This window comes from Rhodnius prolixus, unplaced genomic scaffold, assembly GCF_049639745.1.
Source record: "Rhodnius prolixus isolate KJV_2025 unplaced genomic scaffold, Rpr scaffold_3, whole genome shotgun sequence".
Taxonomy (NCBI): Eukaryota; Metazoa; Arthropoda; class Insecta; order Hemiptera; family Reduviidae; genus Rhodnius; species Rhodnius prolixus.
The window spans coordinates 22,275,624-22,419,802 of NW_027411603.1; the positions used below are offsets into that span (position 1 = coordinate 22,275,624).

Genomic DNA, 144,179 nt, shown 5'->3' on the forward strand with positions numbered 1-144,179 from the left:
TTTTCCCGCCAGCCATTTCTTCATATTGGGGAACAAATAGTAGTCCGAGGGAGCCAAGTCTGGAGAATAGGGGGGATGTGAAACGAGTTGGAACCCTATTTCCATTAATTTTGCGACCACAACTGCTGAGGTGTGAGCTGGTGCGTTGTCGTGATGGAAAAGGACTTTTTTGTGGGCCAATCGTGGGCGTTTTTCTTGCAGCTCGGTTTTCAAACGGTCCAATAACGATGAATAATAAGCACCTGTAATAGTTTTACCCTTTTCCAGATAGTCGATGAGGATTATTCCTTGCGAATCCCAAAAGACAGTCGCCATAATCTTTCCGGCCGAAGGAACGGTCTTCGCCTTTTTTGGCGCAGATTCCCCCTTGGTAACCCATTGTTTAGATTGTTCTTTGGTCTCAGGAGGGTAGTGATGTATCCATGTTTCAACCACAGTGACGAAACGACGCTTAAAGTCCTGCGGATTCTTCTGGAACAGCTGCAAACCGTCCTTGCAACACTTCACACGATTTCGTTTTTGGTCAAGCGTGAGCAATCGCGGCACCCATCTTGCGGATAGCTTTGTCATGTCCAAATGTTGATGCAAAATATTATGTACCCGTTCATTCGAGATGCCCACAGCACTAGCAATCTCACGCACCTTCACTCTTCTGGAAGGTGCATCATCACCATATCATGGATTTTATCAATGATTTCTGGAGTAGTAACCTCAACAGGGCGTCCAGAACGTTCAGCTTCACTTGTGCCCATATGGCCACTCCGAAAATTTTGAAACCACTTATAAACTGTTCTAATCGAAGGTGCAGAGTCACCATAATGTTTATCAAGCTTCTCTTTAGTTTCCTGAGGCGTTTTGCCTTTCATAAAGTAGTGTTTAATCAACACACGAAATTCTTTTTCGTCCATTTTTTGAAAATCACTCGACTTCCTCGATTCAAACGAATGCCAAACACAAAGAAATAGACCGATCTGGCTGTAACTTGGTGTGTGTGCTTCCAAGAGATGCTACTAACTAAACATAACCTCGATACGCGCCAGTGTTGCTATCTCTCTGACTTTGCACGGACTTTTCAAACGACCCTCGTACATTCTAGTCAGATATTTCAAACATTCTTGTTCAAATTAGATGAAGAAAGGGATTAACTCATTTGATAGAATGGTGGACTAAAAAGCCGAACGTTTCTAGACCAAATCCAGAAGCATTCTACCCATAGAATTTGTTTGGTCTTCTTCTTAGGAGCCTCTACATCTCCACTGACGGTGTTGCCCGTGGCGAAAGAGAACTTTGTCAGATTAAGAACCACCGTACTAAATGCTCTCCGTTACTTCAAATAAAAACCAAGTGGTAAAGATTTGCCTATTTCAATTTTATTGTATGCTCATCAAAAAAATTTTTGTCTCAAAACAAATCATTTTATTTTTTGTCCCCCTAACAATAAATAGATAAATATTTAGTAGAAAGAGATTAAAAATATATGAATACAACCGAAAATGTAGAGACGGCATTGTACCAGTCCTAGTGACTTAGAAAATACTAAGCTCCTTATTTCAGGGTTACCCCCATCTCACTACAGTTGGTAGTATCCCTTCAATGAGTCATAAAACCCTCTACGTTACAGTTAGTTAGGATTGTAGTCTCCCTTCTTAGAAATAGATGATGCTGTAACGTTGGAGGGGAGTTGCAATTCACATTATGTGTGGCCAAAACATCAAACCCAAGAAGGGGGATCATTTTTAATGGCTACGTCCTTTTTTTCCCTACTTCACAAATACTGTTTAGTAGTTGATCCGTTGATCCCGAGTTATGCCAACACGAGATTTCAAATTTTTGAGGAAGTTGATTTATTTATTTATTAAATTTAAGTTTTTGCTTACTTTTGTTGTTTTAAAAGTGAAGTGGAGTTTGTTCAAAAATGTTTTAAGAAGGAAGTTGTAGCTCCAAAACATTTGGATTAAACTTCTTAAAAGTTAAAATAAAGAAAAAATCAGGAAGGCTGTGGTAAAACGCTTGGTTCAAGTGAGTGTGGTTTAATCAATCATGTTTTACTGTAATAGTATTGTCCGCCCAGACACCAATCATTTAACATTAATAATTAGCAGCTGACACTGTCCATCTCCGCCCAGACTAATCTTCTGTACGTGACAATATTACAAAGAATTGTACAAGTCACTACGACTTGTGTTGAAAAGAAAAATATATACACTGGGCCAAAAAAGTCTGTGAACACTAACCTAAATTTTATTACTTTTATTATTATCTTATTAGAAACTTCTTTTATTTTCAAATGAAATATACTATTCGATAGAGAGAAACCAGAATTTTTCATTTTATATTCAATCTTTTATTTTTGTTCAACAGGAATATCACAATTAAATGTTTAACAAAACAACACCCCAAACGAATGCAAAAAAAGTCTGTGAACACTTTGCAGAAATAAATCATTCTTACACATTGTACGTGAATTATAAATTTTAAAAACTTGTAGGACCTCCTATGTTCCTAATCACTTCCAACAAGCGAGCTTTCATCGATCCTAATAATTTTGTGGTCGTCAATGTTGGAATTTTATCCCACTCTTCTAAAATAGCGTTTTTTAGTTGTTCACGGTTTCTTATTCCTCGTTTATTTATTTCGCGGCTGATTTCATCCCACAAATGTTCTATTGGGTTAAGGTCTGGCAATTGTGGAGGGGTGTTTAGGCGCCAGAGTGTATTATTTAAAAGCCATTCCCGAGTTTTTAGTGCGGTATGTTTCGGGTCATTGTCTTGTTGGAAGACAAACGTTCCCTCCAACCCTAATTTTTTTGAATTTTCTTTTAAATTGCGTCTTAATATATCCACATACACATATTGGTCCATCATACCATTAATTAGATCTAACTTGCCCACTCCTTTAGCACTCATGCACCCCACACCAGAATGTTGCCTCCCCCATGCTTAAAAGTAGGCTTCATATTTTTCATTTTCATAGCTTCATTTCTTTTTCGCCACACTTTTTGTCGTCAATCAGACCCACATACATTGAATTTCGACTCATCTGAAAAGATTACGGTTTCCCAGAAACTAGAAAGCTTAGAAACATATTCTTTCGCGAAATCCAATCGGCGGTTACTATTTATTTTATTGATTAAAGGTTTTTTCCTCGGGACTCGACCGCAATAATCGTATTCATGTAATTTATTTCTAATTGTCTGTGGTGTTACGCTTACACATAACCACTTGATAATTCTTGACTGATTTTTGAGCGCTTGTCCTGGGTTCTTCTCGAACAGACTTCAGAATTTGCCGTTTATGAAAGGAATTAAGTTTTGGTGGCCGTCCACTGCGTGGCCTACTAATCACATTTCCGTACTTTTTAATTATATTATGCACCGTTGAAGGGTTTTTTTGAACTATCTTCCCTATTTCTCGAATACTTTTTCTTTCATTTCGCAACGTCACAATAAGTTCTCGAATTGGTCTGGGAACTTCCATATTAGTGGTTAAATATGTACTAATTAGATTATTTATTCACAAAACTGACTGTAGTGGTTTCTACAATACAATAGAGAACTTTGAAACTTTATTCAATCGTTTTTCTGTTTGTTATCTTAATGTTTTTACATATTTATACAGCTGTTCACAGACTTTTTTTGCATTCGTTTGGGGTGTTGTTTTGTTAAACATTTAATTGTGATATTCCTGCTGAACAAAAATAAAAGATTGAATATAAAATGAAAAACTCTGGTTTCTGTCTATCGAATAGTATATTTCATTTGAAAATAAAAGAAGTTTCTAATAAGATAATAATAAAAGTAATAAAATTTAGGTTAGTGTTCACAGACTTTTTTGGCCCAGTGTATGTATATATTTTTTTAACATATCTTGCTTGATTCGTTTTTATTATTATTTTCACTTTCTTTTAGTTTATTAATAAGTTAAAGTGCGTGCGTGAAGATTTTGGTTTTTAGATTTTCATCTAAAACTTAAAATGGACAGATTTAATTAAATTGTTTTTTCACGAAAATGGATTTTGGGTGTTGCATATAAAAGAGAGCAACATAACCTAAAGACAGCAACAAGCTTTGAAACTAAAACAGTATTCTGTTTAAATTATTCAGTTTTTAGAAAACATACTTGAAAACTGTGCGAAACAATTTTATCTAAAGTTCCATTTGCAAAAACAAATAGAGATTTGGGAATTTTATTTATAAAAATTGTTCTAAAGTGCGTCATTAAAAGGCGGTTAGTAAAAGCAGGTTAGCAATATTAACTTTTTTTTTTTTCTTTAATTTAAAGCGTTTCAACATATTAGGTCATTGGTACTCTCAAGTTTTTTCAGTACACTGCCGGCCTTTTTTTATAGTGTTCTCTCGTTACAGATCACACTAATCAAATGCCGGACAGTGAGCTTAAAAAGCTTGTAAAAACAGAAGCTTTCCAACCTCAAATGTTTACCCCATTATTTTGTAGTCCGGGAATTCTATAGTTAATTTATACAAAAATTCTGTTATTTTTGCATTGACTTTAATTTCTACGCATTGCGTGGACTTTATTCGCAGTTTTTCCTTTTCAGACAGGTACGTTTTGTGCCAAATTTTTCTGTGCTTTTCAAGACTAGAATCGTCTCGTGGCGACTCTATTTATCTATGTGAGACGCTTATTTTATAGGGATTAGGATTTGGCCGTATCTGGCTAAATTGTCGGCATTTAATTTAAAGTGACCCATTTCCAATAATGATCTACCATTCGACCAACTAACTCACTGTTGACGAACGTCCAGATTATACCTGTTCCAAACCAAGTTTTTTGGTAATCCTAGACCAGTGATTGGCAAACTTGTTTTAGGAGCGGGCCAAAAACTAAAAGGAGAAATTTTGATGTGCCATAATAATTTCTTTATTTAAAGAAATACTGAGCTGTGGGGTTCAACCAAACGCTCCAATCTCCAAAGGATTCAATCGCTACAATCTAAAATACTTCCAACTATTGTACACGCTCCATTTTATGTCTCCAACCTGACTATATACACTGACTTTAACATTCCTTTTGTCACACAAGATGCTAAAACAAGATACAGAAAACTCCACTTCAACCTGCAATCTCATATAAATTCTCTACCTCAAAATCTTTCTTCTAGAACTCTTCCTGACAACCCGACTAGTCGCCTTAAGAGACAGTGGACTCGTGATCTCCTCTCTAGTGGAGAGAGTGACTAACCATACTCCTTAACAAAAACTTACAGTTTTAAAAGTTAAGTATAAGGGTTGATTAAACGCCAAAAGGTACACAAATCAGCAGTTCCCAACATTTCATTAATATTTCATTGATATAATTTAAGTAATTTTACTGCATTAACTTTTCCTTCACATTTTTTAGAATTTATTAGATGTCACAGACCCTTATGCTGGCCATTTTCGTCTACAAAATATTTACTCAAGTAGCACACCATTTAACTTAGATTGACTGTAATATCTATTTATCTATAATAATCAAACTATTAATCACAGGTGAAAAAGAAAACGTTATAAAAAATATAAAAAAAATATGGGGCTAAAAAATTCATAAACTTTTTAAAAAAATGCTTACACCAACATACATCAATGATTTTATTTATTTATTTTTATTTTTAAATAAAAATCGTCTGTTTAAGTTCATTCTTCAATTAAAGTAATTGTTATTTTATGTAGTAGTCAAACCTTTATAATAATAGGTAATAATTATCTGGCTTTATCGCAAATAATATAGTTTTCTTCAATTACATTCTCCATCTAGGTGTTCTTCCCACAATGTTGTGTATATGTAATATAAAATAAATAAGATATGCATATTTTTAGGGCAGCTAATTATTCCAGTATTTTACTATAAGTAAAATTAGGGGGACTAAATTAAATTACAATTGAGAAATGAGTAAATATTGTTGAATAATCTACTTGTTATTAACTGTGTGTTATTTGTGCTCACGAATATTTCGGTAAGACGAATTCAAGACTGAAATATTGTTTTGAATCCTCTGTGATTCAAATTTAAACAGTAGCCGACTCTAACTTAGTCTTTTTCTACTTTAACATGCATGTATATGTACAACTTCAGAATAAAGGGCATATTAAAGATAAATCAGAAGAATAATTTGGAATAGAGTTAAAATAAAGTACCTATTTATTTACGAAGATAGAATATACATTTTATCATAATTGTAACAAAATAATATTATGAATGAACTGGCCAGCATAAGGGTCTGTGACATCTAATAAATTCTAAAAAATGTGAAGGAAAAGTTAATGCAGTAAAATTACTTAAATTATATCAATGAAATATTAATGAAATGTTGGGAACTGCTGATTTGTGTACCTTTTGGCGTTTAATCAACCCTTATACTTAACTTTTAAAACTGTAAGTTTTTGTTAAGGAGATTTTTGTACCTTTTGGATAGATTTTCCTTTTTGTCTATTTGCAAAGTTACGTCTGCTTTACAGATTTTTTTAAAATTTGGAATAAGCTATTCTATCATTATAACCTGATAAGGTGTTAAATCGGAACCGTAACTACCACTGGAGAGATCTTTTTAAAGAATGATTATAGTTGCGGTCCCCAAACCATCCTCAATAACAATTTTTTTTAGAAAGCGTTTTGAATAAAATAGGAAGGTATTTGTACGTAAATAGCAAAATTAAACTGCGATTTCAGTACTTCCTTTTAAGAGAAGCAAGAAAAATAAACTGCGATTACAGTACTTCTCCCTAAAAGGCGAAGATTTTGAATCGAACGACAATTCATTGATGTAAATCGGTTCACTCATTGATAATTTTAACGATTGCAGAACTTCCCTTAGTAGGTGTAAGAGCATGATAGCACTTCACAGCCACGTAGAGGAGCTTTAATCACTTTTTCGTGCCAAATTTTATCAAAATCGGACTAAGCGTTATAGAAATATTGGTAATAATAGTTTTAGAAAGGGCCTTATTTGGGTGGGGCAAACTTCCCTCCTTATGAGGCATAGCGTCGAGACTTTTAAAGTGCAAATCTGTACAAAATTTCGATTCGAATGACACTTCATTCATGAAAATCGGTTCACGTGTCGATAATTTGAAACGATTGTTATACTTCCCCTTAACAAGTGTAAGAGCAGATCGTCGCTTTATTGTTAGGTAGGGGAGCCCTAACTCTATCATCCTACCAAATTCTATCAAAATCGGGCCAAGATTTACAAAGTTATTAGTAATAATAATTTTGGAGGGGGCCTTACATAAAGGGGGCTAACTCCTCTCCCATTCGATGTACAGCGTCGAGACCCCCAAAAGGCACATCTACATAAAATTCCGAATCGAATGACACCTCATTCATGAAAATCGGTTCACGCGTTTAGGCGCTACGTTGTTTACAAAAAAGGTAACAAGAAGAAGAACAACAACAACAACAACAACAACAAGAACAAGAACAAGAACATTTTTTGAAAAAGCCGTTTTTGCTCATTTTCGGCAACTTTTTTCTCGAAACCTATTAGATCTGGGTGGTTGCAAAAAAATTACAGTTATAAAGGAGGGTTCGGAGTAAGATTTAAAGAAAATTTGGGAATTTTATCTTTTATAGAAAAATAGAAAAAAATTGTCAAAGTTGGGTGTTTTTCAACGTTACGCTTTTTCCTGCAGTTTTTGATGGTCAACCCTTATACAACTGTCCTACCGGACAGTTTAAATAATGTTTTGGAGTGTTACCACTGGGTGACTTCTCCTCTCGTTTGCTTCATTTGTTACTCTGTTATCTTTGTTACTTATATCGCCAACGTGCCGATTGTAGCACAAATAAGCGCCAAAATAAAAAAAAAGAAATACTATAAGTGAGTAAGATATTTTTATAATAACAAAATTAAACTAACGCGATGTATGAAGTTGTGTTTTGATAATAGTTCGTCATAATTTGGTTCAAATCACTCGCGCAAGTTTCAAGTCAGGTGATGCAACCTGTAGCGTATTAACTTGAAATTTCAACTATACGTTTAATCCTTCTTAATAGTATACAAGAGATAGAAACGCACATTACTCAAAACTAACCCTTTAAAACCAACCTATCTTTTCTTCATTTTGAAGTATACTTAATCGATTTTTCCTTAAAACAAAAATAATTATAAAAATTGATTTAGTAAAATTGTTCTTTCGATTTATCAATTTTGACCTACACCTTATACTTTTACCGTTTTTGAGATGTGCTGCTTCCATACATTCAGAAAGATGGAGAAAAAGAGAAAGGCCAATTTAAAAAAAGAGGTCTTCAAGACGGATACTTCCAACTTAATAATATAATCGAAAATCTGCATGATTAGTTTCTGCAATACCTAATCTTACTCAGTAGTATGGACAAACTAAGAAGAATTAGATAATCATTAAAATATCTTATGAGATTCTCACTTAAAGTGCTATCTATTCGAATTGCTTCTAACTAAAACTGACGTGAGTTTGAATTTTAGTTATAAAAACATGTTCCCATATAAACATTACAGCAAATGAAAATATCTTAGAACAGCTCTGATTAAATAGTAAACCATTTTGAAATATAATACAAAGAAGGGGCATGATTTAAAATAGAAGTTTCATTTAAATAGATTTATAAATATTATGTCTAAGATAATAATTAATAAAGGTTGAAACAACTTAATAATAATTTAAAATTCAAAGCTATTTTATAATTATTTCCTATTTCATCTTTCAACTTTGTTTTTGCCACTCATTTAAAAATAATGAGACATTTCTTGAGAAGAATTTAGAAGCATCATTTAGAAGCAAAAGTGCTTTAAACAGGTTTTGTAAGAACCAAAGAAACTTTAAACTAAGTTAGTAAGTTTTATTTAAAATTCCATAAATTTAAGGACATCTCACCATTAAGAAGTTGTCTTCTTTGTTAATCTTGTAATTTAAGAAATTATTCCAACTGTTCTGTAACATATTGCTTACAAAAAGTTTAAAAAAATTAAATTAAAATTTAAAACAGAAATCTGTAGAACTAAAATAGTAAATTTCTTGCAATAGAAACAGTACTGTGGTGATATCTGGTGGATTTATTTCGAACTCGCACTAGCTAGTTTGCAAACCTTCTCTCATCAGTGTATAGGGTGTGTTTTGCCACCCCAGCAAGTAAATTTTGTATGTGAAAAGGGCGGATAATGTTGTTACTATAGAAGAGACAGCCTCTGGTCCATCAACATGGCGGCTAGCCCGCCTCCATTGCCGCCTCCAAGAGAAAGTAATCCCGGTCTACACTTCTCTGTAAGCAAACAACCTTGATGTTACAATTTGAACAATGTTTTACACCATTATCCTTTGGTCTAGAAATTCTCTAGTTAAATTATTATAAAGGATTCTGTTGTTTTGATTGACATTATTAGCTTCTGCGCATTGCGAGGACTTTATTCACCGTCTTTATCTGGCAGGTATGTTTTGTTACCAAATTTAATATTTATAAACTATAATTAGGTTATTTAAAATTAAAAAAAAAAAAATTACCTGTTTCTATAATAGATTTGCATCAATGGCGTTGAATACTGAAAACTCCTTTCAAAATTCTAAATAGCCCTCAAATATCATTAGGTTTTTAAAGAATTAAACATTGTTTAATCACGAACGTAAATATTTAACGTTTAGCACTACAAGAATTATGCTTTTTTATTTATTTGTTGTCAAATTTACTTGTAATTCTCCTGTTGAAATTTAAATTTATGCAGATAATAATGTGGAAAAATTTAGATTGGTATAGAAAAATAATTAATGCCTTTAAGAACTTGGTGTAAGTGAATAACTATTAAATGAATTACAAAGTAACTGATGATTACAATTTCAATAATTTATTAGGCTCACTTCCATTTATTTTTTACACCAGTTATTTATTTAAATAGTGGAGGATCTTGCCATTACTATAAGCTCTATTGTTTTCTAAGAGTTAACTGAAACGTTTTCTGAAGGAAATAGATGTATTACATCTGTATTAGCTTTCTCTTTTTGCTCGTTACAAATTTTCTTGTGTTTTTACATTAAATTAAAATCCATGTAAAGGGAACTTAATTCCTACTTATTCAAGTTGCCTTTACATCCATTTATTTTCTTATCTTTAACCTTTCTATACAGCTCGACAGGTTTCTTTGTGGTTTTTAAATAATTCTAAAATGTATAGCCTCCATCTTTTTTTTTCAACTAAAGTTTATACTTTATGTCATTTCTAATTCTCAATGAATTATATATTAGTCTTTGTGAATCGTGTTTTCATGATTACTGTTTTAAAATCCTGAACAAGGTGCACTGGAATGTTATCAGTCGCATGGGTTCAATATAGAGACATTTTTTTATTAATATTCGTTTTCCTCCAACTTATAATATCCATAATTATCATAAGTATATATCGATTATTATGATTGATTAATTTTTACGAGGAGATAGTGGGTACCTTTCTCTGATTGGCTTCCATTCCAATGAATCACAGTTTTTTTTCATTAGAGGTCACGTGAACACTAATAAAATATTTGTATGAACTGTATTCATACGCTCCAGTCTAATGTGACCCCTTTGTACAATTCACTGTACTGCATCTATAAAATAGAGATATTAGAAGAAATGCTGGATTTTCAAGTGTGCAGAAAATCATGAAACTTGTAGTTTTCAGTGTTTTTCAAAAGTGGCTATAAAATAGGAAAAACGCTTTTCTTTGTATTTTGCAATTACTCTGGACCTATATTTTTTTTTTTTTATCTGAGAATTTTGAGATTTGAATGACTTGTTTGTTGAAGGAAGAGAGTTCTAAAAGGGTAGAAAATGGATTTCAATGTTCGGTTAGAGTAAGGAAATCAATACGAAGATTGAGATCCATTTTCATAAATCATCGCCAGAAACATTTAAGCGTACTCGCTACCAATTAACATTAGGTGTTAAACAATTCTGTTTTTAATAATTTTTAGAATCACTCTCAGGATTGCAGTAAATCTTGCGAACGTCCGAACATTTGAGTAACAATATCTCGCCAGATACACAATTTTAAGTTTTTATTAAGTAGCTATTTACTTAATGGGAACTACCAGAGTACTCAATGGGAACTACTAGTGTACTCAGTGGGAACTACTAGTGTACTCAGTGGGAACTATTAGTGTACTCAATGGGAACTACTAGTGTACTCAGTGGGAACTACTAGTGTACTCAATGGGAACTACCAGAGTACTCAATGGGAACTACTAGTGTACTCAATGGGAACTACTAGTGTACTCAGTGGGAACTACCAGAGTACTCAATGGGAACTACTAGTGTACTCAATGGGAACTACTAGTGTACTCAGTGGGAACTACTAGTGTACTCAGTGGGAACTACTAGTGTACTCAATGGGAACTACCAGAGTACTCAATGGGAACTACTAGTGTACTCAGTGGGAACTACTAGTGTACTCAGTGGGAACTACTAGTGTACTCAGTGGGAACTACCAGAGTACTCAATGGGAACTACTAGTGTACTCAATGGGAACTACCAGAGTACTCAATGGGAACTACTAGTGTACTCAATGGGAACTACTAGTGTACTCAGTGGGAACTACTAGTGTACTCAGTGGGAACTACTAGTGTACTCAATGGGAACTACCAGAGTACTCAATGGGAACTACTAGTGTACTCAATGGGAACTACTGGTGTACTCAGTGGGAACTTCCAGTTTATTCAATGGTAAATTACTTTATCGAAAAATGTCTGCTAGGCTTTTTTTTAAACTCCGCATATAATTGATTATATAATCAAAGATTTTCAACTTTTACTTTTATCATTTTTCTTGAAAAATTCGTTTTAGAGCTGCGCTCGAGGTGTGATGAAGTAAGATTACATTGTAGTGTAATGTACGGTTACAAACTGCATAATGTTAGTAAGTGTTAGTCAAATGTTCGGTGAAGAAAAGTTGTTATGTAAAATGTTTAGAATAATAGGAATAGTACGACGTCAGAGTGTTATTCCCAATAATAGTTCTAAGCTTTAGCCATATGATGCACTTCTTCAAAAGCTTCTCAAACCGTCTTACCATTATCTTTTATCTAATGTAGCAGAATATAAAACGTAAAGCGCCAATATTCTTTTGTTTAAAAAATTTCTCTGGCTTTTACCTAAACAAAACAAAAATATCTCAAATTTTATTTTGGTTTAATTTTCTTGATTTTAATTAACATCTTAAAGCTACCGCACCTAGTAATTCCTAAAATAATTCTCTAATTTTCATTCTTCCAAACATTTAAATACACATCTTTATTTATATTTATTTTTCTATTTTAAATAATTGAATACATATATTCCTTATCAAAACAAAATATATTGATAAAAGTATAAAGTAGGCACCTGTATGAAATATATGTGGAAGAACAGGTGCATAGGCGGAGCTGTAATGGAACGAGCCCCAATACTGTTGTAGCGTCCTACTATTTTTCTGCAGTATATTTCTGTCTATATGAATTTCTGTCTTCTTTTTATTCGATAGCCGAATGGGGGATTCGCTTATCAAAATAAATGGCATTCTAGACCGCAGAAATTTGCTTCCTTATTTTCACTTTAAATTTCAACTGTTAGGTGCCTTATTAAATTTTGGCTATCATCTGTTTCCTAGGTATCTCCCTTAAACGTTATGTCTAAAGTGATTGATTGCCTTGAGAGCTGTCTCCATCCCGATCTAACTTCTTCTATTTCTGTAAATATTTTCCACAGCCCTGAAGATGACCTAGTTTCTAAATAGAAAGGTTGGCATTAAAACTAATTAAAAAAGTAAGATTTAAATTGGCAATAATTCTTCTTCCTTTTAGAAGAGTTTATTGGAGAAATTCTGAGAATGGAGGTCCGTTAAAAATGCAATTTCGGTGTAATGTACAGTTGCACCGTGTAAATGATGTTAGCATGGTTTAAAAATTTGTCTCAATATGAAAATTTAGAATTTTAATAATAATTTATGAACTCCAAAAATTGTAGAGAAAGTCCTGTTTGTTCAACACCAAACATCTTCGCTTTAGTTTTGTTTGTTCAACACCAAATATTTTTGCTTTAGTCCTGTTTGTTCAGCACCAAATATCTTCGCTTTAGTCCTGTTTGTTCAACACCAAATATATTCGCTTTAGTCCTGTTTGTTCAGCACCAAATATCTTCGCTTTAGTCCTGTTTGTTCAACACCAAATATCTTCGCTTTAGTCCTGTTTGTCCAACTCCAAATATCTTCGCTCTATTCCTGTTAGTTCAGCACAAAATATCTTCGCTTTAGTTTTGTTTGTTCAACACCAAATATATTCGCTTTAGTCCTGTTTGTTCAGCACCAAATATCTTCGCTTTAGTTTTGTTTGTTCAACACCAAATAACTTCGCTTTAGTCCTGTTTGTCCAACTCCAAATATCTTCGCTCTATTCCTGTTTGTTCAACATCAAATATCTTCGCTTTAGTCCTGTTTGTTCAGCACCAAATATCTTCGCTTTAGTCCTGTTTGTTCAACACCAAATATCTTCGCTTTAGTCCTGTTTGTCCAACTCCAAATATCTTCGCTCTATTCCTGTTTGTTCAACACCAAATATCTTCGCTTTAGTCCTGTTTGTCCAACTCCAAATATCTTCGCTCTATTCCTGTTTGTTCAACATCAAATATCTTCGCTTTAGTCTTGTTTGTTCAGCACCAAATATCTTCGCTTTAGTTTTGTTTGTTCAACACCAAATATCTTCGCTTGTACAATTTCAAGTAAGAGCTATCTAGTGAACAGAGTTTGTAAGACAATTTAAATCAACTGTAATAAGTATATTTAGCGCAAAGAGTTACTTTTAGTAGAAGTACATTAAGTTTTCCGTGCTAGTTACGCCTCAGCAATAGCTGATCTTGAAGCTTAATTACAAATGTACAATCCCAACTCTCTCCCTATATTGTAGAGTTCTCAACACTCGCAGCCATCACACTTCTCTAAACTATAGCACTCGCAGCTTCATATGAAGTTAATCTCACTGGCCTTATCTAAAACTTTACCACCTCTGGAATTAGCTTCTCTTATCCTGGTTTCTCTGGAACCAACCAGTTGTTTTACATCTTCTTTATTAATTAGTAAGATTAAGATTACGAAAGTGGGCCGGGACCTAGTATATCCCTACGTCACCGCATCCACTAGAGGCTTGTTGGGCCTTCCCCGTTTCGATCCTTGCAATCACTCAACGCAATCGAACAACAAGAAGAGGCCATTTCCTTCTCTTCCTGAAAATATCTATTTTAGTCATACTTTCTGGATCACTATCAGTACGCAACTGAATATAGATTTCATTACATATCATATAAATTGCAATAATAGAGCAATCGTGGGGTTCATGCCTCTCTACAGGAACTTAATGTTCTGGAACAATAACAAACGAACAATTAATACGACAGTACAACAAATGATAATCAAGATAACTTTTTAATTGAAATGATTATTTGAAAAACGATTGGCATAATTGGTACGGCATTTGCAGTATTAAATAAAAATCTTTTTTCCATGCCTGCGTTTGTTTTTGCTGGCATGCTGAGAAGGACTTTTTTTTTGTGTCTGTGAACAGCATTCGCAGTTAATAAATCAAAGTATAGTACGACATTTAATCTCTTGAAAAAATTATCGTCCAACAATGCTGTCACATGCAGAGAGATAAAATTATTTTTAAACTAAAAACCTTCTCGAATAATTGAGAGAAAATGAAAATTTCCTCTTTGGAACGTTGTCAGGCTTTTTTCCCCTTTTTATAAATCAAGTTTTCCTTGAGGATGAAAACAAAATAATCAGAAAATTAGTAAAAATGGTTATTTTTAAATAAATAAACTTTTGTTTAGAACCAAAATTTGATATTTTTTTTTTTAATATTTCATTGAAATTCGAAACTGCAACAACTGTTGCAAAAGAAAATGTGATAAAAGACAAGACAATAACATCAATATGGATCGGAGAAGGCACCCAGTTGTGTCACTCCATTGTCGTGAATCTTACTACACCGCTCTTATGAGGAGAGTAGATCGCGGGGCCATCTACTCTTCAATCTCCTTGGAGGATTACCTGGTAATGTGGAAGAAGATTAAGAAGAAGATGTGGAAGAAGGTTATATGAGAGGGTTAGGATGAGCTGCGGTAGAGGAATGAAATTTTAAGAAACTAGTGTTAGCAAGGTCTTTAACGAAAGAGATTTTGAGGTCATTATGAATGGGGAGTTTAGAAATATACGAGGTCTGTAAATTAAGTAATGAGACTGATTTGTTTAAATTTTTTTATTAAAAAATAAAATTCAATTCTATATTGGTCACCTTCAAAATAACTTCCTTCTGAAGCCACACAGCGCTGGAGACGTTTCTTCCACTCCTCATATCAGTGCTCGAACTCCGATACTGGAATAGTCTTCAGCTGGTCGGTTACAGCCGTTTGAATGTTTTCGACTGTCCCAAAATGAGTTCCCTTAAGGTGATTTTTCAACTTCTGGAAGAGAAAAAAGTCACAAGGACTCAAGTCAGGCGAATAAGGAGGCTGAGGAGCCTCAGGAATGTTTTTTTACTGACCAAAAACTCGTTTATTGAAATTGATGTGTGACAAGGAGCATTATCGTGATGTAACACCCACTTGTTCTTGATGTTTGATCTCACACGAATGACCCTTTTTCGAAGTTTTTCAAGAACCTCTCGGTCATTAAATTTTGACCAATGAATTTGGGGATGAGAAAAATCTGCGCAAAAATGGTTCCAAAAAAACCTTTCGCAAGACCAGAAGAACAACAGGAAGGAAAGGTGCCTTGACTTTTTGGATTCAATTGAAAATGATCCCCATTTTCTGGAACGTGTTATTACTGGTGACGAGTCTTGGGTGGCTCCTCAGGCTCCTTATTCGCCTGACTTGAGTCCTTGTGACTTTTTTCTCTTCCCGAAGTTGAAAAATCATCTCAAGGGATTTCATTTTGGGACAGTCGAAAACATTCAAACGGCTGTAACCGACCAGCTGAAGGCTATTCCAGTAACGGAGTTCGAGCACTGCTTTGAGGAGTGGAAGAAACGTCTCCAGCGCTGTGTGGCTTCAGAAGGAAGTTATTTTGAAGGTGACAATATAGAATTGTAATTCTTTTTGAATAAACTTTTTTTAAAAAATCAGTCTCATTACTTAATTTACAGACCTCGTAGAATGGAGCGTTAAGTAATTTTTTCGACTGTAATGTCTGGAGGTGTAAAGAATTCGAACGCTTAGTCGATTCCCATACTTCGATGCCGTATGACCAAATAGGTCGCAGTAACAGCAGGAATAAGAGTCTTTTGTTTTGTAGGTTAAGTTTCGTTTGTCAAGTATTCTGGCGAGAAGTTTGTAGTGTTGGTTAGTTTCTTGTCTTTTCAGTCTAATATGGGGATTCCATGTCAACCGTTTGTCTGGGTACACTCTAAGGTAGCGTACTTTGTCCGCATTTGGAACAGGAGTAGATGAAGATAGGAGATAGTATTTTTCGCCTAAGAGTAAATAGTATATGTTTTCATTTGGTAATGTTAGTTTTGATTCGCCATTTTTTTAAGCCAGTCCTTTAAGAGGTTAAAGTGCATTCGAAGAGCCCTTGTAGCGATAAGAGGATCGGAATGATAAGATTGCAGTATCGTCAGCAATTTAATTTAAATGTGCATTTCACTGCTGCAACTTTTTACAAAGATTTGAATTTATTGATTATCTAAATGGCCTGCCGTTTTTAAGTGGTTTTGGATACTAATTAAACAGTGGTTTTACGTCAGTTTTAGATCCATTCTTTTATTTTCGTTAAAGATGAGCCGTAGTTGCATTGAAAATATTATCTTCTTTTTTTTGTTTTCTTTAAAGCGCGTCATCTGAGATTATTGGCGTCTAGTGTTTTGTTTTAGTGCATTGCTGGCCTTCGGACAGTATTCTCTGATTACAGACAACACTCTCCATCACCGGACAATGAGCTGAAAAATGTTCCTAGAAAGATGTAAAGGCCAGCAGCCTGGTTTTGAACCAGGGATTTGCGCATGGACTCCATTATACGTCTAACCCAGGCATGGCCGCCAACATACGGCCCATAGATCCGGCTGCGTAATGAATTTAAACGGCCCGCGATTATTTTTTCAATATTAGTTATTTAACTTCAATAACAATATTTTCGGATAAAAAGGGACAAGATTTCTTAGGTCAAATCCGTACCTAAGGGCTCTCACTTATTTTTATTGTATCTTACATCTCGTGGTCATAACTTAACTGTCAGCTGGCAAATTCGAACTAGCTACTAATCCACGGTCAGGTACTCTCAGTCACAAGTAGTGATCAGCGAAACCTTAGCGTGCTGATATTGCGGTAAAAATTGCTGATGCTAGATAAAATCATGAACACTCCTGAGCATTGAGAAATGCATCATTCCTTTTAGATGAATGGCTCGATTGAAATAAATTCTTCTGTTAGATTTCCCTGCTAAATGAGCATCATAACAAGCACGAGATAGCCTTCATCTAATATCTTTAACCACCAAGAAATAACGCATTTAAAAGTTTCTATATAGAGATAAGACATTGTTGTTTCCTATCTTAGATATGAATCCGGAGGTTTTACGTGGTAATTTTAACGATATCTTCAGGAAATTTAACTGCCTTCGTTCCACTGTATCATGATTATGTACCTTTAGATACAGATATAAACAAACAAAAAAAAGAATTAAAACATGGATATTTAAAGACGGTAAAGAGAATCGCGCTGCACCAGAGTTATGGGTTGATGAAGATTGCAAGTGAGACAACGTAAGAGAGAGAGCTAGATATGAACAGTTAGGGGAGCCAACGTCACCATGGCAACCTGGACCACACGACCATTGTTCTCTAACTCTGGCTCTCTGCTTCAGTCGAGCCACCAGAACTCCATCAATAATTTGGATGTGGGTGCCGCGCGCCCATCTCCATACCTGGTGCCGCAGGACCTTTTTAGCTCTACAGTTTTCTTTTTTCTTTTTTTTTTGTTATAATATAAACTAGACGTAACATAAATATATATATATTTCAACGCCTCGAACAGTTGGCCAAACTGTTTTCATTTCACAATTATCCAGCCAGAAACAAATTTTCAGCAAAATGAAATGTATAATTTGTTTCAACGAAAACGGTGAAGAAATATTTTTCTAAATATCAAATTGCCTTAAAATCAAAAAATGAAAATTTATCTACAACAGAACCCAACTTAATTCTTATTCCAACGCGGATGCAGCTGAGAGTAAAAGAAAATCAAACAAATATTCTTTTTCTGCAACCATGTAGGGAAGTTCTCATTACTCAATTAAAATCAGCTGTGTAATGCCCAACTTCCCACACTAGTGGGGAAAAATTCCCATTAGTGTCACTTTCCGCACTAGTGTGTGGAAAAACTTTATTGTGCTTCCTTGATATAAGAAGTTTTGTTATTAACATAAATATTTTCTGTAAAACTTTAATAAGCTTATTTAACGTAACTAAATAATTAAAAAACGAATATTAAAAAATAAAATAAAAATTGAAAGGAATATAGAAATAAAAATAATACTTTAATAAATAATTAGATATTTTTAATTATAACAGTTAAAAAGGTTATAGTGTTACCTTATAGAAATTTAAAATGGATTCTTGCGATTCCTGTTTAGAAAACACTCCATCAATAAAAGAAACAGCAGAAAATGTAATAAGTAATGTGAATACGTAAGTAATGTAAATAATTGTAATATAACAATAAATGTTTATAATAAATAAATTACTTTTTGTAGACTGTAAAAATGAAATTTTTAATTTTTTTAGTTAATAAATCTAATGGTTGCAGAAAAAATATAATATTTAACTCGAGTGTCAAGTATTTTCCTCACGCGAGGCAGGGTTTGCACGCACGAGCGAGCGAAGTGAGGAAAAGTACTACTTTCCACACTTGTTAAATAAATAACTATTTAATGAATTTGTACTATCTTTTAGTGACCGTAATCTATTAATATTTAGGATTAAACTAGAGAGGATTCAGTCAAAAAGAAAGAGTTGCTGTTTATTATTTTGGCCGAATCCTCACTAGGGAAATCCTAAATATTTCTTTGTTGCATAAAAATTTTTTTTTTTTTTAAACCACTCTCCTTATTGGGCACTTAGGCCTTTGTTCACAGTGCCAAATCCAATAAGCTGATGCAATTAGTACTACATAGTGAGAGAATAATTAAATTAATAATGCAGAAGCACAAACTGTACTATAAACAGTTTTTTTCTAACAAATAAAAAGTAGTCATACGCGGGATTCGAACTGGTGATCTCCCACTTACAAAACCACGCTCTTGACCACTAGACCAACATCCGCCCCGAATAAAATTAATAGATAACTAGTTAAATAAAAAACCCTATTGTCTTCTAAAAAAAAAAAAAAAAAAAACATTTTTTGAACAATACAAAATATCTAGGAAATGGAGAAGTTACCTCCCTGATCAAGTTTCCTGTAAAATAGAATTAATTAGGGATAAGCACTAGCTGATAATCGACTACGATTATATCAAGAATTACGTACTGAAATCAAAAAGATACTTCTACGGGACTGTGCTTTTGAAGCACGAATGATTAAAAATGTAAATTCATGCATTTTTGGTGTCAAATATATCCCTAAACAGTGCCATTTTCGAGAAGTAAGCTGTATGATCTAAACACTCTGTCTAAAAAGAAGAATCAAAAAACATTATAAATGTTTTAATAAATTAATTGCCTATTTTTCAGGACTTAGCGTTTGATTACCAATTTAAGTGTCGTCGATGGATCAATCAATATTTTTATCTTTCCAACTACTTAGCAACAAGCACTTTTATAAGTTGGAGTAGGAACTGGATATATGTCCACATACATAACTATTAAATAACTACAAAGAAAGAGGTCTTTTTCCTTGTGGCTGACTACCTAATCCAGGCTCAACGAATGGAATTGATCCATATTAACATTTCTGGATTCGATAGTAAAAAGAGGAAAAAGAACAATCCATCACACACAGTAAACTTTTAGTCGATTAATAAGATTAATTGTTCTTGTTTAACACGTGCTTTAATTGCAATCAAATACTGTTTAAATAAACTCATCGGTTATTAACTAAATAATTAATTGAAATCGTTCGAACTAATATCTAAGTAATTAATCAGATTTTGTAAATGTCATTTTAAAAGGATAACCTAATAATTGTTTGGCAATATGTCCTCACATATTTGGGACCCTAAAATATTAACAGATCAGTGAATTTTAGAATTTAAATTCGAATTAATGGCCAATAATATTATGTTTTCAGTCTATATCAATTTTCTCTCAGTTAAATAAATATTAATTTATTCTCACAATCCCAACAGTTCTTACACACATTTACTACAATTTATGTTTTAGTAATTTATGGTTTAATTACGCGAATAGATGTAAAATGTTCGTACCTCTTATTTAGATTAGATTCTAGCAGGGTGGCCTTAAAGGCCTACGCCGCCACTGCGACCCCATGGACCTATTGTAGCTCCCACTACTATACAGCTCACTCTCCAAACCCGTTCGTTTAATCAGACTCTTAATTCTGGAGAGCGACTCTTGGGTAAAGCTCTCAGGCCTTGGGTTTTTCCTCCCCGAGCCAGACTAGCCCTTCGCACTGACACAACACGTGCGGTGCCGTTTCCTCCTTCTCCTCCTGACAGAACCTACAAAGGCTATCATCTGCTAGGCCCTAGCGATGCATGCGCTTTCTGGGCCTGCAGTGGCCAGTTAATAGGCCTACAATTATCCTGATAGCCGCGCACCTGTCTGCAGGTTAGTCTGCAGTCAGCCGGTAATAAACTTTTTCGCCTGTCTCTGCCCCCCAGTAGTGGCCAACCACCACTCTTGAGACCTACTCTGCACCTATAGTTTGATGGCCGCACTCATAAGGCATTTGGAAACCCCAAAATAGGGCTCCGTGCCATACCTCCTATTTGAAATAATATCAAAACTATATCAATTTCAAACGTTTTCATTTTTTTGGGTTACACTATACTTTTATGTATAGATTTCATTTCCATTATTTACTAAGTGAAACAAAGTATGAGGCTGAAACAAAATAATTATTCCTTAGAGCTTCTTTGATCACAATGTGAACTTACCTCAACAGGGCGTCCAGAACGTTCAGCGTCACTTGTGCCCATATGGCCACTCCGAAAATTTTGAAACCACTTATAAACTGTTCTAATCGAAGGTGCAGAGTCACCATAATGTTTATCAAGCTTCTCTTTAGTCTCCTGAGGCGTTTTGCCTTTCATAAAGTAGTGTTTAATCAACTCACGAAATTCTTTTTCGTCCATTTTTTTGAAAATCACTCGACTTCCTCGATTCAAACGAATGCCAAACACAAAGAAATAGACCGATCTGGCTGAAACTTGGTGTGTGTTCTTCCAAGAGATGCTACTAACTAAACATAACCTCGATACGCGCCAGTAGTGCTATCTCTCTGACTTTGCATGGACTTTTCAAACGACCCTCGTATATTTTCATTTAACACTTTTTTTGAAAGAGGAGAATTCATTTTATTAAATTACTAGAGGTTTTCTTAGTTATTTTAAGTGTCGGGTGGATCATAATTGCTAATGTTTACTAAACTTGGAGTCAAAATTCCGTGATTGAAAACGTCTTGCCAGGTCTTGAGGGTAAGGTTAGAGACATAGAATTAAGCTTCTTAGATTAGATTTTTAGACTTTGTAAAGGCGGGACGGGAACTATGTCCCACGGCACCGCAGCCACAAGAGGCTAATTGTGCCTTCCCCTTTAGATCTAGTAGACTAAACCTCCCCTACTAAGGAGGTTGAGGACTTTCTCTACCAGTTCCTTCTGCGCTATAATCTTCTTTGGTCTCAAAGGTCCGAAGATATCATAGCGCAGTCTCTCGATTGCAACGCATAACAGGTGAGAGGCCGTTTCGTCCTCTTCCTGGCACAAACTGCATAACGTTCCGAGCTAATAAGCCCTATCTTGTGCAGATGCTTTTTGAACCTGCCGTGCCCCGTGAATAGGCCTTTAACCAATCTGATTTCTGCCCAAGCCCAGAGTCTCTTTGGTTCTTTGTTTACACAGCGAGGGCATAACCCTCTTGCCGTGTTTGACCCCAGGAAGCATCACCCAGTTCTTTTCATGTTCTCTCCAGATCCAGAGTCTCTGAGAGCCGCACGAACTGCACCCTTGTTGATCCCCAGAACTGGTTCCGGGCCAATGAAGGGAGTACTAGCTCCATTCCTGGCCAACTGATCAGCTAATTCATTCCCCTTAATCCCCACATGGCCTGGCACCCAATCCAGTCGAACTTTATTGTGCCAAGCCAGTGTTCTAGGGCTTTTTTACATTCCCAGACCAGGGAAGAGGTGGTTCTGAAGGAAGTGAGGCTTTCAGTGCCGCCAGGAATGTCCGAAAAAATGCAAATCTCCCTATTCCTAAAACGGAGCATCTTAATCTGAAGAAGTATTTTCGATTATAAAGACTCGATTTGTTGTGAATTTGAAACTTTGGTTGACTTAAAACAAGAAAAATAGTAAAAAGAAACTTTAAATTAAATAGTTAAATAAAGTTTTACAATCGGCTCCGACTATAAGCTTTTGGTTAAAATTAGCCAGAGGAAATGAGCCTTTTTACTGAATCAATTTTTCAGTTTTTCCACAGTTTCTAAAAACTGAAATTAGCTTAAAAATCGGTGTACTAATTGTTTGTATAGTATAAATCTATAATTTCTTGTACAAACTCAAATAACTGTAAAATTCAGGTTTAGCACTTTCGTGAAATGGTTAAAAGAAACTCCACTGATGTTCGACCAAGCAGCCAATAAAATCTTAATTTGTATCAAATTCCGATTTTGTGAAATCTCGAATTCTAAAACAAAAAAAAAGGGCTTTCTAGAAATAATACTTCACTGAATAGATTTTATAACAATTTTTCAAAAATGATATTTTCAAAATTTACATGTTTAATATTGAAATCAAAAATTTTTTATTAAAATTTTAACTTTCAAGAAATGTAATTACGTAAACTTCTTAAGAGGAATCGTGTGTGTTCATACCAAATTTATTTTTTAATCGATACTTAAAAAAATCGATTACCAACTTATTTACTTAATGAAAAGGGATTTTTTCCCAAAGTTTTATAATAATTTATTATAAAGTGATTAATACTCTTTAATTTGCTTGATGCTTGGTAATATCCCTTATTTTGAGAAATATTAGTCTCAATTATGAAGTTTATTTTTTAGTTTAATATTATTTGAAATGATTATTTTATATTGTGGTATAATCAGTCTACAACGAAATTTCTCATTAATTTTCTTCTACTTTAATAAAATTGTAAGGGAAAGGATTAGCTATGAGGTTAGCATACTGGACTCCCACGCGGAGGTCCCGGATTCGAATCCAGCTGCTGACCCTTAGATTTTTTTCTTCCTAGGAGCTTCTTACAGCTCACTGCCCGGTGATGGACAGTGTTGTATGTAACGAGAGAACACTGTCCGGAGGCCGGCAGTGCACTGGAAAAAGCTCCGGGCGCTAATGACCTCAGCTGTTAATGCGCCAAAAAAAAAAAAAAAAATTGTATTCTAATATTAGTTAAATTTGAATGACTTTCAATGAACAATGTTCAGCTTTGAATCAATGTTGTATTGAGTCTGATAATGAGATTATAGGCCACAAAATCTAAGGCTTGAAAATACTAAAGGAAAATGGTTAGTGGAATGAAGAGAGAGGATGTCTGGTATAAGAGGAATGCGTGTCCTATGAGGAGCCGCTTGTTTTGCTAGTCACTTCTACTTGCCTTCCCATTGGATATTTGATATCAAACCACAAACACAATAGGTTTAGCCTTCATTCCTGCACGAAGGCAGGATATTGCATCTTGTCTTCGATTGGCTAGAGACAGAGAGAGAAGACTTTCGGAGTGAGAGAAAGTGGGTCAAAGTGTGTTTACACTGATGGAAGGTGAAGAAGAAGAACTGTTGACCGTTCTGGTACTCAGGACGTAAATAATGTTTTGGAAGAAGCACGCGTTAGTTACTCGTAAATGTATAATGATGAGTAAGAATTAACAGCCGGCCGAACCTAATCTACCTGATGCTACTGTAAATAAGCTGAACATCCATTAATCCAAAAAAAGACTGCGGGATCTACTCTGATCTTTCTTTTGAGGTTGCCGAAGATGGTGCTGCCTGATGTGGGACCTACAGAAGTCCTGGCTACCCCTTACTCATTTTACAAATTGTTGCATTACCTTCGAACGCATCTCCACAGTTTATTTTAGATAGAGATGAACCGTTCACTGCACCATTTCCATTAACTCTATGACACAAAAAGTGGAGAAATGCGATGAAATATTGTACACTATTTTTTAAATGTAAATTCAAATAAATTTACCGTTACCATTCAGCGCCTGCTCACTGAATCTGAGTTGAAATATTGCAACGATTACCATCAGAGCACGGTGTTAATTAAATTGGCTTCTGAAATAAATGATTTATCATTTAATGGCCAAAACATTCTATCATTTAATGTGTTAATCTTTATTATTTGGGAAATTTATTATAAAAATAAAAAGCAATGACTAAATCAACTGCTTTGACACTTAAATTTAAGATATTTCAAAAAGTGGAGTCAATCAGTTTGTGCAGTGAACAGCTCAAATAATAGTTTGGCAGAAGTGACGAATATCATGGGCAGATTTCTTTGGATTAGTTATACGAGCTTTTAGCCGGCCATTCAGGAATATGGAGCCCTGAGAGATCTTTAGTACAGCTTAGTCTTGGCGTGCATAATTGTTATGTGGAGGTATTTAGGGTAGTGTAGTTCAATTGAGGCTCGAGCTGGAGGCTCAACCGAGTCGAGCTTTGACTCGAGCCTTAGGGCTTGTGCCATCAGAGCTCGAGCCTTATAGCCCTCGAAACTGGAGCCGTGAAGCTCAAGTTGGAGGCTCATAAACCTGGAGTTGAAGTTGGAGTGCAAGCCATTTTAAATTCTTAAGGAATGACGAGTAATCAATGAGCAACGAACATTTTAAAAATTATTATGTTCATTTACACAAAAATATGTTGAAAAATTCATTAGCTGCTATAAGTTGATTTTATTTTAAGAAAAGAATTTCCTACAAATAAAATACTTCATGTATATATATAAAAAAAAAAAAGCTCGAGCCTTTCGAGCCGAGCCTTGGAGGCTCTCCGAGCTCTCTGTGAGGCTTCATCTCGAGCTCTGACTCGAGCCACCCACTGAGCCCTGAGAGCTCGAGCGCATAAGGCACATAAGGCCTTATAGCTCAGCTTTTGAACAACATTAATTAAGGGAGTGTGAATTTTGTGGGAAAAGGGTGACAACTTCACTGGACACTATTCCGTCCTAGAATTTGGCATCTTCCTTCATAATTATTAATTAAATGCCACTGGTGAGTGTAGCAATCGGTTAGGTATGAAATAATTTTATTTATTATTTATTTCACTGCCAAAATAAAAAGTTGGTAGGGAAGGGATTAGCTACGAGGTTAGCATACTGGACTCCCACGCGGAGGTCCCGGGTTCGAATCCAGCAGCTGACCCTTAGATTTTCTCTTCCTAGGAGCTTCTTACAGCTCACTGTCTGGTGATGGACAGTGTTGTCTGTAACGAGAGAACACTGTCCGGAGGCCGGCAGCGCACTGGAAAAAGCTCCGGTCGCCAATAACCTTAGATGTTGACGCGCCTTAAATCATCAAAAAAAAAAAATAAGTTGGTAACAGTGGAGCTCGACCTACTTTTACTACAAGTCATACTTTGAGCAACTCATTTTTAATAAATATGAATTCTTTAAAAGATATTATTTAATCAATATATTTACTTTTACATTAAACTATTCAAATACATAATTAGAGTAACGGCTCAATTATTATTTTTTAATCAGAACAGCTGTATTACGTATGGCGAATTTCTCGATGTAATAATCAAATAAATTAAAAAAAAATGGAATAGATACTCGTAAAAATGAAAGTTAACCACCAATCCAAGATCCACCAATAGGACCCAATCAAAATATAAAGTTCTGGCGTCCAGTGAACTTAATTTTTTGAGATATTTTGTCACACTGATACAATTTTATGAAAGTCAATTTTTCGAACCTTAATTCTTTCCTTACCCAGTATCAGGAACTAGTAGAGGAGAAGGTGGTAATATGGAAGGCAGTCTTTTTTTAACTTGTATATTTTGAACACTACAGAATTTAAAATCTACTCTGAAGTAAAATCTTAGACATACATTATTTGTCTTTGTAAATTTGGAGTCCTGAGTGGATCACAGCAAGGAGTCTGGAGTTACACTGAAAAAGTCTGTCGTGGTGCCATATTGGGTTTTCAGAAAGTGTGGTCATAATATGGGACACACATAATAATTATAGTTAATGTTCTCGTTTCTCCATTAATTGTAAAAATAAGCCTTAAATAGGCTACAAAACTATATTTTACACAATTATCGTATATTAAGGATAAAAAATTAGGGTGTAATCAGTTTTCTTAGAGAAATATCAAGACATGATAGGTGTGGACTGGACACAAAAATCACAAACAAATGACTTCTTTTCACACGTAGTGCATTCCATATGAGCCCAACGACAACAAACAATGCACTCAATCCACATTTCTCCGGACTTTGAGTTCTTGAACTTTTCTCTGCAAAAAAAAAAAATGCAGTCCGCATCTTCATTATCTGGTGTCGAATTTTGGGGTGGACAAATCCGATTCACCTGATGAAACTGAAACATCAGAATCGTCTTTAGAATCTGTTTGTTTTGATAATAGACGGCGCAATGGTTGACTTTGGGACCCTGAAGTGAAGTGCAGCTTCTCGAATACCAAGTTTTTTCTCCCTTACAGTTTTAATAGCATCAACCTTGTCCTTTTCATCCCAATTTTTACGTTTGCCTTTCGGCGATGATCCTAATTTTGTTCTAGGCATATCTTTTTAGGCCCTTTATAGTACCCTGTAGAAAAAAAATATTTATAAGACACTAGTTTCGTCCTCAGTGCCACTTTTTCTCACTTGCTTGGCAAACGATTAACGAGGTTGTTATATGGGACAACGCTGTCCCATAATACTACCATACACCGCGTACAATATAACCTCATTTTTTTTCCAATATACATTCATATTTGAAACCCATAATACTGGCTCTCTGCTTTCTACATTTTTAATGTCTAACAGAAATTATTCTAACTTTCCTCGGTATTAACCAAAAGCAGAGGAAAATCAACCTTAAGAAAACTTTTTAGTATTGACAAAATTTCCTCTCTTGGGCAAAGCTGCCACTCGTTTGACGCGCTGCCTCATGCAGCAGACAAAGCCTACCCCAAAGAGTAGTAAGGCACCAAAAACTAACAGATAGCACTACTGCTTTCACAAAAACAGGGGTGTCCCAAATTCCAACTCCGTCCCATATTAGCCACCTTCTCCTCTAAATCTAATGAAAATTCAATGTACATATTATGAATAAAAAGTTGAATATTTAACTCATTTCCAAGTGAACATTATATTTTAAGTACATACCGACTGTTATACATTACTTTTATGTTTTACGAGGCTGTTATCAAAGATTAAAAGAGGAAATTAATTGCTCTCACTGCTAAGCAATATTTCCTTATAAGTGGTGATAAAAACTTGCTAACACTCTTGCCAAGTTCTGTCAGCGGCCGACCGTCTCCTCCACTTCTGCTAGTCTTACTTCTTAGTTTCTTATACCGCTTTCCCAATCTTTCGACTCTTCTTACTAACCGACCTCTAGTGGTCGATGGAAACTTTGTGGAAACCTTTTTACTTTACTTTTACTCCTCTAACAATGTTATTACCAAATTCCTTTCTGACTTTTCATTTAAAATTTAAACTGAAATAGTGAAACTTTGATCATTCAGCGACAAAATTGTTTCACCAGTATTATTATTATAACACTTATCACATTGGCTTTTTGTAATACTAATTATACTTCTTACAAAAATAAATGTCATTTATTCAGTTCCCAACATTCAAAGGGGCTTCAAAATTTAAGGGCACAAAAATTGAATAATTTATTTACAGATTACCTATAAAGTAATAATGGGCCTGTTGGTCAAAGCTTGTTAATAAATAAATAACCTAATGATAAACGCAAAATAAAATACGCTTTATTTTATGTAAGATATAAAAATTTTTAATAAGGTTTCAATTGCACCCTCTGTATTCGCACTAACCAGAGAAGTTCTTGAACGTAAAATTTATAATTTATTTAAAACTTTCACTTTATGGTTAAAGAAATCATTAACTAAAGTATTTTTGCTACTAAAGTGTATTTAAATATTTTATAATATATTTATAAGTAAAAGTAATTGCCTATTTTTTCAGGCGAGCTTTACGTCCAACTACCAATTAGGTGTCGTGCCAATGAGGCGAGTAGAAAACATACTTTACTGTAAATTTCATTTATTAACCATTAAATAAAATCCAAGGCCTAAGACCTGGAATCGAACCCAGAACCACAATACGTGGGTCGTTTGAAAAGTCCGTGCAAAGTCAGAGAGATAGCACCACTGGCGTGTATCGAGGTTATGTTTAGTTAGTAGCATCTCTTGGAAGAACACACACCAAGATTCAGCCAGATCGGTCTATTTCTTTGTGTTTGGCATTCGTTTGGATCGAGGAAGTCGAGTGATTTTCAAAAAATGGACGAAAAAGAATTTCGTGTGTTGATTAAACACTACTTTATGAAAGGCAAAACGCCTCAGGAGACTAAAGAGAAGTTTGATAAACATTATGGTGACTCTGCACCTTCGATTAGAACAGTTTATAAGTGGTTTCAAAATTTTCGGAGTGGCCACATGGGCACAGGTGACGCTCAACGTTCTGGACGCCCTGTTGAGGTTACTACTCCAGAAATCATTGATAAAATCCATGATATGGTGATGGATGACAGAAGAGTGAAGGTGCGTGAGATTGCTAGTGCTGTGGGCATCTCGAATGAACGGGTACATAATATTTTGCATCAACATTTGGACATGACCAAGCTATCCGCAAGATGGGTGCCGCGATTGCTCACGCTTGACCAAAAACGAAATCGTGTGAAGTGTTGCAAGGACGGTTCGCAGCTGTTCCAGAAGAATCCGCAGGACTTTAAGCGTCGTTTCGTCACTGTGGATGAAACATGGATACATCACTACACTCCTGAGACCAAAGAACAATCTAAACAATGGGTTACGAAGGGGGAATCTGCGCCAAAAAGGCGAAGACCGTTCCTTCGGCCGGAAAGATTATGGCGACTGTCTTTTGGGATTCGCAAGGAATAATCCTCATCGACTATCTGGAAAAGGGTAAAACTATTACAGGTGCATATTATTCATCGTTATTGGACCGTTTGAAAACCGAGCTGCAAGAAAAACGCCCACGATTGGCCCACAAAAAAGTCCTTTTCCATCACGACAACGCACCAGCTCACACCTCAGCAGTTGTGGTCGCAAAATTAATGGAAATAGGGTTCCAACTCGTTTCACATCCCCCCTATTCTCCAGACTTGGCTCCCTCAGACTACTATTTGTTCCCCAATATGAAGAAATGGCTGGCGGGAAAAAGATTTTATTCAAACGAGGAGGTGATTGCAGAAACGAATGGCTATTTTTCAGACTTGGACAAATCCTATTATTCGGAAGGGATCAACAAACTAGAGCAGCGTTGGACGAAGTGTATAAGCCTAAAAGGAGACTATGTTGAAAAATAAAAAAGGTTTACCCCAAAAAATTAAGTAGTTTTTATTTTTGCACGGACTTTTCAAACGACCCTCGTACATATTAGCTTCGCAGGTCTCTATACAGGGAGAACCAGTAAGTATTGTCAATGGGCCTACTGTGTGTAGTACATCTAAAGTGGAGTTCAATGACGTATTGGCCAATTGCATATTTTCCACTGTTCTTGAGTGATGTCACTTTAATTTTTTTTTTTCTCTCTAAAATCATTACTTTCTTGCAATAAAAATGTTATTACTCAGAAAGTTTTAGTCCGAATTCGATTCTGATGCCACGGTTAGAAAGACAGATAATTTTTTTAAAAATTGACACCATTTTGAAGCATCAATTATTCACCAAACAGCCTCAATCTTCCTCCAGAAACTGGGAAAATAAAAGTAATCGAAATTTTAAAGAAAACTCATTAGGCCCTTAAGTGATCATTGTTTATCAAGTTGTTTAATTCATTGAAAGCTCTTTTAGATGGCTCAGTAGGCAATTTTAAAAGTAGATTGTCTTAAAATAAGGAAGATAAAGGCTATAAATTGCCTTTTAAACATTTACTTCTGATCTCTCTGAAAAATTTGAGAAAATGTTAGGAAATATTTTAAACAACTGAAGTTGGAATTTGTGAATGTTGCACTAGTTTTTATCGATTGAGAAGATAAGGAATGAAGACTGATCACAGTTGAATAATTTATCTGACCTCGAAGAGCAGATGTGATCTGCAATAATGGGTTTTGCAACAATTAAGTCAATTGCATTGAAGCCTGCAGTTTACTGCTACTGTTATTTCTTTTGAAAAACTAATAACAAAAAGGTCAGACAAACAAGAATAGGAAAACATCTGAATAAAAGTATTGATTGTAGAAATAGTTTTATTGCAGTTTTGTTAATAATAAAACAGAAGAAGTAAGAGGCTTGAACCGAGCAGTTAGATGAGTTATTAGTTTTGGCCAATGTCCCAATGAAAAGGGACCTACTAGTGAACTAGTTGTAGTCTAGAGGAGAAACACTGTAGCCAATGGGGCTATACTTGTGTCCTAGCCACCACAGGATGTTGGCTTGTGATACATTGTAATAGGTACACCACTCTCTCGACTTGTGGGTGTACTACACTCTTAAAACTTGGCAACAAATAACAGCCAGTGAGAGAACTTTTACTGTTATACTACCAAGTCCTATACTTTGGACAAATCTCTAACTAACCTTAAATATTATCACGTATTAGAGGTTAATCTTGTAATTACATTATTAATCTATGAAGTCACGGTTAAGTGGCAAATTCATCTTGTAGTGGAGAGTATCCCCAAAAAATGTGTTTCAATATTTTAATTAAACTCTATATTTTGCCCCTAACTGGGATGCTGAGGTGAGAACAAGTCTCCATTTAATGGGTGCTGACTATCTTTTTATCGGTACAAAATGTAGATAAGATCAAAGCTGGATATAATCTGTTTTTTTTTTTTTACAAACAAACTAATTTGTAAATTTAAATACAATTTTTAATTAATGTTTTAACTTATTATTCAGGATTTTTGTTTTTTAATTAAAGTACCAGTTACTCTAATTATTTGAATAGTTTAATGTAAAAGTAAATATTTATAATAATATCTTTTAAAGAATTCATATTAATTAAAAATGTGTTGCTCAAAGTATGAATTATAGTTGGCCGAGCTCCACTGTTAAGCAACTTTGTATTTTGGCAGTGAAATAAATAAATAAAATCATATTTACCGCTGCATTGCCAATGCTCGAACTTAGTCAGTTATTGCCAATGTGGAGTCATATTGACTCCATAATTTATTTTTATCTTTTTTTATATTGATTTCAATTTTAATAATAAAATTTGCATTAAAGGATGAGAAAGAATAGGAATTAAAGACGAAAAAACAAATTTTGTCCACAAATCGGCTTTAACATTTCACGCAGAAGGAATTAACTTCAACTTAGGATCGCAGTAATTTCAGTATTTTCTAGAACCCCTGATTGTCTGCCTTCTGATCAGGGACATTTTCATTTTTTTAATTACATTCACTATTTTTTCAATTACTGTGCGCTGTTGACACGGATCGGAAATTACCCAATTCGCTGCAATTCGGACAGAAAATCAATTCTAGAAAGAGGCTTTTTTTTGTGCCTTCATACTTTCTATGAAAATTAGGTAAAAATTATCAAATAATCATTTAGGCAATAAATGTTGATCACATTAAATAAGAAACACAATGACTACCTTCAAGTTTTACGATTAGCGCACAAATTTCGATTCACTGAATCATTATGTAAAGATGAGTGTAGCAACCCAGTTTATTGAGCTTCCCTTTGTACGATGCCGCTGTAACATTTGGCTCAAAAAAGAATAAACATGAATGAATCTTGCTTTCGATTTTCATAATCTATGGAAATATAAATTTTATGACACTCAAAAATTCTTTATTATCAGAATTCTTCGCGATGAAGACAGCAGCAGAGGGTTTGAAGTAGAAATAAATTTCACTGTATTGGCAGACGAAATTGGTAATCTGGGGTCAAGTTAATAACAGAAAATCTACTTATATTGCCAATCAGGAGTCGAAATGACTCCGATAGATTTACGTGTAATGCCAATCTGGAGTCATTTTGACTCCTATGATTGAAGTAAACTAATCTGCAAGAAGAAACTAAGAATTCCACGGTCTTCAGCTCGTGACTATCAAATGGTGAGAGAATGAGGATAGCATATCTAAGAGCATTTCGGGATAGCTATGAGATGTGGGGAAACAGAGACCATTCCTATTTTTTTGGAGTCAAATTGACTTCGGATTGGCAATACAGTGTTAAAGCACCAAGGTTCAGTATCTAAACTCCGTTTATACCTAACGCTATACTCATCACTGGCATTTAATAAATAATTACGAGAGAAAATGCCAAAATCTAGGACGGAACATTGTCCAATGAAATTATTAGACACCCTCTTTTCACAAATTTCACACTCAGACACTAAATACCAACACATAACACTAATGCACTCCCAGACTAAGCTGTACTAAAGACGACCTCTTAGGGCTCCATATTCCTGAATGGCCGGCTAAAACCTCGTATAACTAAATCCAACGAAATCTGCCCATGATATTCGTCACTTCTACCAAACTAATATTTGAACAAACTTATTAACTCCACTTTTTGAAATATCTTAAATTTAAGTGTCAAAGCAGTTGCTTCAGTCTCGCTTTTTATATTTATAATAAATTTCCCAAATAATAAAGATTAGCACTATTAAAGGACAACATTTTTTGGCCATTAAGTAATAAATAATTTATTTCAGAAGCCATTTTTTGATTAACTCAGTGCTCTAATTTAAATCTTTGCAATAATTCAACTCAAATTCAGCGAGCAGGCGCTGAATGATAACAGTAAATTTATTTGAATTTATATTATAAACGGAATTTTAAAAAACAATGTACATTATTTCATCGCATTTCTCCATTTTTTGTTTTGCTTTATGGAGTTAATCGAGTTGTGCCGTGAACGGCTCATTTATTATATCTACCTGCCTTTTTATGACCCTTCGTGCTAGATGAAAATTTTGTCCAGAAATTAATCATATGCCAGAATTTATTTTAATAAAACTAAATATTTCTAGAAGTAACAATAATTATGTTTTGGGTTTTTCCTGGTGGCCAAAATAACTTTCAGCCATGTTAATTTGTCTCTACTTCACTGAAAAATAAAAATAAATTCCAATGGTACTGATGAGTTTAAAATGGCTGGTCTAATCGAAATTATAACTGTTCAGCAGCTCAATGATCTGGTTTTTGTAAATAGCCTGAATTTGAGAGCAAAATTAGAGTGGTACATACCATCATTTATTCTGTCCATTTATACTGACATTTATACGTACTACTACAGTTTATTTATACTATCTTTCGTTTAATTTACAGCGTTATTTCATCCATAGTTAAACGTTCCACATGACCGCAATAAATTTAAATTTAACTTCTCTTACCTAATAAATCTGTAATTATTATTGTACGAAAATTACCCATTTGAAAAAGTGAAAAGACTTCTTGCAAACACGATGAAAATTCAAAATATCTAATTAGGTTTATTTTCAAGTAATTTTAAAAGAAAGACAAATTCTGTACATTTTGTTTTTGTTCTGGTTGAGTTACTTTTTCTAAAGATTGGTCTTGCTCGGATTTGCCTCTGGATTATTTCGTTTGCTTCCCAACGTAGACATACAGCAGTAACTTACGAGGGTCGTTTGAAAAGTCCGTGCAAAGTCAGAGAGATAGCACCACTGGCGCGTATCGAGGTTATGTTTAGTTAGTAGCATCTCTTGGAAGAACACACACCAAGTTTCAGCCAGATCGGTCCATTTCTTTGTGTTTGGCATTCGTTTGAATCGAGGAAGTCGAGTGATTTTCAAAAAATGGACGAAAAAGAATTTCGTTTGTTGATTAAACACTACTTTATGAAAGGCAAAACGCCTCAGGAGACTAAAGAGAAGTTTAATAAACATTATGGTGACTCTGCACCTTCGATTAGAACAGTTTATAAGTGGTTTCAAAATTTTCGGAGTGGCCATATGGGCACAGGTGACGCTCAACGTTCTGGACGCCCTGTTGAGGTTACTACTCCAGAAATCATTGATAAAATCCATGATATGGTGATGGATGACAGAAGAGTGAAGGTGCGTGAGATTGCTAGTGCTGTGGGCATCTCGAATGAACGGGTACATAATATTTTGCATCAACATTTGGACATGACAAAGCTATCCGCAAGATGGGTAACGCGATTGCTCACGCTTGACCAAACACGAAATCGTGTGAAGTGTAAGTGTTGCAAGGACGGTTTGCAGCTGTTCCAGAAGAATCCGCGTCACTGTGGATGAAACATTGATACATCACTACACTCCTGAGACCAAAGAACAATCTAAACAATGGGTTACTAAGGGGGAATCTGCGCCAAAAAAGGCGAAGACCGTTCCTTCGGCCGGAAAGATTATGGCGACTGTCTTTTGGGATTCACAAGGAATAATCCTCATCGACTACCTGGAAAAGGGTATAACTATTACAGGTGCATATTATTACCGTTTGAAAACCGAGCTGCAAGAAAAACGCCCACGATTGGCCCACAAAAAAAGTCCTTTTCCATCACGACAACGCACCAGCTCACACCTCAGCAGTTGTGGTCGCAAAATTAATGGAAATAGGGTTCCAACACGTTTCACATCCCCCCTATTCTCCAGACTTGGCTCCCTCGGACTACTATTTGTTCCCCAATATGAAGAAATGGCTGGCGGGAAAAAGATTTTATTCAAACGAGGAGGTGATTGCAGAAACGAATGGCTATTTTTCAGACTTGGACAAATCCTATTATTCGGAAGGGATCAACAAACTAGAGCAGCATTGGACGAAGTGTATAAGCCTAAAAGAAGACTATGTTGAAAAATAAAAAAGGTTTACCCCAAAGAATTAAGTAGTTTTTATTTTTGCACGGACTTTTCAAACGACCCTCGTATACTTTTTTTTTTTGTTTAAAAATTAGTATTAAACATGTAATGGTTTTCTTTTTCATGATCTGTTAAAGCCGCATGAAGCGTCAAATTGCTGTGAACGGATATGATGAAACGCAGGACTTCTTTTGACACGATTTTCAATTTAAGAAAAAAGAGAAAGCAAAAACTTTTCCTCTCTTCCCAATTCAGATTTCTATTCTATCTTTCAATTGTTAGATTTCATTACGATATAGCTATTAAATTGTGTGCAGAAGCAAATGTGTGAACTTCGAAACAGAGATTTACTAAGATCCCTAAGGGCAAAAACTCCAGGTGGCCTGTAGGACAAGTCCATTAAAAATTAACTGTGACAAGGAATGAGTGCCACTGTTAATCAGAGGGTTCAACCCAAGGGAATGGAATTCTGATGCTACTGTTGCGTATACGCAATCGTTATAACAACCCTATATCAATATTTATTTTACCTGGCTGTTTAATGAATCCCTTTGCTAATTATAGAAATTCTCCTTACAAAAAAGTATTATTTTTGTTTTGTATTCCTATTTAAATTACCTCTTTTAGGTTTTAATTTTGCGTTACGTACTCAGAAAAAGCTGCTTTCTGTGTTCTCTTGCTGAGAATGCTGGGTAATATCTTTCGAACTCTTACATCTTATTTATCTATTATATCTTAAACATTTTTTTAAGCTTACCTTCAAGAACAACCCAAAATGAAAGAGATACATTATAACCTTCTATGCACGGCTATAATTATATATTCAACTCAAAATTGTGAAAGACATTGTTAGAAAGATATTTTGACTTGACTTGGTCTTAGAGCCTAATAGAAAGCTACGCCATTGCTACTTTCAGTTTTAAACCAATAGTTAGTTTCAAGATAATTTAATTATTCATTAAAACAAAGTCATTGTTTTCTTTTAATTAATTTTATACTTTTTTTTTCATTAACGCGGATTTTGTTCTTTTTTTCTTAAAGTATTCGTATAATTATGTAATTTCTTGAATTCTACTTAACATAGATGTCTAACGAGACTTAAACGAATTTACCACAATCTCAGATAAAAAAATGTTGAAAAAACTACTCGACAAACGTACTAACCCTGACGTACAAAAGAAAACTGTATACAGCCCTGCATGCCCCAATATGGACGTATGGAATACAACTCTACGGTAGTGCCAAAAAATAGAACATCAACCGACTTCAAACCTTACAGTCAAAAATTCTAAGAACAATAGTTAACGCTTCCTTCTACGTCTCCAATCACACAATACACTCTGATCTAAATATTCCTCTCGTTTTTGAAATAGCCCAAACTCGATGCACAAAACTCCACTCAAATCTACACAACCATTACAACCCTCTGATCCACAACATGTCTACAATAACACTTCCTTCAAATCCACATCGCAGGCTAAACCGGCGGTGGCCACGCTACCATCTCAACACATAACGCCGACCTCTTAGGATGGTTGCTGCGTAAACTGGCCAAGATGGTCGCCGTTCATTCCACTCATGTCTCTTGGCACACATGGTTGTGCATGTCTAAAGATGTGCGAATGTATTTGCACAATGTCCTTATCTCCCATCTCTTTTGCTTGTTGCACATTGATTACAGTTGCAAAATAAAGGAACAAATGATAATGAAACACAGCTGCCTAAATCGTGTTGCCCTCCACAATTATGTTCTGTGCTCAGGCAGTCGGAAATGTTTTTCTGTCTGGCGAGAATAAGGTATCAGCTTACCAACCTAAACTTATGTTGCCAGCTATATAAATACATATTAGTTTAAAGCAAGTATTGAATTATTCAAAGTAGATGAATAAAAATGGAATAAACTCGACTACATTTGACTCATTGATAATTTGCTTCCTTCGATAAAACAAAATTTTAAATTTTTTTAGATTACATTGCTTTTTGGTGGCCATTCTACCTAATTGAATTGTTACTATTTTTTGTTTACATGCCATTTTATAGCTCGTCGCCATTTAAAGTGATAGCACCTCCATAATTTTATTTTATTTTTTGTGAAAACAATTTTGCTCCTCCATTCAGTCGAAAAATTGCAAGATTTCTAAATATTTGAGATGTATTAAAAAGACGAAGAAATAAAATGCAAAGATTTGTTTGAATAATTATAAATTCATGTTGAATTAGAGTACTGATCTTGCTTCGTTAAACTTTTAACAATAATGATAATAATGACTGTGAATGAATCCGGAATTGATCAGTTTAAGACAATAAACAAATTTTACTTTGAATAATTCAATAAGTAGTAATAATATAAATAATAAGATGTTGGTTATTTTATGTAATAGACAGCATAAAGCCCAGAAAAATAAATATAAAAAGAATTTTTAGAAAAAGAATAGTGGCTATACGAGGGTATACAAGTGATTTAATGTGGGGCGGAGAATTAGGGGAGACGCGGTGCTTTACGTTCTCTAATGCTTGATTTATAACCGTACCGGCATTTCTAGCCGAAGTCCCATTAAGTCCATTTCCACGGTGGCAATATAAAAACTATGCGAGTCAAAACATCTGTTACTATTTATCTTATTTCGTCTAGTTTTGAAACTATATTTTATAATAAATATTCGTAGTTTCTTTCAGTAAGGCAATTTGCGAATTTAAGAGATACTTTTAATGAGTAATTTGTTTATTTCATTCTTAAAGTTGAATCTCAAAATTCGGTGTTATTCAGCGTCGAGTCAGATTTTTTTTTTCCTTTGCTATTGGCCTCTTGAGGTAGCAAATCAGCCATTTACATTCTTCTTTCGAAGCTTCTTTATTGAATGTTTGTTGAGTTATCTTGTTTGTTATGAACTCAAAGAGCTCTGTGTAAATGCTATCATCATCAGCTGCAAGAATAGTATTTAAATTGGCAGGTAACGGACATCCAGTCGCTATCACAGCCCTCCACAAACGTTCTCTTCCTTTAGTATAATTAGCACATTCCAGGATTAGATGATTGGCGTCTGCTATTACTCCAGAAGTACAGGAACACTGGTGAGATGTTTCCACCCCAATCTCCTGGCTAGATGGTGCGGTGAATAATTGTGGTTTTTCGTATTCTTTGTCAGGATTAAAGCGGTTATAATAGCTACTCAGTGTCATAGTTAAAAAGTCACTACAAATGAAAAAGTTTCTCTGGTTGCTTAACAGGAATATTTGCGCTTATTATAGCAGTAATGATAAGTGAGATGAGCGAAAGATATATAGAAAATGAATTTCAGAAAAAGATGTTTATGGAGCTGGATGAGTGTAGTTCTACTGTTAATGATGTTGAGATAGAACCAGCAATAAGTAGGGTTAAGGTATGATCTATGCCCTTGATTTTGAGTGACTCGTTTAACAGCCAAAAGTTTTGCAGTAAACGAATGTGTCAATATCCATTGCAAAGCTTTCACTTTGCCGTACCTTCTTTCTCGAACAGCCTTTGCAATAGGCAAAGCGTTTAATATTTGCTTTATTTGTTCTATTAGCCTTTCCTCTAAGTCAAAATTACCGCCCAGCCTTGCTTTAATTTTTTCTTCTTGTAATACATTTAATTCTTTCCGTAATACTATGTTATTCCAGACAGTTTCTGCCGATCTCTTCTCGCTTAATTGACTATTTAGTACGCTGAGCCTATCCACATTGCTGTTGAGCGCGATAATAAAAATATTATAGAACTTCTTTTCAATAAAGGAGTAAGTATTAATGAGTTTGACAAAGACTAACAAAGTTTGAGGAGAAACTAAAAGATAATCTATACAAACTATGGAATCGGATGTCATCCGGAAGTTATTTTCCAGAGCCAGTAAAAGCTGTTGCAATACCGAAAGATACAGGTACTCCACCAAATCCTCCAGCTATGCGTTCACTTAGTTTTTCATGCTCGAAATCTTTAATTAACTGGAAATGATCAATCAAAGGTTCTATCTTTAATCCATCGATGGCGATAATGTTATGTCCATCATTTAATAAATGATGAGCTAAATTAAAGAGTTTAATAGAACTGAATAAACTCTATTCTAATAGAGAGGTAAAAAATGTTACTAAGAAATAGTAAAGATAGCATTACATATGGATCTGCGACCTTCGAGGAATTGAATAGGCATGTAGAACAAATAATATATAACAAAGGATTTCTTCTCCTCACTGGTGTGAAGTTTTCTTTCTAGTTATTTAACAATACACACCACAACTTGAATGTGGTGTGTGTTTTCTCTGTGTTAGTATTTTGTTGTCGATCAAATAAACATAAGCTAGTGTGTAACAAACTCTACGAGTATTTATTTTAATTCACACAATAAGTAATGTCATCCCAGTCAAATGCAAGAGATAAAAATGGTTATACACCTCTGCACTTGTTTAAAGTTGAGCAGATTATTGAAAACAATACAAAAGATAATGTAGTTTTGGTTCCCTATGGTAAAATCAATCGTAAACGTGATAATATTAACGAATCCTATTGGATATCAACAAAGATAAATTTTTGATCATATTATTACGCCTATTCATGTCCTTATGATGTATCTCTATTATATCATCACTTTGGGAACTATAGATAGAGTGCCTCTATATGTGAGGGAAATAATAAAACAGGGATTACTGATTGACGCATCATCTGTTGCAATTTCACATAATCATCCAAGTGGAGATATAGAGCCATCTAAAGAGGATGAAGATAACACACTTCAAGATATAATAGTTGTAAATAACAAAGTTGTAAAATTAATTGTGTTGATATTTTATCAGCTGGTCTAAGTTGTGAAGTTTTATTTTTGCCCCCATACTCGCCGGATTTAAATCCAATTGAGAAATTCTGGTTTGCCATCAAGCACGCCATAAGAAAGGCTCTACAAACCTTTTGGCCAGATATTAGTTCTGCCATTGATTACGTTTTTCAGTATTTAGGTGGTTAAACCTCATTCTAAAGACTGTGCTAACAAACTTCCTATTGTAGTTCTTGTATCTGTAAAACCATGGTCTTTTGGGGGACACTAGATTGTATGGCTGTGTAAAATTGGCCTTTTCTCGCCTATGACAATTCGTATATCCGCTGCCGTTCTGTATAGCACTCCGTGTCAGATTAATGTGAGACTAGTTATCTCGTGCTTAACAGCATCTTTCTTCATGTAATCCACCTTGGACTTCCTCTGTGCCAGCTTCTCTTAGTTCTGTCTTCTATCTGACATCTAAAACATTTTTATCTTTCTTATGTACTCATGACCAACTTATTTTAAGTCAGCAGCTATCAACTTTTTAACGAGAAGGTATAACTTTCTACACTTGTTCTACGTTACAAGGTATTTAACATGATAAATTAGATAACAACTCATTTTTCAACTTATATTAACAGCCAGTATCTTCTATTACTCTCCATTCTAGCGCATTAAACATGGATTGCATCGTAGGTACTTCGTGAATAATGAAACTAAAAATTAAAATGAATATAAGAATAAAAATAAATAATACTCCTTCCTTTTAGAATCTGTAATATTTTTCATTTTATTTTGAACTTCCTTAAATTACTTTCCCTTGTTATTTATTTCTTTTCCGACAAATCAAATGAATTTAGATTTTCCTACCAATTACCATACTTCTATGAGGGGCTTCTATTTCTCTCTATTGACTTTTTTAGTCCGTCACCTCCTTATAAACTGTACAGCAGAGATCAACCTAGACACCGTCCGCCTTATTACCTTTCGTTCTACATTACCTTTCTGGGTAAATCAGTCAAGGGACAGCCAACTTGTTGACCAGTCCTTAATTGTTGATATCAGCGAATTTCCCAAATCTAGTTTGCAAATACGTAATAATAGATTTTTTTTAAAAAAAACCTGTATTACCCCCAGATCTCAAACATGTTTACATTTTATGTGGGCAACGCTAAAGATTTCGCTAGAGTACGAACCATTGACTGGATTGCAGGCATAGGTTTTTCAGTTAATTATTATCTTAGCCCTTATATCTTTCTTGACGTGCATATTTTTCACACTTTACATGTCAAAGGATGCAAACTTGCTGCAAAAGGAAAAGTGGTTATTCGTAATTCGAAGTTTGCTACTTTTTTAGCTCCCTGGAGGTGCTCATTTTGTTTTTACTACATTTACTACCAGATACCCACTTTGTTTGTACCTCGCGATTAAGATTACATTTTCCGGCGTACGCTACGTGCTGAGTAAACCGATTAAGGTGTGCTGCAAGTTCAACTTTGGAAGGAGATATTGTTCTCTGTCAGCTTTAAATAATTCTGAAAAGTAGTTCAATCAATCTTTATCAGTGATTAAAAGTATTTTTTTTAAATTTTATTTTATTTGCAACTGCACAAAATATACATTTAGCAAAAGTGTTATAAAAATAAACATTCGATTGTGCCATAGAGCTGGCTCAGGGCCACAACTGGGATGAGGAGATGAGAGAAACCAGCCAGCGCTGGAACTTATTGGGGTTTAGGAAGCAATGAGGTCACTTGGCCAACGCCGTTTTTTAGCGACGAGGAGGATTGTGGACGATGTGGATAGTGATTGAGCCAGAGGATTTAGGGGTGATCGGAGAGTTTGCTGTGGAAATTTAGGAATCGGGTGGTGGATTAACTCATTTACATAGGGAATATTGAGATCTTGATGGAGGGTGCGGTTGGAGACATAGTGTGTTAACGATTCGGCGGAGGACTTGGGGCTGAAAAGATTGGATAGGTTGGATGCTGAATGGTTTTGAGGAGCCCCACAGTTCTTCTCCATATATCCATATTGGTTGTAATAGTGTTTTGTAAGGTGTATGTTTTGTGCGTTCATGGAGGATTTCGGTCCAAGGAGTATCCTTAGTAGTCCGTAACGTCTGTTCAGTTCTTGTCTTCTAAGTCTTGTGTGAGGGTTCCAGGTTAGACGCTGTCTAGGTAGAGCCCTAGATAACGAACCTGTGTGGAAGTCGGTCGGTCAGTATTGTTAATAGTTAGTGGAGGGCAGGTCTGTCTTCGTAATGTGAACGTCACCAGAATACATTTAGTAGTGTTAGGTTTAATCCTCCATGTTCTGCACCAAGCTACACCGACCTCAAGTAAAAGTATTTACAATTTTTAGAATCATTCATTTTAATTGAATTTTAGGTAATTGTAATTTTTTAAAAGCTCACATTTTTACAAAATATAAGAATGATTAAGTTCGATAAAATATAAATGTAATGGAACTTGGTGTTTGCTAATATAAGATGAGCATTGAAACAAGAGAACAGGTAGTTGTAGTTTAGTGTAAGGTCGATAAGTTTACTATTTGTAAACTAGCCTAAGTAGGCTAGAACGTAAAGTTTAGATGAGTATGTAATGTTGTTGATGCATAATGAAGCAGTGTACTTGTAATGGGCCGTAGGACCACTTCAGCCTCTCAGCCTTGCATATACGCCATTGCCCAAGGGCGTCGTTTCATGCCCTCGAAGTTAAAGCTGCCGAAAGGAGCGATAGTGTTGGCTAGTAGAGGATAGGGTGGAACATGAGCAGGGTGGAACGCTTTTGCAAAACGGCTCATGGTATAGAGGGCGCACCGTTTCATACCGATCAATACGCAGTACCTCCTACTCTACTAACTTTTCATCCCTACTCCATTCTGCACTAACTTCGCAGCCTCCCAGTTTCTAAATCCCATCCCATAAACATGTAGACTACTCGCGCTCACTCTATACACTCCAGCTTCAAAATACAACTATCAACAGATACCTCCCCCTTTATTCAGAAACAAACAAAAGGGGGTAAAAAAATTCTCCATCACTGGGCAGATAAACTTGTCCAAAGAATTGAGATGTTTAAAATAAAAAGCACCTGAAAGCCGACGATCAAGTACCGCTTTTCAAATAATTGCATTTAGTAAATCTTCAAAAACCACTTAGATTCTAAAAATAATTAATTTCCTACAATCTATCCCGTACTATGGTAGTATGCCTAATATATCATAAATTTTCAAAAAATACAGGATGTTACATTTACTCATTAAGTACTATTCTGTAATTAGACAGTCTTTAATGGAGAAATGTCAGAAGTGAAATCCTCAAAAATAAAAAGAATTATATTGAGTTTTAATCAATATTTTAAAAAAGAGCTTCATTGCTCCCACAGCTCTTTGATGGTTGGTTATATGTAACGAGAGAACACTATTCTATTGTGGGGAAATTTCATTATTCCAGAACCAACAGTAAAAAAAAAAAAATTATTGAACGCTTCTTATTATAGTAGCAAAGAAACTGCTCTAAAATATTTAAAAATTCCAGTTATTTATTTTTGAGTTCCGTATGTGGGTCTGCTCCACTATCGGCGAAAATCCTCTAAGCTTTCCTTCAGATTCAGCCGACTCAGATGTCGTACAACAGAATTGGCCCCTTTCGATTGACTAAAGATGGCTTCATTATTGCCAATTTCTGATGCATTGCGTCAATTTGGTTACAATACGATTCGGCATTAATGATTTCGCCAGGATTCAAGAAGCTGTAATGAATCTGACCAAATGAAGACCACCAAACAGTAACCATCACCTTTTTTTGATGTCGTGCTGTTTCTCCTTTGTCAGGCCATTGTTCAGAGCGTCTGCTGTTGTCGTAGAGGATCCAATTTTCATCGCAAGTCACAATTCTGGAGGCATATAAGGATCGCTGTTGTTTCGGCAAAGAAGTACAGCACGAATTTCATATCGCTGATATTTTTGGCGGTCGTTTAATGTGTGAGGTACCCAACATTCAAGCTTTTTCACCTTCTCAATCGCCTTGAAATGGTCATCGACGGTTGATTTGCTGACTTCGAGTTTTTCTGTCAGTTCTTGAACAGTTGTTCTAGGATTTTCTTCCACCAAAGCTCGGAGAACATCGTCATCAAGGGCAGATCTTCTTCCTCGTCCTTCTTTGTCTTCAAGAGGCTCAAGTCTCCCTCTCGAAATCTCTGGAACCACCGTTGGACAGTGCACTCACTTATACTGCCTTCGCCCCAGACATCGTTGATATTTCTGGCCGTTTGGGTCCCGTTCCGGCCGAGTTTGAGCTCGTAAAATAAAATTATGCGAAATCACGCTTTAACATCTTAGTAAAGACTGAATTATTTCCAAGTAGCAAAATGTTACAGAGGTAAACAAACATTTTTGTTTGAAAGGGGATTAATAAGTGCTTACATTTATAAAAGTCAAAAGTCCAACAAACATAAACAGTTTTCTATTTGGAGGGTATTTTAAAGAAAACAAAAAATCCTGCATTATTTTCCGGGCAACCCAATACCTGCGGCCAAAAGACAGAGTACCGTTTCTTTCGCCTCTTCTAGAAAACCCAAAATAAAAATAGGTTCAGTGGTCAACGGTTACTATTCTCAATTAACCCTTAACTGGTATCTTCCAAATCTCAACCTCAACTGGTATCGTCGTAACAGCTTTGACTCGAAACTTTAAATGCACATTACTTTCAAAAGGTTACTGATATGATTAAAGTCGATTTAGTTTTTCTTAGAAAATTTATTTAGCAATCGAAAATGATGAATATTTTGTTAAATTTGTTTCATAAAATTTAGAAAAACAAAAAAAAAGTTAAAAATTACAAAAGTTGCCTTTTTTTAAGTTACAAAAAAAGAAGAACAAAAAATAATATTTACTGAAAAATGTTATTTTCTTAAAGTTAGATGTTCATTCCAAGAAAAGAAAAGTCTTACAGAAAACAAAAATTTTGTTTTCCGTAATTCTGCGAGTACCGAATTATCACGATGCGAGTATAACATACTTGTTTTGTTTTGGTCCAAAAAACCACCGTTTTGTTGCCAGTAAAAACAAGCAATGAAGTTCCGGCGGTAGTTTTTCTTTATTTGGGATTATATAAGAGGGGTTTTCTTTTTTATTCTTTTCGTAATGTCCCCGAGTAAGACAAATTTAGCTTTCCTAGTTCATGACCAGCTTAACTGAACTGTAATATTAACTGTACAATATTTAATATTATAGAATAATTTTATAAATATAACAGAAAACAAACTCCAAAACATAAAAATAATAAACTATTTAGAAAAAAAGTTATAAAGTACGAGGGTCGTTTGAAAAGTCCGTGCAAAAATAAAAACTACTTAATTTTTTGGGGTAAACTTTTTTTATTTTTCAACATAGTCTCCTTTTAGGCTTATACACTTCGTCCAACGCTGCTCTAGTTTGTTGATCTCTTCCGGATAATAGGATTTGTCCAAGTCTGAAAAATAGCCATTCGTTTCTGCAATCACCTCCTCGTTTGAATAAAATCTTTTTCCCGCCAGCCATTTCTTCATATTGGGGAACAAATAGTAGTCCGAGGGAGCCAAGTCTGGAGAATAGGGGGGCTGTGAAACGAGTTGGAACCCTATTTCCATTAATTTTGCGACCACAACTGCTGAGGTGTGAGCTGGTGCGTTGTCGTGATGGAAAAGGACTTTTTTGTGGGCCAATCGTGGGCGTTTTTCTTGCAGCTCGGTTTTCAAACGGTCCAATAACGATGAATAATATGCACCTGTAATAGTTTTACCCTTTTCCGGATAGTCGATGAGGATTATTCCTTGCGAATCCCAAAAGACAGTCGCCATAATCTTTTCGGCCGAAGGAACGGTCTTCGCCTTTTTTGGCGCAGATTCCCCCTTGGTAACCCATTGTTTAGATTGTTCTTTGGTCTCAGGAATGTAGTGATGTATCCATGTTTCATCCACAGTGACGAAACGACGCTTAAAGTCCTGCGGATTCTTCTGGAACAGCTGCAAACCGTCCTTGCAACACTTCACACGATTTCGTTTTTGGTCAAGCGTGAGCAATCGCGTTACCCATCTTGCGGATAGCTTTGTCATGTCCAAATGTTGATGCAAAATATTATGTACCCGTTCATTCGAGATGCCCACAGCACTAGCAATCTCACGCACCTTCACTCTTCTGTCATCCATCACCATATCATGGATTTTATCAATGATTTCTGGAGTAGTAACCTGAACAGGGCGTCCAGAACGTTCAGCGTCACTTGTGCCCATATGGCCACTCCGAAAATTTTGAAACCACTTATAAACTGTTCTAATCGAATGTGCAGAGTCACCATAATGTTTATCAAGCTTCTCTTTAGTCTCCTGAGGCGTTTTGCCTTTCATAAAGTAGTGTTTAATCAACACACAAAATTCTTTTTCGTCCATTTTTTGAAAATCTCTCGACTTCCTCGATTCAAACGAATGCCAAACACAAAGAAATAGACCGATCTGGCTGAAACTTGGTTTGTATTCTTCCAAGAGATGCTACTAACTAAACATAACCTCGATACGCGCCAGTGGTGCTATCTCTCTGACTTTGCACGGACTTTTCAAACGACCCTCGTAAATGGTATTGCCGGGTCAAATTTGACCCAAAACCTATATTTTATTTACTTGCACTGCTCAAGAACGACTGATTTGTATGGTCGATTGTTGGTTGAGGATGAAAGAGGAGAATTCAGAGAAGGGGAGATGTTTATAGTTAATTCCTACAAAATGCCACTCGAAAGAAAAATACGCTGGTCAAATTTAACCCGACGATACCAGTTGAGGGTTAAAATTATACCACCGATATTTCCGGCCAAGACTCTGTACTTGCGTTATCACGTTAGTTATAATATATCATTTTTCAACGTATCTAAACTTATTTTCATCTAATTATAAGTTCGGCTTTACTTTCATGCATAACAGGATAAACTTTGTATATTCTTCATTCTGGACTCAGGTGGAGAGTTTGGTTCTCCGCCGCACTGGAAGCTAAATTGTACGAACTTTTACTTAGAATTTATATCCTCTCACCGCACAGTGCCAAATAACACATACCGCAATCCTGTGACGGCAACGCAATCAAACAGGATGTGAAAACTGTTTCTTTTGCTCCTCTACTTCCTTCTCCTCCTCCTCCGCCATAGCCAGTGGTTCTTTCTTTTGAACTAGGTAAAATCACATTATTTTTGTGCCATTTTTGTCTTATATGAGGCCGATAGGATGTTCTACATTTTTGAGTTAAAAAGAAGCAAAGGGTAGATACCATTTGAATGCGAGGTACGATATGCAGTAGCTATTTCAAAAAATTAAAATAAAGAGTACGACCCCAAAAAAAAACAATAATATTTTGTGAAAAAAATGGGTAATGCATAAAGCAATATTTTTGAAAGATGTTGGGGGTATTAATTTTGAAAATTAAGCATATAAATACTTCTGTGAGTCAAGATGTGGTTTCTTGTTCAGAAGGATACACTTTTTTAGCTCACCTTACCAAACAGGTGTACAGAAGGAGTTGCATACACAAAGTCTTTTAGAAACAAATAATACAAGATAGTAATTAAATACAAGATAATAATAAATTACATAATGTAAAAATAATTATAACAAATGAAAAATAGACTTCTACATTAAATTGTAACTTAAATATTTTAATCTTTGCTGACGATACTGCAATCTTATCTCCTCATTCCGATCCACTTATCGCTACACGAGCTCTACAAACACACATCAACCACTTACAGGACTGGCTTTTCAAATGTAGAATCAAAACCAACGTTACGAAATCAAAATTTATAGTATTTACTCTCAGACGGAAAATCCTACCTCCCATCTTCATGAACCAAACTTCTGTACCGACTGTGGACAAAGTACGCTACCTTGGACTGGTCCTAGACAAACGGTTGACATGGAATCCCCATACTAGACTGAAAAGACAAGAAACTAACCAACGCTACAAAACTTCTCGTCAGACTACTTGACAAAACCTACATAACAAAAGGCTCTTATACGTATCTACTGTTACTGCGACCTATTTGGCATCAAAGTATAGGGATCGACTAAGCGTTCCAACTCACTACGCCTCCAGACATTACAGTCAAAAAATACTTCTAAAACTTCTTAACGCTCCGTTCTATGTAGCTAACCTCACTATCCATTATGACCTCAAAATCCCTTTCATTACAGATCTTGCTAACACTCGTTTTCTTAAAATTTCATTCCTCTACAGCAGCTCATCCTAACCCTCTCATAGAACACCTATCTTCCTCCACATTACCAGGTAATCCTCTAAGGAGATTGAAGAGAAGATGGCCTCGTGATCTTCTCCTTATCGTGAGAGCAAAGCACGTTACTGGAGTGACACCACTGGGTGCCTTCTCCACTCATGATTTTCTTTTATTATTTTTTTAGCAGGTACCTTATTTGCTCGTTGCAGTTGTAAATTTCAATAAAAGAAAAAAAAATATTAACAGTAAATTATAACTTATATTAGCGATTAAGCAAGGATTATTTAGAAATCGAAAATGATGAATATTTTGTTAAATTTGTTTCATAAGATTTAGAAAAACAAAAAACAAATTAAAAATTACAAAATTATTAATTATTTAATGTAACATTATAACGTTTACGACAAAATTGTAAATATTTAGACAGTCGGATTTCGATTGCGGTGACAGTAAATTAAATAGTTGTCCCTCTCTGCTAATAATGGTTGGAATAGATAATTGGGGTAGATATTTTTAATCAGATACATTCATAAATCGGACAGGTAATAAATAAATGTAATAAATCTTCATTTTCGTGGATATTACAAAGAGTACAGAGCTGGTTAGGATTTATTAAGTAGGCCATTGCTTTGTGAATGATTTCCACAAATGGCACTTGTAGGCTCTTCTAAATCTTCTTTTAGACTGCATTGTGAAATTATACTCTTCTTTGCGAAGTGGTCCGTTCCATATAGGGTGATCTTGGTGCGAACCAGTGTCTTGGAGTGAACTTGTTAAGATCTCAGGATAGTGAGTTACCTTCCAACTTCTGCTGCTAAAAAAACTAAACAGATTTCGAAGAGAAGCTTCTTTGTTTTGCCTCAACCAGAGAAAGACTTTTTGAAAATTCTTTATTATTATTTTTAAGTCCGAGTACCTTTGGTTTCCTGACACAGAGCTACTGGAAATGTTTGGCCATTATTAGGTTATATCGTAGCTCACTGTTATAACATTACAACGCAAAAATATGTTAGATTGGTGTTTATCTTTAATTCAATTTTCTGCTCTCTGCAACTCTAATTTCTCACTCACAAATATTGGACAAAAAAGAAAGGCCCCATTTACACAGAAAGTTTTATTAGAATCTCTACCTTTAGAGATAAGGTATATTCTAATAATAAGTTAGATGTGTACAACTTAAAATACGAACATTTATTGAGCGAATTAAGTGTTAACACTTCCTTCGACTTGATAAAGGTACCGGAAAAGATGAGAACCGCGGCCTTCGAAGATTACATTTCTTCCCATTATCCGGGCTCATATCGTTTATTTACAGATGGGTCCAAAATCAATAATAAAGTCGGAAGTGCTGTGTATGATCCGGTTCGGAACTATTTTACGATAATTAAATTAGAAGATGAGGCGTCCATCTATACAGCGGAGCTAATTGTTATTTTAACGGCTTTAAAATATATTTATTCGTTGTCGGAGAAAAAATATACCATTTTTTGACAGCCAGAGTGCGTTGTGTAAATTATCACATATACACAACCAGTCTACAGGAATGAATCACATTATCGCAGAGATTGTAGAAACTATTGCCATTTTTAAAGAGAAGGGATCTGCATTAATTTTTTGTGAGTAAGGGGTCATTGTGGTATAAAAGAGAATGAAATTGTTGATACACTTGCAAAGGAAGCCACCAATAGTGGAGAAATGGCTAATTATAAATTACCACACACCGATATCAAGGGTATAATTGCAAAAGCAGCACTACAAAAATGGCAGACAGATTACAATAATGGTGATAAAGGTAGATTCTATAAAACTATGGCAGATCAGTTACCTAGACAACCATGGTTTAAGGGAACTGTCACTAATAAATGGGTTGTTACGACAATAAGCAGGCTGAGAGCGAACCACGCGGTGTGCGGATCGTATCTACACAGGATCAACAAAAGGTCCTCTCCTCTTTGCGTAGATTGCAATGAGGAGGAGGATTTCAAACATGTAATAATGATATGTCCACGTTATGTGGTAGAAAGGAAACGAATGTTTGACGATATATACAGGTATTTAGATGCACCATTTCGCTACGAAGGCATTATATTCTCCACCAACATTTATGTGCTTAAGTCGATAGCAGAGCTAGCAATGAAATATGAATGTATTTAAAAGCTATAGCCGAATTAGAATGAATGGAAGAAAATGCTTAGAGAAGGATTACGTGATTTTAATTTTGGTTAAGCTATAAGGATGGCAGGAGCACAGAGTGCTGCTCCATCCATTAGCAGTAGTTTATGTAAATAGCAGTATATAGTAGAATGATGAATGTGTGAAGCGAATGTATTTGTAGGTAAGAATGGAAAGTGAGTGATATTCTAGTGATAAGCACCTAGACGATGCTGGCTGTATGGCGGAAGCCAATGCCAAAAAAAAAAAAAAAAATTCTCAACGGATGGTCTTTGGTGAGCAGCAGATGATTCGCACGACAATCTAATGGCGGAAAATTTTATAACAGGTGTTAATGAAGTAGCTGCTAATGGAGTCCAGTGCTTTTGATTGGAGTTAGTCTAATGAAAAACGGTCCTCAAGTTTTGGAAAGAACGGTCTCGTTCAAATGACAATCTAGGGGAAGAGACAAACAAATGACTTTTCCTGTGAGTTCAGATGGTGTTACTCCACAGCTGTCGAACAGATCACTTCATATTTGTCATTCTCGTCCCATCTGTGATAGATGGATATTTTTGGTATCTATTCACTTGAAAACAAGGCCAGATATCCTTTCAAAAAATAATTGACAGCATAAAGCAGATATTAAGAAAATGGTGTTAAAAATATGAAATGTGTTACTTAATATTTGCTTCTTCATATTAAATAAAAAATAATTTTAAAAAATAAGAACCGCTGATTTAGATATACTATATCTAACTTTAGATAAAGCTCTTTCTTCTTCTTGATCTTCGATTACAATATTTACATTATTTGATGATAGAACAAAGTTATATTTTAAATTTTTCTTGGTATCAAAACACTGAAAAAGTTAAAACTACCCAAGAAAACTGAATCCTGTTCTGGGTACAAAACTGAAACAAACTTCCGGTTATTCTGAAATTCGAGGTAGATAAATACCTCGCCACACTCTGGCCATTACTAGCCACCTGATTCGCCATTCTCTCCACACTGGACCAGATCCCACTACAATGTGTGCCTCAACACCAATATAGCGTGGGTAGAACAAAGCCACTTGCAGAATTGAATTGTCCAACAGGCTTAACCGTAATGGCATGCTAAGATACTCGTAGCTTGCTTTAACTTATTGTAAACTTTGTCCACATTCACTTTTCTATTAATGGAATCTATTAATTTTCTAAAATATTATTGCAGATACTTTTATTCCTCAGTATAATTATAATTATTTATATTCTTTATATCAAAATAGTTTTCTCCGAATAATGACAGTAGCTAATATATTTGGGAGAGGAGATAACATTTTCAATTATATGATTTAGAGCAGGGGTGTCAAACTCGATTAAACCACAGGCCACTTGGTGCAACATGCAAGATTCACGCGGGCCACAACAGATTTACAAATTTGTCCTAGTTTTCCAATATCTGGGATTCAGATATTGAAAACAGACAATCTTCATTAAGGTAGATAGATGTTTATCCAGTTAATCTTGATCTGGATGCCGTTTTATTTAATTTCATGGACGGAAATAGTTGCTCACACAAGAACATACTCCCAAAATAACACAAAATTTGTCCAGCAAACATTTTTGGATATTTCTCACCTAAATAAGGATATATTTTTGGAATTTCTACTTCGTCTTTTAAAACCAAATCATTCTGGAATTCCACTGAGAGTGGCAGACATGAGGCTTCCAAACCTCCCTGGAACTGAGTCAGCGCGTTTATACAGGCCCACAGGCCCCCCAGGAAAGACCAAGGCCATGTGTATACTCGTCTTCAGTAGTTAACGGAAACTGGGAATCGTGTGATATTGCCTCGATCTCCCCTAAGCGCTATTTCCTTCATAAAAAAACATTTTCTATTTTCATTTTATTTCAGTACATCGTGGGCCACAAGATATTATCTCGGGGCCCGCCACTTTGATACCCCTGATTTAGAGTAATCTTTGAAGGTACAAGTGTAGAGCGTGCCTCTCAAGTTCTTAAGTGGGACTAGGTGATTTCCGTGCTTCGCCTTCTTATTACTTTTTCCAAATAGGTCGCTGAAAGAATTTCATTAACAGTAATAGCTTGTTGCGGAAGTTATATATATATTCCTTTTTAACTAGGAGACATTGGAGCTTCAACCAAACTTTACGCCATTTTGCTGGGATTCTCTATTCAAAGAGAATATCAGATTTCAATTCTATTGTGTTGGAATGTCGAGAGTTCAATCAATCCTTGTTGAATCTTAAACATTCGTTTGTTGAAAGGGCATTGAACATACGTAGTTTCATGTCTCTTTCTGGAAACCAGATGAAGACAGTCTATTGACCGGAATGTCTGACAGATTGGAGACCTTTTTCTGTTATTTTGAATTTTCCCACATTAAATTTAACGACAAAAAGGTTTCCATCCGTTTAGCTAGCTACTTTGGAACGACAGATTCTTCCTCTTAAATTCCAGTGAATCCAAAATCTTAGAATTGAACAATACTTCAACTTCTCATTCATGGAATATATCAGAAAATTATTTCATAATGAAAAGAACAACAAAAAAATAATTTTTAGTTACGACAGAATGATGTGTTTACAATTAATGCAAAACTAAAGGGTTGCTCTAACGAGAATATTTTATTTTTTTGTAGATCAGAATGAGCTAGAACTTTTTCTCAATAATAATATTCGTAATATTGGTACCTTAATCACTGAACAGCCAGCATCACCGATATTTGCGAACTGCTTAAATCCCAAGAATCTAATTTTGACAGAGTTGTGATAGACTTGCTTCTTGATAGTGAATATTTGCTAATATCGGTGCTTATTGTGCCCAAATTCATATGCAGGAGTTAATTTGTACAAATTTAAAGTGTAAAGTATGAAGCACTAAAACTTTCCTTAAATCCTAACAGTTATAGTCATTGATAGTATCCAATAAAATACCATTAAAATATTAAATACACCATTGCTAACAATGACAATAGCTGTCACCACTACAAACTCACTAATTGAGGAGAGAAGTTACCCAGTGATAACACTCCTTAAGTCGTCTCCAGGATTAGCTACTCTCCTCAGAAGAGCGAAAATCGCGAGAGGATAATCTTCTGGGAGGATAATCTGGATGGTGATGAGATGATAAATGGCGGACAAGAGGATTGGATGGAATGAGAGTGCAAGTTCTGATGAAAACTTTTATAGCGAGTTCGTGCAAATTGATTAGATTTGAAACATAAAATGGAACGGTAACGATAGTACGGAGAATTTTAGACTGAAGAGATTGAATTCTATGAAGATTGGAGTATTTCGTTGAACCCCACAGTTCAATACCCTACGTCCAGACGGGTTTTAGTATGGAATTGTAAATCAGTCGTTTGTTATTAAGTGAAAGTTTTGAACGTTGGTCTAGTAGTGTTTTAAAGTAGTCGATAACGTCTGTTACTTCAGTTCATTTACGCCGTATGTGCGGGTTCCAAGTTAGTCTTATTAAAATATAAAATGCTAATAATGTTATTTATATTGTAACAATTGCAATAATTGAACTTTGTATATTTCACTACCTCTAAGTGTTTCCAAAAATATCTTAAATGAAACAAAGAGAGCTCCATGTCTGTGGTTAGCAAAATAAAAAATAATAATTTATACAATGTAAAGGAATGAATATATTCTAGTAAATGTTTGCCACAAATTACTGTTATGTTTGGGTAAATGGGTAATGTAGCTGGTATTTAATAATATGATTCTAGTCGCAAATTTATTATACTTGAGGAATGTAATCTTATATTATTGTCTTATGTTGGCCATTGCTATAAAGTAAATAGTTTCACCAAATTCTAGCTTATTGTCTTCTGAGCTACGAACTAGAATTATTTTCATTCTTGAAAGCGTTTTAATTCATTAAAGCAACTTCTCAAAGTTTTGCATTAATTGTAAAAACATTAAATTAGTTTTCCCGTCTAAAAATAAATTTCTATGTTCATTTCTGTTATAAAATGCATAAAATAGACTTTTATTCATATATTTATGTACCAAGAAATTGTTCATTTCTTATATTTGAACTTGTTAAATACTTTGAAGTCAATTATTTTGTTAGTACAATGTCCACGTTTATAAGGAAATGTAAATTACGTAAGGAGAAAGCTGTTTGTTCACTACAAATTCTTTTTAACGCAGTTCATTTTTATAACCATCAATGTAGTGAGAAGTAACGACCACCAATATTGGTTTAATTAGATGCGCATAAATCACGATTAGGTTGATAATTAGGAATTCATTAACGCCTGAATGCAGACTGGGTGCAGAGTCCATAGCGTTAATGCACCCTGATTAAAGTTCAGTTTATTTTGGGTTTTTACATATATATTAATAAACTGAAATAATGAAAATGATGATGTCTGAATGTAGGTTCTATTTTGCTCTTTTACATTATTAATAATATGATTTGAGAAGAGAATTCTTCCCATTTATAGCCTTAACTATTATAACCTGCCAACTTACAACAAAAACAAAGATCAAAATATGCAAAGGGAAAAAGAATGTTTGAAAGAAAATGCCTCGAATTTCTGTTAATTTTATCATCTTTCAATGTGATCTAAAATTTTAATTTCCGCTTTTACAATCCTTAGATACTATGGGAAAAGCGAAGCTACCTTGTAAAGAAATTGTTGAATCAGAGTTTTGTGTTTGAGATATTAAACAACCTAATTCTGTGAATTTGGGATTAAAACTGTCCGGTAGGATAGTTGTATAAGGTTTGTTCGTCAAAAACTGCCCGAAAAAGCGTAATGTACAAAAACACCCAAATTTATATCTTTTTTCTCTCTTTTTCTATAAAAGATAAAATTCCCAAATTTTATTTATAATATAGGGCAAATCCTCCTTTATGACTGTAATTTTTTGCTACAACCCAGATATAATAGGTTTCGAGTAAAAAGTTGCCGAAAATTGGAGACAAATATTTCAAAAAATGTTCTTGTTCTTGTTCTAATAACATATACCTAGGTACGTTTGAATTTTAAAAAATATATATTAATGCATTAAAATAATCATTTATTATTTGTGCCTTAAACTAATGAGTAAGGAAAATATAGAGCCTTGTTAACTTTGGGTTTAGCTAACAAGTTAGCAAATGTATAGTTATTTATTTGCCAAGTGGGGAAAGTAGTACTTTTCCACACGCGAAGCAGGTGCAAATTGCCGAGTGTGAGGAAAATACTTGACACTCGAGTTAAATATTATATTTTTTCTGCAACCATTAGATTTATTAACTAAAAAAATTAAAAATTTCATTTTTACAGTCTACAAAAAGTAATTTATTTATTATAAACATTTATTGTTATATTACAATTATTTACATTACTTACGTATTTAAATTACTTATTACATTTTCTGCTGTTTCTTGGGAGGAGTGTTTTCTAAACAGGAATCACTAGAATCCATTTTAAATTTCTATAAGGTAACACTATAACCTTTTTAACTGTTATAATTAAAAATATCTAATTATTTATTAAAGTATTATTTTTATTTCTATATTCCTTTCAATTTTTATTTTATTTTTTAATATTCGTTTTCTAATTATTTAGTTACGTTAAATAATCTTATTAAAGTTTTACAGAAAATATTTATGTTAATAACAAAACTTCTTATATCAAGGAAGCACAATAAAGTTTTTCCACTCACTAGTGCGGAAAGTGACACTAATGGGAATTTTTCCCCACTAGTGTGGGAAGTTGGGCATTACACAGCTGATTTTAATTGAGTAATGAGAACTTCCCGACATGGTTGCAGAAAAAAATTTTTTTAAAGAGGTATTGGTCGTTCCCTTGAGTTTACTGTCAACAGGCGCCACGGTATCCGAGTGGTAAGGAGGCGAGACCTGCAAAGCTAATATACATTGTGGTACTGGGTTTCCTGGTCTTAGGCCTTGGATTTTATTTAAAGGTTAACCTTCCAGCGGGCGCGCTTAAAAAGTTACAAAACGGGCGCGCGATTCTTACAGATAAACTTTGGAATTTTTAATTTTTTCTATCAATAGAAGAAATGAAATTAATTAAATAACATCTGTAATTATAAATAATTAAAATTTCAAATAAAAAAGGCTGAGAAAACGACAGTACTTTTTATTTTTTACAAGCCAATAAGTGTAATAATTACAATCAGCATGTTCAGCCACTAGACTGTCTGAAAGTGTTCGCAGAGTTATTTCCTCCTCGTATCTGAGATATACTATGTATTTTTCTGTCAGTAGAAAACAATATTCTTATAAACAATGTTGAAAATAGTTCAATTTGATGGGCATGTATAAAAGAAAAAATATAAATAATTGATAAGTCAGGAAACTTACTCGAATGGTCGCGAGTATATGTCAGGCACGGATCGGCAATTGCAAAGAAATGTACAACTCCAAACAAGATAAGATTTTTACTGAAGGAAACTAGTCATGAGGGTGTAGCATTGCTTAAAGGACAGCATCCTCCGCCGCTCCGTCTCTAAACTGCGATTATTTTAGTCTAAGCTTGTATATCTGTGAGATACGCGCGCCCGCTGGAAGGTTAATAAAAGAAATTTTACAGTAAAGTATGTTTGCTAGTTGCCTCCGTCCACGACACCTGAAACGTAAAGCCTGCCTGAAAAAATAAGCAATTACTTTACTTTACTTACTTTTTAATCATTTATTACGTTAGTTTGAATGAAATATAACTATTATCTGTACTTGAAAGAGAAAAATTCTGAATGGCGTAAATGGTCTGTGCTACACTAAACCCAGATATTTCCGTGTCAGTTTTAGTCTTTTGCTCAGTTAATTCTTAACCATATCTACCTACTCACAGTATTTATTTTCACTAAATTCTTTTTCAAATAGAAAACTTATCAAAGTACAATTTATTTTATATGTTGCGGGATTGTGGTTGAAAAAAATGGTTGTAAAAATAAAAAAAAAAGTATAAAATTTGCAAACTACCAGTTGGTGAAGTGGCTATAACCCACAGACAACCGTCAGTATAAATTATATTCCAGGATTAAATACAGCCACTCTGGAGATTCTTGCCGGGTTAGAAAAAGTAGGGGAAAAAAATATGAGAAAAATTAGGTTACTCAACCTGTAACGCTAGTTGCTCTAAATTGTACAAGTGGAGAGGCTGCAAAACATCTTCATCTAGGTCTAAGTAACCGCATTCATTCTACTTTCCCTCGATGATTGTAAAAATGGCCATCTTAACAGATTTATGAAATTCTTCTTTTCCTGAGAGATGCATGTTTTTTCCAAAGATTTTCTCAAATAAAACTCCAACTTTTAAAGTTTTTATTACGAATATAAGAGGCCGATAATCTTAAGTTTCAGCCACCTTTTGGAAAGTAGCAGTCACAGTTTTAGGACTTCATTCTGTTCATCCCAAAATTTCCTTTTACTGAACGTAGAAAGAAGTATGAATTACACATTGTCCGAATTAATTTTTGGCTAAAGTTGAAGATAACTTATTTATGATAAAAGTTGAAACGATACAGAACAAACACCTCCCAAAAATATAGACTAAGAAACCTGAAAATAATACATAAACTTACGGTTCCAAAAAGTAAGATCTACAATATATTGATTCTTACAAACTCTCCTTAAAGAACTCTGAGTTAAACAATGTTTTTTACTATCAATCCAAGCCCGTGCACTGGCTACTCGCCAAAATTGTTTTGGTATATGTTTTACTTTAATCCAATTAAGGTTGCCAACTTACGGTTACACTTGTAGGCGGTGATTACTGCCCGTCCTTCGGTATCAGACCAAAAGTAGAGAAGCACTTACTAAACCTGTAATATTTTATTCACACGGCTTTGTATTACTACTTATGTTAATACTAAGATTCTAACTTAACAAGTTTATTCTAACGCCCAAAGTTTGTCAAATTTAACTCTTACCTCTTTAGAGGGAATTTACCTTTCCCCCTTTTCCAGTAAACCACTTAATCAAATTTTTTGAAAAACTTTTTCACTAAAAGTTGAAGATCTATGTGTTGATCCAAATATTTTTCAAAGTTTAAATCAAATTTTAACAGCCTTTTGTTTTATACAGCCGAAAATCTTTTATAAATATTTCTTTATTTAGTAGTTTACAATCTGTAGATAAATATCTACAATAAGTAAATCTGATGGATGGTTCGTGAAGAGCAGGTGAAGAGAAACTACCCAGCGGGCAGTTGCAGGAAGTTGATGATAATAGTAATCTTCAGAGGGAAGGGATTAGCTATGAGGTTAGCATACTGGACTCCCACGCGGAGGTCCCGGGTTCGAATTCAATCCAATAACGCAGTGCTAGGAGATAACAGGTTTTCATTCAGAAATAGTGGCTTGCTAAGAAAATGTCACACTTCTTTTTTAAAAGAAAGAACTTAATTAACTAACTAACTAACTAAATGGACTGTCTCTTAATAAATAAAAGTAAATTTTCTACTAATTTATCAATAGACAATAACAATTTAGTGGTAACAGAATGAAGAGGTTTGTATAGGGTACTAAGCAAGGATTGGGAGGAACCTCTGATTGGACCCGTTCAGTGTAGCTAGCAGGTCCATAAATATGTCTGTCGGTAATAGCCTTCTTCATTCGCCCTAACGTGCCTTCACACCACTAAACACCCTGTAAGCCTCGTCCCACATCATGATCTAGTTCATTGTTACTTCTTATTTCTGCCTTTCTTGATCTCATAATGTTCGCTTGAAGTTAACTAGTTTAAAACAATGATAGATAATGTGACGAAATGAATATCAGCAGTCACAAGGGTAGAACTTGAATTATTGGTCACTTGTCAGCTTACTAGTTTCAGTGCCTTATCGTATCCTTTTAAGTCTTACAAGTTTTCAAATGGTTGGACTTGTAAAGACAGTCTTAGACTTGTCAGCAGATTGAATCACAATTGAAATCAATCAGTTTAGACAAAAATGCCTATTGCTAGCAAATCACCTATTTGTTGATAGATTGGTTTATTAGATTCCAACCAATTAATTCGATAGCTTAATTATTGGGTTTTCTAATCAGAATTTTAAAGTATTTTCTTAAGACTGGATTGGCACACTTTCTTAGCATGATTTTGATATACAAGTTTGCTCGCAAGCCAGATTAGTCAGGAGGTTATCAACTGCTCTTTGTATCTCAGGAGGCACCATTGAAGGCACAGTACATGCTTCACAAGCTGCGAAAGTGAATGCACTTTCGCACTTTCAAATAATGATTTGATCAATTAAAGAATAAGTTTGATCCTTTACAAGGAAACATATTGATCACTTAAATATGTGGCAGGAGGTTTCAAATATTTTTTGTAATTAAACGCAACTCTCCCAAAATTACCAAAAAATTATTCAACCTTCTTGTTTGTAACAGATGTAAAATTAATTTTTAGCCATTTTGTGTATGCTTGAGAACATCTAACATTTGATTTTTCTCAGAAAATCACTCGGAAAACTACTTGTTTCCCGATATTAAGAAAAATACTAGCTTTACTGCTCTTGTTTCTCTTTGATAACAAGTTAAAAAATTGAAATATGATTAATAAATATCAGATTTTGAAATAGCACTTTTAATTTTGAGGATATCGAATTGCGGTTTTCGGTTTCTTTCAACACTTTTTATACTCTTTAAAACAGTGTACAATGAAAATGGGGGTCAACTGCAAACCCTCACTTTTGGACGTGCGTATGCGGGCAGGAATTTAAAATCAAGTCACATATTCTAAAACTAGAGGTGACGGGCAACAAATTTTTCCTCTACCATTTTTTGCTCAGATCAACCGTTTAAGCATGAAATGCATTTGAGCCGTCTTAAAATGAACACCCTGAATACGAGTATACGTACATCAAAAAGAGACAAAAAACAGAATGCTTGTCTTACTTCTTTTTGTGCAAAATTAACCTTGGTGTGTGTAGTATATTTATCGGTTATCACATCTAATTATTTGCTGATTTTGTTTAATATGTCATATATTTAGCTTCTTCATGGGGATACCATAATATTGAATAGTACATTCCATTCTTATGAAGTTATAGCGGAAATTTCAATGTATTGTTAAGGATTTTTTTTATGCTTTACAACATTTATTGTCAAAGAAATTATTGCCCAAAAATTGTTTTGTTTTAAATAAACAAAATACATATTCTTTCAGAAATATGTAACATGTCTTGTTAGTCTAATGTATGAATGCAACATACTGGACTCTCTACAACAAACAGCGATATATTTACGGAAATCCGCAACCGGTCACAGTCAATAAAAACCTAGCGTTACGACGGATAAAATCGATGATATAAGCAAATAAAGAGATAAAGTCGTATGTAGTTTAACTTCACATTTTGACCCAGATATTACAGATAGACATATTTTCATTCAAATCATTCCACTTCCTTCCCGACCTTCAGTGGAACGAGGATTAGTGGTTGAGAACAAGCCTTCGTTATTTCTGATCAAAAATTTATTCTCTTCCAAAGTTTCCTTGTTCAAATTTGTTTGTCCTCCTCCAGGTTTAGCTAGGCAGAAAGATTTAATAAAAAAAAAGGACTGAAGTCAGTTCACTGTAACCTAAAACATCTACACCGGCTCATTTACATACTTATGTTTTGAATTGAGTAAAACGTTGGCAAAATGCACCACCGTTGCTGGTGAAAACTGCCGAGGGTGTTGATGATTAATGAGTTTGTAGGAATCCTAAGCCGAGCAGTTAGTTGTCTCGGTATTAAACCATCTCCTCAGTCTTTCGTGATTCTGTCGTAGATAGGGGGAGCATGTGTGAGAGATAAGGACTTGTTTTATCCTGGTCTGCAAGGATGTTATCTCGTAGATATTGATTAGTTTACTTTTCCCTATGTGAGCTAAATTTGATGTTACTCTTGGAATTTAAAATTAAAGTGGTTTTATAGGCCAGTTTCTGTTGCATGCTATGATCTTAGCACCCCAAAAATGATGTTTTTCTTTCCTTACAGGGACTTACAAAACCCTGGTTTCTTAGATGATTCTCTCTGCCAAATTCTAAACATTTTAATAACCTTCTGGTATTCAACAACCATATCTCTGATATAAATGGTACAACCGAACAAATGTTGAGTTTTTATGCTTTCGCGACATGGAATTCATAACCTGGTTGAACACAATAAAACCTCTGCTATTTGCAGCTAACCTTTGAATTTCGCTTTTAACTTCTCACCACTTAGTGAGTATAACTACCAAATATTTAAATTGATTTAACATTTCCAAATCATCTTTAATTGATGTAAATATTGGAAATCATGAATATTGTTTCTCTTTCCAACTGCTCACTGTTTTCATCCAAAATAGTAAAAGTCCTTCCAACTAAAATGACGTCAAAAACAGAAACGATCGATTGAAAATCGAACTATTTTGGATGCTTCTGATTTCTTTCTGTTCGCTAAGAATAAATAATATTGTTGACAAAACTTTACTTTGTTGCACTGCATTGCCAATCCGAAGTCAATTTGTCTCCAAAAAATATAGGAATGACTCGTATTTCCCCACATCTCATAGCTGTCCCGAAATGCTCTTAGATATGCTATCCCCACTCTCTCACCATTCGCTAGTCATGAGCTGAAGACCGTGGAAATCTTCGTTTCTTTTTGCAGATTAGTTTAATTGAATCATAAGAGTCATTTTAATTCCAGATTGGCATTACACGTGAATATATCGGTGTCATTTCGACTCCTGATTGGCAATATAAGTAGATTTTCTGTAATTACCTTGACTCCATATTACTGCCTAAATGCTTACTTGATAAATCTACATAATTTCCATAGAAAGTATCAAGGCACAAAAAAAAGCCTCTTTCTAGAATTGATTTTCTGTCCGAATTGCAGCAAAAACTTGCAGCGAATTGGGTCATTTCCGATCCGTGTTAACAGCGCACAGTAATTGAAAAAAATAGTGAATGTAATTTAAAAAAATGAAAATGTCCCTGAACAGAAGGCAGTCAATCAGGATTCTAGAAAATACTGAAATTACTGCGATCCTAAGTTGAAGTTAATTCCTTCTGCGTGAAATGTTAAAGCCGATTTGTGGGCAAAATTTGTTTTTTCGTTCTTAATTCCTATTCTTTCTCATCCTTTAATGCAAATTTTATTATTAAAATTGAAATCAATATAAAAAAAGATAAAAATAAATTATGGAGTCAATATGACTCCACATTGGCAATAACTGACTAAGTTCGAGAATTGGCAAAGCAGTGTTAAAGAATGAACAGTTCCAGCTTTCACTTTTACAGACTAATTAACCATGCAGAACTTAACCACACTGTTGGAATACTAAACACCTACAGAATCTCAAATCTCTTGCGCCTTATTGACGGAAACATGCTTGAATGAAGTCAATAAACAGTGTTAGATGATGATGGTTACATTGGTAATACCCCACTTCTCAAGTGATCTTTCTCTAAGAAAAGATGTGGTTACAGACAATCGATTCCAACGGAAGCCAGACTGGTAGTCACCTAATGTATTTTCTGGATCAGGGTCAGCCACAGTGCTGCTACATTGTACACAATGTTGGACAAATTAAATTAAATGTATTCACTTCAACTTTGTGTCATCTAATGTTTTTTACTAACAGGAAAATAGATAATAGCAAAATAATAGTTCAATATATTCTTCAAATATAAGGTTAATGGAGTAGATTTTGCAGTAGTAGTTTTAGAGTAGTATTTAATTAAAGGATCTGCATAAATTGGGTAGCAATACGTTATTACAATGGGCGCTAAAAGCGAACTTAAATTAATACATAAAACGCAATAAATGGTTTGAAAACTTTAGTTTATTGTTTTGTAACTTTTTTTAAAAAATTTAATGTAAAGTTAGATTTATGTAATCTTTTTTTTAATTTCAGCGTTCAGTGACCTATTTTTCATTGGTTACTTTCCGAGAACTTCGGTCCCAGGACGATGATGCTAAATGTCTTTCTCAGACAGTATTCCTAAATTCAAAGTTGATGAATGTTTCGCTGAACGCCTCGCTAATTTTTTTCACAAGTAAGTGCAAGTTACCATTTTTAAGTTACCTATAATTCTTTTTCTAAAAACTCTTAACACTGCATTGCCGATCCGAATTCAATTTGACTCCAAAAAAAATAGGAATGGTCTCTGTTTCCCCAAATCTCATAGCTATCCCGAAATGCTCTTAGATATGCTATCCCCACTCTCTCACCATTTGATAGTCACGAGCTGAAGACCATGGAATTCTTAGTTTCTTTGTACAGATTAGTTTACTTGAATCATAAGAGTCATTTTGACTCCAGATTGCCGTTACACGTAAATATATCAGAGTTATTTCGACTCCTGATTGGTAATATAAGTAGATTTTCTGTTATTTCCTTGACTCCAGATTATTGCCTAAATGCTTATTTGATAAATTTACTTAATTTCCATAGAAAGCATCAAGGCACAAAAAAAAAAAAGCCTCTTTCTAGAATTGATTTTCTGTCCGAATTGCAGCGAAAACTTGCAGCGAATTGGATAATTTCCGATCCGTGTCAACTGCGCACAGTAATTGAAAAAAAATAGTGAATGTAATTAAAAAAATGAAAAAGCCCCTAATCAGGGTTCTAGAAAATACTGCGATCCTAAGTTGAAGTTAATTCCTTCTGCGTGAAATGTTAAAGCCGATTTGTGGACAAAACTTGTTTTTACGTTCTTAATTCCTATTCTTTCTCATCCTTTAATGCAAATTTTATTATTAAAATTGAAATAAATGTAAAAAAAAGATAAAAATAAATTATGGGGTCAATATGACTCCACATTGGCAATAACAAAGTTCGAGCATTGGCAATGCAGCGTTAAATAAGTTTTTATTTTTTTTTTTTTTTGCGCTGCAATTAAATATTAATATATATTCTTAAATTTAAAATTCTTCCCAAAACCTTGCAAACAAATAATTACAAATTTGAGATGTTTATAAATACAAAACAATAGTTTACGTACCAAATTGAACCAAACAATTTTCTGTTTATTTACTTACTAGTTCCTTGAAAAATAAGATAATAATAATAAAAAAGAATAGAACCAACATTAAGGAGATTTAACGGTGTAAAAAAATGAGAATAGTATAACAACTTAGCTCCAACAAAGGGAACCTCCTAAGGTACAAGCAATTATAATCACTGCTACTCTGCATTTCATTTTCTTAAAATGGTTCTTCCTAAGAAGCAATTAAAACCACTGTATTTTAAATTTAGCAACTGGGTACCTGCTTACAATTAACCAAAACCTCTGCTCTGAAATAATGTTTTTTTCTTCTTCTTTAATTACTGGGTTTTAATGTTTTATAAAAGAAACCACCTATCTCAAATACCATTTATTGCCCTGAGAATTCTCTCTGCAGCAGCCTCCAAATGATTTCAAATTCAATTTGTAAATACAAGAGATCTTCCAGTAACTTCTTGGTTGCACATTGGTGAGAACTATGTGATACCTTCATTGTGCAAATCTTCATCAGTAAATATAGTATCTCATTGTTCAAATCCAGTTCTTATACCTGATATTGTTACAAAGAATAGGGTTGTAAGGACTTGAGTTTTAACTTTAGGTCAACATCAGTCTAGAACACTTCCCTCATGTCTACAAAATACTGTGACAAAAAGTAGTTCAAGAGGGGTTGTTATAAAGTGCATAATTTGTACGCAATGAAAAACCAGTATTGAAGAAAAGTGGTAAAAATGCTTTTCCTTATCAATAATTTGTTTTTTCAATGTTCAATTTTGTCGTAAACTGTTCTGTTTACTCCAAGCAAAACAACAATTGAAACTATTAATTTAAGACAACATAGTCCAACATTAAGACAATTATGACAATATTTGATGTTTTTGTTTACTTCATAACTGAGGCGCCACGGTAGCCGAGCGGTTAGAGGCGAGACCTGTAAAGCTAATATGCACTGTGCTACTGGGTTCAATTCCCGGTCTTAGGCCTTGCATTTTATTTAAAGGTTAATAAAAGAAATTTACAGTAAAGTATGTTTGCTAATCGCCTCCGTCCACGACACCTAATTGGTAGTTGGACGTAAAGCCCGCCTGAAAAAATAGGTGATTACTTTACTTTACTTACTTTCATTATTTCGTAACTGCTCACCCTCTTCCCCCGGCAAAGGGCTTCAAGTTAATCTCCCAGGATCTAGGACAAGTGTTTGAATTTTGCACATAGAGCAACCAAATCTTCAGTAACAGCGCTTAAAGGATCAAGGTTTCTGAGACAGTGAAGTATTTTTAAAGGGACAAGATCTGTGAATTCAATCGCAGAGTAGTTCTGGTCTTCGTATTAGAAACATATTTTTTTGGGGGCATTTCGTCAATCGGGATAGTTTCCGATTTCATCTTTAAGTCAAATTGCTTCTGTTATAACAGAAAATAAATATTTTAGAAAACAATTAACAATTTAACTTAGCCTATTTAAAATTAAACTAACAAGAAAAGGAAGACAATCTTATTTAGGAAATTCTGTTTTATTTCAGAACAAAAGAAAAATAATATAAAAAACAGTGCACAGCTACAAGTAGTGACTAGACTCCATTTATCAATAAGGCTGTGGTTACAGGGGAAAACACTTGATGATTCCATTAAAGAGATCAGAGGCTAACTGAACTACCATCGTACTTGCCAGTTTATATCGCAAATCGCTGCTTGTCTCCCCAGCTGGAAGACTGGGTAGCGGTGTGCCAAAGGATGGTACTGCGGTCCTTCACTACGAGACTGGAAGAGAGGGTAAACAGTACGTCATCAATCAAAATTAAACTGTTAGTTTTGTTAGGTTTCCTCGTAGTGTTTTGTACTAAATCTGTCGCACAACTGACAATCCATTTTAATCTGTATTAATATTTATTTATTTATTTATTTATATAATGTTATTTAGGGCATTTAAGTGTAGGTTTTTTTTTGTATAGTCTAATATTTTTCTTATTATTATAAACAATAATGTTGTCTTTCCAATATTAAGAGTATTGTTATTGTTTGTAATAATAAAGATGTGAAGGACAATAATATTGTGTGCGTATTGGTAAGGAAGAGAGTGTGAGTAAGTGAAGTATGTGAGCGTAGTGTGTGCGTGCGTGCGTGCGGGTGTCACGTGCGGAGCGCGGGGGCGGCCGGCGGTGAGGCGGCTGGGGGGCGCATGTCCCGGCCCCGGACTGCCGCCTCCAGTACCTCTTGTCCTCTCAGTCTGCCGACACTCAGTTACTATTCTGCAGCGCTCCACTTCTCTGCACAACTAATGCTCCAAATCTCATCATCATCTTCTTCTTCATATCGGTATGTACCCTAATCTTATCAATATTTACTTTTGACTTTACATTGTTTTTTTTTTTATTATTTATTGTTATATAATAATATTTTAAAAATAATTTGCATTCTTATTAAAAGCGCGCTTACACTTAATGCGTCATCTTCCGGTAGCGCGCCGGAAATCTCCACCCTACCACACCAATGCTATACACCTGCTCTACCTGTAACTACGCCCACTGGCTCGCTACACTGCCACCTTTCTCTGATTAATTCTTTAAACTTGCATTCCTAATCTTAATTCTTATTTACATCTACTATACACATAATTAAACAATACGCAATAGAATTTTTAACAATAATATTTGCATTATTTCTTTTATTAATTTTATAATTTTTTGTCGACCGATTAACCCATTCTTTGAAATTGATTTAACACTTACTGGCCCTATCTTCTATTTTCGTTTGTCGAATGTAAAGAGTAAAGAGATGGACTGCGCGAGGGGGAATCACGTCTCAGAGAAGGTACTTCTCCCCTGAACAGAAACTACGTGACGATCGTACAAAACGGGCTGCTTGGGTCCTGCGTGTCGATAAGTTGGACTAAAGCGATAGCGGTGCTATCTCTTAGCAAGTCTTTGTACCATGTTGGCACACACCCCATGGGGGAAAAAAATACAGTTAATGTTTTATATGATTTATTAATTAGGTACTTGTACAAATCTATGCAGCAAAAATTATTTATATAAAATATTTTAGTCGTACTTATTTAAGAAATTATTTTTAAATTTTTAGTGTTATCATTTGTTTTCAATGCGTTAATTGAAATATAAATTTGAATTATTTCTGCATAACTTTATGTTCACGTATTAGGGTGCCATTTATTTTTGTAAAAAGCACAACTAAATCTGATTTCCAAGACAGATCCAACTCCATCCATTGAGTACCCATTAGCCACCAATGTCTTAATCTACTACTTCTTTATTTTAAATCATTTGAGTATTCTATAATTAGTATTCTACATTCCCGCAATGTTTAATAAATTTTAAAAAGTTTGACCCAAAATGTAAAGGATAGTGTAAAAGAAAAGTTGTATTATTTTTTAATGAATCATCTTAAATTAAATTATAAGAAATTCGAACTAAAAGGATAAGAATTTGTTAAAAATATATTCATTTATTTTACTAATTTATTCACGATTAATTATACTTTTTAAGTTGTACATGTAATTAAGAATCAACAGTTACCTACAGTGCAATTCTTTACTTTGTGGTGAAGCCTTAAAGTAGGGGATTAAACAGTGGGATCTTAATCAAAGGATTCTCTTGAGATATATTTTATTTACTTGGTCATTTATTTATTATATATTAATATATATATTTTTTTCAAATCACACTATCATGGAATAAAAAACAATAATAAAGAATTTCTTTAAAGAAGTTAGAGGTATTAGTTTTGCTTCTGGCCACTTCAGCGCTACAGCAGTTGCTCTGTGTGATTAACTTATTTTATTTTTTTAGTTTTTTCTTTTTGTTTTTGTTTGTTAATTTTTATTCTTTTTAGTAACTTATACATTAAAAAGCATTGTTTTATATTAAAATAGTTCATATTTATTTGATTTCACTTCTAGATACCAAAATTAAATGGTATTCATTACTAGTGGTAAACTGAAATTTTACTGAATTAAGAATTATTTTTGCTCTTTTTCCCGGTTAAAATAGGCTTAATAATAAGGTGACCAATCGTCCTCCTTTTGCAGGTTCTGTCCTCCTACCTGTCCTCCTTTTCGATATTTGTCCTCCTTTTTGATATGTTAATCTCTGTATTCAGAAATTGTGTTGAGTTTTTATCGAAAGAAATGCCTGATATTAAAATCGATGACAATTGTCTGTTTGAAGAAATTAGAAGACTGAATATATATTTAAATTCTGATAAATTAGAACAATGGGAAAAAATCAACATGTTGAAATTGATAAAAGATGGGTGGAAATATTTAACCATTTCAAAAATGAACACATTCCCTATGAAAATTTAGTAATTCCTGTTGAATTTACGTTGTGCTGCCCTGGAACAAATGCAGCAGTTGAAAGAGTTTTTTCAATGGGTAATGATTTTTGGCTAAGTGAGAAATCAAGATTGAATGTTGATACACTAGCTGCAGCACTTACTGTAAAGTTCAATATGAAGGATATTTCTTGCTCCGAAATTTCCAATATACTGTTAAAAAATGATATATTAACAAAAAATATCCATTCAATGGAAAAATACACGTTTAATTAAATAATTATAGTAAGCATAATTTGTAAATTATTGAATTAATAAAATGTTTAACTTATTTAAGTTGTACTTTTTTCTTAAATTTTTTTGTCCTCCTTTTCATTGTAAAATAATTGGTAATTAATAAGAATGTTCAAAAATTCTGTATCATCTAACATTATATGACAAAACCTCGTCTCTGCGTTTAACCTTGCGGCTTAAACGAATCTAACTACTAGATTGATAGTTTTAATGAATCTAGATTTTAAGCACAATCTGGATGCGAACATTTGTGCTTGAATCTAGTAAAAGAGGAAGGCATGCTGCCTTTAAATGTATTTATTCTAATATAAAATAGCTTTCTGAACTTGCATATTTAGGTATATATTTTAAATTGTTTTTATTTGATGGATGTTATTTTCAGAACCTTAATTTGTAATTTGAGAGGTCTTTTTATTTAAGCCTTTTTTACTTAATAATCTTGTTTTCCCGAACCTTTTCCGTTATTCTAGCATAAGTGTAAACAGTTTTAGTTCACAAATGAATAAATTGAAACAATTAATGCTTAATTTCTAATTACTTTGTTTTTTTAATATTTTTTTAATAAATCTTTTGTTTTAGAAAAGAGTATCAATAATCGCAAACGGTGTGGCAATAGTTGTATGCAGAAGAAATGTTACACACCATCGAGTCCTTCTACTCAGAAGCTGAAAAAGAGAGAACACACAGAAAACAAACAGCACATTCGTGATCTACCCTGTAGATCCGGGCTTTTGTGGATCGATAAGAGTCAGAAGCTCGTCTCTACAGGTATCTTACGGATGGAAGACATACACACCGTCGCAGATTATCTGTGTTTTTCTCTCTTTTGTGAGACATCTATCTAATCTCCATTTGGTTGCCTATCTATCTGGTTTCAAATAGAATCAATGTTTTTAATATTATGTTATTACTAAAATCACCTCATTAGATAATTAATTGTTGAATTCAGATTCCAAACTTAGATCTCATTTTTCATTAAAAAGTCCATTGTTACATTATACAATCTGCATTTCATTATCTAGCTTCCAGTTTCATTACGATGTTCCCTTATTCTTCTATCAGTTTAAGTGTCCTTTAACATACCCGTAAAAGGTTCGTAAACTTTTTTTTCCAATTTTTTAATGTTGACAAATAATATTAATAAGACAACATCCTATGATTTTATGCAATGTAATAGCCATTACTGCAATAAAAAGAAAATTATTACTTTTTTTCAGCACATCTTTAATGCATCTCTAAGCCAAATAAACCACAACATCTCCCGACATTGCTTCGTCCAAACAGCTTTCTTTGTCAAGGCTTGGAAAGGTTCTTGAAAAATTGCTGCTTAAACGTATTCTTCCAGTAATTGAATCTTCTGATATTCTCCCGGTCTACCAATTTGGATTCAGGCGACAGCACTCCACCATACAGCAGTGCCATCGAGTTGTAGATTTAATCTCCACCTCCCTTGAGAAGAAGGAGTGTGGTTCTGCGGTGTTCTTGATGTGAAGCAGGCTTTCGATCGGGTGTGGCACACTGGACTTCTCTGGAAGCTCGAACAGCATCCTTCCAGCCACCTATTTCCTCATTTTGAAATCATACTTGACTGATAGACATTTTAGAGTGAAGGTAGGAACTATTCTTTCTCCATTCAGCCATGCTGAAGCTGGAGTTCCGCAAGGCAGCATTCTAGGCTCCATTCTGTGCACTATCTACTCCTCAGGCATACCAACTCATCCTGAGACTACTTTTCTTTCCTACGCTGATGATAGTGCCGTCTTATCTAACATGTAGTTGTTGCAGTGTTACCACTGGGTAAGTTCTCCACTCCCAGTGTGTTGCTGACATTATGTTTTATCCATGTTGCTTACAATGTAATAAATGTGTAGATTGTAACTAAATAAAAAATGTTAAATAAAACTAAATATAAAGTTGGTTAAACTGGTTCATTAAAACTAAATATTTTAGAAGCAACTGAAATTACACTAATAAACATTAATTACATTAATTAATTTAATTTTCTCTCTTTTGTGAGACATCTATCTAATCTCCATTTGTTTGCCTATTTATCCGGCTTCAAATAGAATAAATGTGTTTAATATTATTGTGTTATTACATTAATAAACTATAGTGCACCTACAACGATTATCTTCTTGATAATTTGACTAAATGGAATTAGGTGTTCCGTGGCTTTAGCGATTCTATTCTATTTTATTTTTATTATCAGAATAATAAAGCTGGTGGTGTTTTGTAATTATGCATTATTATTAAAAAGGCAATCTGATTTCAGAGGTCTTAAAATAAACATCTTCAATAACAGGAGAAACAACTTCCTGAAGTGTAATTGTGTTTCGTCAAAACTAAAGGTGATTAGCACTTACAAGTATTGTTTAGCAAAGATTTGTAGCAAAATACCAAAACAAAGGAAAACAAAAATAAAAGGTAAGCAACATGGAGGTATGTAAGGATTCACTTGATGTATCTATAATTATAATTACTGTAGGAACGTTAGTGCTTTGTTGTTAATCTGAAATGAATGTCTCAATCTCTTCGCTGTTATACGACAAGTATTTACAACAAAAAAAATCTGAAGATGCACAAAATATTTATTGGTTGAATCAAACAGAAGATAATTGGCAACAAGATAGATAGATGTAATCATTTTAGTATCAACTTATTGCGTCAATTATTTGCCTTAAGTATTGGTAGGTTCCTCACAATTATGTTGGTTTTTTATAGTTATTCTACCTATTTTATGTGAGTTCTTTATTACATATGATCATATATTTTGCATTATAATCATGTTTCAGGGATGAATCTACCAAGAAGCTATTAATAAAAATAAAAATAATAATAATGACCATTCTTAAAAAATTTCAGTCAACTAGCCAAGAAGTTTTATGCGATGTAGTGAACCCTAGGATCAAACGTTGGTAAACAATACTCTGAGTACTTGGCTGCTACACTCAAGTATTTCTTTCCATTTTTCAGGACGACCAACACTATTGAAATTAAGCAGTATTATTAAGTGGCTATCAACTTCTATTTTAAATTTACTTCGACTAAGAACGAAGTGCTGAAGCTACCATCCTTTAAAGGATTAATAATTAGTGCCTCGGTCAACGTATTCTTTTTAGCTGTAAACATTCAACGTATCGTAAATAATTTTTAATCATTTTCTCCAAGATTCTTTAATTAATTTCTCGAATAACAAAGTTTAACTTGTTCTTTAATGGTTTACTGGACATTTATTGTTTCACTAGAGTTATTTGCTTCTTTCTGGTAGCATTAAAATACGCTCGCAACGATTGTCTTGGCCAAGCTTAAAAATGGTAAGATATTTGCCACCATTAGCCACTTAGAAACCGGAATGGTTTTATTTATTTTTGACAGAATTAAAAAATACAAGAGTGCACGTAAGATTTGTATGATTTAGGCCCCACATAAGAATCAAGGCAAACGAGTTAGCATATACTTTAGCCAAGAGACCAAAGAACAAGTCAAACCATTGGACATAAAAGCCCTTTATAAATGTGTATTTACCGTGATCAAAGAAGAAATCACTTCGACATGGCAAGGAACGAATTCGCGAGCGTTTAATGTAAATTCTACCAAAAAGTAGGACTAAAACATTGGTTAATGTAAACAAAAATTTGGGCACAACTCTGTACAAGCTTTGGACTAACTATTACGAGGTTCGTAAATAATACTTAAATGGAACCACTATAGAAAATTCACCTAACTGATGTCACTAAGAAGAAATCAATGGTTTAAAGCATAATGCTGGCATTGGCATGTTCACTGTATTAAGTTCAAAGCAACATTTTCTTGGATACCCTTCAATAAATCGTTGCTGGAATTTAGATTTAAAAAATTATCTATGAATATCTCAAAAAAAGAAGAATAGTTGGGTGATCAGCATACACGACTAACACGAGGCAATTGCAGCTGCAGTTCTTCCAAGAAGTTTTTTACAACTGATTGACTAGTCTTAAATTGAATGGTCTGTAACCAAAGAACACGGTCCGAAGGTCGGCAGTGACCTTAGGATGTAGACAAGCATTAAAATTAAAAAAATTTATATCGTAAGTTAATTAACGTTAAGAGTAATTTTAAAGTATCTTATATTTTAAAAAAACCTTAACTAATTGTTAATTATTGATATATTGCAGGATCATGACCTCAGTCGCTGTTGTTAAAAAAATAAAAAACTTGTTGTTCAAGAAATTATATCAGAAACATTGAAAGACAATTCTAGCTCTGGTGAATAGAAAATTGGATGCCACGAAGATCAATGCGCCAAAATAATGGCGTTTTTAAATTCAATATCAAAATATTGAAACAAAAATATCAACTTTTTTAAATTTCTTTTTTCAGAATAAGAAACATGCTCATCATTTTGAAATGCCTGGGTTGTGCTACCTCATTTTTTTTTATTTATGTACCATCTGCAAATTATTGCTATAAGTAAATTTACTGTAATGAACATATCGTCTTGAAGAGACTTGGGACAATGTGTCCAGTGCCACTTACCTGGGAATCTGATCTATAGAAGATCACTAGCATTACTAAGTCTGAGAAATTTTCCATTCTAGGGATGGTCAGGCAGGACACGTTTGATGGTAGTAGGTTCTGGTGTTGTGCCCTATTTATTTTGGAAATCTTTGTCAAGTTGTTGTTTCAAAATAAAATGTTTAGGTCAATGGGTAAAGTCATATTTATAGATAGTAAGTAAAATTTTGTTTTGGTTGGCTTGAGTAGTGAGAATCGGTTTGATAGTCCCCTGAAGTAAGTCATGCAAAATATTCCCAGAATCCCTTCGAATGATATCGATAGTCTTAGATGTGACTATATTATCAAGTTGAATGGTCACGTTTACTGTGGCAAATGCTTCAAAAAATCATTACTTTGTACAGCTTACACTTGACTTCATCAGTTATCCTATGAATGGCTTAGTTTCCATTTAAGCCTTACATTGTCACGAATGTCGAGATTTCATTAATGATGTCCTGTGTTAGTGGTCTGTTTATGTAGAGTCCAAGGTAGGAAAGTCTTTGTCTGAGAATACATTTCGTCTAATTGATTTTTATTTTCTACAGTTTGTCATGTTTTGGTATGAGATTTAGATGGTCCTTTTTTAAATGAATAATTTTATTTTAATAAATAAATAAATGAAATAAAAATAACAGTATTTTTTGTTACTAGATATTGCAATCACACTTAAAGCCAGCAACATTGCAATCCAAAAAATATTATTATTAAAACCATCAGAAGAAGAAGATGAAAACAACATTTTTCTTAGGTTAGCCTCATGATGTTCAGGTTGTAGGACAAAAAGCTCAGCACAAAGTTGAAATCAATATTTAGAAAACTTCTTCTGATTGGTATTCCGGGCAGAATGTTGCCACCCGCACCCTCGCAGGATAGTTGAGAAGGATACACAACTTGAATGTAAATCAGTCTTTACAATGTCACTTCGCAGAATTCTTTATATACATATAAACATTTTGTGTATACAAATTTCAGTATATCAGTATATTGTATAATGACAAATTCTTCATGGCTGTAAATGCCTGAGCAGGATAATGTGGTACTAAGTTACTGTTTCAAAATAGTACTGTAAACAAAGTAAAGTTGTATTAAAAATTCATGTACAGTAAAAATCACAAAAATGTGGAGTTATTAATTTTAAAAGCTCAGCTTTGATCTGCAGCTTCTTGAAATACTAATGGCTTCTACAATTTTGCTTTGCAATTCTGTTGTTAAAAAAGATACAGCGATCTCCCCAAATTTTCTAATTGAGTTTTCGAAAGCTACTGGACAAGAAAATATAAGTTTTTAGTGTATAGTTCTGATAAGTGAGATTCTGAACGTACAATTTGAACAGATTTTGAATGAAAACTCGAAGATATTATGATCGAATTACCATCGTTGCTGTCTCTATAAAGGTTTCCTTTAGTCGAAAAGGTGATTTTACTAAAAAAAATTTTAATTGTTCTCGATTTGCTTCAAATTGATTCCAACGGAGTTTTTCATATTTCACTTTTCATCCAACATTTAAAATATTTTCTCTGTTTTTTTTTTTTAAACATTATATAGCGAAAATTGCTTTTTGGCCCAATCAGGGGACCCTACAGTTTATGCTATCATACCATTGCAATATCCAGGCCCAGGTATATCGTAATAATCATAATGTGATGAACCATATTATAATACAAGAAGGCAATGTCACAAAAACCGCTCGGACCCACATTCCTATTTACAGTAAAATTGCATATAAAATATTTAAAAAGATGTCTTACACTGCCGGCGCACTTTATTATTATTATTATTATTACTATTATTATTATTATTATTATTATTATTATTATTATTATTATTATTATTAATTATTACATCCAGGCCCAGGAGCGTTCACTTTTTTCGGGCAGAGTCTTTGATTGAGAAGTAAATATATGTACTACTTTATTTTTAAAAAAACGTTTCGTTTATTAACGGTAAAACATAATAATTTTCTTAAGTAAGTTGTTTTGGTGAAAATGTTAACAATATAATTAAGGCAAGAATACTTCTTTAAGCTACTAAGTAAACGTTAAGTAGTAAGTGATTAAGCTTACGACTTTTTGAGGTTTTCTGACGGAATTTGCAATACAATTTTTGCTGCTAAGATTATAAGAAAACGATAATCAATTCCAAAGTTATAAATTTCTAGCACACCCATCTACTGGCTATCTAATCGTTCGAAGTTAATTCAAGTCAGTAGAGGGACTAACTGAAGAGGCATTCTAATACGTAAATATCCTAACGTATTGCCTAGGGGCCTGGACATTTAAGACAAAGCTATAATGTGTTGGCCCATTGCCTGCCAGTAAAGGTTCTCAAGGATCTGAGCCATTTATGGCGTAGTAATATGCCGCAGTAAGGTAGCCACCAAAGCGTGGACTACCTTTCAGCAATGATGAATAAAATCTCAAACCTAAGGTAGGCGAAAAATTTATTATTAGCCACTCGAGTAAGTTTACTTTGTCTTGATTACTCCAACAAAGCCAGGAGGCCATTAGTACACTCGTGGCCGCGGCAGGCTGTGGAAACACATTGCTTCGGCCTGTCAGCAGATGTCCTCACTTTGGGTATGGCTGAGAGTTCGGCACTTTCGAGAGTAAAAACTCCTAATCTAACTTGACTAAAAGTACAACTAGAGTGCCTGAATAGATACACTGATCACCACGGTCTATGGACTGACTATTAAACCTTCAAAAATCCAATTTAATCTCCAATTTTTTGATCAGAGAATTATATTCTAACGGATTCATGTTTCTAACAGATTTAGGAGAGTTAAACCATTTAAGATTGTGTTATTACTATAATTTCCTAAATAATGTATATAGTTTACGTTTCAATCACATTTTGCGCAGAATTATGCAATAATAAAAAAATAATTGAATGATAAGGAAGTATACTAACGTATAACGTAAAATAGTATACGTACTAACTCAAATTTAGTAAATTAATTTCATTAACAGAAATTACTTTACATTTATAATTGAATGAATAATGCTAACATTTCCAATTTTTCAGTTAAACTTGAAGCTATTCTATTTAGTTAAGTGTTTGACAGCCATCTAATGCAGAATTTCTTTTGATTCCTAAAGAGAGATTCTTTAGTTCTTTAAATGAAAACGACTCTAAAGTTTTAATTTATAAATCTTGTTAAGAGATCTCTTCAAATTGATCGAGACTGGGGATTGACTAAAAATGAATATATGCGGATTAGTCTTATTGATCATAACTGTTGATGATCATAATTAGATGTTCTCTCTCTCTCATTTATTTACGTACATTAATTCATACATACATAAATACTTACATCATTCAAAATTGTCTACGGGGACAATTCCCATACAATTTTTACAATGCGTGTAGTCCTGTTATAATAATTAGAAGAATAAAAGTAAATTAAAGATCAACTTAAAATAAAATAACAAATAAAAGATAAATCTTAATTGTAATGAAAAACAATAATAAAAATAATACTTTGGTATTATAAACAATATTAATTAAATTACATAAGCTTGTTGAAATTTTGCCTCCTCCTAGACGAACATAGATAGATTTAGAGCTTAGAAGAGTTTGATTTTAATTATTTTATACATAAATATTTATTATTATTGTTTTCATTCTCAGTAATTATGTTGATCTATGAATTATTAAGGCTCTTAATTTGAGTACATTACTCACATAGGTACAAATTAATTTTAGAACAGATACAGTTTTAGGATTAAGTAATTTGTCCGTCCAGTTCTCCTCGTTGTTGAAGTTATAAAGTTCTCTGATTGGCTGATACATGGGGCATTTGAGAAAAATATGATACAAGTCTTCGCTTTCCTTTAATTTGCAAAGTTTACATTGAAACTGTGGATTAATATTATGTACAGTATCCTGGTCAGTAATTTTAATAAAGTATTTGCTAGAAGTGCGGAGTTGTGCTATTAATCTGGTGTAGGAGACAGGTTGGTTGAGAGCTAGGTAAGGTTGAAATGTCAAGTTAGAGTTAAATATTGAACGATAATATGGACTAAAAGTGGAATTAAATAAATAATTTTGGTCTATTGCAGTTAAGTAGTTCTGGTATCTGTCTAAAATTTGGGGTATGATAGTTTTTAAATGAACCCAATCCTCAACAAACATTATCTCGGCAAAATCTATTTTATTTAACAATTCTTTTAATTGAAGAACCCAATTGTATTTTGAGTTTGAGCTATTGAACTATTGAAGACCTTAATTTTTGTAAACAGATTTTGGGGTACCTATAATTTTCCATTTGTAAGATATTTAACAGCCAGCTCAAACTTAATTTTAAAATATAATAGCTAATATGAAGTTGGCCAGTTTCTAACCTAATCACGAAATTCGGAGTACCCCTAGAAAGGTGGAGGTGTCGTTTATAAAAGTTTAAATTTGCTTTTTCTAGAGTTTCAGCATACCTAAGGCCCCAGACTTAAATGCAATACATTAATGTGCTCGACACTATGGCCTCATTCAATCTCTTTTTTGATTCCCGTGACACAAGTTTAGATTTGGCACATTTATCTAACACTTTACCTCCGGCTAGTAATGCACGAGTGGTAGCTTGGGACGCTGCTTTTGAAAATAACCCGGAAGTAGAAAATAATACACCCAAATAGTTGAAATCTTTGACCTGTTCTATTTCTGTACAATCATATTAAATTTTAACTATTTTATTTGATCTGCCTTTTAATAAAAACAACTTTTTGCTTTATACCAAAGTTTCGGTAATTTTTACTACCTTCTTCAGGGTATTATAAAAAAAGTTTGTGAAGTTTAATGTAGAGCTACGAGTATATCATCATAACTGTTGATGATCATAATTAGATGTAATGGAGGATGTCGTTTTCAAAATCTTTGAGTTGTATGCATTGAGAACCATACCGTAAGAATTTGAAAGGTAATTTACATTTTAGCAAACTCCTTTCCAGCCACTACTTCCTCAACCTCAAATTGTACCATTCCGACCGCTAGTTCAAGTGAGATACGGCGTTGGTTCTCAACCATGAAACCTGTCCTAGCTTTGGCTGCATCCCTGATCATCCTTATTTAGTGCAATTATCACTTAGGCCGATGTGACTGCTATAATCGGGTTTCACTTGAAAATTAAACTAATTTAAAAATTTAGCCGACTGAAAAGTCAAGAACTGAAAAAAGGAGTCTCGTACCGTAACTCCAATGTGAACATTCATGCAATCTTCAAATTACTTCAACAAACCATGTGAACGTACGAAGAAAAACTATGGAGATCCGCCAAGCCGTCCAGTATCCAGAGAATGTAGCCCTTCCAATCCCAATATGTAGAATACTTCTGGCAGATTGTATTCGCTTATTACCACGTAACAAAATATATAAGAATTATGAAAAACTGTACATTTACGAGTATATCTATTTATCTATCTATCTAATTATGTGCATTTTATAAATATTTAATATGATATTTGCTTTCAATAACTTGTTCCGTTTTTGTTTTTGAAAACCAGGGTCTAAGATTTGCTTAAATTAATTTTTAAATTCCATAATTGATTTTAAGTTGCTAGTAAATTTATTATTCGACGCAGCCCAAGGCTCAAAAGAGAGAACAATTAAGTCATTAGACTGTGTTAATTCTCTTTGTGCCCAGTAGAATGCAGACACAATAATAATCATAATAATTGCTATTATTATTATTAATTTGCACCAACCTCCCAACTGTGTGGGACCGAAGACCATTCTTTAACGAAATCGAAATATTTTTGAAGAAGCTCTCACATCATAAAGCTTGAAAATAAATGAAAGAATACCTACCAATAGTGTCGAAGGCAGCTGAAAAATTTACAAAAAAATAATGTATTAACCTTCTGGTTTTTGTTCTAATTTTTAGTTTAATTATGTTTACTAAAGAGAATGTATGATCCTAAGTGGATTAATCGCTTTTAAAACTTGCATGTTATTCATGGAATATTTAATCATGAGTCCGATTCGGAAATTGAGTGATGGTACAATTTTCCGACTGAATTATTAACATATCTTCCTATAGTTTAATCTCTCATTAAATTGCCCTTCATTGAAAATATGAAAGGATTCTCACCTTCCATTATAAAACACAAAGGGTATATTTCTAAAAAGCAATTTCACTAGAATGTATAGATCAATATGTTTTTAAAATTTGGTGTCTGAAGCAAATTCGCTCTTACACCTGTGAGATATGGAGTAAGAAATAGCATGAGTGTTTTAAGCACGATTTTTTTAAAAATATATCACCATAACAGGTTGTGGAAGTATGTATATATTTTTTTGGAACTAAACATGTTTGACACTACTTGCAAAAATTCTTCGTCTGAAACATTTTACATATTAAAGACCTTCCAGGGCCTACAACTGACTGCCACTTGATGGTCCACTGATGATCTAGAAATGTTTTTGAATATTGGTGTGTTTTTTGGTGCTTCCAATTGATTCTACAACCTGGTGAACATTTTTGGCATTAAGTTTGAGAATGATGTGTGCGCTACTATTGACTATAGTTTGAACTAGAATGTTACTTTTAAGTAGGTGCTGTGTCGTAGTGGGCTGATTCTGCACTAAATATTATCTATTTTCAACTTTTTGTTAGAAAAAAATGTTTTTTTTTTGTTTAATAAATATGGCTTTCATTTTGAAAATTAAAGTGAGTACTACAATTAAAGAGAAAAAATGACGCATGAGGGGTTTGTCATCTTTTTTGGTGACTGATACAGGGAAGAAAAATAATTTGTCAATTTCAGTCATGACATATTTTATTTATTTTTTGCCAAGAGTTCGATATAGAGGCTAGATCATCTTCAGAGTTATGGAACATATCTTTTAAAGAAACAGATTATAAAGCATTGATTAGATATAAAAAATAATTTACAAATCAATTTACATTGTAATCTGTTATTATTAAGTAAAACATATGTTCCACAGCTCTTAATATGACCTAGACCCTAGCTCGAAAGCTTGAGAAAAAATAAATTAAAAATAAAACAATATTCTTTGTTCGTCTTACATTTGTTATCATAAAAACTTGCTGGTTGAAAGCAGTAGAAGCTTTTGTTATAATCCTTGATTATAACATACATGATTCTGTTATATTGTAAAACATATTATTTTTATAACCACTACGCAAATATCCCTCAAATAAATCTTTCCTTTTTTGTTATGACATCACAAATCTTATTCTTGTCTATTTTTAAACATTGTTGGAAAAAGTTGATAATTTGTATGGATCAATCCTGAGACAGTTATTAAAAGATGACTGAAATTCAGTTTGAGGTTAATATTTTTAGTTCCCATCTTAAAATTCATATCTTAATACTACTCGTAGTAACTGAAGTCTCTTCAATGATCAGTTCAATAAGCCTGAGATAACATTCTAAGCTAACGAAATATTCCAAAAATAAGTACGAAATTTTTAAAAATAGCGTCACATACAATGAATAATTTATGGAATTTCCTGTAAGAAGGATTTCTTTATTATGAATTATGCAAAGAAATAAAGTACTGATTGCGTACTGGGTTATTTTGATGTCTCGAAGAACGAATTTATTTAGTTAACAAGACGTTCTTTAAGCAACCGAAATATATAATTAGTTAATAGAAGATGTAGGCAAAGAGGAGAAGCGACTTTCAGCGATAATAACTCAGAAAATACCCGAAATAACGAAGTACAATCATGCTCGTTAAAGTTAGTGATTTCGTAATTTAATTCTTACTTGCGGGACACATGTTTCCGAAGCTTTTTTACTTTTACATCTATCTGTGAATGATAATTTTAACTGAATTCCTAATTTTAATAGTGTTTACTGAACTCTAGAAGGAGTCTTTGGCCTGCATCAGTATAACTTGAATCCAATAGTTCTCGATGTGATAAACATTACAAAATTATAATAAAAAAAATACAAATAAATATAAAACAAGGAAAAAAGCAAACTACATTAAAGAATACATCGAATTATTTATTAAAAAATAAAATCAAAAATATTAAAATAAGGAAGACAGAGAATGTACCCATGATTGGGATTATTTTAAAACAGGACAAAGAACAGCCTGAGGTCTATCAAAGACTTTGCAGTATCTTCTTACATATCTAACTTTCTGATCAGTAACTCTACTGGACAATATTTTCTTTTTCTCAGCTTAATTTTAACAAGGTGTAAGTAACACAATAATGTATCTAGATGTGGTACGAACGCCGGAGATATTCCTTGAACTTTTGCAGTTATTGTAAAAATTACAATCAGAATGTGGTTTTTCATTTAAATGAACAAAATATAATAACTCCTTCTATCGAACAAAAGTTATATTTCACGAAAAGTTGTCCCACATTGTATCGCAAAATGTGCCCAAGGATATGCAATTAATCACAAGGTGTAAGGTTCATTAAAAATTTAGGATTTTCAACTTCATAAAGCCCGACAGCTAATACTAAAGTTATGCTGTCACTATGCTAAGAACTTGTGATAAATAATTGTAAATGTAAATATATTTTTTAAATAATAAAATGGTTACACATTTTTATAAAAATTGTTTATTATCGAAGATAGTAACTTAATATAAATGAATTTCTTTTATTTTAGAAATCAGTATTTTCATACGTATATTATGTAATAATTAATAAAAATATAGAATAAATATTATAATTATTTAACTTATATCGACGATGAAGTGTTTAGAAAATATATTTACAAAAATTTAATTCTGCTTTTTATTATTTTTGACTTTAAAACCCATAAATAGGTCTTCAAATGAGTTTTTAATAATAATCTGTCCTCACTCGTCTACATGATTGCAAATGTGAATATATAGGATAAACTGATTGTTGTTGCTTTGTATTTTAATATGATTATTATTTTATATAAATCTGCTACAATGACTTGACTGTCTTCCTCTTTCCTGGGGGTCTTTATCCCTTTTGAACAAATGTCCGAGTGAACTCGCGACGAGTGTATGAGTATTAGTGTTGTCACAATCTTGAGAGAGATATTGTTAAAGAGAAAGTGACAGAATCTAGTACGAGAAGAGAGTAGTTGTGATCTTGGCGAGACGTTTGGCTGGTAATCTCCGGCCGGGGCCCGAACTGAGTTCCGGTCCCAGCTGCCTGTCTTCTGCCCTCCACAGTCAACTTGATTAATGACTCTTTCCTCGACACAACAGTTGGCACCCCTTTTGGATAATACCGTAGAGTGCTATCGCCAAGCTCTGGCTGTTTTGGTTAAGTTCGGGAGGGCGGCGGAAGGGGGGAACCTTTCGCTAGAAGTAAAAAGAGTGGGGGTGATTTCAGAGAACGAGGCTTCGTCTTGACTGACGTAGTTCTGTGGACCGAGAGGGGATGGCTGTTGTGTGAGAAAGAGGACTATCGATTGGCGAAAGTGGCACCGACCTCCTTCTTGCCTCCATATTGACACTTTCTAAGAAATAAAGCAAAGAGTGGCTGCAAAAAAAGGAAAACTGTCAAAAGCTAGACTTCCTTGATGATGTAAGAATGCAATTGGTGTCCATGAATTGGGGACACAGAACCATAGTAGTATGAAGGAGTATAAATGTTCGAGTTAAGTTGGTTTCCACTCGGCCACCTAATTTGGTAAAAGTAGCTGAATGTAGGGCAACAGTTTTCTGATAGTAAAAACAGCTGTCTTGCTCGTACAGTTTGAGAAGGGACTGAAATGAACATTACGAAATTCAGCTTGCAATTCTTGCAGGATGCACTGAAGAACTCAGGAGTATTAACTTTATAAGAATTCATTTATTTTTATTTTCTCAGTGGACTGTTCAGTGGACAAATCGATTTAACTCCACTTTTTGAAATATCTTAAATTTAAGTGTCAAAGCAGTTGCTTCAGTCATTGCTTTTTATATTTATAATAAATTTCCCAAATAATAAAGATTTAACATCATTAAAAGACACAAATTTTTTGCAATTAAATAATAAATCATTTAATTCAGAAACCAATTTGATTAATTCAGTGCTATAATGTAAATCGTTGCAATAATTCAACTCAAATTTAGTAGCAGGCGCTGAATGATAACGGTACATTTATTTGAATTTATATTTTAAACAGAATTTTTAAAAACTATGAACATTATTTCAACGCATTTCTCCACTTTTTGCTCTATGGAATTAATCGAATTGTGCAGTGAACGGTTCAAATAACGATGATAAAATTCAAGATTTTTAGGAAACAACAGATTTTTACGTTTAATAAAAACTTATATTTAATTTCCTCCGTATGTTCTTATCGGAAAGCGGGCACAAACTTGACTACAAAGTAGTTCGTGAGATGCTGTAGAGTAGGAGTGTCAAACTCAATTTAAAGACGGGCCAATTGGTGCTAAAGGCAAGATTCACGCGGGCCATATTACATTTACAAATCTTGTTAAATTTATACTCTGAAGTGAGGATTCAGGAATATGGATAGGATATTTAAAACACTATATAATTATACTAATAAAACGAAAATTATTCTTTTTTTACCCGAAACTTGGCCAACGATTTCCTCGTACAAGTTTTGCTATATCTGGATTCAAAGACCTGGAAACGTAAGAATATATTTTGGGAATTCCTATTTCTTTTTGGCCTTTTAAAACCGGATCATTCTGGAATACCACTGAGAGTGGCAGACATATTGCTTCTAAAATGTCGCCGGAACTGAGTCAGCGTGTTTAAACACGTCCGCAGGCCTCCAGGTAAGACACTGGGCCACGTGTAAACTCGTCTTCAGTGGCTAAAGGGTTACTGAGGGAAGGGTTTGTGTGTACGATAATGGCCCGACTCTCCTAAGCGCTATTTTCTTCATAACAATTTTTCCTATTTTCATTTTTATTTCAGAACAACGTGGGCCACAAAAAATTATCCCTGATGTAGAGTCCAAAATAAAATAATTCGGTAGATCGAGCCTTCCTTTAACCTCTTTTTGCATAAATCTTGGAATTTTAGAAATTAATATATTCATATCTAGAATAGAGCAAGTAAAAAACTTCGTTTACTATGATATATTTATTTTAATAAGTTAATTGTTTTTTTTTGTTTAATTTGCAACTGTACAAAATATACATCTGGCAAAAGTGTACTACAAAGAAACATTTGATTGTGCCACAGAGCTGGCTCAGTGCCACAACCAGGATGACGGGATGAGAGAAACGAGCCAGCACTGGAACTCTCTAGGAACTTATAGTGGTTTATGAAGCAATGAGGTCACGTGGCCAGCGCCGTTTTAAGCGAAGTGGAGGATTGTCAAGATGGGACGATGTGGATAGTGATTGAGCCAGAAGATTTAGGGGTGATCAGAGAGTTTGCTGTGGAAATTTAGGAATCGGGTGTGGATTAACTCATTTACGTAGGGAATATTGAGATCGTGATGGAGGGTGCGGTTGGAGACATAGAATGGTGCGTTAACGATTCGGCGGAGGACTTTAGACTGGAAAGATTGGATAGGTTGGATAGGTTGGATATTGGATGGTTTGGCGGAGCCCCACAATTCTGCTCCTTATGTCCATATTGGTTGTAAATGTAATAGTGTTTTGTAAAGTGTAAGTTTTTTTATACGTTCATGGAGGATTTTGGTCCAAGGAGTCTCCTTAGTAGTCCGTAACGTCTGTTTAGTCTTTTAAGTCTTGTGTGAGGGTTCCAGTTTAGACGGCTGTCTAGTTAGTTAATAAATAATATGAGAAATAGGGTAAAATCAGCTCAAAGATTAGCATTCTACATTCCCATGCGGAGATCCCGGGCTCGAATCCTTTAGAATTTCTCTTTCTAGGAGCCTCTTACAGCTCACTGTCTGAACAGTGTAATGATATGAAACATTGCCCGGATACATTCAAAAAAGCTCCGGTCACCAATGACCATAGATGTTGATGCGCCATAAATAAAAAAATAATAAATATATATTTCTACAACATAGAATAATATAATGTAGTATTTTTGAATTAATATTTCATTTATGATGAAGTATTTATACCATACTTGTATTTAATATTTAAAAAAATCGTTATTTAGAGACAAATTAATATGGGGCCCACCCGCTTTTAGAGACCATTCCAATGTGTTGCAAGTATCTACTTATGATAGAATTCTGACCGTCCTGGAAATTTTAAAGAGTTTCTTCAAGAACTAGAGGTTTACATAAAACAGTTACGTCAAAAGAAGGTGGACACCGAGTTCTTGCCTTACTCTCAAGGCCCAAACCAGTAATAATAAATGTTTAACCATTAAATTATATTAACAAATATCACTAATACTAATTTCAATGTTTATTATGCAGAAGAAATGTTAAGACTGCTCACAAATTTCAAAGAATCCATAGAAATTACTAAAAAAGGATTTGCGTTTTCCTGTATTGAGTTGATACATGGCTGTCCCATTAATAAGGTTTAATTGCATAGATATGAAAGAAACAATAATCAAAATTATGTGAAGAAGAATTAGACGTTCGTCCCCTAACTGTACTGATGTATATAAAATAAATCTTAATCATGGACTCAGTTCTTCTGGAAACCAAATACTGTGGATAACGACTTGCTTAGGAAGGTTGATAATTCATGGAGAACGTCACATCCTATCGAATTACAGAACTGGAACAGAAATTTGTCCTCCCTCTCAATACCAACAGAAAATATTTTATCTTAATCCAACTGTGCAACAATTTAGATAAAAAAAAGTCTTATCACAAAGAAGCTATAAAAATCGCGATAACCAACTTAATCAAGAATCGACAAAAACACAATAAATTGGCCAACTGAGAGGAAATGTTGAGAGATAAATCTTTCACCAAAAACCCCTATGAAATCACATCACAGGAAATGGTTTTCATAGTAGTGATTTATTCATATATTTATTCTTGTTGGTTAGGCGCCACGGTAGCCGAGCGGGTTAAGAGGCGAGACCTGCAAAGCTAATATGCATTGTGGTACTGGGTTCGATTCCCGGTCTTAGGCCTTGGATTTTATTTAATGGTTAATAAAATAAATTTACAGTAAAGTATGTTTGCTAGTCGCCTCCGTCCGCGACACCTAATTGGTAGTTGGACGTAAAGCCCCGCCTGAAAAAATAGGCGATTACTTTACTTTACTTATTCTTGTTGGTGACTCACTAGGTCTATATAGAACCACTTTTCACTCATCACCTCGGGTCCTAGGGCCCTTTTTTCTTCACCATTCCTGTACAGTTCCTCCTTCCCTTTCGAAGTAGACATTATAACTTGTCCAGGCGGCTGTCGTTGGTGTAATTTTAAGTAATAACTAAAAATTAAGAAGTAACAGAATTTTAGATTTTTTCCGCTTCCTAAAGTTTCGCTGAAACGATGATTTATAAGTGCAACTTTAATGAAGAAATTATTCAGTTCTTCGTGATTCCTCTAAAAATTTTTTAGATTTCAAAATTTTTTGAAAGTTACACCAGCGCTAGATGCACTTTTATAAACAATGACAATAATATTGACACTTCTGCACATTCAATAACTGAAGCGAGAATGTTACCCAGCGGTAACACTCCTTAAGTCATCACTAAGAGAGAAAATCACGAAGCTACTGGCGTTTTTAATCGCCTAGAAGCTTGATCTTACCAGATCATCTACCGATGGTGAGATGATAAATGGCGAACAAGATTGGAATGAGACTGTCTTTATAGCGAGATCGGGCAACTTGATTTACAAACAGAATTTCTGTATGAATGGTTAGATTTGAAACGTAAAATGGAGCGTTAACGATAATGCTGAGAATTTTCGAGATTGAATTCACTTTTGAAGATTGGAGCTTTTTGTTGAACCCCAAGTACGTCCAGTTGGGTTTGGGTATAGAAGTGTATATCGGTCATTGGGTATTAAATTAAAAATCAACCCTTATAAAACTTTCCCACCAGACAGTTTTAATTAGATCGTTGATCTAGTGACTTTTATGAAGTCGATGGCTAGTATAATAAATACTAATATAATAAATTAAAATTAATACTTAATAAGATATAATTAACAGTCGCGCTCTATGTAGCGCTAAGAATTTTTCATTAAATAAAATCTATAATTAGGTAACGAAAGTAACTTTCACATAAGTTGTGATGATTTATTCGATAATCTAAACTTTTAATATGCATTAATAACATTTGTAAATTCTCAATAATTTCTGATTCTTTTGATACTGAATTGAATACTGTTCTCATAACAATTTTGAAATGTGATAGTATGTACTGCGGTTATTAATTACTTTTGGTGAAGGTAAGGAAAGATATTGTCTCCTTTTTATCTTAAATAGTTTAACAAAGAAATTTTTAAAAATCAGAAATGAAATTAAACCAAATTGTTTCAGTCTTATAAAAAAAAGGAATTTCGATCACACATTAAAAATCTTTATTATTATCCATCATTAAATTTTTGAAACTGTAAAATTCATAATCTTTAAAACATTATTCAGTTAAAATTAATATAGTTAAACATTTTGTTATTTAGTAATTTCACTTCACTGTTTTACAATTTGTTGTGCTATTCTACTAAGCATTAGTTCACTTTGCTATCGCTAGATAGCAATCAAATGAATTAAGTAAACGTTTCATTTCTTTTTAATTTGAAATAATGCCAAATGAATATAGTTTTTTTTTTGCAAAACATTATTCCGGAATAAAATCAGTAGTAGATCGTCAGAATTAAAGTTTCCAAATTTTTGCAAAGTTAATTTTGAAGCATGATAAAATGAATAGAATATCTAAAGAAACAAAATAATCGCGGAAAGCTCAATCTTGAAATTCTGTTTGGTCAAAATTGTTGCATTTGATTCAAAGGTTAAGATCGAATTAGCTTAAAGAACGGGGAAACTTCTCAAAGAGATTTTTCTTTTTTCGCGATTTTCTCAAAAATAGTTCTAACGATATTCAAAGTCTCGGCTTGCTCACTGGAATAATGAATTTCTCTTAATAATATGTGGAAGAGATTGCAGCCAAAGGTTCTGTTCTGTTTAGTTCGAGCTGAAGATAAAACAATGGTACCCTGACAATATTTCATCAGCCATTGCATGGTAGAAAGCCCTCTGAGTGTGTCACATGTTTTTATTTTCTGATACTATCAGCCTTTTATACTATTTTTACTGTATGTACATCTCTGCACATTAAATTGCTCCAAGTAAGTTAACTACTTATATTTTAGAACTTCTAGAATGAGGATTGTAGTTAGTAAACATTATGCTTCTTTACCAATTGAATTTATTACAATTAGTGCTGCACGAGACCGAGACCGAGACGAGACTTGAGCAACCGAGACCGAGACCGAGATCGAGACATGATATACATCTCGTCGAGAAATCTCGGTCTCGTCTCGGTTTTTCAAATATTAATTTTTAGCTACAAAATTATAAAATTGTGTTCTTTATTAATAAATAATCATTACGGGTATTGAATTAATTATTAAAAGATACGATTTTATTATATATATTCAATATTACTACATCTATTTGACTTCGAATTACATAAGTAAAGTAAGCAAAGTAAAGTAATCGCCTATTTTTTCAGGCGGGGCTTTACGTCCAACTACCAATTAGGTGTCCCGGACGGAGGCGACTAGCAAACATACTTTACTGTAAATTTCTCATATTAACCATTAAATAAAATCCAAGGCCTAAGACCGGGAATCGAACCCAGTACCACAATACACATTAGCTTCGCAGGTCTCGCACCGCTCGGCTACCGTGGCGGCCCCCTTCGAATTACATAATTTTTACTTAAATTCACTAAATTTCACTATTCATATCATTCATTCATTCAATTTCATAAATTTCACTATTAATAATCTAATACTTTGAACTTTGATATTATTTGAATTATATTTTAGAATTTTGGAATTAGTGAATTTGAAAAAAAAGACTATCTATGCACCTAAAAAATTTATGCATTGATACATAAAAGAGCTTTTACTGAATCAGAAGTTAGAGAAGATCTTCTATTGGTCATTATCATCGCAGCTTACGAAAATAATCTTTCTGATGGCACTGAAGTTGCACAGATACTAAAAATATCTTTTGCCATTCTAGACAAATTTTTGAAGGAATTCTCAAGTGTTTTCCACCATTCTAAAATGTCAACGTCTACTGGTGCTTGGTCTAATTTGGTGTAATTAATTATTTCTGTCTTCCATGCTTCGGTGATATTTGCTGATTTTTGAGCAAATGGTGCAAAAATATTGATGCAGTCGTCGTCGTCAAAAGGTGAATCATCAGATTCTTTATCTTCACCAACAGCCATAACTAATGGAGCGGGAAGTTTGTTGGGAGGTGTATTTTTTATTTCATGAATCGACTTGTTATAGCAGGCAGATATGTTATTTGGGTCTTTCATTTGGTGCGTTTTTAACATCTTTTTGAAATTATATAAAGATATATAACAGTAATAGTAACATATGATGCATTGAAGTGTAAGTAGTTGTCTTCTTTTACACACATTTTCATTACCAATATATAAATTAAAATAATTATTAGAAAATTATAACATTTTTTGAAAAGATTATTAATAGCAAACCGCTTTTAATACTTAAACAAAAATTCAAAAAACCGAGACCGAGATATCTCGACGAGACCGAGACCGAGACCGAGACCGAGACTTGAGCGACCGAGACCGAGATCGAGACTGCATAAAGTCTCGCCTCGTCTCGGTCTCGTGCAGCACTAATTACAATTACTAAACACAAATGCAGACAATTTTTCTGATAATTAGAGGGAATTAAATAATTGTCTTGTTTACTTCATAATAATTATAAAGAAAAATTATTATTTTAGTGATATTTTCGATAATTTCACGAACAATCAGATGAATAGAAAAATAGAATAAATAAATTACTTATTTAATTCGTGAATTTTTTTTAACAAGTAGGTAGGTACTGGATATTTTTTTTAATTTAATTTTTTAAATGTTTAAAACATTTAAACTAAACGTTCAGTTATTATAAATTAGTTATTATATCAGTTATTATAAAACTAAACTGATAAGTTTAATCAGTTGATTAGTGTAAATTATTATCGCGATGATAATCCATGATGTTGTAATACGCGTAGGATTGGTTGAAATCATTACAATGTTGCAAATTGATTGGCGGTTAATTTTTTATGGGAAATTATCAACAATCCTAAATATTATTTATAAGACATCAAACTCTATTATACAACCAAAATTTAGTAAAGCAGTGGACTTGGTGACGTCCGCTGCAAGATAATGAGGAGTGTCCTGGTTCCTGCTGCTTCTTGGGTGGATGATTAATCGTTCCAAAGGCCAGCCCACCGACGTAGGACCCTGCCATTATACCAAAATTAATAATCATTAGCATCAGCTGTTTATGGAGCGGCCGCCTGTTTAGTCGGTCGGGACGTAGAACTGAGTGAAGTTTGAAGCTAGAAATGGGGGTCCTACCAGAGAAAGATCCGCTAATGATTACGATGTGTACGTTGTATCTATCTACACGTTCGTGCACGGTTGTGGGCGCGTTATTGTATATATTGCTCGTCAGAAACCAGTCGACCTGTTCCTAGGACATCTATCTAGGAACTTACACGTTGTGTGGTCCTAACTACACGCTACTCTCACAATAAATGCAAAAAATTCTTGCATAATCCTCATGTTTTCTTCATTCATACTTTTTTTATTTAATCAGCCATCAGATTTTTTTTTTTTAATTTTAAGATTGCTATTGCTATTGAGAAAAAAGTCACAAGGACTCAAGTCAGGCGAATAAGGAGGCTGAGGAGCCACAGGAATGTTTTTACTGGCCAAAAACTCGTTTATTGAAATTGCTGTGTGACAAGGAGCATTATCGGAACAAGTTTGGGAGCTTCTGCTGTTTACTTTGAGTATCAATTAGCGGACGACTGACATCAAAAGTGTACCAATTACGAGGTCTGTAAATTAAGTAATGAGACTGATTTTTTAAAATTTTGTTATTCAAAAAGAATTACAATTCTATATTGTCACCTTCAAAATACGAGTAACTTCCTTCTGAAGCCTCGATCCTTCGATCCACGGAATCGTCCACAAAGAGTTTCTACCTCTAGGTCAAACGGTCAATCAACACTTTTACCGAGAGGTTCTTGAAAAACTTCGTAAAATGGTCATTCGTGTGAGACCAAACATCAAGAACAAGTGGGTGCTCCTTATCACACAGCAAATTCAATAAACGAGTTTTTGGCCAGTAAAAAAACATTCCTGTGGCTCCTCAGCCTCCTTATTCGCCTGACGAGTCCTTGTGACTTCGTTCTCTTCCCGAAGTTGAAAAAGCACCTCAAAGGAACTCATTTTGGGACAGTCGAAAACATTCAAACGGCTGTAACCGACCAGCTGAAGGCTATTCCAGTATCGGAGTTCGAGCACTGCTATGAGGAGTGGAAGAAACGTCTCCAGCAGCGCTGTGTGGCTTCAGAAGGAAGTTTATTTTGAAGGTGGCAATATAGAATTGTAATTCTTTTTGAATAAAAAAATTTAAACAAATCAGTCTCATTACTAGGGAACGGATATTTTTGTATTTACATATTTTTTTCTAGGCAATTTACAGACGTTTTTCAACTAGTAGTATTCATACTGACACTTTTTAAGCCGTTTGAGTCTACTTTTATTTCACATATTTCCACATATTTGGATGTTATCGCATATTTATACATATTTGATTAAAATAAATAAATATTTCTACATATTTAATCAAAATATGTACATATTTTTCTTTTTGGGCATATTTTCATAATTGCGAGGTGGTTGACAGGAACTGTGAACCACAGACTGTAGGGCTGTGAATCACAGTGGGTACAATGGTTATTGTAATTTACACAGAATGCTGCTAAACAGTGACGGGCACTTGTTAGTTCTTTGAAGTTGTCTGACGTTGTCTGTTCTTTCAGCTCGTTCGTTGAAGTGTCCAATTCATTTCGTTCGGTCACTTAATACACTAAGTCACCCAACATAGTGCCACCGGATCGCACATAGAGAATAAAAACAGAAAGAAAGAGAGGACGTCCTATCAAGCCTTCCTTACATCTCCATCATCAAGTAAGTCTACTCTGAGTACAGATCTGTGTCGGGCTTTGGTTAGAGCAGATATCCCTTTCCACAAACTTAAAAATCCTCATTTCAAAGGATTCTTAGAGACCTATATTGGGGAAAAAATGCCTGACGAGAGCACTCTGCGGAAAAACTACCTGGAAGATATCTATAAAGATACACTAACCAAAATTCGAGAACATATCAAAGATGGACCGATTTGGGTGTCAATTGATGAAACCACTGACGTTGAGGGCAGGTATATTGCCAATGCAGTTATTGGAAAACTTGACAGTGATGCTGATGTGGATTCAAAGCCATTCTTTTTGAACTGTGAGGTTCTCGAAAAATGCAATCATTCCACCATTTCAAGATTCTTCGATGCCTCAATGCATATCCTATGGCCCAGTGGAGTTTTGAACGAAAATGTTCTTTTGTTTCTTTCTGATGCCACCCCCAACATGGTCAAGGCTGGGCAATCTATTCAGGTATTTTATCCTAAGATAATTCATGTGACGTGTATTGCTCATGCCTTGCATCGAGAAGCAGAAACTGTCCGATCTTTGTTCAGTGACCTAGATTCCTTAATCTCCTCGGTTAAAAAAGTGTTTTTAAAAGCACCAAGTCGCATTAAAATGCTAAAAGATCTCTATCCAGACTTGTGCCTTCCACCAGAACCAATATTGACAAGATGGGGTACTTGGCTGGAAGCAGCTCAGTATTACTATGAAAACTACAATAAAATCAAGAATGTCCTTTCACATCTCGAAGACGAAGCAGTAGCGATAAATACAGCCAAGTCTTTATTCGAGAAACCTAATTTAAGGAACGACCTTGCATTCATTTCTGACAATTGCGTATTTCTTGCACAAGCCATTACCCAACTTGAGTCCCAAAATGTTCGACTGACTGAAAACGTGTCCAACGTTAAAAAAGTCATCGAAAAGGTGGAAGGAATACCTGGGAGTAAGGGAGATCTGATCAGATCAAAACTGGTAGAAGTACTGGGCAAGAACAAAGGGTGGGAGACCATCTGCAGATTTCTGATATTATCAGTGGAACAGAAGTCACCTCAGAACATCGTGTACCCTTTACAACCAACGAGATAACTTCTTTCAGCAAGGCACCTATAACATCTGTAGATGTTGAACGATCTTTTAGTCGTTACAAGTCCATCTTACGCCCAGATCGTCGTCACTTTACGTTCCAACATTTGAAATTTCATGTGGTTGCAAACAATTTCGAAGAGTGAAGTTTTCAAAATTGAAAATTTAACACATCTTTTTATAAATAGTAAAAATGTTCTTTGTTGTATAAATCATTATAACTTGTAAACACAAATTATTTTGTTCCTAATAAATTATTATAAATTGTAAAAATGTTCTTTTCTTGTATAAATAATTATAACTTGCCCCCCCCCAAAAAAAATTCCATTTTCATAAAAAAAAAAAAAGTCCATTTTACTTAAATATTCCAGAAAATATTTTAAGAAAATCACATATTTTCCACATAATTGACGAAAATAAATGCATATTTTAATTAAATATTTGGCATTTTTAAATACATAAAAATCCGTTCCTTACTCATTACTTAATTTACAGACCTCGTATTTAGGCTCTGCAGCCTGAAACCTCCTTTGTATATTTGTATTTGTATTCTATTTTGAACTGTAAATAAACTTTTTCAATTTCAATGCAGATATCTTTTTTTTATTATTTATTTATTTACTTTGAGCGCAGCCTTCTTATCTACGAGACTGAAAAAAGCGAAATAAAAAAATTTAAAAAAAAACGTAAATTTTTTAAGCTACATGTGGAAGTGATGACGGACACAGCCAGCCTGTCTAACATTTTCATTATTCAAAATGACGTATTCTAACAACTTTGATGTTGACAATCTATGTTGGAAGGGTGCCCAGTTCTTTTCTTTCATTTCTTATTCACTAACAACTGTGTCGTCTTCTACAAAAAGATTGAAATACAAGTTTTATATCGTTTCTAAAAGTATATTTTTCCACCTTTTTTTTTAAATAGAGATTTTATTACCGGAGGAGTAATTAGCTAATTCTTTGTTTAAATTCTGAAAGGAGTAATAATTTAAACCACTCCTAATAAATAATAAAACATTCAATTGTGGTTACTGTCCAAATAAAATTTACATTGGGTGAAGCAGAATAGAAAGGGCTAAACCTTTGCACATTAGCACAAAAGTAGGAAGAAGGCACAATTATGAGGTTCATGTTTATTTACAACATCCTTCTCCTCACATTTTCTGTTTCTTCCGGGTACCGTTATGTTTGTTTTTGTTGTCATATTGTAATTTATAACCTACAAACAAATCTTTAGTTTTGCGTTAACTGGATTATATTTTACTAAAATATACAATTCTTTCATTCATTTAATAATGAGTTTTGACCTTTGGGCTGCACAGTTTAACTCAAAATTCTCTTTTAAAAGAAGAGAATCTTCCTGGGCGACTGAGTCTAGAATACCTCTTTAAATTTGCTATCACATGGAGGCAATAAAAAAAAAAACCTAATGATAACAAAATCGGGGGATACAGTTTGGCATTATAGTTTCGAATCTATCGTCTACATCCAAAATTAAATTAGACCACTGGATAGCTAAAGGATCAAAGAATTCATTACGATAAGCGAGGACTGTAACGCATCGCGCGCGGTGGAGGGGGAAGCGGAGCCATTTTGAGATCATTTTACTACGTATCGAGATTTGTAATTAGTATCATATAATTTTGGACTCGGAAAAGCTACGATGTTCGTTTAAGTTTTAATCGTCAGCTGTCGTCACAATCTATCGATTTTATATAAAACATTAGTGTAAAATAGTGACAATGAATAAAATAAAGGTATTAGAATAAAAAAATATTATCAAATGTCGGCCTATACGCATCGAAAAGCCAAAACCAAATACAGAGATCGTATACGGTTGGAAAGGGCTTCTCAAGACTGATCGTAATAGAGTTAACATTGACATTTCGGAAATTTATTTGGAAATGAAAGAGGCAAAAGCTGGTGATGTCTGTCTAGTAAACGAAAAAGGCCAATGGCATCTTCAAATTCGTACTCGGGTGTGTGTATATCCATTCGGGCACAGCGTTAGCAGAAATTAAACTCTTTATGTTACGATCGTTGTTAAAATATTCCAAAATCATCTCTAAAATTATACCCGATTACAAGCCTGATCTTACTACACCAATTATGATAGTTGGAGACTTTAATGTTGATGTCTCACAAAATCGCTCATTGCCCGACTTCATGCTCAGCGAATTCAATTTGTCTTATATTGAAACTTCTCCAACAACGTTAGGTGATACCTATATTGATTTAACGTTTGCCAGAAATCTCTATGTTTCTTGTATGCCATTTGTGTCGTACTTTTCGTATCACAGACCTATAATTAATAAGGTTGTAATACAGTAATTATTTGTTTCCTTGATTTCATCCTAAATACATAAATAAAAATATTTTATATAAAAAATATAACCCGTTATGTAAACGTATTCACGTACAACACACGGCCGTGTCCATGACACAGTTACAGTTTTTGTTTTAACTTATGGCTTATTAACGATTTTTTTGTTTTTCTTTTTTAAACTTGGTAGAAACATTGCTCACAACTTTAATTTGAAATAATATTCCATGAAAGTTCAAATAAAGCACTTTAAGGGAGACGTAATGGGGGGTTTAGAGGTAAGCTTCTAAATTGCCACTTCAATTTAATTTACGGGCATATCACTCACATATCTAATTAAGAAAAGTGAAATGAGTTTTGTTAAAATTTCGTGTAAAGAAATTCCTTATCAGCAAATGTCATTTTAGAGAACAAATCTTTAATTTATTTAATAAATTAAGTTTACAGGTTTCACTGATTCTATAACCTTCGTATTTATTGGTACCGTCTACTATAGATAAATGTTTTTAGAGAAGAAATTGGTGCCTATAAATAAATATTTGTATAAAGTACCGAGCTTTTCCTTTCTATCTCTTATTTATCGGGGGAATATCATTATTATAACCTTAAGATCTTCTACTGCTTCATTCAGCACATAGCGGTGAAGTACTATTATTGATTTTGTGCACACATGAGCCGAAGGGACGAATGCGAATGAGTGGCCAAGAAGGCAAGGATATAAAGATGGAGTGTGGTTAAAGATAAATAATTGTAAATAGTTTGTGTTAGAATTTAGTTTACACAATTCGTATTAGTGAATACAGGTTATACAGACTGGATTGGTTAAAGCCGATATCAAAAAGTATTAACAAAAAAGTACGCCGGTTTAATTCTAAAACCCACCAGCGAGAGAGCTGTTCTATTTCTCTTATAATTCAATCATTTTTTTTTGTTTTCTTTGACTGCAAATTAACAAAAGATTTCCCTTTAATTGCCATTTGATTGCTTACTCATCTTGTTCATGTAATTTGTTATCGTTGTTACTGTAAACAGTGAAATCTCTATTTTAATTCAGTCAGTTTATAGTCAGGTTGTGAACTGTACTCACCTCTTCGTATTGTGTTTTTCTTTTCCTGATTTATCTCTAAATCAAAATTGTAGAATACTTTTTTTTATTAGTTGATTCTCAGTTAGTTAACCCTGACTTATATTTTAACAATTTTCTATTTCCTTGGTCTATATTCATGAAAGAAAGGATTACAATAGGGAAGGGATCGTGCATTTTGTTGTTATAAAAACAAAAAATCAATTAAATAATAAAAAGCCGTGAATCCAAGACCAAAACATGAATCCGTAGAATCTCAGTTTTAGAGAATAGAGAATCAGCCCTCAAGATTGTAAACATTACCTATGTAGTTTCTCACGCGAGACTTATTTCCTTGCGTTACGGTTTGAGGTGAATTGTGGGTAGAGGGGCAAAAAACAAAATTTTTTTTTGAACAAAATAGGGCCCTCACATAGATTCATATATATATATTTTTTTCCTAGATCTTTTGTAGTCTCTGTTGGCAGCTCAATTTGCTAAAAGATATTAACAACCGTGATTCGTCTTGCTTGCCCTCTCATTCCACTTTACGGTGTATTGGTGGCTGTAGGCATTGCCGCTAGTTCAGCAAAGTGAGTCCTCCTTAGTGCTTGGCCCTCTAGGGCGGCAAGCTAAACGCAAGTGCTTCTCTTTTTCCTTTTTTTTTTTTTTTGTTTAAGGGATGGAGGATTGGTTTAGTTTATAGGGGGTAAGAAGATGAAGGACTAAGATGGAGAAGAGGGCATTTTTCGATTAGGTTTTTAGGTTGTTTTGTTGCATAGGTGAAGAGCGGGGTGAAGCGGATAGGCTAGGAGAGGTCCCTCAACCATCATTAATCAGCCATGGCACAAACACGTCGGGGCCGCATAGAAAATAAGAAACTGGTACGGCAGAGTGCAAGCAAGGAGAGTTGAGTGGGAGATGGACGAAGACGTAGAAGGCAGCGGTGTGTCTATGTGTGTGTGTGTGTGTGTGTGCCCGAACGGGGAAGAAAACTGAGTGTAGACGGCGAACTGGCGAGGGTGCAACTCCAAGGGGGCCTCGGCTGTCAGATATAAAAAGCCTCACGGCTATGCCACAAAACAGACTACTCGCCGACGTATGGAGAGGCACAGGAGAGACATAGATAGCTTTTTAAAAAGTTTGCGATAATCTACTCTTCTATTTATTTATATTTCTTTTGCTTCCACTCTTATTCAGAAAAACCAAAAAGAAATCATGCTGAATTTCCATTCAGAGTTTTCGCTGGAGATATCCCCCTGAGTTAGGAAAAGTGGTTATTACGAAATGGTCTCTCTCTTGATACCAAAGTAACATAAATACGAAATTTCGCACAACGTTCAAATTTGCTATTTCCGTTTGTTACCTACAATATTTACAAGCCCTTGTCCGCGGCCAGCTACAGAGGAGACGGGGTGGATCAAGAAGTGAACTAAAATGAAATAAGTTAATATAATAATGGGATTAGAAATTAAATAATGAATATTTTGAGCGCCACGCTGTTTAAAGTAATAGTAAAAGTAAAGTAAAGTAATCACCTATTTTTTCAGGCAGGGCTTAACGTCCAACTACCATTTACTAGGTGTCGTGGACGGAGGCGACTAGCAAACGTACTTCACTATTTCTCATTTAACCATTAAATAAAATCCAAGGCCAAGACCGGGAATCTAACCCAGTACCACAATACATATTAGCTTTGCAGGTCTCGCCTCTTAACCCGCTCGGCTACCGTGGCGCCTAACCAACAAGAATAAATATATGAATAAATCACTACTATGAAAACCATTTCCAGGTTTTTAAAATCTTGACCAAAACGGCTCCGGAAGATGGAGGCCGTCAGACATTACTCTAATGAGCCATCACTGTTAATTACACTGTCTTGTTGACCGCATGATGTTAAAGTATAAATCAAATCTGAAACTAAATTTTCGAATTTAAAGAATATTGACTGATTAAAAGTCCCCTCTTTATTGGATAGATTTTTCATTATTTTGAGATTTGCTCGTAAATGAAACCTAAAATTTAATTTGTAACTTCGTACAGTGATTACAAACTTATAAATGTAAAACTTTAATTTGTAATTTACTCCCAATAAATTCGATATAGAATACGTCTAGGAGAGGGGATGAATAGATTCTCTCTAAAGTGTTATTTGTGAGTAATTTATAATCCTGTCTCTTGTGTACTGATTATGGAGGATTATACTTATATTCTGGGATTGAAGGAAATTCCTCAATAAGTGCGGCTTTACTCCATGGGAATTTTCACGAGAATGTAATTGTAATTTTAATTATTGCTTATAAAAGCTTGGGTCTTAAGCAAGAGTTCAATTAAAATGATTTATACATAGCTTAGTCTAAACAAGCTCACAATTTTTTAACACAAAAGTAACTAAATTAATAAAATATACAAGAACAGAAGTTAAAACAAAAATAAGAACTCTTTTCTTACAAAACCGAGGAAACTTATAAATAGAAAAGCAGTGCAATTACCAAAATAATCGAGTACATCTTAGTACAATTCAAAATATTAATAATAATCAAAAATCTTAGTTCATCAATATTCGATTAAGAATTTTTTCAATTTTAAACCATTGATCAGAAATATGTGCAAACTGTTCATCACTGATCACTAGCAAAGATTCCAGTGTATTCTGTAAGAGATATGTAGCGATATACTTGTGTCGGAATGAGGTAAAAGCAGGGCACGTTATTCGGAAGTGCTGTAAATTATCAACTTCGCCAGATTGTCAGAGTTCACAATATTTAAGTCTTTATCCCAGATAGAAATAGGCGAGGAGTTTCTTTAATTGCGAAAAGAATTTGCGTTATTAGCCTTAAATGGTTTATTTGAAAATGAAACTCAAAATGTGGCCCAGGGAAACCCCAGAGCGCTGATATTTCTATAGTAATTAATCAATGAAGAGTTGATAATTCATTCTACATCTTTGGAGATCAACATATTTTTAAAGGACTCTTTCAGTTCAGAGAGACTTTTTCATGGTTCTGACTAATCCAGACATCCTTCGCTTCGATCAACACGAGATAATTTCTCAAATAGGCACACCGATTATAAGGTACAGTATTACAATTTATAAGGTTAACCAATCTATTGTACAATATTACGAAGCTTGGAAATTTGTTCGTCAGATATTGCTAATAGTTACAGTCACCAACCATATTTTCACGAGAATCGCTTAGGATTTTCAGAAAAACTTCGTATATACTTATAAGTTGTACAGTAAAGTAGATTCCCTGAATCGTTTCAATGTTTTGTTTTAACTCAACTTAATAATTTTGATTAGAGTTATTGAAGAAGAACATTAGTGTGTTAGAATCTTTAGTGTAAAATAAGGTCGTGTAATTCCACCAGATATTTCTTTATAAAGTATCTTTGTATAACTTTCAATATAAAATATTCTACGAGCGAAAAAATGGCTAATTGATATCCACAATGAGTAAAGACTTCAGCTTTGGAGTTAAGAAAGCAACTGAGGAGCTGAGCCAGCTCAATTGAATAGATTACGATGAGTACGCTGTGTAACTTGTGGCGATTTACAATTTACATGTAGCTAACAAAATAGTACAGACGTAGAACCTTTAGATTTGGTAAAACATCTTGGGTTTTGGAGGTCATTAACGTCAGGCCAGGTTCTTGGTTGGTAGATTTCAGGTAAAGAACTATTAAATAACCTCCAACTGTCTCCATCGAATGAATGACAGTTAAAAGCAACGAGATATGTTGAATGGATGGCAACCTTGCCTTAAACGAAAGATGTGCGCTGATAGAGTCGTCGTGAATTCATTTTGGAAAAATGGTTAAACCCTTCTTGAAGTAAGATTGTCCCCTGAGGTAAATCAGAGCCCTTTAAAGGTAATGTTTGCTGCGAGATGTAGTGGAGATGAACTTAAGTCCTAAATGTTCTTTTGCAAAGAAAGATGGCGACGAATGCTAAAAGCTGCTAAGTGATTTCTGTTTTTTCCGGTTTCTGGTAGAGAAATATAAAGTTACTCCATGTTTGTCCATTAGCTGAATGGCCGCAAGAATGCATTGAGAATGCTGGAACGGAGTGCATTCTCTTCAACGAAAGACGAATTCTGCTGAAACATGAATTAACCCTTGAAAACTGATAAGATTAACCCCTGAGAAGTGATGCCAAGCCTCTTCAAAAGTAATGTTTGCTGAGAGTGCAGTAGAGATTTAAGACATGTCCTAGTTGTGCTCTTATAAGAAGAGTGAGACTTACGCTGAAAACGCAAGAATGTTAACTACGAAAATATTTAATAAATTATCTTTTATTAACACTTCTTGATAGTATCATTAAAAATGAATTACCAACCCCTAGATGCAATTTAGATGCAATCTAAATCAGAGTTTTGCGTTTTAATTGATGCAAATTATGTTTTCTGCTGTTCAAAAAGAACTTCTAAAATTTAACTAGATACAAATAAATAAAAGATTATTGTGAACGGAAAAACTATTTGAAGTTATCTTTCACTTCATTAGAGATGTAGAAAACAAATAAATGTGAAATATGATGACTGGTGTGGTCCAGTGATCTTGCGGCGAGAGAAGGAAGTTGATTTATGGTTTAGCAGTAACTGCTATACTTCCATTCGGGGTATGCGTGTAACTTGGGTGGATAGGTACGGTGTATGTCCCACAGACCTGGTGAATGAGGGGGCCCTTCCCAAAGGAAATCTCTTGTACTACTTCTCTACACCTCATACCGCTTTTACCAATAAAAACCATAAATTCTGGCCCATCATACAAGCACGCTCAACTCCATGGTTTTATGGTAGACCACGCTAATAACCCAAGAAAGATCTCCGAAGACCTACATCTCTAGTGGCCCCTAGAACGCCGACAACATGATGCATTACCTGTACCATATATTTGGGTTTTCTTTTAATATCTATATAAAAATATAGAGTGTTCAGCCACTTTGTTTAATTTTTACTACTTTCTGGAAGATCAAACTTATTAATTCCAAATTGCAAATAACCTTCATTTTTTTAAAATAGAAATTTATGCACTTTTAATTAATTTCTGTATATCGATTGCAAGGAAGTCAACTATGACGATTAAGTGTACAACATATGTGTTTCTGCTTTAGAGTACTGGAATAATTAACATGTGGTTTGTGTGTTAAGAACATTATTAGTATTCAGAATTGTGTTTAATTTGGTATTTGGTTTTGGGTTTTGGATCCGGAGAGAGAGGCAAAAGGTGGTAAATACCATATTTACTGTTAATTTGTTAGCATTTATTATTCACATAAGTACAAAAATATTTATTGTTTATAGAAACGAGTTATGAGCTGTGAGAGAATACACTTCGTTGCACATTTTCCTGGTGTTTGATCTAGATCCAATACAGGTAGGCCTATGACCTTCAAAAAGCTTCTTTAAAATTTGTTAAAAACCATCAACAGATTCAAATAAATACCCCTAATTTTATTATAAGATTTCCTTTTGTTTATGCTATTCGACGACGTTCAGAGAAAGAGACAATCAATTAAATAGAATTATGTGATATATTTAGAGCTTAACTGTGTGCCTATTCATGTCTTCACATTTGGTATTCATTTAAAATTCATACTAAAAGCCCTAAATTATAAAGATTTCCGTCTGGCCTCTTTAATAGCCAATGAAATAGTTATAAAGAAAATACTGTGATACAAGGACTGGTTGAATTTGGTTAATAAATTGGGATGTGTTTTTAGCGAAATGTTTGTCTCAGTGGAGCAGCTGAAAAAGGAAATGAACGTTATAAGGGAAGGATTTCCAGTTGACTTATAAACAACGAGCCTCCAATGGTATTTACCACAATATTATACAAGAGGCTGTCCCTGGAAGTGGATTATTTGAATCTGGGTCTGGAGAGGTCGCAAATTAGTAGTTTGGTGAAATTGAGGGCTGAAGAACACAATTTAAATTGAGGGAATTTGGGGGAAAATTACAATTGCTCGATGTGTGACCTTAGGGAAGCCGAGGATGTTTTCCACTTCTTGGGACGTTGTAGAATTCTTAAAATGATAAGATTAAGGTTCTTTGGGGGCACAGTCCTTACTGGAAGATGAAATGTTGGGGTATTTGAATGGTGCAAATTGGGCGGTGTTGGCTGGCTTTATAAGAGACGCTCTAGCCTATCATTCCTTTTTGGTTAGCCAATTCAATTACTAATTGGTAGATGGAATGATGGTGTAAAATAAAAATGTCATTTTAAATGGAAAAATTCAGTTAATTTTTTATTATTTTAATTTTTTTGTTTTATTATTTACATTTTTTGTTGCATAGTTTTCAGATGAATGTAAAAGATATGCATCCATACTTGCAATTAGCGCTCCTGACAGACAGCCAATGGCAATGACAGCTATTACTTTTGTAAAATTGGTTTTTGGTAAATTACCTTTGGTTGAAATAAAAGTTTATCTATCTAATTAAACAGGACTCAAAACGTTCGGAATTTGAACAAAATTTGTAAATTAGAACTTCGAGAAAAATATTGTATGTTTCAAAAAGTATTACCCAGAATGCTCCATCGATTAAAGGACGCTAATATAAAATTTAAATTAATTTACTATTGGTGACAACCATAAAAAGGCCCAATTTAATTCTTTAACTTGAAATGAATTCAAATTATAGCATAATTTTTGTAAAATGAAACCAAAAAAAGAAAAGTATTTTAAAACATAGAAATTAAAATACTACGTGACAAAGCCAGCGCCACTATGTGACAAAAGAAGGCGTGACAAGGAAAGCCAGGCGACTAATCCTGGCGTGTCTGGTAGAGCTACACTAGTAATCCCTTGGTCATACAAGCACCCACTTGTTCCGTGAAGAGCATGAAAGCTGAACGTTTAACACAAGGGTCTTGGTGATGGGAAATGTTGATAATATGTGGAAACGTAAAGGACATTCTTCTAACTTCTTCTGTTCAGCTTTTATTTTATAGGTCTTCAAATTTATTATTTATATTTTTTAGTTTGTTACACGGAATTTCGTTTAAACGAATTTATTTATAATTTAGTTTATCGATTATTTGTTACGTTCTCTTACTCTACTAACAAGAGAAGGTTCTGTAATTGTATTGAGTTTCAATGTTAAGATTTCACTCGAAGTATCCATTTTAAGTTCCTCTGGGTACGAAACTGTGATGTTTAGGCCCATCATAGAACGAAAATAGAACATTGCAGAAGTTTAAGATTTAATATTTCCCTTAAATACCTATAGAGAATACCGCAAATGTGCCAAAAATCGCTCTGTAAAGCAACCAACAACCCAACCAAACCACAAACACGATCCTAACAGAACCAAGTACAGAACAGAACTTCCCGAGAATGTTTGGCAGTTTCAAAGTTTTAAGGCTTTGCTAGATAATTTTGGAAATCTTATGGAAAAATTTAATAATAATTGTCAAAGTCGGGACAATTAATAAGGCTTTAGAATCCAGATATAATTTGCATGTAATTTTGTATCTGAGCCACACTTAAAAAGTCTTGTATGTTATGTCTTGGATATTTATGATGCCTGATTGATTACATTTCCGGTAATGTACGGTTATCACTGTTTAATGTTTGGTAAGAATTAAACATGATTATGTTCGTAGTTTGAAAGAAAATATGTGAGTTAGTTTCTTAAAAGATTCGTTCATTCGTTTACTAACCATCAACTTTTCCTAATTAAGCTGAGTTAATTGTGATTTTTCTTTCTCATCCTATTGAAACAATGACTCAGTCACCAAAAATAATTAACACTAACATTCAAATATTACTAATCAATTTTGAACATTTCTAAAGTATAAAAGTATGAAGAATGACAAAATATAGAAGGTTCAAATGAACTATTGCGTAAGATCTCTCTACTGTTAACAAGTCAGAATAGAAGTTAGAATACTTCAACAAGATGTTATATTAATTAACCAAATGAGTAATTGTAAGAAATGGATCGCAACAATAATTACAAACAGCTAAATTAACATTCTTGATTTTTGAAAGCAAACCAAACGAAAATACTTAGATATTAAATAATAAAACTGAGTTAATTAAAAATCTATTCATTTAAAATCAAATCAATTTTGAGTACCATTTGTATTTTTTAAGGTATCCCATCTAGTAAATCAAGATGGCGAGAATTTTGGTGCCCTTTGACGTAAACCAATTTACATGATAGATACATTTTCTAGTCATTATTTTTTCTTTTTCAATGCCACATTGGACAAAAAAAAATATTGATGTTTAAAATACCAAAACTGAGTATAAAAAATTAGATTCTACCAAGTGTAACCCCCTGTGGTAGAGTCCCTGAAGTCTGCACTGCCTTTAGGGAACATTAGGAAAGGCTGTAAAGTAAAGAATTTGGTTCTTCTGGAAGAAAAATAGCATACCACTTAGTTTGGATTTCTAAAATTTTAAATCAGATTTCTTTTTTCCCTTTCATTTGAAGATAAGACAAAGTACATGTTGAGGATGGTACTGTTCCATAAGAAGAGAATTTGCAAATCAATCCCTGTGCCTTCCAGAAGGTTTAAGAATTTAGTTACCTCGCCTCAGCACATAAAAGTATCACTCAGGAGTTCCATAAGAAGGATTATGGCAACAAACAGATGCTACTTTGGCTGATCAAGTTTATGAAAAATAGGAAAATCTTCTCAAACATAGACTATTTTGAAGAAAGATGAACAGATGAATTGGCATTTTCTAGGGAAATTCTCTCAAAAATTCTTGGTTAAGCTCAAGAAGGTTACATGGTGTGCAGAAGAAGTTTACACTCTCGAATAGTGAGGTGGATGAACAGGACGAAGAAACTAACATAGTGAAATGGTGATAATGAAGAAAACGAATCTAACAAGGTTACTGGAAAGAGAGCTGGCCACAACCTAGGAAGTCACCGGAAACGAGACTCAGGATGCTGGAAGGTACTTCTTCTTCTGAGTGTAAAAAAAGGTTCATTATCCCCGGTACACTCCTTTATCCAAAATCGTCTGCTCAAACTCCTTTCCATCCTAGACTGCCATCCTAATCCACTCTGCCGCGACATAGCCTTCTACAGATCCTTCTACAACATATAGACACAAAAGAATCAAACACATACTTTCCTCACTTTCTACACTAGCTGCAGGTTTTTCCTCTCCTTTTTCCCTGCATTCTTTATCCTACATATCTTAACCTTTCTACCAGCACTTGTTATGAAGGTTACAATGTTTTCTACATTGACACTTTGTATATTTATTTTTTGTATTTATTTTTATTGAAATAAAGATTTATTCTATTCTATTCAGAAAAGATTCATCAACGGTTCTAAAGCGCCAAGATGGTAACTTCCTCTTTTCTGAAAGTAAAAACAAGGTATACCATAAACCTTTCTTTCGCGTTACAAGAACCACATTTTCCACAACTAAATTTAGTCAAATTCCCCAAAGTGATTGGCCGCTGACTGCGAGTGTTGTGCAAGAGTTATGTGTTCGTATATTTTAAAGGGTTGGAAATGTGACCAGCTAGAATGTATATGTGATACAGTGAAAGTGTTGCGTGGAGCGGGGAGTGTAGACAGCACACTGGGTGGCGACAGCCCGGCTTGCGGTGAGCCGCCTCTCTCTGTGATCCCAATCAATGTGTCAACCAACCCTTCACACTGTACTCTACACGTTACCATGGCAACACTAACACATACCGCTCATTCACAATGTACATATATACTCCACAAATATACGTATATATGTATAAAATATATATACATGTACATACTAGGTGCCACTCGGTGCTGTCATGTCCGACATAGTATAAATTATTGTATTCTGCTAAAATTTCCAAACCATCTCGTTATATATTTATCACAAGCTAACTATTAATATTTTGAATTTATTTTAGAATAAATAGGAACACCTAGGGGTTTTTTATGGTTGAACCCAAGCTAAAAGTTGTCCAACAATAGGCTTTAAAATATGTAAAAATAATACAGGGTATGCACCTTATTTATAAAATTCCTTCTCCAAGATAATACTAATCGCCTAACTCTCTTTGAACTTGAACTGTACCGTACTGCAAAGCGTTCCAATCTCAACCGCATCCAATCCATTCAATCGAGAATCCTAAGCTCAATCCTAAAAGCTCCTTTCTACGTAAGCAATCACACCATCCACACTGACCTAAAAATCCCTTTAGTCCTTGACCTAGCCAAATCCCGTTATACCAAATTTCATTCCAAACTTTCCCAACACTTCAACCCTCTCGTAAACAATCTATCCCAAACTACTCTTCCCTCAAATCCTCGCCGAAGACTGAAACGTCGATGGCCTCGCGATCACCTGATCGCATGATAAAAAAGGACATCCTTCGAATTCACTTCAACGGCATCTTGTGTTAGCCAACTCCTGATGGTTATCGTTGGATGGCCCTCATTCAAATCTTTCAAACCATTTTTACTTATATATTTGTAATCTGATTTACTTGTTGCCAATAGGAAGTTGTAAATTAAATAAAGAGAGTTTTAAAAAAAAAAAAACTCTCTTTCATGGGTATTGAAACATGAACCTTCCGATTTCTTCATTCTAAATTTCATTCTTCAAATCTTAAAGTAGAAACTAAGTTTAGATTAGATTTCTTGTGGAGTGTCAGTCAGTTCAATCAGTTCCATCCCAATCCAGAGGGATCAGCTGCAGCATCTTCTAGTCAAAGTATCCTTCCAGGACAGTCTTTTCTTTTTGATTAGATTTAAGACCCTAGAAAAAGACTTCTGGGTAATGTTTGAAGGGCCGGGGCATTCTTACTTTTCTAAAGTGCTAAACTCTCGGCCATACCCACCCGTTTACACTGGCAAAAAATATTCAATACGTGTGAGGTGCTGTTTCTTCTTCTTTCAGAGTCAAACATTCACAGGCTTTCCGTTGGTAGGCCTAGGCAATGCATGTATTTACTCATTGTGCAGTTGGTCCCGCCAAAGGATCTATTATCTTTCCTAATGTTCTGCTGTCATTATTTAATTGTTTAGGTGGATCTACGGATTAAGTTCAAAAAACAAAACACTCAGCTTCTCTTTAAACAACTTAACTGATTTTTTTCTAAGCTCGTTAATTAAAAAAACTTTGCATCCCACAAATTCTGTTTTAATAAATAAAGCTGATTCATTGATGATGTTTCTTTTCACTCTGTTGGCATTTCCTTCTTATATCGCCCTCATAGTTGTCTTGGATAACTTCCCTTGCAAACACCCTACATCTAATCCATACTAACACTCCACTAGGGTTCATATACAACCACACCATCTAAAGGGTGGACTAACATGTACATGATGTAATTGGCTGACTCAGACTTGAAGGGATAACATCTCTTATTCCTAATACAACTGAGTGGTGTATGTTTACCCTCTAGCTCCATGAATACATTGTTTGTAACATTATCTGATTGGCGAACTCTTCTTCCTTGATATAGCTGACATTAAAGAATCGATTGAAACTTCGCTACAAACAGAGTTCTTGTAATTTTGCCATGAACTTTTACTGTTCTAAACGAATTTTTTTTTTCTTTTGTTCTTAGCTTATTTACGGTCAGAAATCAGGTGCTACTGTTTAGTAGATCTAAAGAAGGCTTCCCACTTTTAATAATTTTCAAATCCATCCATTAAAAAATCCCAATTACTCAGTAAAATCCATCAAAACCAACTAATCATGATTTAACTGCTCTCCTTTAGTTTTTCTTCAAAACATTTGTGTCCACTCTAATTTCATTTTTTATATATTTAATTCTATATCCAAACTTGCAGGCTAAATTGCACTACTCGTATCTACTGGCAACTTGTTCAGCAACATTTCCTAGTCTAACGTATCCTATGTTGATAGAAACTTCTGTGTTACTAGTTTAAAATCTCCTCCTTGTTTTACTATTTTTAAAATGCGGTTCACGAAGAAAACTTTAAAACCTTTCTGAAGTAAGTCATGACTATGAGTTGTGATTTGATTTGATGGAATCACGAACTTCTGAAACAATTTCCAAAACCCCTCTTTTGATATACTGATGGAGCAGGAGTTGGTGAGCAAGTCAACCTCGTCAGAAAACAGAGCATGACTGCCAGTCTGAGAGAAGGTTGAATGGTTTTGATTTTCTCTCCACCATCTGAAGTACTAAAGTACTTACCTATTACTTACGTATTCCATTCACCAGGTTTGACGTCAAGTCGATTCATTCCACAGCTCTCTGACCAAACAGTCATCTCTCCTGATATTTTTTGCCTGCCATCTCCTACTCCACTCTCCACAACGACGTGCCTGTCATTCTTGCCTTTCCAATCCACATAACCCACTCCGGCTAACTCACAGCTCCACTTGTTTATCTTTTTACCACCTCAGTTTTTTTTCTTTACCGATCTTTTTATGTTGATGTCCCAATTCAATAGAAATTATTTCTTTTATAGAACAGACCATTCTGGTCGAACAACTCATTGAGATGCAACATTATCTGAAATCCTTTTTTTTTTTAAGTCTCCATAGATTTACTTACTTACTTACAATCTGGTGCAACAGTCCTTAAAGTAGGACCTGGACCTCCTCAACAAGTTGTCCCCATTTGTTCCGGTCTTCAGCCTTAAGGCGCCGTCTTCTTACTCCAGCCCGACGAAGGTCTTCCTCTACATCATCCAGCCATCTAAGCCGAGGGCGCCCTCGAATTCTTCTGCCTCCTGGGTTTTCTTTTAACAGTTTACGGGGCACCTTTCCCGCAGGCATCCTCTCCACATGTCCCAACCATCTCAATCTCCTCTTCTTTATTTGGGCGACTATGTCTGGTTCTCCAAATCATTCCATCAATTCATGGTTCTTTCTGATTTTCCAGTCGCCTTTCTAACACTTCGGGCCAAATATCTTTCTTAATATTTTTCTTTCCCAAACGCCGAGTATCTTTTCACTTTCTTTGCTGGACACCCAGGTTTCGCTGGCGTATGTGACGATGGGTCTGATTATTGTTTTATAGGCTATTATCTTAGCCTTGCGGGACAAATCCTTAAACCGCAAAATCTTTTGAATAGCGAAGAGGCCGCTATTCTCGCCTTTATTTCTGCGGTTATGCCATTATTGTTTGTAACAAGTGACCCTAGATATTTTAAATCACTGCACGTTGGGAAGCTGTGATTGCTTAACTGGATTTGTCCTTCTCCACGCAACTGGGCTCTCGAGGTTTGCAAGTCTCCATAGATTACGCACCAAAAATATCCTTTTTTGGGTAAACTGAGCTCACAACTTTAAAAAAAAAAATTGGTTCCTGAGTGCCCGCCTGTCCTTATAATTGTGTAGCATGACTCTACAACAGAACACAATCGTACGAGGGTCGTTTGAAAAGTCCGTGCAAAAATAAAAACTACTTAATTTTTTGGGGTAAACCTTTTTTATTTTTCAACATAGTCTCCTTTCAGGCTTATACACTTCGTCCAACGCTGCTCTAGTTTGTTGATCCCTTCCGAATAATAGGATTTGTCCAAGTCTGAAAAATAGCCATTCGTTTCTGCAATCACCTCCTCGTTTGAATAAAATCTTTTTCCCGCCAGCCATTTCTTCATATTGGGGAACAAATAGTAGTCCGAGGGAGCCAAGTCTGGAGAATAGGGGGGATGTGAAACGATTTGGAACCCTATTTCCATTAATTTTGCGACCACAACTGCTGAGGTGTGAGCTGGTGCGTTGTCGTGATGGAAAAGGACTTTTTTGTGGGCCAATCGTGGGCGTTTTTCTTGCCGCTCGGTTTTCAAACGGTCCAATAACGATGAATAATATGCACCAGTAATAGTTTTACCCTTTTCCAGATAGTCGATGAGGATTATTCCTTGCGAATCCCAAAAGACAGTCGCCATAATCTTTCCGGCCGAAGGAACGGTCTTCGCCTTTTTTGGCGCAGATTCCCCCCTGGTAACCCATTGTTTAGATTGTTCTTTGGTCTCAGGAGTGTAGTGATGTATCAATGTTTCATCCACAGTGACGAAACAACGCTTAAAGTCCTGCGGATTCTTCTGGAACAGCTGCAAACCGTCCTTGCAACACTTCACACGATTTCGTTTTTGGTCAAGCGTGAGCAATCGCGGCACCCATCTTGCGGATAGCTTTGTCATGTCCAAATGTTGATGCAAAATATTATGTATCCGTTCATTCGAGATGCCCACAGCACTAGCAATCTCACGCACCTTCACTCTTCTGTCATCCATCACTATATCATGGATTTTATCAATGATTTCTGGAGTAGTAACCTCAACAGGGCGTCCAGAACGTTAAGCGTCACTTGTGCCCATATGGCCACTCCGAAAATTTTGAAACCACTTATAAACTGTTCTAATCGAAGGTGCAGAGTCACCATAATGTTTATCAAGCTTCTCTTTAGTCTCCTGAGGCGTTTTGCCTTTCATAAAGTAGTGTTTAATCAACACACGAAATTCTTTTTCAACCATTTTTTGAAAATCACTCGACTTCCTCGATTCAAACGAATGCCAAACACAAAGAAATAGACCGATCTGGCTGAAACTTGGTGTGTGTTCTTCCAAGAGATGCTACTAACTAAACATAACCTCGATACGCGCCAGTGGTGCTATCTCTCTGACTTTGCATGGACTTTTCAAACGACCTCGTAGTTCTAATGGGATATTTCCACCATTGAAATATACCCTTTACTGAATCGAGTTTTCATTTATTTACTATAAGATTTTTTTCTTGTAGAGATATTTTATTTGAAATATTTCCCAAAGACAATGGATTCTAAAGAAATTCTAAGTGAGAAAAGTTGGATTAAGTACCCCTTTAAACTGTACATTAAGTGTAATGAACGACCTCAATAGAGGTGTAATAGTATCAGGATTTAGGAGAAATTCTGTTGAACCCAAGTCCCAGTTTATCGAATATTTTTTCGGATAAAACAGATCTAAGGAATTTTATCTGCGGAAAAAGAAGTGACGTGTGAATTTTGGATATCTGATTTTTTCTCTTAAAAATTTCATGTTTCCACAGGTCTGGGAGACAGAAATTATTTACTTAGAGAACCGTAACTGGGATAGTTTTAACGGAATTCTCCAGAGGAAGTATTTTCCTTAAATTGTGTTCGTTTAATGAAGACTAATCAATACTTTAATGGAAATTTAATATTGATGAATTTGATGACGTTATTATGACATAACATTCATCTTAAATTTGAATGATAGAGGGATATAGTTGGAAGTATTAATATATATTGTTTGTTTGTATGTTAGTGTTTATTGGCAGCAATGATATATTTGTTAGTGGCGAGTAGAAATGTGTTTCGTTTATGACTCCACAGGAGTGCCAGTCCCTCACAACCACAAAACTATAGAACCCCCCTCTGCGTTCACAAATTAATTTGACCAAGCAGGGGGTGTTGTAGCACTAACCCGCCATATTGGTCTTCTTTACCTAACTTCTAACCGTCTCTGTCCTTTGGGCCCAACCATCCCAGCGCCATATTCAACCCCATTATTTTTTCGTTATGTTTTGTTCTCCCCACCATTGCTTTTTCACATTAAGAGCACTAACGGGTCTCTATTCTTTTTTTATTTTTTTTAATATATATCCTTGCTATCTTCAGTACTTTGGATATTAAAGGCTTCTTCTACATATTAAATAAATATATCTGCAGTATTTCTTAAACCTTTTGTAATAAGAGAAGAAAAGATCAAGAAATTGTTCTCACTTAATGATGCGGAAGTCCTGGCTTTGAATTCTATAAGCTCGATGCTCTTAGATTTCTCTTCCAGAGAGATTTTTATATCGTACAGTCAGGAGAAAAGAAAAAAAAGGAGAGAATACTGACTACCGACTGCAGAGCTTGGACTTTGTTTCCTAAAACCATTGTTGTAAGCAAAAAAAAAAATTATATATGTATATTTAGAAATTATGGGCTCTTCATATACTAACACCTAACCTGGAATCCAGATACTAGACTCAAACGGATAGAACTAAACAGACGATTCAAATTTCTCTCTAGACTTCTTGAAAAATGATCTAAGCTTTCACTAAACAAAAAACGACTTATCTACAACATGATACTAAAACTTACCTGGACTTACGGGAAGGAACTTAATAACTTAATATTTCCCTTTTATTGACAATATTTTCTTTCTGCCTTGGGTTACATATGAGCCGGTGAGAATGAAAATGGCGTAAGTCCATTTTGAGCAGTTTTGAGATAAAATGAGTTTTGTGTTTTGCTCTGTAAAAAAAATGCTGGTAATAAAAATAGCTTTATTACTTTTGTTTTTATTATTAATACGTAGAATCAAATTTTTTGTTCCATATTAGAATGTGATGGGATACTACAGTATCCACAGAACTGATCACCCTGATGATTCTGCCCATAGGGGGCATTGCAATTCTAATAAAAAACTGTCTTCAACACAAACTGATCCCAACTAATCCTACCAATTCTCTTCAATCAACAGTCATCTCTCTCCCAATAAACTGAACAGGCAATTCAAACTTCTCTCTAGACTTCTTGACAAACGATCTAAACTCTCACTACAGAATAAACGACTTAACAACCCCATGATACTGAAAACCTTCCTGGACTTACGGAATGGAACTTTGGGGCTCAGCCAAAGCTTCCAATATCTATAGAATCCAATCCTTCCAGTCAAAAACACTCCTTAGAATCGCTAATGCTCCTTACTTTGTCTCTAACTCTACCTTGCAACGAGATTTCCTTGTTCCTTATGTTTCAGAAGCTGTAAAAGATCCCGTTACATTAAATTCCATACTTCAATTACTTCACATCCCAATCCTCTAGTAGCTCAACTAACTACTCAGACAGAAAATCCTACCCGGCGGTTGAAGCGCAGGTGGCCACGCGATCTTCTAAATGAAGTAAGTGCCAATGTACAATAGTGAACTGTACCACTTTGGGAGTTTCACCAATGGGTGAATTCTCCCCTCATGCTACTCATGCATTTTCTCTATGTATCAAGTTGTATCCGCTTCACTTGTTGCAGAAATATAGTGCAGTTGTGAAATTAAATAAAGTAAGAAAAAAAAACAAATTACTAATTATGGGAAATAGTAAAAAACATTTAGAAAATAAACATAAAATGCTATTTTTTTTATATAATTTTTGTAAAAGAGATCATCATGGTTCAGGAACTGTAAATATTTATGTTTTGTTTTCTTAATTGCAAGAGCTTATTGCAATTAAAGGCGGGTCCCGTAAAAACTGAATGGTATCTCTAGGATCTATTCTCGTCTAGGATAGTGGCATACTTAGGATACTGTTCAGTGCGGAGTTTATCCTAATTAGTTGCACGGAACATTGTTGACCTGAGTAAAAAAATATTTAAAAAATGGTAATAATGACAATAGATTATTATAAATGAGTAAAATTTCTGTTATTCAGAAAACTCAAAGTGAAAGAGGAGAGGGAACTGTCGATCATCAGCTGACTTCAGTTTATAATTTGGGGTGCCATTTGAAAAATATCATTTGACCCAAAATTCCAGTATTTATTGATCAAGGTTCGAAATGTTCTTCCTCTTTAGGGAAGAATATTAAAGAAGCATCGTACTTCGGAAGAATACAATCCAGGGTAATACCACCAAGTGAAGCGGATTAATCTCAAAATTAAGGTTTATCTTTAACTTATTTGACGTAGGCACTTTATTTTGGTAAACTCTTCCAAAACTTGATGGCATTTTTGTAATCTTTTGGAATGGTATCGCCTTTTTATTATGCACTTTTAATTTACAGAAATTCTATTAAAATGTTTTCGTTTGGCCGACCTGAAACGTCAGTGGATCATAGCATCGGTGTTCTACTTCAGACAGCGATATATTTAAATAGGCATTAACCACTCTTGCGTTCAGTCATTCGAGTAATAATAAAAAACCCAACTGAAAAGCAAGTAACCACTGAAATAGTTGATTCGAAGAATATGGATAACTTGAGGTCTTCTCACAACATACTCCACATTCGCGGGGAGTTTCAGAGAACATAAACGTAAATCCAAGATTCGAGCTTTCATTGACAGAGGTTCCCAATGGTCTTGTGCTTTAAAGAAGTATTTGAAGAAAAAAACCAGTCATGATGCAGCTGACAGTGCATTGAACTCCTACTTTGGTGGGAAAAAAATTCAGATCAGTACCACTAAGAGTTGTGGAATGAGTTCAGAAAAGCTTTGTTTCTCTTCCAGGTGTAATTACTACGATCTGTTCAGGAAATGAATTAGAATCTCTGGAAATTGACGGAGTAGGACAGATAGAAATAGAAACAGGTGCAGAGTAGCTGGTTAATTCAATACACAAGACAAACTGAATCATTGCATTGGGGGTTTAACTGACTAAAGATTACTATACGTTGCCCGGTAAAATACCATCGCATGAAATATCAAAGATATACCATCATGGAGAAGTGGAAGAAATATGTATATTTATTGATTTTATCTGGAAATACTTTGGCTTAGTGTCAGTGCTGTTTATTTTTAGATTCAACTTAGCTGAATATAACAAGAGAAACAACTTGCTAATCAATGGGGAAGTATGAAGAGAAGGATGGACAGGTTACCCTGGCTTTATCATAGCTACCCTGTTTGATCAATACGCTTAGAGAATGATCGGTAGATATATGTAGTAGGATATCGATATTGAACTGTCTCACCGTTAACTGTTTGACGCTGCCATAATTGTTGATAGTTTTCTTTAAAGTTGATACACTTCCTCATGTATTGTATTTAATCCTTTCCCAATTATGTCAAATATGTTTTGCCAAATTTCATTCAAATGCATTTTTATCGGTTTTGCATTTAATTAAATATACTAATATATATATGTAATTAAAGAATAAAAAACAACCTGGACGTTGATACATTTGGTGTTGCTTTTCGATAACCCAGTTTCCTACAAAACGGAAATAAGTGTTAAGTGTGGCATCTTCCCCCCAGTTACCTTATATATATATATATGTAATTAAAGAATAAAAAACAACCTGGACGTTGATACATTTGGTGTTGTTTTTCGATAACCCAGTTTCCTACAAAACGGAAATAAGTGTTAAGTGTGGCATCTTCCCCCCACTTACCTTATATTTATGAAACTGGTATAACCCCGTCTTCATTTAGTAGATCTATTGTGTTTCCTTTATTTAAACGCGGTGAAATTAATGATGTGTCTAATTATAGAGGCATTATCTGTATAGATGTGGTTGCTAAAAATTTTACTGGTTTACTTTTAAGGCGCCTAGATAGTTTTATCGTTGATAATGATCTTTTGAGTGAATTTCAGACGGGCTATCGGCGTGGTTACTCCACTCTTGACAATTTGTTTGTTCTTACTAGTATTGTCAAATTAAAATTTTTAAAATAAGGTCAAAAGGTTTATAGCTTTTTTGTTGACTTTTCGGCTGCCTTTGACCGTGTTAATCGTAGGGCTTTATTTTTGAAGTTATATAATTTAGGCGTGTCCTCAAAAATGCTTACTATTCTGAAATCCTTGTACGCTGAAACGGTGTCTGCTGTAAGGGGGAATAATGGGGCCTCTGAGTTTTTTCGGGTATCTAGTGGTGTCAGGCAGGGTTGCCTGTTGAGCCCCTTATTGTTTTCTCTTTTTCTGAACGACTTGCCTGGTTGTTTGGAGGGTGGAGTACGAATTTCCAATACTACTATAAAAGTACTTATGTACGCTGACGATATTGTGCTCCTGAGCGAGAATCCACTCCAACTCCAGAGCAATATTAATATCCTTAAAAAGTACTGTGAACAGTGGGGTTTGGAAGTAAATCTGGCGAAATCGAAAATTGTTGTTTTTAGAAGAGGAGGTAGGCTTTCGTCCAGGGAAAGTTGGAGATATGGGGATATGCCGATAGATGTGGTTAATTCTTATAAATATTTGGGGGTTACTTTGACACCTCGCCTTTCCTTCCAAACGTACATTAAGGAGAGAGTCTGTATGGCTAAAATGGCCCTTCATACAGTCTGGTCAGTCCTTGTTGTCCCTTAAGTTCCAACTTTTTAATACTGTCTTCAGATCTATCGCTTGTTATGCTGCCCAGGTTTGGGGGTTTGAGCAGTATGACGTATTGGAGAAATTATTGCGTTTTTTTTTATTAAGAAATTATATTCCCTGCCTTCAATTACTCCAAACTTCATGCTGTATCTTGAAACTGGAGTTGATTTGTTATTTACGTTTATATTAGGGCTCCATTTCAGATACGTTTTGAAAAGCATCGAATTACCGGCTTACAGACTTCCTAGAGTAGTTGCACTAGAAATCGTTAAACACAAAACCTTTTGGTTCGACAGCTGGATAAAACTGTCTGAAAAATACAGTCATAATTTCAGTTCCTCTTGTAATAATGTTTCATTGTGGAAAAATCAGTTTGCTATTCTGTCGGATAAAATAAAGATAGTTCATCGGAAAGTGTGTGTAACAAGCGCCAAAAATTCTAATAGATACCTTTTTTACAGAGAGCTTAATGTTAATGATGGTCTATTTTCTTTTTCATCTCAGTCCAAAGCAAAAAATTTAAAAGAATTACGTTGGCTGTTTAAGATGAGAAGCGAACTGCTCTATTTGAATCGTACCCCTTTACGATTAGCACCTAAATTCCGGCTGACGCATTACCAAGCCATATACGCTTCTGCTTTGTTTTTTCATTGAAAGTTTGTATAATAAAGTGTCTTATTATTATTATTATTATTATTAGAGGGAGATGATACATGCGTCACAATTTCATAGCAAGCCATTACCCAAAAAAATTTCAACTCTCAATATCTTCTAAAATTATTGATTTGTACAAAAAATAACTATATCATATAACTGTTAAAAACGTAATGTATAAGTGTACACAATTTCATATTCATATGTTGTTCATAATGGGAGATAATAAATCGGTCGCAATTTCATAGGAAGCCATGACCCAAAAAAATTTCAACTCCCAATATCTTATAAATTTATTGATCTGTACACAAAATAACTATAACATATAACTGTTAAAAACGTAATGTATAAGTGTACTCAATTTCATATTCATACGTTGTTTATAAAGGGAGATGATACATGGGTCGCAATTTCATAAAAAACCATGACCCAAAACAATTTCAACTCCCAATATCTTCTAAATTTATTGATCTGTACACAAAATAACTATAACATATAACTGTTAAAAACGTAATGTATAAGTGTACTCAATTTCATATTCATATGTTGTTTATAAAGGGAGATGATACATGGGTCGCAATTTCATAAAAAACCATGACCCAAAAAAATTTCAACTCCCAATATCTTCTAAATTTATTGATCTGTACACAAAATAACTATAGCATATAACTGTTAAAAACGTAATGTATAAGTGTACTCAATTTCATATTCATATGTTGTTTATAAAGGGAGATGATACATGGGTCGCAATTTCATAAAAAACCATGACCCAAAAAAATTTCAACTCCCAATATCTTCTAAATTTATTGATCTGTACACAAAATAACTATAGCATATAACTGATAAAAACGTAATGTATAAGTGTAAACAATTACATACTAATATCTTGTTTACAGAGGGAGATGATACATGGGTCACCATTTCATAAAAAACCATGACCCAAAAAAATTTCAACTCCCAATATCTTCTAAATTTATTGATCTGTACAAAAAATAACTATAGCATAAAACTGTTAAAAACGTAATTTATAACTGTACACAATTTCATATTCATATGTTGTTCATAATGGGAGATGATAAATCGGTCGCAATTTCATAGGAAGCCATGACCCAAAAAAATTTCCACTCCCAATATCTTCTAAATTTATTGATCTGTACACAAAATAACTATAACATATAACTGTTAAAAACGTAATGTATAAGTGTACTCAATTTCATATTCATATGTTGTTTATAAAGGGAGATGATACATGGGTCGAAATTTCATAAAAAACCATGACCCAAAAAAATTTCACCTCCCAATATCTTCTAAATTTATTGATCTGTACACAAAATAACTATAGCATATAACTGATAAAAACGTAATGTATAAGTGTAACAATTACATACTAATATCTTGTTTACAGAGGGAGATGATACATGGGTCACCATTTCATAAAAAGCCATGCCCCAAAAAAACTTCAACTCCCAATATCTTCTAAACTTATTGATCTGTACACAAAATAACTATAACATATGACTGTTAAGAACGTAATGTATAAGTGTACTCAATTTCATATTCATATGTTGTTTATAAAGGGAGATGATACATGGGTCGCAATTTCATAAAAAACCATGACCCAAAAAAATTTCAACTCTCCATATCTTCTAAATTTATTGATTTGTACACAAAATAACTATATCATATAACTGTTAAAAACGTAATGTATAAGTGTACACAATTTCATATTCATATGTTGTTCATAATGGGAGATGATAAATCAGTCGCAATTTCATAAAAAGCCATGACCCAAAAAAATTTCAACTCCCAATATCTTCTAAATTTATTGATCTGTACACAAAATAACTATAGTATAAAACGGTTAAAAACGTAATGTATAAGTGTACACAATTTCATACTAATATCTTGTTTACAGAGGGAGATGATACATGGGTCACAATTTCATAAAAAGCCATGACCCAAAAAAATTTCAACCCTCAATATCTTCTAAATTTATTGAACTGTACACAAAATAACTATAACATATAACTGTTAAAAACGTAATGTATAAGTGTACACAATTTCATACTAATATCTTGTTTACAGAGGGAGATGATACATGGGTCACAATTTCATAAAAAGCCATGACCCAAAAAAATTTCAACCCTCAATATCTTCTAAATTTATTGATCTGTACACAAAATAACTATAACATATAACTGTTAAAAACGTAATGTATAAGTGTACTCCATTTCATACTAATATCTTGTTTACAGAGGGAGATGATACATGGGTCGCAATTTCATAAAAAACCATGACCCAAAAAAATTTCAACCCTCAATATCTTCTAAATTTATTGATTTGTACGCAAAATAACTATATCATATAACTGTTAAAAACGAAATGTATAAGTGTACTCAATTTCATATTCATATGTTGTTTATAAAGGGAGATGATACATGGGTAGCAATTTCATAAAAAACCATGACCCAAAAAAATTTCAACTCCCAATATCTTCTAAATTTATTGATCTGTACACAAAATAACTATAGCATATAACTGTTAAAAACGTAATGTATAAGTGTACACAATTTCATATTCATATGTTGTTTATAAAGGGAGATGATACATGGGTCGCAATTTCATAAAATACCATGACCCAAAAAAATTTCAACTCCTAATATCTTCAAAATTTATTGATCTGTACACAAAATAACTATAGCATATAACTGATAAAAACGTAATGTATAAGTGTAAACAATTACATACTAATATCTTGTTTACAGAGGGAGATGATACATGGGTCACCATTTCATAAAAAGCCATGACCCAAAAAAACTTCAACTCCCAATATCTTCTAAATTTATTGATCTGTACACAAAATAACTATAGCATAAAACTGTTAAAAACGTAATTTATAAGTGTACACAATTTCATACTAATATCTTGTTTACAGAGGGAGATGATACATGGGTCGCAATTTAATAAAAAGCAATGACCCAAGAAAATTTCAACTCTCCATATCTTCTAAATTTATTGATCAGTACACAAAATAACTATAACATATAACTGTTAAAAACGTAATGTATAAGTGTACTCTATTTCATATTCATATATTGTTTATAAAGCGTGATGATAAATCGGTCGCAATTTCATTGTTAGCCATGACCCAAAAATATTTCAACTCCCAATATCTTCTAAATTTATTCATCTGTACACAAAATAACTATAGCATATAACTGTTAAAAACGTAATGTATAAGTGTACACAATTTCATACTAATATCTTGTTTACAGAGGGAGATTATACATGGGTCGCAATTTCATAAAAAGCCATAACCCAAAAAAATTTCAACCCTCAATATCTTCTAAATTTATTGATCTGTACACAAAATAACTATAGCATATAACTGTTAAAAACGTAATGTATAAGTGTACACAATTTCATATTCATATGTTGTTTATAAAGGGAGATGACACATGGGTCGCAATTTCATAAAATACCATGACCCAAAAAAATTTCAACTCCTAATATCTTCTAAATTTATTGATCTGTACACAAAATAACTATAACATATAACTGTTAAAAACGTAATGTATAAGTGTACTCTATTTCATATTCATATATTGTTTATAAAGCGTGATGATAAATCGGTCGCAATTTCATTGTTAGCCATGACCCAAAAATATTTCAACCCTCAATATCTTCTAAATTTATTGATTTGTACGCAAAATAACTATATCATATAACTGTTAAAAACATAATGTATAAGTGTACACAATTTCATATTCATATGTTGTTTATAAAGGGAGATGATACATGGGTAGCAATTTCATAAAAAACCATGACCCAAAAAAATTTCAACTCCCAATATCTTCTAAATTTATTGATCTGTGCACAAAATAACTATAACATAGAACTGTTAAAAACGTAATGTATAATTGTACTCAATTTCATATTCATATGTTGTTTATAAAGGGAGATGATACATGGGTCGCAATTTCATAAAAATCCATGACCCAAAAAAATTTCAACTCCAAATATCTTCTAAATTAATTGATCTGTACACAAAATAACTATAGCATATAACTGTTAAAAACGTAATGTATAAGTGTACTCAATTTCATATTCATATGTTGTTTATAAAGGGAGATGATACATGGGTCGCAATTTCATAAAAAACCATGACCCAAAAAAATTTCAACTCCCAATATCTTCTAAATTTATTGATCTGTACACAAATTAACTATAGCATATAACTGATAAAAACGTAATGTACAAGTGTACACAATTTCATACTAATATCTTGTTTACAGAGGGAGATGATACATGGGTCGCAATTTCATAAAAAGCCATGACCCAAAAAAACTTCAACTCTCCATATCTTCTAAATTTATTGTTCTTTACACAAAATAACTATAACATATGACTGTTAAGAACGTAATGTATAAGTGTACTCAATTTCATATTCATATGTTGTTTATAAAGGGAGATGATACATGGGTCGCAATTTCATAAAAAACCATGACCCAAAAAAATTTCAACTCTCCATATCTTCTAAATTTATTGATTTGTACACAAAATAACTATATCATATAACTGTTAAAAACGTAATGTATAAGTGTACACAATTTCATATTCATATGTTGTTCATAATGGGAGATGATAAATCAGTCGCAATTTCATAAAAAGCCATGACCCAAAAAAATTTCAACTCCCAATATCTTCTAAATTTATTGATCTGTACACAAAATAACTATAGTATAAAACGGTTAAAAACGTAATGTATAAGTGTACACAATTTCATACTAATATCTTGTTTACAGAGGGAGATGATACATGGGTCACAATTTCATAAAAAGCCATGACCCAAAAAAATTTCAACCCTCAATATCTTCTAAATTTATTGATCTGTACACAAAAAAACTATAACATATAACTGTTAAAAACGTAATGTATAAGTGTACACAATTTCATACTAATATCTTGTTTACAGAGGGAGATGATACATGGGTCACAATTTCATAAAAAGCCATGACCCAAAAAAATTTCAACCCTCAATATCTTCTAAATTTATTGATCTGTACACAAAATAACTATAACATATAACTGTTAAAAACGTAATGTATAAGTGTACTCCATTTCATACTAATATCTTGTTTACAGAGGGAGATGATACATGGGTCGCAATTTCATAAAAAACCATGACCCAAAAAAATTTCAACTCTCCATATCTTCTAAATTTATTGTTCTTTACACAAAATAACTATAACATATGACTGTTAAGAACGTAATGTATAAGTGTACTCAATTTCATATTCATATGTTGTTTATAAAGGGAGATGATACATGGGTCGCAATTTCATAAAAAACCATGAACCAAAAAAATTTCAACTCTCCATATCTTCTAAATTTATTGATTTGTACACAAAATAACTATATCATATAACTGTTAAAAACGTAGTGTATAAGTGTACACAATTTCATATTCATATCTTGTTTACAGAGGGAGATGATACATGGGTCGCAATTTAAGAAAAAGCAATGACCCAAGAAAATTTCAACTCCTAATATCTTCTAAATTTATTGATCTGTACACAAAATAACTATAGCATATAACTGATAAAAACGTAATGTATAAGTGTAAACAATTACATACTAATATCTTGTTTACAGAGGGAGATGATACATGGGTCACCATTTCATAAAAAGCCATGACCCAAAAAAACTTCAACTCCCAATATCTTCTAAATTTATTGATCTGTGCACAAAATAACTATAACATAGAACTGTTAAAAACGTAATGTATAATTGTACTCAATTTCATATTCATATGTTGTTTATAAAGGGAGATGATACATGGGTCGCAATTTCATAAAAATCCATGACCCAAAAAAATTTCAACTCCAAATATCTTCTAAATTAATTGATCTGTACACAAAATAACTATAGCATATAACTGTTAAAAACGTAATGTATAAGTGTACTCAATTTCATATTCATATGTTGTTTATAAAGGGAGATGATACATGGGTCGCAATTTCATAAAAAACCATGACCCAAAAAAATTTAAACTCCCAATATCTTCTAAATTTATTGATCTGTACACAAATTAACTATAGCATATAACTGATAAAAACGTAATGTACAAGTGTACACAATTTCATACTAATATCTTGTTTACAGAGGGAGATGATACATGTGTCGCAATTTCATAAAAAGCCATGACCCAAAAAAATTTCAACTCCCAATATCTTCTAAATTTATTGATCTGTACACAAAATAACTATAGCATAAAACGGTTAAAAACGTAATGTATAAGTGTACACAATTTCACACTAACATCTTGTTTACAGAGGGAGATGATACATGGGTCACAATTCCATAAAAAGCCATGACCCAAAAAAATTTCAACTCTCCATATCTTCTAACTTTATTGTTCTTTACACAAAATAACTATAACATATGACTGTTAAGAACGTAATGTATAAGTGTACTCAATTTCATATTCATATGTTGTTTATAAAGGGAGATGATACATGGGTCGCAATTTCATAAAAAACCATGACCCAAAAAAATTTCAACTCTCCATATCTTCTAAATTTATTGATTTGTACACAAAATAACTATATCATATAACTGTTAAAAACGTAGTGTATAAGTGTACACAATTTCATATTCATATCTTGTTTACAGAGGGAGATGATACATGGGTCGCAATTTAAGAAAAAGCAATGACCCAAGAAAATTTCAACTCTCCATATCTTCTAAATTTATTGATCAGTACACAAAATAACTATAACATATAACTGTTAAAAACGTAATGTATAAGTGTACTCTATTTCATATTCATATATTGTTTATAAAGCGTGATGATAAATCGGTCGCAATTTCATTGTTAGCCATGACCCAAAAATATTTCAACTCCCAATATCTTCTAAATTTATTCATCTGTACACAAAATAACTATAACATAGAACTGTTAAAAACGTAATGTACAATTGTACTCAATTTCATATTTATATGTTGTTTATAAAGGGAGATGATACATGGGTCGCAATTTCATAAAAATCCATGACCCAAAAAAATTTCAACTCCAAATATCTTCTAAATTAATTGATCTGTACACAAAATAACTATAGCATATAACTGTTAAAAACGTAATGTATAAGTGTACTCAATTTCATATTCATATGTTGTTTATAAAGGGAGATGATACATGGGTAGCAATTTCATAAAAAACCATGACCCAAAAAAATTTCAACTCCCAATATCTTCTAAATTTATTGATCTGTGCACAAAATAACTATAACATAGAACTGTTAAAAACGTAATGTATAATTGTACTCAATTTCATATTCATATGTTGTTTATAAAGGGAGATGATACATGGGTCGCAATTTCATAAAAATCCATGACCCAAAAAAATTTCAACTCCAAATATCTTCTAAATTAATTGATCTGTACACAAAATAACTATAGCATATAACTGTTAAAAACGTAATGTATAAGTGTACTCAATTTCATATTCATATGTTGTTTATAAAGGGAGATGATACATGGGTCGCAATTTCATAAAAAACCATGACCCAAAAAAATTTCAACTCCCAATATCTTCTAAATTTATTGATCTGTACACAAAATAACTATAGCATATAACTGTTAAAAACGTAATGTATAAGTGTACACAATTTCATATTCATATGTTGTTTATAAAGGGAGATGGCACATGGGTCGCAATTTCATAAAATACCATGACCCAAAAAAATTTCAACTCCTAATATCTTCTAAATTTATTGATCTGTACACAAAATAACTATAGCATATAACTGATAAAAACGTAATGTATAAGTGTAAACAATTACATACTAATATCTTGTTTACAGACGGAGATGATACATGGGTCACCATTTCATAAAAAGCCATGACCCAAAAAAACTTCAACTCCCAATATCTTCTAAATTTATTGATCTGTGCACAAAATAACTATAACATAGAACTGTTAAAAACGTAATGTATAATTGTACTCAATTTCATATTCATATGTTGTTTATAAAGGGAGATGATACATGGGTCGCAATTTCATAAAAATCCATGACCCAAAAAAATTTCAACTCCAAATATCTTCTAAATTAATTGATCTGTACACAAAATAACTATAGCATATAACTGTTAAAAACGTAATGTATAAGTGTACTCAATTTCATATTCATATGTTGTTTATAAAGGGAGATGATACATGGGTCGCAATTTCATAAAAAACCATGACCCAAAAAAATTTCAACTCCCAATATCTTCTAAATTTATTGATCTGTACACAAATTAACTATAGCATATAACTGATAAAAACGTAATGTACAAGTGTACACAATTTCATACTAATATCTTGTTTACAGAGGGAGATGATACATGGGTCGCAATTTCATAAAATGCCATGACCCAAAAAAATTTCAACTCCAAATATCTTCTAAATTTATTGATCTGTACACAAAATAACTATAGCATAAAACGGTTAAAAACGTAATGTATAAGTGTACACAATTTCATACTAACATCTTGTTTAGAGAGGGAGATGATACATGGGTCACAATTCCATAAAAAGCCATGACCCAAAAAAATTTCAACTCTCCATATCTTCTAAATTTATTGTTCTTTACACAAAATAACTATAACATATGACTGTTAAGAACGTAATGTATAAGTGTACTCAATTTCATATTCATATGTTGTTTATAAAGGGAGATGATACATGGGTCGCAATTTCATAAAAAACCATGACCCAAAAAAATTTCAACTCCCAATATCTTCTAAATTTATTGATCTGTACACAAAATAACTATAGTATAAAACGGTTAAAAACGTAATGTATAAGTGTACACAATTTCATACTAATATCTTGTTTACAGAGGGAGATGATACATGGGTCACAATTTCATAAAAAGCCATGACCCAAAAAAATTTCAACCCTCAATATCTTCTAAATTTATTGATCTGTACACAAAAAAACTATAACATATAACTGTTAAAAACGTAATGTATAAGTGTACACAATTTCATACTAATATCTTGTTTACAGAGGGAGATGATACATGGGTCACAATTTCATAAAAAGCCATGACCCAAAAAAATTTCAACCCTCAATATCTTCTAAATTTATTGATCTGTACACAAAATAACTATAACATATAACTGTTAAAAACGTAATGTATAAGTGTACACAATTTCATACTAATATCTTGTTTACAGAGGGAGATGATACATGGGTCACAATTTCATAAAAAGCCATGACCCAAAAAAATTTCAACCCTCAATATCTTCTAAATTTATTGATCTGTACACAAAATAACTATAACATATAACTGTTAAAAACGTAATGTATAAGTGTACTCCATTTCATACTAATATCTTGTTTACAGAGGGAGATGATACATGGGTCGCAATTTCATAAAAAACCATGACCCAAAAAAATTTCAACCCTCAATATCTTCTAAATTTATTGATTTGTACGCAAAATAACTATATCATATAACTGTTAAAAACGAAATGTATAAGTGTACTCAATTTCATATTCATATGTTGTTTATAAAGGGAGATGATACATGGGTAACAATTTCATAAAAAACCATGACCCAAAAAAATTTCAACTCCCAATATCTTCTAAATTTATTGATCTGTGCACAAAATAACTATAACATAGAACTGTTAAAAACGTAATGTATAATTGTACTCAATTTCATATTCATATGTTGTTTATAAAGGGAGATGATACATGGGTCGCAATTTCATAAAAATCCATGACCCAAAAAAATTTCAACTCCAAATATCTTCTAAATTAATTGATCTGTACACAAAATAACTATAGCATATAACTGTTAAAAACGTAATGTATAAGTGTACTCAATTTCATATTCATATGTTGTTTATAAAGGGAGATGATACATGGGTCGCAATTTCATAAAAAACCATGACCCAAAAAAATTTCAACTCCCAATATCTTCTAAATTTATTGATCTGTACACAAAATAACTATAGCATATAACTGTTAAAAACGTAATGTATAAGTGTACACAATTTCATATTCATATGTTGTTTATAAAGGGAGATGACACATGGGTCGCAATTTCATAAAATACCATGACCCAAAAAAATTTCAACTCCTAATATCTTCTAAATTTATTGATCTGTACACAAAATAACTATAGCATATAACTGATAAAAACGTAATGTATAAGTGTAAACAATTACATACTAATATCTTGTTTACAGAGGGAGATGATACATGGGTCACCATTTCATAAAAAGCCATGACCCAAAAAAACTTCAACTCCCAATATCTTCTAAATTTATTGATCTGTGCACAAAATAACTATAACATAGAACTGTTAAAAACGTAATGTATAATTGTACTCAATTTCATATTCATATGTTGTTTATAAAGGGAGATGATACATGGGTCGCAATTTCATAAAAATCCATGACCCAAAAAAATTTCAACTCCAAATATCTTCTAAATTAATTGATCTGTACACAAAATAACTATAGCATATAACTGTTAAAAACGTAATGTATAAGTGTACTCAATTTCATATTCATATGTTGTTTATAAAGGGAGATGATACATGGGTCGCAATTTCATAAAAAACCATGACCCAAAAAAATTTCAACTCCCAATATCTTCTAAATTTATTGATCTGTACACAAATTAACTATAGCATATAACTGATAAAAACGTAATGTACAAGTGTACACAATTTCATACTAATATCTTGTTTACAGAGGGAGATGATACATGGGTCGCAATTTCATAAAAAGCCATGACCCAAAAAAATTTCAACTCCAAATATCTTCTAAATTTATTGATCTGTACACAAAATAACTATAGCATAAAACGGTTAAAAACGTAATGTATAAGTGTACACAATTTCATACTAACATCTTGTTTACAGAGGGAGATGATACATGGGTCACAATTCCATAAAAAGCCATGACCCAAAAAAATTTCAACTCTCCATATCTTCTAAATTTATTGTTCTTTACACAAAATAACTATAACATATGACTGTTAAGAACGTAATGTATAAGTGTACTCAATTTCATATTCATATGTTGTTTATAAAGGGAGATGATACATGGGTCGCAATTTCATAAAAAACCATGACCCAAAAAAATTTCAACTCCCAATATCTTCTAAATTTATTGATCTGTACACAAAATAACTATAGTATAAAACGGTTAAAAACGTAATGTATAAGTGTACACAATTTCATACTAATATCTTGTTTACAGAGGGAGATGATACATGGGTCACAATTTCATAAAAAGCCATGACCCAAAAAAATTTCAACCCTCAATATCTTCTAAATTTATTGATCTGTACACAAAATAACTATAACATATAACTGTTAAAAACGTAATGTATAAGTGTACACAATTTCATACTAATATCTTGTTTACAGAGGGAGATGATACATGGGTCACAATTTCATAAAAAGCCATGACCCAAAAAAATTTCAACCCTCAATATCTTCTAAATTTATTGATCTGTACACAAAATAACTATAACATATAACTGTTAAAAACGTAATGTATAAGTGTACTCCATTTCATACTAATATCTTGTTTACAGAGGGAGATGATACATGGGTCGCAATTTCATAAAAAACCATGACCCAAAAAAATTTCAACCCTCAATATCTTCTAAATTTATTGATTTGTACGCAAAATAACTATATCATATAACTGTTAAAAACGAAATGTATAAGTGTACTCAATTTCATATTCATATGTTGTTTATAAAGGGAGATGATACATGGGTAGCAATTTCATAAAAAACCATGACCCAAAAAAATTTCAACTCCCAATATCTTCTAAATTTATTGATCTGTACACAAAATAACTATAGCATATAACTGTTAAAAACGTAATGTATAAGTGTACACAATTTCATATTCATATGTTGTTTATAAAGGGAGATGACACATGGGTCGCAATTTCATAAAAAGCCATGACCCAAAAAAACTTCAACTCCCAATATCTTCTAAATTTATTGATCTGTACACAAAATAACTATAGCATAAAACTGTTAAAAACGTAATTTATAAGTGTACACAATTTCATACTAATATCTTGTTTACAGAGGGAGATGATACATGGGTCGCAATTTAATAAAAAGCAATGACCCAAGAAAATTTCAACTCTCCATATCTTCTAAATTTATTGATCAGTACACAAAATAACTATAGCATATAACTGTTAAAAACGTAATGTATAAGTGTACACAATTTCATACTAATATCTTGTTTACAGAGGGAGATTATACATGGGTCGCAATTTCATAAAAAGCCATAACCCAAAAAAATTTCAACCCTCAATATCTTCTAAATTTATTGATTTGTACGCAAAATAACTATATCATATAACTGTTAAAAACATAATGTATAAGTGTACACAATTTCATATTCATATGTTGTTTATAAAGGGAGATGATACATGGGTAGCAATTTCATAAAAAACCATGACCCAAAAAAATTTCAACTCCCAATATCTTCTAAATTTATTGATCTGTGCACAAAATAACTAACGCATATAACTGTTAAAAACGTAGTGTATAAGTGTACACAATTTCATATTCATATCTTGTTTACAGAGGGAGATGATACATGGGTCGCAATTTAAGAAAAAGCAATGACCCAAGAAAATTTCAACTCTCCATATCTTCTAAATTTATTGATCAGTACACAAAATAACTATAACATATAACTGTTAAAAACGTAATGTATAAGTGTACTCTATTTCATATTCATATATTGTTTATAAAGCGTGATGATAAATCGGTCGCAATTTCATTGTTAGCCATGACCCAAAAATATTTCAACTCCCAATATCTTCTAAATTTATTCATCTGTACACAAAATAACTATAACATAGAACTGTTAAAAACGTAATGTACAATTGTACTCAATTTCATATTTATATGTTGTTTATAAAGGGAGATGATACATGGGTCGCAATTTCATAAAAATCCATGACCCAAAAAAATTTCAACTCCAAATATCTTCTAAATTAATTGATCTGTACACAAAATAACTATAGCATATAACTGTTAAAAACGTAATGTATAAGTGTACTCAATTTCATATTCATATGTTGTTTATAAAGGGAGATGATACATGGGTAGCAATTTCATAAAAAACCATGACCCAAAAAAATTTCAACTCCCAATATCTTCTAAATTTATTGATCTGTGCACAAAATAACTATAACATAGAACTGTTAAAAACGTAATGTATAATTGTACTCAATTTCATATTCATATGTTGTTTATAAAGGGAGATGATACATGGGTCGCAATTTCATAAAAATCCATGACCCAAAAAAATTTCAACTCCAAATATCTTCTAAATTAATTGATCTGTACACAAAATAACTATAGCATATAACTGTTAAAAACGTAATGTATAAGTGTACTCAATTTCATATTCATATGTTGTTTATAAAGGGAGATGATACATGGGTCGCAATTTCATAAAAAACCATGACCCAAAAAAATTTCAACTCCCAATATCTTCTAAATTTATTGATCTGTACACAAAATAACTATAGCATATAACTGTTAAAAACGTAATGTATAAGTGTACACAATTTCATATTCATATGTTGTTTATAAAGGGAGATGGCACATGGGTCGCAATTTCATAAAATACCATGACCCAAAAAAATTTCAACTCCTAATATCTTCTAAATTTATTGATCTGTACACAAAATAACTATAGCATATAACTGATAAAAACGTAATGTATAAGTGTAAACAATTACATACTAATATCTTGTTTACAGACGGAGATGATACATGGGTCACCATTTCATAAAAAGCCATGACCCAAAAAAACTTCAACTCCCAATATCTTCTAAATTTATTGATCTGTGCACAAAATAACTATAACATAGAACTGTTAAAAACGTAATGTATAATTGTACTCAATTTCATATTCATATGTTGTTTATAAAGGGAGATGATACATGGGTCGCAATTTCATAAAAATCCATGACCCAAAAAAATTTCAACTCCAAATATCTTCTAAATTAATTGATCTGTACACAAAATAACTATAGCATATAACTGTTAAAAACGTAATGTATAAGTGTACTCAATTTCATATTCATATGTTGTTTATAAAGGGAGATGATACATGGGTCGCAATTTCATAAAAAACCATGACCCAAAAAAATTTCAACTCCCAATATCTTCTAAATTTATTGATCTGTACACAAATTAACTATAGCATATAACTGATAAAAACGTAATGTACAAGTGTACACAATTTCATACTAATATCTTGTTTACAGAGGGAGATGATACATGGGTCGCAATTTCATAAAAAGCCATGACCCAAAAAAATTTCAACTCCAAATATCTTCTAAATTTATTGATCTGTACACAAAATAACTATAGCATAAAACGGTTAAAAACGTAATGTATAAGTGTACACAATTTCATACTAACATCTTGTTTAGAGAGGGAGATGATACATGGGTCACAATTCCATAAAAAGCCATGACCCAAAAAAATTTCAACTCTCCATATCTTCTAAATTTATTGTTCTTTACACAAAATAACTATAACATATGACTGTTAAGAACGTAATGTATAAGTGTACTCAATTTCATATTCATATGTTGTTTATAAAGGGAGATGATACATGGGTCGCAATTTCATAAAAAACCATGACCCAAAAAAATTTCAACTCCCAATATCTTCTAAATTTATTGATCTGTACACAAAATAACTATAGTATAAAACGGTTAAAAACGTAATGTATAAGTGTACACAATTTCATACTAATATCTTGTTTACAGAGGGAGATGATACATGGGTCACAATTTCATAAAAAGCCATGACCCAAAAAAATTTCAACCCTCAATATCTTCTAAATTTATTGATCTGTACACAAAAAAACTATAACATATAACTGTTAAAAACGTAATGTATAAGTGTACACAATTTCATACTAATATCTTGTTTACAGAGGGAGATGATACATGGGTCACAATTTCATAAAAAGCCATGACCCAAAAAAATTTCAACCCTCAATATCTTCTAAATTTATTGATCTGTACACAAAATAACTATAACATATAACTGTTAAAAACGTAATGTATAAGTGTACACAATTTCATACTAATATCTTGTTTACAGAGGGAGATGATACATGGGTCACAATTTCATAAAAAGCCATGACCCAAAAAAATTTCAACCCTCAATATCTTCTAAATTTATTGATCTGTACACAAAATAACTATAACATATAACTGTTAAAAACGTAATGTATAAGTGTACTCCATTTCATACTAATATCTTGTTTACAGAGGGAGATGATACATGGGTCGCAATTTCATAAAAAACCATGACCCAAAAAAATTTCAACCCTCAATATCTTCTAAATTTATTGATTTGTACGCAAAATAACTATATCATATAACTGTTAAAAACGAAATGTATAAGTGTACTCAATTTCATATTCATATGTTGTTTATAAAGGGAGATGATACATGGGTAACAATTTCATAAAAAACCATGACCCAAAAAAATTTCAACTCCCAATATCTTCTAAATTTATTGATCTGTGCACAAAATAACTATAACATAGAACTGTTAAAAACGTAATGTATAATTGTACTCAATTTCATATTCATATGTTGTTTATAAAGGGAGATGATACATGGGTCGCAATTTCATAAAAATCCATGACCCAAAAAAATTTCAACTCCAAATATCTTCTAAATTAATTGATCTGTACACAAAATAACTATAGCATATAACTGTTAAAAACGTAATGTATAAGTGTACTCAATTTCATATTCATATGTTGTTTATAAAGGGAGATGATACATGGGTCGCAATTTCATAAAAAACCATGACCCAAAAAAATTTCAACTCCCAATATCTTCTAAATTTATTGATCTGTACACAAAATAACTATAGCATATAACTGTTAAAAACGTAATGTATAAGTGTACACAATTTCATATTCATATGTTGTTTATAAAGGGAGATGACACATGGGTCGCAATTTCATAAAATACCATGACCCAAAAAAATTTCAACTCCTAATATCTTTAAAATTTATTGATCTGTACACAAAATAACTATAGCATATAACTGATAAAAACGTAATGTATAAGTGTAAACAATTACATACTAATATCTTGTTTACAGAGGGAGATGATACATGGGTCACCATTTCATAAAAAGCCATGACCCAAAAAAACTTCAACTCCCAATATCTTCTAAATTTATTGATCTGTGCACAAAATAACTATAACATAGAACTGTTAAAAACGTAATGTATAATTGTACTCAATTTCATATTCATATGTTGTTTATAAAGGGAGATGATACATGGGTCGCAATTTCATAAAAATCCATGACCCAAAAAAATTTCAACTCCAAATATCTTCTAAATTAATTGATCTGTACACAAAATAACTATAGCATATAACTGTTAAAAACGTAATGTATAAGTGTACTCAATTTCATATTCATATGTTGTTTATAAAGGGAGATGATACATGGGTCGCAATTTCATAAAAAACCATGACCCAAAAAAATTTCAACTCCCAATATCTTCTAAATTTATTGATCTGTACACAAATTAACTATAGCATATAACTGATAAAAACGTAATGTACAAGTGTACACAATTTCATACTAATATCTTGTTTACAGAGGGAGATGATACATGGGTCGCAATTTCATAAAAAGCCATGACCCAAAAAAATTTCAACTCCAAATATCTTCTAAATTTATTGATCTGTACACAAAATAACTATAGCATAAAACGGTTAAAAACGTAATGTATAAGTGTACACAATTTCATACTAACATCTTGTTTACAGAGGGAGATGATACATGGGTCACAATTCCATAAAAAGCCATGACCCAAAAAAATTTCAACTCTCCATATCTTCTAAATTTATTGTTCTTTACACAAAATAACTATAACATATGACTGTTAAGAACGTAATGTATAAGTGTACTCAATTTCATATTCATATGTTGTTTATAAAGGGAGATGATACATGGGTCGCAATTTCATAAAAAACCATGACCCAAAAAAATTTCAACTCCCAATATCTTCTAAATTTATTGATCTGTACACAAAATAACTATAGTATAAAACGGTTAAAAACGTAATGTATAAGTGTACACAATTTCATACTAATATCTTGTTTACAGAGGGAGATGATACATGGGTCACAATTTCATAAAAAGCCATGACCCAAAAAAATTTCAACCCTCAATATCTTCTAAATTTATTGATCTGTACACAAAATAACTATAACATATAACTGTTAAAAACGTAATGTATAAGTGTACACAATTTCATACTAATATCTTGTTTACAGAGGGAGATGATACATGGGTCACAATTTCATAAAAAGCCATGACCCAAAAAAATTTCAACCCTCAATATCTTCTAAATTTATTGATCTGTACACAAAATAACTATAACATATAACTGTTAAAAACGTAATGTATAAGTGTACTCCATTTCATACTAATATCTTGTTTACAGAGGGAGATGATACATGGGTCGCAATTTCATAAAAAACCATGACCCAAAAAAATTTCAACCCTCAATATCTTCTAAATTTATTGATTTGTACGCAAAATAACTATATCATATAACTGTTAAAAACGAAATGTATAAGTGTACTCAATTTCATATTCATATGTTGTTTATAAAGGGAGATGATACATGGGTAGCAATTTCATAAAAAACCATGACCCAAAAAAATTTCAACTCCCAATATCTTCTAAATTTATTGATCTGTACACAAAATAACTATAGCATATAACTGTTAAAAACGTAATGTATAAGTGTACACAATTTCATATTCATATGTTGTTTATAAAGGGAGATGACACATGGGTCGCAATTTCATAAAAAGCCATGACCCAAAAAAACTTCAACTCCCAATATCTTCTAAATTTATTGATCTGTACACAAAATAACTATAGCATAAAACTGTTAAAAACGTAATTTATAAGTGTACACAATTTCATACTAATATCTTGTTTACAGAGGGAGATGATACATGGGTCGCAATTTAATAAAAAGCAATGACCCAAGAAAATTTCAACTCTCCATATCTTCTAAATTTATTGATCAGTACACAAAATAACTATAGCATATAACTGTTAAAAACGTAATGTATAAGTGTACACAATTTCATACTAATATCTTGTTTACAGAGGGAGATTATACATGGGTCGCAATTTCATAAAAAGCCATAACCCAAAAAAATTTCAACCCTCAATATCTTCTAAATTTATTGATTTGTACGCAAAATAACTATATCATATAACTGTTAAAAACATAATGTATAAGTGTACACAATTTCATATTCATATGTTGTTTATAAAGGGAGATGATACATGGGTAGCAATTTCATAAAAAACCATGACCCAAAAAAATTTCAACTCCCAATATCTTCTAAATTTATTGATCTGTGCACAAAATAACTAACGCATATAACTGTTAAAAACGTAATGTATAAGTGTACACAATTTCATATTCATATGTTGTTCATAATGGGAGATGATAAATCAGTCGCAATTTCATAGGAAGACATGACCCAAAAAAATTTCCACTCCCAATATCTTCTAAATTTATTGATCTGTACACAAAATAACTATAACATAGAACTGTTAAAAACGTAATGTATAATTGTACTCAATTTCATATTCATATGTTGTTTATAAAGGGAGATGATACATGGGTCGCAATTTCATAAAAATCCATGACCCAAAAAAATTTCAACTCCAAATATCTTCTAAATTAATTGATCTGTACACAAAATAACTATAGCATATAACTGTTAAAAACGTAATGTATAAGTGTACTCAATTTCATATTCATATGTTGTTTATAAAGGGAGATGATACATGGGTCGCAATTTCATAAAAAACCATGACCCAAAAAAATTTCAACTCCCAATATCTTCTAAATTTATTGATCTGTACACAAATTAACTATAGCATATAACTGATAAAAACGTAATGTACAAGTGTACACAATTTCATACTAATATCTTGTTTACAGAGGGAGATGATACATGGGTCGCAATTTCATAAAAAGCCATGACCCAAAAAAATTTCAACTCCCAATATCTTCTAAATTTATTGATCTGTACACAAAATAACTATAGCATAAAACGGTTAAAAACGTAATGTATAAGTGTACACAATTTCATACTAATATCTTGTTTACAGAGGGAGATGATACATGGGTCACAATTCCATAAAAAGCCATGACCCAAAAAAATTTCAACTCTCCATATCTTCTAAATTTATTGTTCTTTACACAAAATAACTATAACATATAACTGTTAAAAACGTAATGTATAAGTGTACTCCATTTCATACTAATATCTTGTTTACAGAGGGAGATGATACATGGGTCACAATTTCATAAAAAACCATGACCCAAAAATATTTCAACCCTCAATATCTTCTAAATTTATTGATTTGTACGCAAAATAACTATATCATATAACTGTTAAAAACGTAATGTATAAGTGTAACAATTACATACTAATATCTTGTTTACAGAGGGAGATGATACATGGGTCGCAATTTCATAAAAAACCATGCCCCAAAAAAATTTCAACTCTCCATATCTTCTAAATTTATTGATCTGTACACAAAATAACTATAGCATAAAACTGTTAAAAACGTAATTTATAAGTGTACACAATTTCATACTAATATCTTGTTTACAGAGGGAGATGATACATGGGTCGCAATTTAATAAAAAGCAATGACCCAAGAAAATTTCAACTCTCCATATCTTCTAAATTTATTGATCAGTACACAAAATAACTATAACATATAACTGTTAAAAACGTAATGTATAAGTGTACTCTATTTCATATTCATATATTGTTTATAAAGCGTGATGATAAATCGGTCGCAATTTCATTGTTAGCCATGACCCAAAAATATTTCAACTCCCAATATCTTCTAAATTTATTCATCTGTACACAAAATAACTATAACATAGAACTGTTAAAAACGTAATGTACAATTGTACTCAATTTCATATTTATATGTTGTTTATAAAGGGAGATGATACATGGGTCGCAATTTCATAAAAATCCATGACCCAAAAAAATTTCAACTCCAAATATCTTCTAAATTAATTGATCTGTACACAAAATAACTATAGCATATAACTGTTAAAAACGTAATGTATAAGTGTACTCAATTTCATATTCATATGTTGTTTATAAAGGGAGATGATACATGGGTCGCAATTTCATAAAAAACCATGACCCAAAAAAATTTCAACTCCCAATATCTTCTAAATTTATTGATCTGTACACAAATTAACTATAGCATATAACTGATAAAAACGTAATGTACAAGTGTACACAATTTCATACTAATATCTTGTTTACAGAGGGAGATGATACATGGGTCGCAATTTCATAAAAAGCCATGACCCAAAAAAATTTCAACTCCCAATATCTTCTAAATTTATTGATCTGTACACAAAATAACTATAGCATAAAACGGTTAAAAACGTAATGTATAAGTGTACACAATTTCATACTAACATCTTGTTTACAGAGGGAGATGATACATGGGTCACAATTCCATAAAAAGCCATGACCCAAAAAAATTTCAACTCTCCATATCTTCTAAATTTATTGTTCTTTACACAAAATAACTATAACATATAACTGTTATAAACGTAATGTATAAGTGTACTCCATTTCATACTAATATCTTGTTTACAGAGGGAGATGATACATGGGTCACAATTTCATAAAAAACCATGACCCAAAAATATTTCAACCCTCAATATCTTCTAAATTTATTGATTTGTACGCAAAATAACTATATCATATAACTGTTAAAAACGTAATGTATAAGTGTAACAATTACATACTAATATCTTGTTTACAGAGGGAGATGATACATGGGTCGCAATTTCATAAAAAACCATGCCCCAAAAAAATTTCAACTCTCCATATCTTCTAAATTTATTGATCTGTACACAAAATAACTATAGCATAAAACTGTTAAAAACGTAATTTATAAGTGTACACAATTTCATACTAATATCTTGTTTACAGAGGGAGATGATACATGGGTCGCAATTTAATAAAAAGCAATGACCCAAGAAAATTTCAACTCTCCATATCTTCTAAATTTATTGATCAGTACACAAAATAACTATAACATATAACTGTTAAAAACGTAATGTATAAGTGTACTCTATTTCATATTCATATATTGTTTATAAAGCGTGATGATAAATCGGTCGCAATTTCATTGTTAGCCATGACCCAAAAATATTTCAACTCCCAATATCTTCTAAATTTATTCATCTGTACACAAAATAACTATAACATAGAACTGTTAAAAACGTAATGTACAATTGTACTCAATTTCATATTTATATGTTGTTTATAAAGGGAGATGATACATGGGTCGCAATTTCATAAAAATCCATGACCCAAAAAAATTTCAACTCCAAATATCTTCTAAATTAATTGATCTGTACACAAAATAACTATAGCATATAACTGTTAAAAACGTAATGTATAAGTGTACTCAATTTCATATTCATATGTTGTTTATAAAGGGAGATGATACATGGGTCGCAATTTCATAAAAAACCATGACCCAAAAAAAATTTCAACTCCCAATATCTTCTAAATTTATTGATCTGTACACAAATTAACTATAGCATATAACTGATAAAAACGTAATGTACAAGTGTACACAATTTCATACTAATATCTTGTTTACAGAGGGAGATGATACATGGGTCGCAATTTCATAAAAAGCCATGACCCAAAAAAATTTCAACTCCCAATATCTTCTAAATTTATTGATCTGTACACAAAATAACTATAGCATAAAACGGTTAAAAACGTAATGTATAAGTGTACACAATTTCATACTAACATCTTGTTTACAGAGGGAGATGATACATGGGTCACAATTCCATAAAAAGCCATGACCCAAAAAAATTTCAACTCTCCATATCTTCTAAATTTATTGTTCTTTACACAAAATAACTATAACATATAACTGTTATAAACGTAATGTATAAGTGTACTCCATTTCATACTAATATCTTGTTTACAGAGGGAGATGATACATGGGTCACAATTTCATAAAAAACCATGACCCAAAAATATTTCAACCCTCAATATCTTCTAAATTTATTGATTTGTACGCAAAATAACTATATCATATAACTGTTAAAAACGTAATGTATAAGTGTACTCAATTTCATATTCATATGTTGTTTATAAAGGGAGATGATACATGGGTCGCTATTTCATAAAAAACCATGACCCAAAAAAATTTTAACTCTGCATATTTTTTAAATTTATTGATTTGTACGCAAAATAACTATATCATATAACTGTTAAAAACGTAATGTATAAGTGTACACAATTTCATACTAATATCTTGTTTACAGTGGGAGATGATACATGGGTCGCAATTTCATTAAAAAACTATGACCCAAAAAAATTTCAGCTCCCAATATCTTCTAAATTTATTGATCTGTACACAAAATAACTATAACATATGACTGTTAAGAACGTAATGTATAAGTGTACTCAATTTCATATTCATATGTTGTTTATAAAGGGAGATGATACATGGGTCGCAATTTCATAAAAAGCCATGACCCAAAAAAATTTCAACTCTCCATATCTTCTAAATTTATTGATTTGTACACAAAATAACTATATCATATAACTGTTAAAAACGTAATGTATAAGTGTACTCAGTTTCATATTCGTATGTTGTTTATAAAGGGAGATGATACATGGGTCGCAATTTCATAAAAAACCATGACCCAAAAAAATTTCAACTCTCCATATTTTCTAAATTTATTGATTTGTACTCAAAATAACTATATCATATAACTGTTAAAAACGTAATGTATAAGTGTACACAATTTCATACTAATATCTTGTTTACAGTGGGAGATGATACATGGGTCGCAATTTCATAAAAAACCATGACCCAAAAAAATTTCAACTCCCAATATCTTCTAAATTTATTGATTTGTACACAAAATAACTATATCATATAACTGTTAAAAACGTAATGTATAAGTGTACACAATTTCATACTAATATCTTGTTTACAGAGGGAGATGATACATGGGTCGCAATTTCATAAAAAGCCATGACCCACAAAAATTTCAACTCTCAATATCTTCTAAATTTATTGATTTGTACACAAAATTACTATAGCATATAACTGTTAAAAACGTAATGTATAAGTGTACACAATTTCATACTAATATCTTGTTTACAGAGGGAGATGATACATGGGTCGCCATTTCATAAAAAGCCATGACCCAAAAAAATTTTAACTCTCAATATCTTCTAAATTTATTGATCTGTACACAAAATAACTATATCATATAACTGTTAAAAACGTAATGTACAAGTGTACACAATTTCATACTAATATCTTGTTTATAGAGGGAGATCATACATGGGTCGCCATTTCATAAAAAGCCATGACCCAAAAAAATTTCAACTCTCAATATCTTCTAAATTTATTGATCTCTACACAAAATAACTATAACATATGACTGTTAAAAACGTAATGTATAAGTGTACACAATTTCATACTAATATCATGTTTACAGAGGGAGATGATACATGTGTCGCAATTTCATAAAAAGCCATGACCCAAAAAAATTTCAACTCTCAATATCTTCTAAATTTATTGATTTGTACACAAAATAACTATATCATATAACTGTTAAAAACGTAATGTATAAGTGTACACAATTTCATACTAATATCTTGTTTACAGAGGGAGATGATACATGGGTCGCCATTTCATAAAAAGTCACGACCCAAAAAAAATTCAACTCTCCATATCTTCTAAATTTATTGATTTGTACACAAAATAACTATATCATATAACTGTTAAAAACGTAATGTATAAGTGTACTCCATTTCATACTAATATCTTGTTTACAGAGGGAGATGATACATGGGTCGCCATTTCATAAAAAGTCACGACCCAAAAAAAATTCAACTCTCCATATCTTCTAAATTTATTGATCTCTACACAAAATAACTATAACATATGACTGTTAAGATCGTAATGTATAAGTGTACTCAATTTCATATTCATATGTTGTTTATAAAGGGAGATGATACATGGGTCGCAATTTCATAAAAAGCCATGACCCAAAAAAATTTCAACTCCCAATATCTTCTAAATTTATTGATTTTGTACACAAAATTACTATAGCATATAACTGTTAAAAACGTAATGTAATTGTGTTGACTCATTGAAATTGACTCAATTTCATGTCTTTAGTCTGTTTGTCTGTAATAGATGATTTCTGTTAATTATTCTGATCACCTGAGGCGTTACGGTAGCCGAGCGGTTATAGGCGAGACCTGCGAAGCTAATATGTATTGTGGTACTGGGATCGATTCCCGGTCTTTAGGCCTTGGATTTTATTTAATGGTTAATAAAGGAAATTTACAGTAATTCTCCTTTGCTAGTCGCCTCCGTCCACGACACCTAATTGGTAGTTGGTCGTTAAGCTCCGCCTGAAAAAATAGGCGATTACTTTACTTTACTATTCTGATCACCTGCTTCTCGGTATCACATTAAGGTTTGCTCCCTTCTCAGATGTGTTAGTTTTGCCTTTAATACCTCAGTTATTTTGGTCTGATCCTCTTCTATGTAGTGTTCGTACTTTTCCTACTGAGGTTCAAGATTGGCTAGACACTCTTACGAATGCTATTAAAAGTTCTTTCGTTAGAATAATTAAAAATAAACCCTGGTTTGATGGGGTCTGCCTTCGTGCTAGAAATAAATCTTTTAATTTACTAAAATTTTTTCGTGCTACTAATTCATCATTTGTTGGAAATGCTTATCAAGTGTCTAATATGGAGTATAAATTAGTTTGTTTGAAGTAAAAGAAAGTGTATTACAATTCCCTTGTAGATTCTTTAGATCAGTGCGGGATTCTAAGGAACTGTGGCAAATTTTTAACCAATTTAAATAAAAACAATTTGTAAGTGGAAATAATCTTAGTGTCCGACTGGGTCTCTCACTTTGATAAACTTCTTAATCCTGTTTCAGATGTACTAGTTCATTATGCTGAGCCTTTTATCACTAATTCTTTTATTGATTCTCCTTTCACAATGGGCGAATTAAAGACAGTGGTAGCGAATTTAAGAAACAAAAAAGCACCTGGTTTTGATCAAATCGCCTCAGAATTTTAATCGTCCATTTATCTATTTTTAACAGTAAAATATACAATAAGCGAATGTGATTCTAGAATAAAGTGACATGAATGGCGTTTGAAGAAGATACCAAGCGATAACACTTCATGGCGATAGAATTAGTGAAGATGTTCACGAGGCCACTGGCGCTCCAATCGTGTAAAGGAAGTATTTGGTAAAGTTAGGCTTAAAAGCTTCTGTACAAGGTAGGATAAGGAGTTGTAGGAATCTATTGATAGCGAAATTTTATCAGATTGCAGATAAAGGAGCATTGGTTACGAGGTGTGGCTATTAAATAACGAGACTATTGCTGTAAAACATTTTATTCTAAATTTATAAATATTTAGTTATTATCACCTTCAATATACATCCCTTCCCTATCCCTACAACGCTCCTTGTGAGTTTACCATCGTTCGAAACAGTGCTGGAAGTCTTTTTCTGTGAACACCTGCATGACGCGTGCCGCTTTTTCTTTCACAGCTTCAACGGACTGAAATCGTGTTCCTTTTAATGCAGATTTGACTTGGGGGAACAGATAAAAGTCACCTGGGGCCAGGTCAGGCGAATAAGGTGGATGGCCTAAAACTGGGATGTTGTACGAGTACTTGGCTAGAAACGTCTTGACAGACAGTGCAGTGTGAAACGGCGGGTTGTCTTGATGGAGAACCCATGACTTGCTCTTCCACAAATCGGGTCGTTTTTTCCTTACTCTTTCACGGAGTTGAGCAAGCACCTCACGGTAGTAAGGTTGATTAATTATAATTAATTATAATTCGATATTTTCATCCGTTTTGGACGTGGAAGGACGACCTGGGCGGTCATCATCTCCTACGTCTTCTCGGCCATCTTTGAAACGCTTGAACCACTCAAAAACTTGCGCACGTGATAAACATTCATCACCATAAACTTCTTTTAATAAAAGATAAGTTTCAGTAGCGGTTTTACCAAGTTTCATGTGAAATTTCACGACAATTCGTTGCTCTACTACATGTGTAGTATCATGTTTTCGGCAAAACGAAACTAACACCTCTTACACAAACGATGATTTCGGTCAGACAGAATTTCTCTACAAGCACGTGAGACGCTGCAAACGAAAGAGAAGACTTTACGCTGCACAGCTGTCGGTCGTTAGGATTTAGCGCATCCATAGTTCTTCTGTAGCAGCATCAGTCTCGTTATTTAATAGCCACACCTCGTATTTTTAGAAGGATTGGATCGGTAAAGATTGGAATGTTAAGTGAAGCGCTACACCTCTATTGCAAAGGTTACAGCAAAGTTTTGTATAAAGTAAATTTGTTTTGTACTGTAAGTTTAGAACGTTTGTTGACTTGTCTTGGTGGCAAGGAAATCGTCTGTTGGTCACCATTATTTTCAGTCTGGACTGAGTATCCCTAGT

The 144,179-nt window shown here is 33.3% G+C and overlaps 2 long non-coding RNA genes and 1 other non-coding gene across 3 annotated transcripts; all 3 read left to right on the forward strand.

Moving 5' to 3' along the window:
- The first annotated feature begins 8,811 nt into the window (after positions 1-8,811).
- LOC141452627 (uncharacterized) lies at positions 8,812-66,783 on the forward strand. Its single transcript, XR_012457502.1, has 3 exons — positions 8,812-9,405; positions 63,176-63,317; positions 65,791-66,783. It is a non-coding gene; the product is annotated as an uncharacterized lncRNA (long non-coding RNA).
- LOC141453862 (U12 minor spliceosomal RNA) lies at positions 55,367-55,483 on the forward strand. Its single transcript, XR_012458263.1, has one exon. It is a non-coding gene; the product is annotated as a U12 minor spliceosomal RNA (small nuclear RNA).
- Positions 66,784-102,026: 35,243 nt separating the features above from the next.
- On the forward strand, positions 102,027-103,428 carry LOC141452240 (uncharacterized). Its single transcript, XR_012457279.1, has 3 exons — positions 102,027-102,110; positions 102,188-102,260; positions 103,181-103,428. It is a non-coding gene; the product is annotated as an uncharacterized lncRNA (long non-coding RNA).
- The last annotated feature ends 40,751 nt before the right edge of the window (positions 103,429-144,179 follow it).